This window comes from Phyllobates terribilis, unplaced genomic scaffold (assembly GCF_046119375.1).
Source record: "Phyllobates terribilis strain yellow unplaced genomic scaffold, ASM4611937v1 Scaffold_520__1_contigs__length_1232081, whole genome shotgun sequence".
In the NCBI taxonomy this organism is placed as follows: Eukaryota; Metazoa; Chordata; class Amphibia; order Anura; family Dendrobatidae; genus Phyllobates; species Phyllobates terribilis.
In genome coordinates this window covers 1,051,614-1,195,792 of record NW_027363280.1, presented here as the reverse complement: position 1 = coordinate 1,195,792, position 144,179 = coordinate 1,051,614, and the positions used below count along the sequence as shown (strand labels likewise).

General features: G+C 44.0%; 1 protein-coding gene across 1 annotated transcript; it reads right to left on the bottom strand.

Moving 5' to 3' along the window:
- Window positions 1-24,464: 24,464 nt before the first annotated feature.
- LOC141231541 (protein ELYS-like) lies at window positions 24,465-138,831 on the bottom strand. The gene is made up of 34 exons (XM_073667725.1): window positions 138,670-138,831; window positions 132,024-132,153; window positions 131,284-131,537; window positions 131,022-131,202; window positions 126,259-126,466; window positions 121,932-122,045; window positions 121,708-121,789; window positions 120,398-120,548; window positions 108,750-108,882; window positions 108,491-108,669; window positions 107,265-107,326; window positions 96,504-96,632; window positions 96,337-96,427; window positions 96,145-96,234; window positions 91,933-92,073; window positions 91,190-91,294; window positions 89,343-89,436; window positions 88,297-88,414; window positions 84,713-84,769; window positions 84,302-84,448; window positions 78,153-78,340; window positions 77,872-78,016; window positions 67,648-67,779; window positions 66,327-66,456; window positions 63,844-63,991; window positions 51,313-51,414; window positions 50,925-51,126; window positions 50,532-50,732; window positions 49,939-50,320; window positions 43,774-43,943; window positions 39,807-41,253; window positions 31,727-31,866; window positions 31,527-31,633; window positions 24,465-24,882 (listed from the first exon to the last, which is right to left on the bottom strand). The coding sequence occupies exons 1-34, from the start codon at window positions 138,679-138,681 to the stop codon at window positions 24,702-24,704; spliced, it is 6,153 nt and encodes a 2,050-aa protein (XP_073523826.1). The 5' UTR covers window positions 138,682-138,831; the 3' UTR covers window positions 24,465-24,701.
- Window positions 138,832-144,179: the final 5,348 nt, after the last annotated feature.

Genomic DNA, 144,179 nt, shown 5'->3' with positions numbered 1-144,179 from the left:
TAGAAGCCCAAATATTTTTTCAGAGCTAGATGCAGAAAAAAATAATATTCAATTTGCAACCTGATGGAGGTCAGTATAGATGGACTAATAGAACAAGTCCCACACACTGCTAGAAGCCCAAATATTTTTTCAGAGCTAGATGCAGAAAAAAATTATATTCAATTTGCAACCTGATGGAGGTCAGTATAGATGGACTAATAGACCAAGTGCCACACACTGCTAGAAGCCCAAATATTTTTTCAGAGCTAGATGCAGAAAAAAATTATATTCAATTTGCAACTTGATGGAGGTCAGTATAGATGGACTAATAGACCAAGTCCCACACACTGCTAGAAGGACAAATCTTTTTTCAGAGCTAGATGCAGATAAAAATTATTTTTAATTTGCAACCTGATGGAGGTCAGTATAGATGGACTAATAGACTAAGTCCCACACACTGCTAGAAGGCCAAATATTTTTTCAGAGCTAAATGCAGAAAAAATTATATTCAATTTGCAACCTGATGGAGGTTAGTATAGATGGACTAATAGAACAAGTCCCACACACTGCTAGAAGCCCAAATATTTTTTCAGAGCTAGATGCAGAAAACAATTATATTCAATTTGCAACCTGATGGAGGTCAGTATAGATGGACTAATAGAACAAGCCCCACACACTGCTAGAAGCCCAAATATTTTTTCAGAGCTAGATGCAGAAAAAAATTATATTCAATTTGCAACCTGATTGAGGTCAGTATAGATGGACTAATAGACCAAGTCCCACACAGTGCTAGAAGCCCAAATATTTTTTCAGAGCTAGATGCAGAAAAAAATTATATTCAATTTGCAACCTGATGGAGGTCAGTATAGATGGACTAATAGACGAAGTCCCACACACTGCTAGAAGGGCAAATATTTTTTCAGAGCTAGATGAAGATAACAATTATTTTTAATTTGCAACCTGATGGAGGTCAGTATAGATGGACTAATAGAACAAGTCCCACACACTGCTAGAAGGCCAAATATTTTTTCAGAGCTAGATGCAGAAAAAAATTATTTTTAATTTGCAACCTAATGGAGGTCAGTATAGATGGACTAATAGACCAAGTCCCACACACTGCTAGAAGGGCAAATATTTTTTCAGAGCTAGATGCAGATAAAAATTATTTTTAATTTGCAACCTGATGGAGGTCAGTATAGATGGACTAATAGAACAAGTCCCACACACTGCTAGAAGGGCAAATATTTTTTCAGAGCTAGACGCAGACAAAAAATTATTTTTAATTTGCAACCTGATGGAGGTCAGTATAGATGGACTAATAGAACAAGTCCCACACACTGCTAGAAGGCCAAATATTTTTTCAGAGCTAGATGCAGAAAAAAATTATTTTTAATTTGCAACCTAATGGAGGTCAGTATAGATGGACTAATAGACCAAGTCCCACACACTGCTAGAAGGGCAAATATTTTTTCAGAGCTAGATGCAGATAAAAATTATTTTTAATTTGCAACCTGATGGAGGTCAGTATAGATGGACTAATAGAACAAGTCCCACACACTGCTAGAAGGGCAAATATTTTTTCAGAGCTAGACGCAGACAAAAAATTATTTTTAATTTGCAACCTGATGGAGGTCAGTATAGATGGACTAATAGAACAAGTCCCACACACTGCTAGAAGGCCAAATATTTTTTCAGAGCTAGATGCAGAAAAAAAATATTTTTAATTTGCAACCTGATGGAGATCAGTTTAGATGGACTAATAGAACAAGTCCCACACACTGCTAGAAGGCCAAATATTTTTTCAGAGGTAGATGCAGAAAAAAATTATATTCAATTTGCAACCTGATTGAGGTCAGTATAGATGGACTAATAGACCAAGTCCCACACACTGCTAGAAGCCCAAATATTTTTTCAGAGCTAGATGCAGAAAAAAATTATATTCAATTTGCAACCTGATGGAGGTCAGTATAGATGGACTAATAGAACAAGTCCCACACACTGCTAGAAGGCCAAATATTTTTTCAGAGCTAGATGCAGAAAAAAATTATTTTTAATTTGCAACCTGATGGAGGTCAGTATAGATGGACTAATAGACCAAGTCCCACACACTGCTATAAGCCCAAATATTTTTTCAGAGCTTGATGCAGAAAAAAATTATATTCAATTTGCAAACTGATGGAGGTCAGTATAGATGGACTAATAGAATGATGCTATGCCCAAAAGGTTTTACTTCACTAGGTGCAGTAAAAAAATTGGTATTCTATACACAGGTGGTGTAGCTTGCAACACAGATAGGCTACTCCACTGACTAACACACTCTGCAATAGGCCAAAAAGGATTAGCTTTGCTAGATTTAGCCAAATGCTGTGAAAAAAACTTGCACAGCACTGGCACAGACCTGCCTGTCAAAAACTGATAGGAACTGATGTAACTTAGTCCTGAAAAGGACTGCAATTACAATTAGTCTTTACTCCCAACCTATCTATTTAAGAGCACAGACCTGCCTGATAAAAGTCGTAGGAAATGCTGTAACCTAGTCCTTAAAAGGACTGCAATCACAACTATTCCCTACTCCCAAGCTATCTGTAGATTTGTGCGAAAATTGGCTTTAAATTAACAAGGTATAGCGCACACAGCAACAGCGGTGCCGTCTAACACGCAGCTGCAGCAGTGAGAAAATGGTGGCGACGGGGAAAATGGCTGGGTCTTATAGGGCAAGGACATGTGACATACACTGCCAATGACACATGCCCTTGCTTGTGTGAAAAAAAGCAGTTCGCTCCGTGTGTGCGCTGCTGATAGGCTGACAGATTGCACCTCCCCACTGTAAATGCGGGAAAGAGAAAAAAAAAATGGAGATCTTCATTATTTCTGCAGAGATCCATCCCCTGCCCCTCCCCCCGCCCCGCTGTACACTCAAACTGCGTATTAACATTAATTTTCAGCATTACTGAGAAAAAATCCAGTTATGATTTTGGTGCATGAACAGTTATCGAACATAACCTCGAACAGCCAAATTTTTTTCAAATCGTTCGTGTTCGCCGAACGGCTCGAACACCGCCCAAAACAGCTCGAATTTGAGATTGGTGAACAGTTCGAGTCGAACAACGCTCATCTCTATTTATAAGGGCTAATAGGAGAAACTGCACAACAAACTGAGGTCTATTTTTTCCTGTGTGCGCCAATACCCTACATGTGATCGGGAACTACTTTTGAGGTACAGTCAAAAGCTCCGAAGGGAAGGAGCGTCATATTATAGGGCAGATTTTACTGTTAAGAATTGCAGGTGCCATTACCCACTGGGAGAGTCCCTGAGGTGGTAGAATAGTAGAACCCCCCATAAAAGATCCAATTTTACAAACTACACCTCTCAATGAATTCATCTAGGGGCGCAGTGATCACATTGACACCACATATGTGTCATGGAATTTTATACCACTGGACAGGTGAAGAAAAAATAAACCAACATTTTTACCACAAAAATTTTGTTTAAGCACCCTATTTTACATTTTCACCTGGGAAAATGAGTAAAAATGGCACCACAATTTGCCCCACAATTTCTTCTGAATGCAGAAATACCCAATATGTGGCTGTACAGTACTGCTTAGTCACACGGCAAGACTCGGGAGGGAAGGAGCGCTATTTGGCTGAGAACAAATTATCGTAGAATAGTTTGCAGACTCCATATACAGAGCCCCTAAGTGTCAGAAGAGCAGAATTCCTCCTCAAGTGACCACATTTTGAAAATTACACCCCTCTGGGAATTTATCTACAGATGTAGTGATGATTTTGACTCCAGGGATGTTTTCCAGAAACGAGCAGCAGTGAATGTTGCTCAGTGAAAATTCCACATCTGCTATTATAGTGCCCAGTACGCTATGCCCAGCTCATGCTTCTGGAGACATGCGCACGTAAAATAGGCGGACTCCCATAGCTACAGAAATGTCAAACATGGGGACGCTAAATGTGGTTTAGACACACTGTAGGGCTCAGAAGGGAGGAGGCATTTGTATTTGGGAGCGCAGAATTTGCTGGATTTCTTTTGAGGGGAAAGGAGCCATTTTGCTTTTCCAGAGCCTTTGTACTACCAGTAACGTGGAAGCCCCCTATATTTCCGTTAACAGATGACGGACTTGCTTTTTTTGTGGATTAAGTTGTAGCTTTTATTGGGTACATTTTACATAACATTTTGAATCATATTTATCCTGTGCTCTACGTTGAGCACTTACATCGGGGTTTCCATTTAAATCTCCGAATGACGTGATTCAGATGAAACCCCTGACGGATCTAATCACTATAATGAGGCAGCAGAATTATTCTGTTCTCAGTCTGGCTTCTATTCAAGTGGCATCCTTTAAAGAGGTGCACAAAACTGTGGCCAACCATGCTTTTATGCACACTTAGGCTAGGTTCACACGTTGCGTTTTTGCTGCGTTTTTTTCCTGCTTAAAAAAGCTGGTTTTGCTGCGTTTTTTTGCCCTGCATTTTCATGCTGATACAGTTTAGTGCCTGTTGTTCCTGAGATTTCTGCACCAAAACCTGATAACTGTTTTCTATGGGTGAAAAAACACAGCAAAAAGCTGAACGAAGTGACACACTGCAGCTTTCCAATTAATCAAGAAAACAAACCAATGCGTGTGCATGAGATTTCTGAAATCTTACAGCTTTTGCTCGTACTGTAAAACGCAGCTTTTAATTTGCATAAAAAAATGCAGCAAAAATGCAAATTGTGAACATAGCCGTAAAAAGACGGACACCGTTAAATCGCAGGCCAGTGTCTCCATTTGCCTCATTATAGGGAATCTTCCGCTGGAGGTTCAGTCTGAATCACGTATTTCAGAAATTTACATGGAAACCCTGAAAACCCATAACCAACTCCAGCATTTTTTTTTAAAGTTTTGCCGCCTTTACACATTAAAAACTATTTTATAGAAAAAAAAAAAAAATTGTTTTTGTATCGCTATGTTCTGAGAGATATAACTTATTTCTCTGCTGACGGAGCTGTATGGTGGCTTGTTTTTTAGTGGGAAAAGATTGATTTCTTCAGCGATAAAACATTTATTTACATTCGACTTTTTGATCAGATTTTATTCCATTTTTTTTGGAGGTATGATGAAAAAGCATAGTTCTTTGCCATGTGAGAGTTTTATAGGTCATTTCGGACACAGCGAAACCAAATGTGTATTTTACATACGGTAAATATACGTATTTATGGATAAATAAGAAAAAAGTGCAGCACCAGCAATAGAAAATGGTTGCAGAGCCTCCCAGGCAAAACCAAACCTTTAAAAGTCCAAGTGAAAAGAGGCAGCACTCCATGGTCCAAAAAATGTGCAGATTTTATTAACCCATTCAGATGGCGACGTTTCTTTCCAAATGTGGAACTTTATCAAGCAGTGACATGTGACATATAATCATATCAATAATAATGCCAATTAATAAATACATCCACTTTCTTAATACAATTTCATAATAAAGTGCATTTTAGTGCAATTCATATAATCATGATAGTACAGAATCAAACGTGCCATCAATGTTTCATAATAGTACATAAAATAAATGCCATATTGTAAAGTGCTTAATTATGTGTAAAGCGACACAGGTGCAAAATATCAATCTTTAATTATGACTCAGCCCACCGCATTGTACAAAGACCATACACGTCACATATCGGTGTCCCAGAAATGCTACTGCGCGTGTCACCAACGCTTTCACCTTAGGGGTAGCGTTTAACATTTTAGTACGCACGCGTCCGGCCATTTTGTCATACCCCTGTTTACTGTGCATATCTATGCGCTCAATTTTCAATCAAATCTGTTTTTGTACCATTATAACCAAATGTGACTCCATATTTATGTGCCTAATCCAATGTCTTTTATTGATTAATGTTTAGAAATGATTGATAACAGCAATGTATAGATATTTATATATCAATTCATGCTCTGACATATGTAGCTTATGTTTTAAAGGGACAGTACACATTTTTAATCAATCCTATTCAAATAACCTCAAACAGCAATCAAAACCATTATTATACACAGTGGAGCAACAATTTGTATGAACAGTTCATTTCCTTTTACAGCGCAAATCAAAAGGTGGGATTGAGTCATAATTCTCGTGCATGTGATCTGCAAAAAAGTTAAGAAAAAAATGAGCAATAATTCTTATTATAGCACAGAATAGAAGAGAGCTCTACGTAGGGAGATTAAACCAAAGTATGTAATTTAAAATCTACATTGAGTCCATTTGGTTTTAGGGAATCCAATTTATAAATCCACTCTAATCCTTTTTTCTTCAGTAATTTTTCCCTATCGCCTCCTCTCCTAAGTACAGAGACATGATCAATAATACAGAATTTAAGGTCCTTTTCTGTGTGTCCTACTTTCTACGATGATGATTAAGTCTTGCTTTAAAGCGCACCTGTTAGCAGGATTGTGTTCAGTAAACCACATACACTGTCAGGTTGGCGCCGTTACACTGTTTAAAATGATACCTGGGTTGATGAAATCCGTCCTGTGGTTCTTTTTTAATCTTTATTTTCAGTTTTGAGATAATAGGAATAATAATAATAATTTTTATTTTTATAGCGCCAACATATTCCGCAGCACTTTACAATTTTAGGGGGGACTTATACAAACAATACAGAATAAGCATTTCTCAAATCAAAAGGAGTGTGGGCCCTGCTTGCAAGCTTAGAGTCTATGAGGAAATGGGGGAGACACAAAAGGTAAAGTGTACATATATTGTATAATGCAGCCTTGATATACTAAATAGGATAAATAATAATACATGGACTGGTCGCCAGCCAGTATGACTAGAGTCCTGACCGAGGCTATTAAGTACATGGATGGTATGAACCTGAAATTGAAGATTTTAATATGGGTGAAAACTGGGACGGACAGATAGTGTGTTTAGGCGATACGCCAGTCTAAAGAAATGGGTTTTTAGGGTCCGCTTGAAACTGTGGGTATTGGGAATTAATCAAAATGTCCTGGGTAGTGCACGCGAGAAATCTTGGAGACGGGAGTGGGAAGTTCGGATTATGGAGGATTTTAGTTTTAAGTCATTGGCAGAACGGAGGGCACGTGTAGGGTGGTAGACTGAGACAAGGGAGGAGATGTAGGGGGGTACTGAAGCATGGAGTGCTTTGTGGGTAAGCATGATAAGTTTAAATTGAACTCTATATTGGATGGGTAACCAATGCAAAGACTGGCACAGGGAAGAGGCATCGGTGTAGCGGTTGGCGAGGAATATGATCCTTGCTGCTGCGTTAAGGACGGATAGGAGAGGGGAGAGTTTAGTAAGAGGGAGACCGATTAGTAGAGAGTTGCAATAGTCGAGACGAGAATGAATAACAGCTACAGTAAGAGTTTTTGCTGAGTCAAAGGTGAGAAATGTCCTGATTCTTGAGATGTTTTTGAGGTGTAGATGACATGAACGAGCGAGTGATTTGATGTGAGGAGTGAAGGAAAGATCTGAATCAAAAATGACCCCAAGACAGCGGGCTTGTTGCTGGGGAGTAATGGTTAAGCCACAAACGGAAATGGCAATATCGGGCACAGGTAGGTTAGTGGAGGGAGGAAATACGAGTAGTTCAGTTTTTGACAGACTCAGTTTTAGACAGAGGGAGGACATAATGTTAGACACAGCAGAAAGACAATCACTGGTCTTTTGTAGTAATGGAGGGGTGATGTCCGGAGCAGAGGTGTATAATTGGGTGTCATCAGCATAGAAATGGTACTGAAAACCGAATCTGTTGATTGTTTGTCCAATAGGAGGGGTGTATAAGGAGAAAAGAAGGGGGCCTAGTACTGATCCTTGAGGAACCCCGACAGTAAGGGGAAGGAGAGAGAAGGACGAGCCGGCAAAAGACACAGAGGAGGAGCGGTCAGAGAGATAGGAGGAGAACCAGGAGAGAACAGTGTCCTTGAGGCCATTAGTGCGGAGCATAGTGAGTAGTAGCTGGTGATCCACAGTGTCGAATGCTGCAGAGAGATCCAGGAGAATCAGCAGGGAGTAGTGACCATTAGATTTAGCTGTTAGCAGATCATTAGAGACTTTAGTGAGGGCAGTTTCAGTAGAATGTAAAGAGCGTAAACCAGATTGTAGAGGGTCAAGAAGAGAGTTGTCTGAGAGTTAGCGGATTAGATGGGAATGGACCAGGTGTTCCAGGAGTTTAGAGATAAATGGAAACAGGTCTGTAGTTGGCTGTGCAGTTCTGGTCAAGGGATGTTTTTTTAAGTAATGTATGTATGCTGGCGTGTTTAAAAGAAGAGGAAAAGATACCAGATGAGAGGGAGAGGTTGAAAATTTTAGTTAGGTGAGTGGTGACAGCTGGAGAAAGGGACTGAAGGAGATGTGAGGGAATAGGGTCACTGGTGCAGGTAGTAGGGCGAGAAGATGCAAGGAGCCTGATCATTTCATCTTCCGTGACTGGTTCGAAGTCAGAAAGTGAGCAAGGGAGAGCATGCATAATGTTTGGGGATTGGGAGAAAATTTCCTGTCGGATATGGTCAATTTTTTCTTTGAAATAATTGGCCAGATCGTCAGCGCTGAGGTCGGTGGTCGGGGTCTGTGCTGTTTGATTGAGGAGAGAATGAAACGTGTCAAAGAGGCGTTTAGGATTATTGGAAAGTAAGATGATGAGATTGTTAAAGTAGGTTTGTTTGGAGAGGTGAAGGGCTGAGTTATATGTTTTCAGCATACATTTATAATGGAGGAAATTTTCGGCAGATTAGATTTTCTCCACAGCCGTTCAGCGCACCTGGAGCACCTCTGGAGTAGACATGTTTGAGGCGTGTGCCAGGGTTGTCGCCGTCTATGCCGAATTGTTCTTTGTGTAGGAGGTGCGGCTTCATCCAGGGCGCATAGCAATATTTCGTTATAATGCTTCAATGCAGAATCGGGACATGAGAGGGAGGAGATTGGGGCCAATGATGATGGCAACTTTTTCATAAATTTCTGGGTGTTAATGGCGCGTATATTTCTATAGGTGTGGAAAGTGGGGGTTTCTTGAGTAGCCTCACAGTTCTTGACAGAGAATGAAAGAAGATTATGGTCAGAGAGTGGTAGGGGAGAGTTAGTAAAGTCATGTACTGCGCAAAGCCGGGAGAAGATCAGGTCCAATGTGTTCCCGTCTTCATGTGTATGAGAATTAGCAAGCTGTGAAAGGATGAAGGAGGAGGTTAGAGATAAAAGATGAGCGGCAGATTAGGAAAGAAAATCGCCAATTGGGATATTAAAATCTTCCATGAATAGAGTGGGGATGTCACAGGATAGAAAATTTGGAAGCCAGGCAGCAAAGTGATCCAGGAACTGATGGGAGGGACCTGGAGGGCGATAGACAACTGCCACTCACAGGGAGAAGGGCCGGTAGAGTCTGACTGTGTGGGCCTCGAAAGAAGGGAAGATAAGGGAGGGTACTGGGGGGGTAACCTGAAAAGTACATTTTGTTGAAAGAAGCAGATCAACACCTCCACCTGATCTGTTGTCAGGTCTTGGGGTATGAGAGAAGTGTAGGCCACCATAGGAGAGAGCTGCAGCGGCGGTGGTGTCTGACTGCTGGATCCAGGTTTCGGTGAGAGCCAGAAGGTTGAGGGAATTAGAGAGGAAAAAGTCATGGATGTAAGAGAGTTTATTACATGCTGAGTTATGAATTATATGAGTTAGGAATTATTCCTACCGTTAATTACATTTCCAGGAGTCCATCATGACAGCACGACAGGAGGCAGTCCTACTTATCCTCTAGGGACAGAAAACACATGAGAGGTTAAAAGCCCACCCAACCTTCACCTCACCCTCAGTGTTTGTACCAATCACCACACCAGGATAGATGCAACTCTATTTTATTAAACTTACACCAGTGTTACACCCACATTAATATTAAGAGCAGGGGAGGGAATATAATGGTGCTGTCATGATGGACGGCCCGTCATCTAGCCTTGGGGGTGGAGCCTTTACTTGCGTTCCATCGCTGGAGCACACATTCCATATTCAGTGGTCTGCGCACCTCTATGTACATTACTTCCTCTTCCGGCGGTGTGCGCCCTGGTTGTGCGTTCCAGCGGTGGAACGCACTCTCTATGCTTTATGGACCGCACACCCGGATCATGTAATTTCCGGATGGCATGTTCTGGGCATGCGCTCCATGCTGGAAAGCATACTATTTAAAGATATAGGGGTTTAATTATACTCCACTGTCCACCAATGAAATTGATCAATACAAAATGAGTACAGAGCATCCACCTATGAGTGGGCTCTTTCTTGAAGGGATTTGTTATATTCCACCAGTGGCCAGGGGGATATATATAATACCACCCTTTTTTTCACTTACCTTCTACTTCTTGAGAAAGCCATCCGGCGAAACGGCGTTGGAGGTTGTGGGGCCTAATCATATGGTATTTATTCCGGTCTATGTATTTATTTTGGCATATTAAGTATTTAGTTTAGCGCTTCTATTAATATATCCACTGTGATTAATTTATTTGTACTTTTTAGTTGTTGCTACACGTATTTATTGCACATATGCACTTTTAACATATAGTCAGGATTTGCCTTCTATTATTTATTAATTCCTATATGCTATGCCCCACATTTAACTATTCTGGGTATATTGGGTATCCCTGAGTCCTTTCCTTGTATCTTATTTTTTTGTTGTTTTTATTCATGTTTATGAATAAAAATTATTAAATACATATTTTAAATGATTTTTATGGTTATTCATTATTTATTGAGTAGGTTTTAAACTTACACCAATGTTACACTCACATTAGTATTAAGAGCAGGGGAGGGAATATAACGGTGCTGTCATGATGGACTTGAAGCGCCCCCTGGGCCTGTGTTGTGGATGCACGGTGCGGGAGTACCCGGAGCCGGATCGCTGGGGGTTGTAGTCTTCCGTGGCAGTGACCCGGTCCGTGCCCAGGGCGGTCAAACCAGTGGCAGTCTTAATGTTGTAACAAGTGTCCGACTACGCCACCCGTGGATTGCGGTCAGTGGGGACCGCCGCTGCGCTGCAGACCGCTGAGGCTGATGTTGTATGCGCAGCCAAGAATGGGATAACTCCCCACGGGAGAAGTATTGCCTCAGGGCAGCTAGTGTGGATGATGGGAGTGATGGTGTGAGCGTCCCAGTACTAATGGTGCTGGTGCGGCGATGAAACACAGAGACGTGTGATGCAGTTCAGGGTCTTTACTGATGGTATAAAGCAGACCCTCCCGGGAGTACTGGTTAGCAGTAGAGGCCTGGTCAGTCTGTGAGCAAGCAGGATCTCCCCTGGCCAGGCGGAGTTGTAGGCCTCCCCGTCTATCTGCACTCTTTCCTGGCTACCTTGCTGTAAGCGGTTACTAGTAGCCCACGTCCCTGAGTATACCATGTGGTGCTCACCCGTACGGCTGGTGACTTGGGGCCTTCTGTTAGCCTCCGCTCCTGGATGGCGGCGCTGGTCCCTTTCTTGTGACTGAGCCTCCGGGCTTCTATGGCCAGAGGACCTGGAATCCCCTGCCGGCTGGTTTCTGCTGCTGGGTGTATATCAGTCCCCACAGCTTCGGACTCCGGTGTCCGGTTGTAGTGTCCTCAGCCAGGGCGAGCTCTGCTCAGCTCCAGCCCCTGGTCTTCAGCTACTGTTCCTACAGAGCTCCTGCTGTATCTTTCCCTCTCCAAGCTCTGACTCTCCTAATCCTGCCCCAGACTCAGTTTATAAGGGCAGATTCCTCCCCTCCCAGGTCTGGGCGGGCAGTGTTGCATGCTTAGGGTTCCTGACCAGAGAAACCTCCCACTTGCTCTCAGACATAATATTTCTATTACTGTGGCAACCAGACCCCTGGGGTGCCACAGACTCCTGGAAATTCCATCCAGGGTATGGAATAATTTGTCTTTGTCATTTTTTGGAAACTGGCAAAAAGATGGTAAAATTATTTCCTGATTTAGGTTCGTATTGGATACCACTCTGGGAAGAAAGGAGGGATCTAGTCTGAAAATTAATCTGTCCTCTAAAACTTTCAGATAAGGGTCTAATACTGAAAGCGCCTGAATCTCACCCACTCGCTTTGCCGTGACTGCCACCAAGAAAGCGGACTTAATGGAGAGTAGATCGATACCCACCTGTTCGGGGGGGCTCAAAAGGAGGTTTGCATAGGGCTCCTAGCACTTGAATTAGATCCCATGATGGGACATGGTTACTAATTGTAGGCAGGCTTTAGGGGAGTAACAGCTCTAGTATATCTTGATATCCACGGGTGGTCTACCAGGGAGTAGTCCAGGAAGGCACTTAGGGCAGAGATCTGTACCTTTAATGTGCTTAGTCTCAATCCTTTGTCAAATCCTTGCTTGAGGAATTCCAGGATTTTAGGGAGATGCGGACAAGAAATGTCCAGAACTGACTGTCCTGTGAAAGTACAAATTGTTGACGTTATCAGTTTCCTATTAGCCTGCAGAGTTGTTATTACCCGATCTGAGAGGCTTTTGGAACTTAGGATGCATGCAGTCAATTCAAGGAAGTGAACGTCCTGATGCAATAGGGTTCCCTGAGACAGTAGATCCTCTCTGTCCAGAAGTCTGAATAGATAATCCAGAGACATGTGGTGTAAGATCGGGAGCCAGTTCTTCTTGGGCCAGTAGGGAGTTATCAGAATTAAAGTCGCCCGTTCTTCTCGGACTTTTGTCAATACTCTTGAGATAAGCGGAATCGGAGGGAAGGCGTACAGAAGGCCTATTACCCAGGGCTGAGATAGAATGTCCACTCCCTCCGGATTGTCCTTTGGGTTCATAGAAAAAAATTGCTGAAGTTTACTGTTCTTCCTGGTTGCGAATAATTCTATGCAGGGTATGCCCCATCTCTGGACTATTTGCTGGAAGATCTCTGGGTTCAGTTCCCACTTGGAGGACCATATTCTCTCTCTGCTGAGAAAATCTGCTATTCTGTTTTTGGATCCCTGAGATGGACCGCTGACACTGAAAGAACATTTTTCTCTGCCCACCGGAAGATGTGTTCCGCTAATAACAACTTTCCTTTTGGGCCTCCCTGCCGGCTTAGGAAGGAGACGGTATACTGTTGCCTGAGAAGATCTTTATGTGACATCCCTTAACCAAATCCTGGCATTGCTGGATTGTTTCCCAGACTGCATGTAACTCTCTGAAATTGGATGATCTTCTTTGCACCACGGGAGACCATGTGCCCTGAAGATAACGGCCCTCTACATCAGCGCCCCAGCCCTTCTGAATGGCATCTGTAGTGATCCGATTGGAGGGTAAAAGGATCCAATCTACGCCCTTTTTTAGGTTCGACAGGGATGTCCACCAAGAAAGGGAAGATCTTAGTTCTGCCGACAGTCTCATCCCTTTGTCCAGGCCAGACGTCGACAGGATTGCCTTTTGCAAGGGCCTTGAGAGAGCCTGGGCCCATCTTACACTTGGGATACAGGACGTCATTAGCAGGGCCGGCTCCAGGTTTTTCTGGGCCCCGGGCGAAAGAGTCTCAGTGGGCCCCACATACCACGATTCATGATGCACAGATAACGCAGAGAAATATAGGTATAGTACAATGCAAAGATTTCACTTCTTACATTACATGACCGATATCTATTGTAAATTCCACAATAGCTCAGAAACCAGCAAATCGCTCCACACAGTATACTGGCCCCCATAAAATGCTTCATACAGAATACTGGCCCCCATATAACACTCCATACGGAATACTGGCCCCCATATAACGCTACATACAGAATACTGGCCCCCATATAACGCTCCATACAGAATACTGGCCCCCATAAAATGCTCTGTACAGGATACTGGCCCCCAAATAATGCCCTGTACAGGATACTGGTCCCCTTATAACGCTCCATACAGGATACTGGCCCCCATATAATGCTCCATGCAGGCTGTTCCCCCCACATAATGCCCTATGCAGACTGTTCCCCCCTTATAATGCCCCATGCAGGATGTCACCTCCCCATATTATGCCCTATGCAGGATGTCACCCCCCATATAATGCCCCATGCAGGATGTCACTCCCCCCATATAGTGCTCCATGCAGGATGTCACTTCTCCCCCCATATAATGCCCTATGCAGGATGTCCCTCCCCCCATATAATTCCCCATGCAGGATGTCTCTCCCCCCCCATATAATGCCCCATGCAGGATGTCACTCCCCCCCATATAATGCCCCATGCAGGATATCACTTCCCCCCCCCATATAATGCTCTATGCAGGATGTCCCTTTCCCCCCATATAATGGCCCATGCAGGATATCACTTGTCCCCCCCATATAATGCCCCATGCAGGATGTCACTCCCCCCATATAATGCCCCATATGCAGGATGTCACTTCCCCCCCATATAGTGCCCCATGCAGGATGTCACCCCCCATATTATGCCCCATGCAGGATATCACCTGCCCCCCATATAATGCCCCATGCAGGATGTCTCTTCCCCCCATATAATGCCCCATGCAGGATGTCACTCCCCCCCATATAATGCCCCATGCAGGATATCACTTCTCCCTCCCATATAATGCCCTATGCAGGATGTCCCTTTCCCCCCATATAATGCCCCAGGCAGGATGTCACTCCCCCCCATATAATGCCCCATGCAGGATGTCACTTCCCCCCCTATAGTGCCCCATGCAGGATGTCACCCCCCATATTATGCCCCATGCAGGATATCACCTCCCCCCTCATATAATGCCCCATGCAGGATGTCTCTTCCCCCCCATATAATGCCCCATGCAGGATGTCACTCCCCCCCATATAATGCCCCATGCAGGATATCACTTCTCCCTCCCATATAATGCCCTATGCAGGATGTCCCTTTCCCCCCATATAATGGCCCATGCAGGATATCACTTGTCCCCACCATATAATGCCCCATGCAGGATGTCACTGCCCCCCATATAATGCCCCATGCAGGATGTCACACCCCATATAATGCCCCATGCAGGATATCACCTCCCCCTGCCATATAATGCCCCATGTAGGATGTCCCTTTACCCCACCATATAATGCCCCATGCAGGATGTCCCTTTCCCCCACCATATAATGCCCCATGCAGGATGTCACCCCCCCCTCTTTATAATGCTCCATGCAGGTTATCACCCCCCTCTCTTTAAAAGCCCCATGCAGGATGTCACCCCCCTCTTTATAATGCCCCATGCAAGATGTCACCCCCCATATAATGCCCCATGCAGGATGTCACCCCCCAATATAATGCCCCATGCCTCCATACATTAAAAAAAAAAATCAAATACTCACCTCACTCCTCCTCACCTGCTGCCGCTGCTCAGGTCTGGACTCCATCGTCGCCGGCGTCATCCTGCTCTATGCTGCCTGTGACGGCTCAGGGGAGGGCATGGTGGAAAGACGTCACCGCACCCTCTGACCCGAGACGTCACAAGGAGCGCACAGCAGGAAGACAGTGGACCTGCGGAAGCACGGGGAGAGGTAAGCATCCGGCTGCCGGGGCCCTGAGCAAGCAGGGGAGAATGGCGGGCGCTGGCACCGCTCTCCTCCGACCATAGCCCGGCTGGGTGCCCGACCACGAGTGGGCCCCCTCCGCCTGCTCAGGGCCCCGACACGCCAGGTGCTGACGCCGGCTCTAGTCATTAGGCCTAGGATTCTCATGGAATACCTGACTGAGGTGGAATTCCTTTCCTGGAAATTCCGTATTTTTAGACTGATCTCCTCCTCTTTTGTTAGAGGCAGGGAGGAATTTTGAAGATGAGAATTTAAGAGCAATACTAGGAACACTTTTTGGTGTATGGCTGGAGGTCCAATTTTTCCCAAATGATGCACCACTCTAGGGATTTTAAGGTCTCGATCACCTGTTTTGGCTGTTGGACTAGAAGAGACCTTGATTCGGCCACTAGAAGCTGATCATCCGGGTAAGGAATTATGATCGTACCTTGTTTCCTTAGAAAGGCTGCTACCTCTGTCATTACTTTTGTAAAAATTGGAGGAGCGGATGATAGGCAAATGGTAGAGAGGTGAACTGGAAATGGTACACTGTTTTCCTGTTAGAGAGTGAACTTTAGAAATTGTTGATGATTTGGATGGACAGGAACATGGTAATATGCATCTTTTAGGTCCAGGGGGCACATTACAGAGTTCTTCTCTATTAATGGGATGCTGGATCCTATTGTCTCCATTTTGAATCTCATGTATTCCACCCATTGATTTAGGGGTTTGAGGTTTATGACTGTACGGCGTTTGCCTGAGGGCTTTATTACCGAAAAGAGGGAAGAATAGTGTCCCAGGCCTAGTTCTGAGGGATGCACTGGTTTGACTGCACCTAGTGTCTCCAGGTTTATTATGTCTTGCCAGAGGCTTTCTGAGGCCGGAACGGAATATTGTCGGGTAAGCTGAAAATGGTGCGGGGGAGGATGGGAAAAGTCTATTTTGTTCCCTTCCTTTATTGTCCATAAAATCCATTGGTTGTTGTGAAGACCCGGGGTCTTCCATGGGCGTAACGCTACTCAGACAACACAGGGTGAGAGTAAAACAGCGTGGCAATACTTTATTGAACCACAAAGCAGACAATAAACACACAGAAGAGTCGAAGCAAACACCCAAGATGGTACAACATTACACAGTCTCACCCTTCCTTCTCCTACCGCCTGGGATAGAACTGCTGCGACTTTGGAGACTTCCAGGGCCGACTAACTCAACCAGTTGCCTAGACGATTTTTGAACAATGGTTAGAGGCTCCTGAGATACTAATGAGATTAGTGGAATGCTGGACACTTTATAAGATAAATTAGTGTACATAAACTGACGAGCAAGCAGAACATTAATAAAACACAGCCAGCAATCTCTAATCAAACACAATAAGGTATTTCTCTTGGATTAACAAATCGAATCATCTGGCTAATTAAGATTTTAAGTTGTATTGTCACAGTTGTCCGTTATGGACTGCCAACTTTCTAGAAAAAAAACGGAGCAGCACCCCAATCTTTATGGCAGCAGGGTCTGCCTGATGGACCAGACGAAAATTGGGCTGCTCTACCCTTTCCCCCCTTTTGGTAAGACCATCTAACCAACTTACCCTTACCCGTATACTCTCGCCTAGGGGAACGATGGGATTTACAAAAGATTGTGCATGCGTTTTTCCTGCAGAATACATACGGATTCACATGCGTTTCCGCATGCAGATTGACAAGCGCTTTCCAGGCGATTAGCATCACTTGGAAAGTGCTTGACAACTAGGTCACACTATATAAATCCAGCATGGATTTATATAGTGTGACCGTAAAACAATGCTTAAAATAAAGCTATGCTCACCCCCGATTCCCCGGCGTGTGCTGCAGCGCTCGTTACTGTCTGGTTCCCGGCTGCCGGCATATCGCGAGACACAGAGGTGAAGGGCCTGCGGTCACATGACTGTGACGTCACCGAAGGTCCTTCAGCGCTGCTGGCATGCCGAGAGAAGCCGTTGGACAGGTGAATATAAACTTTATTTTTTATTTTATTCATTTTTTCACAGGTACAATGGTACCCAGGTCTGGATGAGAGTCTTCTCTCCTCCAGAACTGGGTACCATAGAGATGCATAGAATCCGCTTGTACAAATGTACAGACGCGCATTCTATGCGTCTCAATGCAAGTCAATGGCGGCGCTTCCGCAAAATTAATGAACATGCTGCGGATTTATGAGCCCTGCAGAAACGCTGCGGAAGAATCCGCAGCATGTGCATTGACATTGCGGAATGCCATTGGGGACCATGGGGTGCGGATTACCATGCGTTTTTGATGCGTTTCCGCTGCGGAAATTCCGCAGCATAAACGCATGAAAAACGCATCGTGTGCACGCAGCCTTAGTTTTTTTTTAAATGGTTGCTGTGGAGGATTCCCAGCACCTTTTTAGCAGACTCTTGGCTTTCCTGTTCATTGCATCTTTAATGCAGGAGTCTTCAAAGGGAATGGACGTTTACTTTGCAACCTTTGCAATGGGAATGTCTACTTTGGGAATTTCCTCCCATAATTTAATTTCCTCCGGATCGAATGGAAGGCGGGCTTTAAAATCTCTCGGAATAATCAGCCTTTTTTCTGTGTCTGCCCAATTTTCCAAAATGGCCCTGATGTACTCATTAACAGGAAACACCCTATTTCTCCATGTCCTCAAACATTTCATCCTGTATGGAATGGGTTATATGAGCGTCCTCTAATTTCATAGTATGCCTCACTGATTTAAGCAAATCATCAGTATGCTCAGCCGGGAACAGATACATTTTATCATTTCTTCTGATGGTAAAAAGGTTCCTCCGCCCCCCTCTCTAGATCCTGGTCTGAGACCGAATCTGGATATTCTTCTTCCCCAGATGACTCCTCCGTCTCCCACCTAGGTCTCTTGTGGCGGGAGAGGGGCTGCACTGCCTGGGGCAATTGAGGCGTCTGGGGCTGGAGACTGTATTCTGGACCTCCTCTCTAATTATAGGACGCATGTCAGTTAGGAACGTTTGCTTTCTCTTCCTTGAGAATCTTGGCAATGCATTCTTTACACAGCTGATTTTTGTAGCAATCTTGGCGCTTAGAGCCACATAAGCATTTTCGGGGTTTCTTCCGTGAGGAAGATCCGGACCTCTGGGTTCCTCTATCTTGTTTTTTTTAGAAGGAGACACGGGAACTTTATTTAAAATTTGTTCTGTGTGTTTCAGTAGATTGAGGCACAATAAACAGGGCCTATACTCACACTACCCGGGGACTCTGCTGGTTTCTGAACGTGCAGGATTGGAATCCATCGTATCAGAATGTGCACACTTGTAAGAATACCCTTTTATAGAGTATTACCTGGTCAAGGTGGTTGTGGCACATTCCAACTCGTTATCCCCCACAATACCTTGCAGGGATGTATGCCCTGCTGTCCAGAATCAAGCGACATTTGTGTAAATCCAGAGTGCGTTCCAGTCTGGAACCCACGACTCATGAAAGTGCGTCCCGGAAGCGCGTTACGCCCCCGGAGCGCATGCCGGAATCGAGAAGTTCGTCTGGTGGATATCGCATGACCTCCTTACCGGAACGCACGCGCAGGCCGGAAGACTGCCGGCAGGCATGGCATGCGCTCCACCCCTGGAATACAATCAGGCAAGACCTAGAAGTCTGCTGGCGTACAGCCGAGAGCCCTCTATGAGAGGGAAAGGCGCAGTTGGGAGCCCCCCTGCTTCCACTAACTTGGCTGAGAGACCCCCGCCCAGTGGGGTATCAGCATGGAGCATCTTGACAGGGGGAAGGGGAGAAATGGATCCCCCCCAAACTCCCTAGCTCACAGGTACCCTTTTCAATGGTCTTCTACCGTCCTGTCCTGCTAGGGACTGGAAAAACACTGAGGGTGAGGTGAAGGGGGGCTTTTAACCTCTCATGTGTTTCCTGTCCCTAGAGGACCTGGTAAAATTATATTCTCGGGCTTTGGGGCAGCCTTTGGGGAGGGGCTTTATCTGGTGCTCTGCTTATGTATTCCACTGTATGCCTTCTGACAGGTCATTATGCCCTCAGTAACCTGCCTCCTATTTTTAATACTGCATGTGTAATTCTGTGGTTGAAATGTATAAATTGACATGAAGCAAGATGGCCCTGCTGCCCGCGCATGTGCAGTAGCATATCTCGCTTGCCGATAGATGCTACTGCGCAAGTGCAGCACCATAATGCTGCAACTTTTTTTTCCTCCAACAAAATGGCGCCGGCAAGCGATAGATGCTACTGCACACACATGGGAGCCATTTTGCTGGAGGAAATTTTTTTTTGCTTGTATCAATATGGCTCCGCCGGCCGCGCTTGCGCAGTAGCATCTATCGGCAAACAAGAAATGCTACTGCGTATACAGCGGGGCCATTTTGCTGCATGTAAATTTCTATATTTCAACCACAGCATTACACACAGGACTTAAAAACTGACTTACTAAATCCTTTTAAGCAACGATGAGCGCCACTGAGCGTTACTCGAGTTTGCCTAGGGTGCTCGGGTATGCACAGAGTATCGCGGGTGCTCGAGTTACATGTTTGAGTCCTCGCAGCTGCATGTTTCGCGGCTGTTGGACAATCACCAAACATGCGGCCGTGGGGACACAAACGTGTCAATCGAGCACCCACGATACTCGGAGCATACCCGAGCACCCTGGCCAAACTTGATTAATGAGCTCTTGTGCTCATCACTACTTTGAACGATTCACTAAGTCAGTTTTTAATCACGTGATGTCGAAGAACTAATGGAAAAGAGAATAATTAGCTGGGTAAAATGAGCAATTGTAAGTACACAGTGCTATACAATATGATTCCAATATATTAAGAGGATAAAAGTTGATGGGAGCACTTCTTCAAAGGGGTTATCCGCTACTAGGACAACCCCTTCTTAAACTAAATGTATGGCCCAGATAAACAAACAAACCTCGCGGTCCCAGGGCTATGATGCGGTGTAATGACACGTGACGCCCAATCAGCGCTGGTATCTCTGTCACCGCCTTCGTACAAACTGAACATGAAGCGGAAGTCCGGCTGCAGCTGATCCTGGACTTCCTCTTCATGTTCATTTCGACAGGAGGTGGGGACAGTGACACCAGGCATCACGTGTCATTCCACCACATCACAGCACTGGGACACAGTACAGATACCACTGGAACAGAGCCAGCATGGGAGGCGAGTAAAGGTTTATTTTATCGGGGCTGAACATTAAGAAGGGGTTGTCCTAGTAGTGGACAACCCCATTAAGCTGAACTTGCGGCGGCGATCGTGCAGGCATAGCTCAAGTCAAGAACCCCTTCCAGACCATGACGTAAACTTACAGCCATTATATAGTACGTAGCAGCATTTGATGTGTCTGACCAAGTAGGAAGATGGTCAGCACATATTACAATTCCTGGCCAAGGAAGGAAGAATAAGCGATTATACAGATGACATAACTATGGTTTGCAGCTGCTGCTTTCTGCGAGGTAAAACATTGCCCCTATGTTTTATCATAGAAGTGAGTGTTTTTGCCCAAATCACTAGTCTCCAGAGTTATTTATTATTATAGCGCCATTTATTCCATGGCGCTTTACATGTGAAAAAGCAGTATAATACAAGAACAATTACAATAAACTTGAACACAATGTGACAGCGACTGGTACAGGAGAAGCGAGGACCCTGCCCGCAAGGGCTCACAATCTACAAGGGATGGGTGAGTATACAGTAGGTGAGGGTAGAGCTGGTCGTGCAGTGGTATGGTGGAGCGAGGACCCTGCCCACGAGGGCTCACAATCTACAAGGGATGGGTGAGGATACAGTAGGTGAGGGTAGAGCTGGTCGTGCAGCGGTATGGTGGAGCGAGGACCCTGCCCGCAAGGGCTCACAATCTACAAGGGATGGGCGAGTATACAGTAGGTGACGGTAGAGCTGGTCGTGCAGCGGTGGTTACTGCAGGTTGTAGGCTTGTCGGAAGAGGTGGGTCTTCAGGTTCCTTTTGAAGGTTTCCACGGTAGGCGAGAGTCTGATACGTTGGGGTAGAGAGTTCCAGAGTAGGGGGGGATGCACAGGAGAAATCTTGTATACGGTTGTGGGAGGAGGAGATCAGAGGGGAGTAGAGAAGGACATCTTGTGAGGATCGGAGGTTGCGTGCGGGTATGTATCGGGAGACTAGGTCAGAGATATATGGAGGAGACAGGTTGTGAATGGCTTTGTATGTCATGGTTATGGTTTTGAACTGGAGTCTCTGAGCAATGGGGAGCCAGTGGAGAGATTGACAGAGAGGAAAGGCCGGGGAATAGCGCGGTGGGGGGGGAGACGACAGGTGGATTAGTCGGGCAGCAGAGCTTAGGATAGATTGGAGGGGTGCGAGAGTGTTAGAGGGGAGGTCACAGAGTAAGAGGTTGCAGTAGTCAAGGCGGGAGATGAGGAGGGCGTGCACTAGTTTTTTTGCAGATGCATGGTTTATCAATGTGCGGATCCGGGAGATATTTTGGAGTTGGAATCGGCAGGAAGTGGAAAGGGCTTGGATATGTGGTTTGAAGGAGAGTTGAGTCCAGGGTTACCCCAAGGCAGTGAGCTTGAGGGACTGGGGAGAGTGGGCAGCCATAGACGTTGATAGATAGGTCAGTTGGGGGGGTTGAATGAGATGGCGGAAAGATGATGAATTCCATTTTGTCCATGTTAAGTTTTAGAAATCTGGCAGAGAAGAAGGATGAGATAGCAGACAGACATTGTGGGATTTTGGTTAGTAAGGAGGTGATATCGGGTCCAGAGAGGTAGATCTGTGTGTCATCAGCATAGAGGTGATAATGAAAGCCATGAGATTCTATGAGCTGTCCCAGGCCTAAGGTGTAGATGGAGAAGAGCAGCGGTCCTAGAACTGAACCTTGGGGGACACCGACAGATAGGGGGCGAGATAAGGAGGTGGTGTGTGAGTGGGAGACACTGAATGTCCTGTCTGTTAGGTATGAGGAGATCCAGGATAGGGCCAAGTCTGTGATGCCGAGAGATGAGAGAGTGTAGTAATATGGAATGGTCCACTGTGTCAAAGGCAGATGACAGGTCTAGGAGGAGGAGGACAGAGTAGTGTCGCTTAGCTTTGGCGGTTAGTAGGTCATTGGTGACTTTAGTCAGTGCAGTTTCAGTAGAATGGTGCGGTCGGAAACCAGATTGTAGGCGGTCGAACAGGGAGCAGGAGGAGAGGTGGGAGGACAGCTCAGAGTGGACATGTTGTTCCAGTAGTTTTGAGGCATAGGGGAGAAGTGATATGGGGCGATAGCTAGACACAGAGGATGGGTCAAGGGAGGGTTTTTTGAGGATGGGTGAGATTGAGGCATGTTTGAAGCATGAGGGGAAGACACCAGTTGTTAGTGACAGGTTGAAGAGGTGGGCTAGGGTTGGGATGAAGATAGTGGTAAGGTTTGGGATGAGGTGGGATGGGATTGGGTCAAGTTCACAGGTGGTGAGGTGTGATTTGGAGAGTAAAGAGGAAAGTTTATCTTCAGAAATGGTGGAGAAGGTGGTTTTGGAGGAAGAGGGTTGAGTAGGTGTGGGGAGGGGCTGTCTGGGCTTTAGGCAAGAGCTTTGTCTGATGGTGTCAATCTTCTACTTAAAGAATGAGGCAAAGTCTTTGGCTGAAATAAGAGGAGAGGGAGGAGGCACTGGGGGAGGAGAGAGTTGAAGGTGTTGAATAGTTGTTTAGGGTTGTGAGACAGGGAAGATATGAGAAGTATGTTTGTTTTGCTGCAGTGAATGTGGACTTGAAGGTAGTGAGGGACTGTTTGAATGCGATGAAGTGCTCATTGGACTGGGACCTTTTCCATCTACGTTCAGCAACCCTGGAGGCCCGTCGCAGTTCTTCAGTTAGGCTGGTGTGCCACGGTTGTCTGTTGATTGTGCGAGCCTTGGTATGTGTGAGGGGGGGCGACCGAATCGAGAGCTGCAGCGGTTGTGGTGTTGTATAAAGTGGCAGCAACATCTGCATCATGTAAGGAACTAATGTCTGTAAGAGGGAGGAGGGATTCAGAGAGAGAGTGTAGGTCAAGGTGTTTGAGATGTCTGCGAGGGTATGCAACTTTGTGGAGTGGGGATTGTTGCCCTGGAGAGGAGAGAGAAGAGAATGTGAGTAGGTTGTGGTCAGAAAGAGGGAGAGGTGAGCTAGAGAGGTTAGATAGGGGACAGAGGCGGGTGAAGATGAGGTCCAGTGTGTGGCCGTCTTTGTGCGTGGGTGTGGAGTTCATCATAAATCAAGTAAGCTGACATTAGGTGTCACTGACTTGATTTCCAATATGAGCAGAGTGCTAGAGACGCAGCAAAAGAACTGATTCCTGTAATAAAACAGGTAAGGAAATGTTTTGCCTCACAAAAAGAATCCGCTGCAATCCCATGCTGTCCTGTCCGTATACTTTTTTGTATCCTTCCCTAGCAAGGTGCTGTGGTATGATCAGACACAGCCATTTAATAGTATGTAGCAGGTGCACATTTATAAGATTATCTCAGCACAGGAACATTTTAACAAATCAAATTGTGGAACTTATTATTATACCAATAGACATTGATTAAAATACACTTTGTTTATGGGACAATCTTGTAAGTATTTTTGAAGAGTTATTGAAGTGTTTTGAAAACTTTTTCTTTGTTGCAGCTATTTGATTTCACAGTGTCCAGTAGTTTGGATCGGATGTCATCAGAAGCCACTTCAAAAGTAGTGTCATGCACTTTTATTCCACCAAACATTTTTTAAAACCTGAAGCGGGAAAAAACTGCATATAGAAACAGTAAACAGGTTCTACAATAGAAATGAATAGGAAGAGTCTCAAGCATTTAAGTGATATTGCAGGTTTTTTTTAATGGACCAACTTTCAAAAACCGTGTGAATGTTCCTTTAAAATGTAGCAGACTTTCTGTGCACAAAATAACACATCAGAAAAAATGCAACATTTACATTAAGTGGATTTATGGCCTTTGCCTTAAAAAGGTCAAGGATGCAGTAAATTTCAGAGAGTCATTATGGAAAACAATGATTAAGTTAAGAAAATGAAACTGAGTTTTATAATAAAAGTAAAATATTGTTAATTCTCTCATTTATTTAACATATTAAGAAGCTATAGATACATTTTTTACAAAACGATACAAAATAGAAAAAATGTCTGGGAAGAAAATTCTAATGAAATATTAAACTTCAAGCTTTTAAGACCATTTACAATAATTTATATAAATTATTCTTCCCAGTGAGCCGATTTTAATATTTTACACAGTTTATTTTATTTTACACAGCACATTAAAATCAACAACGTTCATCAATCATCTGATGTTCCTGCGATTGACTGGTTTTGATATAATTTTCCTTCTCCTGGTTTTCCTGGACTGCTTTCGATCAGAAGCTTTAGATTTTAAAGATGAAGGCTTTGTACTTTCTGAATCACCAGTTGCCTTTTCTGGGGGTGACAGCAGCTGAATCTTTATAGGAGGGTGATCTTCTGCCCTATAATATTCCAGAAGTAACAAGTTGAAGTGCACAGGAGTAGTAAGTACATTACATGCCTATAGTGAACAACGATGTGTTAACATTTTCTATGTATACAGGTATGGCTCTGCATCACGGATTGCCATAGCAGACACATAGTAGACGCAGGACGAATAACTCTGCATGCAGCACTATCAAAAGTGAGGAACACCACAACAGTGCCCATTAGAAATCAACAAGGCCAGTGGGGGGTGCTATTGAGGTCAAATAAATAATCTGACACTGGGTAGTGGTTGCAGTTACTTATGGAAACTGCACCACAGATGTGAAAAAAGTCACATCTGAATATCCTTTACTGTGCCCCTTCTAAAACTTATTAGCCAAAACTTACTATGTTCAATGTGTCTAAAATGCAAATATATACAGAATCATATCAAACGAGCCCTTTGACGTTTCTGGTAAAGACAGCAGAGTAGGTCCATATAGCTCATACATTTGGAGAAAGTAGTGTGGAGGACAGAGAGCAAACCATTTCATTAAGTTCATTAAAGGGGATATCTGGGACATTAAAAATAGGAATGAAGTTGCTGAATCAGGCTACTACCTGCCTGTTGTACCCGGCGCCGGTCATTGACCGCTCCTGCTGGAGAGTCTGCTTCCCCCTGTCAGCAGAGCAGCAGTTTCTCCTCCTGTTGACAGGACGGGACCACTGGTGTCATGCTGATTGACGGCCGGCTTCCCCCAAATAGGCAGCAGAGCGCCAGCTGTCAATCAGCATGACACCAGTGGTCCCGTCCTGTCAACAGGAGGAGAAACTGCTGCTCTGCTGCGGTGACCTCAGTAGAAGCCTGTGACTGCTTTGGGCACAACAGAAAGGTACATCGCAACTACCTGCCTGTCCGTGGTTAGGCACTTTTTTTTTTTCGAATCCCGTATCCCCTTTGTCATATTGGTGAGCACCATCTCTCAATACTGCGTCAAACTACCAAATTTACATCCAGATGTTAGTTCACTTAGTACATAAGTGTTCCCAAAACTGTAAAATGTTAGTGTATGCATACCGTGAGAGTCTCAGAGCAGAAATCCCACCTTTGTTATTAAACTATTCACATTAGCATATACCACTTAGAATAAATATAGAATAAATGAGAAAAAAAGGGGGAGAAAAGGGTCTGGTAGTAAAGAAAGTGAATAAAATGAAAGTTATTTTGTTAATTAAATAAAATATTAAAATACGGTATTTTTCGGACTATAAGGGTATGTGCCCATGATGCAGACTTTAAGCAGAAATTTCCTGAGCGTTTTTTCCTCTCCCTGGCAGAAAAAGGCATACAGATTTTACATGCGGTTTTTCTGCCAGGGAGAAGCGTTTAAGCGTTTTTACATGCGCTTTTCCAAGCGATTTTAAGCATCACTTGATATCTATAATATAACACTACAAGTGTCCCTCTGTCTGAAGCCTCGATAGACTGTGCAAGCGCGACACGCCTGTGCAGTCTGGCTCCAGACAGAAGAACGCATCCAGCCGTTACAGGTAAGAGGAGGGTATGGCACCGGAGATCACGGTATGTGTAGACACTGAGCACATACCACGATCTTCAGCGCCATATTTACCTGACCGGGAGGAGCGCTGCTGCGGCGCCTCTCTTGACCCAGAGATCGGGGCAGGAGTGAGGCATCGGAATCGGCACATGCGCATAGAGCTATCCGGCGGCATTTTACTGAAGACACATTTACAGTGTGTCTACAGCAAAATGGCGCCGGACAGCGCGGTATGGGCACGCGCCGCACTCCTCCACCGGCCTCCGGCAGAACAGGACACAGCAGCGCTGGAGCACAAGGAAGAAAGGCGAGTATAAGTGTTTATTTTTTTGTATGCGTACAGCGTGAAACTGATGAGGGGTAACACGAATACAAAGATTGGGGGGGGGGGGGGGGTGAGGGGTACCATGCATACAAAGATTGGGGGGGGGGGTGAGGGGTAGAACGCATACAAAGATTGGGGGGCTGAGGGGTACCATGCATACAAAGATTGGGGGGGGGGGGCTGAGGGGTACCATGCATACAAAGATTGGGGGGGGGGCTGAGGGGTACCATGCATACAAAGATTGGGGGGGGGGGGGTGAGGGGTACCATGCATACAAAGATTGGGGGGGGTGAGGGGACCATGCATACCAGGATTGGGGGGTGGGTGAGGGGACCATGCATACCAGGATTGGGGGGTGGGTGAGGGGACCATGCATACCAGGATTGGGGGGTGGGTGAGGGGACCATGCATACCAGGATTGGGGGGCGAGGGGACCATGCATACCAGGATTGGGGGGCGAGGGGACCATGCATACCAGGATTGGGGGGCGAGGGGACCATGCATACCAGGATTGGGGGGCGAGGGGACCATGCATACCAGGATTGGGGGGCGAGGGGACCATGCATACCAGGATTGGGGGGCGAGGGGACCATGCATACCAGGATTGGGGGGCGAGGGGACCATGCATACCAGGATTGGGGGGCGAGGGGACCATGCATACCAGGATTGGGGGGCGAGGGGACCATGCATACCAGGATTGGGGGGCGAGGGGACCATGCATACCAGGATTGGGGGGCAAGGGGACCATGCATACCAGGATTGGGGGGGGTGAGGGGTGCCATGCATAACGGGACTGGGGGGCGAGGGGTGCCATGCATACCAGGACTGGGGGGCGAGGGGACCATGCATACCAGGATTGGGGGGCGAGGGGACCATGCATACCAGGATTGGGGGGCGAAGGGACCATGCATACCAGGATTGGGGGGCGAAGGGACCATGCATACCAGGATTGGGGGGCGAAGGGACCATGCATACCAGGATTGGGGGGCGAGGGGACCATGCATACCAGGATTGGGGGGCGAGGGGACCATGCATACCAGGATTGGGGGGCGAGGGGACCATGCATACCAGGATTGGGGGGCGAGGGGACCATGCATACCAGGATTGGGGGGGTGAGGGGTGCCATGCATAACGGGACTGGGGGGCGAGGGGTGCCATGCATAACGGGACTGGGGGATGAGGGGTGCCATGCATACCAGGACTGGGGGGCGAGGGGTGCCATGCATACCAGGACTGGGGGGCGAGGGGACCATGCATACCAGGATTGGGGGGCGAGGGGACCATGCATACCAGGATTGGGGGGCGAGGGGACCATGCATACCAGGATTGGGGGGCGAGGGGACCATGCATACCAGGATTGGGGGGCGAGGGGACCATGCATACCAGGATTGGGGGCGAGGGGACCATGCATACCAGGATTGGGGGCGAGGGGACCATGCATACCAGGATTGGGGGGGTGAGGGGTACCATACATATATACCAGGATTGGGGGATGAGGGGTGCCATGCATACCAGGACTGGGGGATGAGGGGTGCCATGCATACCAGGACTGGGGGATGAGGGGTTCCATGCATACCAGGACTGGGGGATGAGGGGTGCCATGCATACCAGGACTGGGGGATGAGGGGTGCCATGCATACCAGGACTGGGGGATGAGGGGTGCCATGCATACCAGGACTGGGGGATGAGGGGTGCCATGCATACCAGGACTGGGGGATGAGGGGTGCCATGCATACCAGGACTGGGGGATGAGGGGTGCCATGCATACCAGGACTGGGGGATGAGGGGTGCCATGCATACCAGGACTGGAGGATGAGGGGTGCCATGCATACCAGGACTGGGGGATGAGGGGTGCCATGGATACCAGGACTGGGGGATGAGGGGTGTCATGCATACCAGGACTGGGGGATGAGGGGTGCCATGCATACCAGGACTGGGGGATGAGGGGTGCCATGCATACCAGGACTGGGGGATGAGGGGTGCCATGCATACCAGGACTGGGGGATGAGGGGTGCCATGCATACCAGGACTGGGGGATGAGGGGTGCCATGCATACCAGGACTGGGGGATGAGGGGTGCCATGCATACCAGGACTGGGGGATGAGGGGTGCCATGCATACCAGGACTGGGGGATGAGGGGTGCCATGCATACCAGGACTGGGGGATGAGGGGTGCCATGCATACAAAGATTTGGGGGGGGGGGGGTGAGGGGTACCATACATACATACCAGGATAGGAGTGAGGGGTGCCATGCATACCAGGATTGGGGGGGTGAGGGGTGCCATGCATACCAGGATTGGGGGTGAGGAGTGCCATGCATACCAGGGTAGGATGGTGGGGACAGGAGGGGGCAGGACATACCAGCATGGGAGACCATATACCAATAAAAATGCTCGCCACCAGGGCGTAGAACGGGTTCAATAGCTAGTGTGTATTGATCCTTTAAAGGATAGCAATATGATTGAGACAGTTATTGAAGTGCCACCCAATAGAGAACAATGTTGCACTTTATTTCCTACAAATTGAAATGTTCAGGAACTTTGATACAGTGTATTATATGGAGAAATCTGTATAAGAAGCATGAGTGAATATATTACAGTATTAATGATATACTATATCCAGACTTTGAACAACAAAATAAGTTTAAGTAGTATAGAGGAAGTCCCCGACTTCCAAACATCCAACTTACGTATGACCCCTAATTACGTATGCCTGTTAAACAAAAACATACATGATTAAAGCTGACCTCTCCGGCTATTGTCTGATCCTCCTCTTTTTGCCATTGCGCGTAGCTTCTAAGGCCTTTTCATTATGGATTAGGACTTCATGACACATCCAGACCGCAGGTCACTGCATGTCATAAGGTCTTGTATGGAATTACTGGTCTATGGTGAAGAGACCGGAGAAACAGCACGCAGCGATGCAGAAAAGTGAATCGGATGGTGGGTGCCGAAGTGGTCAGGTATGACTGAGACTGCAGACTTGTGAATCCTCCCAGGGCACGCACTGTGTGCTGCGAAGATTCGCCGTTCTCTGCTCCGGGAACAGCGGTCAGGTATGTAATATGCATGCTTCCAGGCTGAACCAGTCTAGTGGGCGCGACCTCGCTCAATACAACTGTATTGAGCGAGGTCGCGCCCACTAGATGGGTTTTGCCATGGAGAATGCATGTAGAGTACCTTACCGCCGTTTCTGGGGCAGGAAACGACGAATCCTCACAACACACAGTGCGTGCCCTGGGAGGATTCACAAGTCTGCAGTCGCACAGAGTGACTGCACACTTTTCATTTTAAACCAGACAATCCCTTTAATGGAATTAATAAATAGGTGTTCAGAAAAAACTGTCAAAATTGAAACATTTATTTTCTGTAAACCTATTCCTTGTATTTTTTCCCTCTTCCCCTTTATTCTATAATCCGTAAATTTTCAGCAATCAGGTCAGACCACCTAGATATTTTGCTCCTATTAAATAGACGTCAATCAGTAATGCCAGATTCTACTGGTAAAGCAGATCCCTAGGTGATATCCTAATAGTCCTTTTTTCTTAGCAGTGGTTTAGTTGCTTTAAGTCCATAATCAGTTTAATAATTTTATTATAGCTTTCTATAGACTTCTCTATATAACTTGGTGAAGGGTGATGTTTGAAATGCCAGACATGAACACTGACGGCGCCCAACAGTATAAGGTAATGGACATTGCTCCTAAAGCCACTGACTATAAAAAAAGATGAGGAGTGGAAAAGTAGACTAACACGCAAGACTGCTGTCAATCACCACTGTGCCTTATTGAAGCCATCCCATGGAGGTGGCACAAATATATTTTAGCATCTGCTGTTAAGCATACTTACCCTGTCAGAATAAAGGGCCAGATTCATTAAAACTGGAATTTTGTACACCAGTCTTAATGATGGGTGTGCAGAATTAAAATGTGCAAACCCCTTATGAATTCGGTACACCTCATCACGGACATGCATCTTGCCAAATATGCTACTCCAGCCAGCAATCATGCCAATACGTTCTCATGGATTACTGCGCATTTTATACTGTTTATATACTCAAAGCAGTAATCAATCATTGAAGAAAAGCGTAGGGCTTTATCTCCAGTGCCAATGTTTGAATGTGCTAGTCTGTTCTTACATAGGAAGTGATCAGGGAGTTCATAACTGGATCACTCTCAATGCTACATATTTACTAGCCAACCAATAATGATCCACTGATGAGAGTGCGATATGGGAATAGATGGTCTCACAACTGAGACTGGTTGATTAGATAACGTATAGAATCAAATAATATAGGACCCACTAACTATTAATGGGAACAAACTTTTAAAAAAGGGAGTTAATGTTAGTCGCTCATGGGAGAAGACTTTCATAATTGAGACTAATATTTAATACAGCATTCACAGACTACATTTGGTACAACATTTCTATATATTTGTGATTTAGAATCACCTTATTTCTTAATAGAACTAATAATAGTTAGATTTTAATAATATGACTCCAATTGGATTAGATCGCGAATCCAGACAAACTGAAGTAACATTTCTGCTGTAAGGTATGAGCAATTTGTAATAAATTTGTCAAGCAGGTGTTGCAATATTCTGTCTCGCCCCAGTTCCAAGTAATTTGGTGTAGCGGCCAAAACTGCTGTGAAAACTGCAACATCTAAGGTATTTTAAGGCTGAATTCTGGTGGTTACACATTGATGAATCAGGCCCAAAAGTGTGTATATATGTAACAGGTTAGATGATTTTACCGAAATTAAGAAGGAAGGAAAACACTACAACAAATACTTACTGGTCGTCTTCCTTTACTCGGCATTTTGAAGGTCTGCCTCTTGGTCGCTTTAGTTCTGGTGTGTCAGGAACATGAGCTATTTCATGCGACTCCTTAACAGTTACATCCTAAAAATTAGGGAAACGCATAATTAGGGCTTAAGATTTTCTGCAATGTAAAAGGAAAGGAAAGCCCAGCAACATAAAACAATGATATCCGACCTTTTCTTCCAGCATTACACTGGTAGAGAGTTTTGTCCTTGTTGTCCTCCTTGTACTTCGAGATGGTGGAGAAAACAGGTACTCTGAAGCTATTGGTGCTGGCGTCTTAGTGGGAGAAATAAGGAGAGCTGTTTGCTGAGCTGCAGAGGGAACAAACAAGTTCATTACGTGAGAAATAGCTGTTCAGTTATTGTTACAAGTATGTCCATGTTTTTTAAAGTACTGGAAAGCTAAAAATGTGCCCATGGAGCACAAAGATTGAAATTTATGAAAACAGCAACACAGCGGCTTTTTTTCTAGTTTATTTGTTGGACCTGAAGACACAAGATTGGAACAAACTGGTTTCTTCCACATCAGGTTTCACAAATTAATGTAGCCAGAAGTGTAGGTTCACCCATAATTGATAACATAAGAAAAGTTTGGTTTGTAAATGCCACTTAATTATCCCGATTATTGATCCAGAGTTACATTCTACATAAATGAGCGGCACTCATATAGCTAGAGTTCTGCTCACATGCAGCAGATATGTAGTAGGTGTCGGAGGCATCAAATCTGCTCCATAAAGCTTCCTGGGGCGGCTTCTCCAGTGTGAACATGGAGTTTTACACACAATTTAGATGAGGCCATGTTCACACATTGCGTTTTTTGCTGCGTGGTTTTTTTTTCTGCAGCAAAACCTGATCTCTTGCCAGGAGGTTTGTTCAGGATTTTCTTGTTTTTTTGCTTGTTTTTTGGTGCGCTTTTTTCACTGTCCTTTTGTCTCTTATGCATGTACATAAAATTCAGTGAAAAAATGACAGCACAGAACTAGCTGAGCCGTTAGTGCGGCTCTGGGTGATGATGCAGAGTAACTGGGAATCAGCACACAAATGTAACATTTATCATTCTAACTGTAAGATAATGTTTAAACAAAACTATGCTAAACCTAAAACTTGGTGCCTTAGATGAACCAGTAAAGTCTCATTCAGACATCTGTTTAACATGGTCTCCATAATCACAAATAGATCATGCAGCCATAAGTGTATGTGCACACGTTCAGTATTTGGGTGCAGATATTTCTGCATCTCTTGGCAGAAAAAAAGCACGGTTTTTGCATGCGCTTTTTTTTACAGCAAGGAATGCCTTTTGGAGCTAAAGATATTTGAAAAAAGATACGTGGGACATCGCTTTAACCCTTCTCTGGTTTTGCGCACCTTATTCCATGAGCCATAACTTTTATTTTTTTTCAACATGTCCATGTGAGGGCTTGTGTTTTGCAAGACGAGTTGCACTTTTGAACGACACCATTGGTTTTACCATATTGTGTACTGAAAAACAGGAAAAAAATTCCAAGTGCGGCGAAATTGCAAAAAAGTGCAATTCCGCCTTTTTTTTTTACCATGTTCACTCAAAGCTAAAACTCACTTGCCATTATGATTCTACAGGTCAATACGAGTTCGTAGATACCAAATATGTATATGTTCTCTTATTTGAGTGGAAAAAAAAAATCCAAACTTTGTTATAAAAAAAAAAAAAAAAAAAAAAGGCGCCATTTTCCGAGACCAGTCGAGACTTTATTTTTCGTGGTCTGGGCCGGGTGAGGGCTTATTTTTTGTGCATCGAGCTGATGTTTTTATTGATACCACTTTGGTGTAGATACGATCTTTTGATAACCTGTTATTGCATTTTATTGCAATGTTGCGGCGACTAAAAAAAATTTCATTGTGGCATTTGGATTTTTGTTCTCGTTACGCCATTTACCGATCTGATGAACACTTTTTTTATATTGATAGATCGGGCGCTTCTGAAAGCGGGATACCAAATATGTGTATATTTGATTTTTTTTATGGTTTTATTTTGAATAGGGCAAAAGTGGGGGTGGGAGTGATTTAAACTTTTAAAAACATTTTTTTTCTACTTTTTACTTGCTTCAATAGTCTCCATCTTCCGATCACCTGTGTTACACATAGCAGGGCATTAGTCCCGCTATGTGTAACAAAACTGCTCATCGGCTGTGAACGCCGACCGCCGCTCATAGCAGATTGGCTATGACAACCACAGAGGTCGCCTGTAGACTCCGGGTTGTCATGACAACCCATCGGAGACCCCCGATCATGTGACACGCTTCCGGCATGATCATGTTAAATGCTTTTGTCAGAATTTGACAGCAGCATTTATCATGTTAACAGCTGCGGGTAGATCGCGATTCCACCTGCGGCTGTTAGGGGCATGTCCAGATCAGCGGTCATTTGCCCGGAAAGGTGCAGGCTCAGCACCGGAGCCCGCACCAAAAGGGGAGACACGACATGCGCTGTACATGTACGGAGCATGTCGTGAAGGGGTTAAAGAAAGTGTTTTATTCTTGGCGTGTGTGTTTATTTCACTGTTTACTTACAAGTTTAGTAATAAGGGTGTCTGGCTGACACCTCTTCATTACTAAACCTTGGGCTTTATGTCAGCGACACCTAATCCCATTACCCTGATGCATCAGGAAGAATCTGGGCTAAGTGCCAGAATTGGAACATTAAATATGAAGTGTCATTTCTGGGGCAGCGGAGGGCTGGTATTTTTTAGCTTAGAAAGAGCTATTAGGCCAATATGTCCCCTGGCTATTAACAGCTCACAGCTGTTTGGTTAAGCCTTTAGGGCACGTCCCCACGATCAGGAACCAGCAGCGCGCTTGGACTACGCCCAAAATGCTGCATTCTAATGCTGCACTTGTTTTGTCAGTACATGTGGATCCACTGCATGTAATGACATTTCAATCGGTCAAAATCTGCAAATTGACATGCTGCGGGTGAGTTTACACAGCGTCAAAAACAAGCAGTGGGCATGGGATTTCTTATGAAATAAAATGAATTAAGTAAAATAAATGGTGTGGGCACCCGCGTCATTTTCATATCCAGCAGAGGGAAACCTGGGGGCTGATATTACTAGCCAGGGAAGGGGCAATTAGCCAAAAATGTTCCCTGCCTATTAACAGCCCACAGCTGTTACCTTCGCGTTTACTGGCTAGATACAAGAGGGACCAATGAAAAAATTGACGTAGGGTCCCCATATAAAATCTGACCAGCAAAGGCTAAACCGACAGCTGTGAGCAGATATTAATAGCCAAGGAAGGGGCCATGGATACTGGCTCCCTCCGAGGCTAATAGTATCAGCCCTCAGCGGCCCTAGAAATTGCGCATCCGTAAGATGCGCCAAATCTGGTGCTTAGTCTCCGCTCTTCCCACTTGCCCTGTGGCGGTGGCAAGTGGGGTAATAATGTTGGGGTTCATGTCAGCCTTGCATTAGCAGCTGGCATGAAGCCCAGGTTAGTAATACCGGGCGTCTATAAGACACCCCCATTACTAACCACATAGTATGGTTTTGAAAAACACACGGACTGAAAAAAATCCTTTATTTGAAATAAAAGTCCACACGGTTTTAATCATTTATTTAAAAATAAACAGTTATATTTACCTATCGCCTAATCCCCTGAAGCCATTGTCATCTGTAAAAGAAACAGAAAATAAAAATACTCACCTAACGTCCAATCCGCTGAAGCCAGTCACCTGAAAAAAATAAAATAAAACTACAACCATATCCCTCATCTGTTCGAGGTGATGACATTATCCACAGTGTCCCACGAAGATTTGGGTCAGTTCTAGAGCAGTCACAGCAGGCTATACATGGACACAGGAGTATAAAATCGCTCCTGTGAGTGCACAGCACTGAGCTGCAGGGAGAGAAGTCACCGGAGTTCAATCAGCTGATAAGCTCTGGTGACCTCACGGCACCACTGCTGCATGAGAATTTTCTGACACAGCAACGGTGCAGTAAGTGAGGTCACTGGAGCTCATCAGCTGATTGAACTCTGGTGACCTCTCTCCCGGCAGATCAGCGCTATACACTGCCGGGAGCGATCACACTCCTGTCAGTGTATCGCTGGCTGCTGGATGATCTGATTGCCGTGGGACACTCGGGATTATGGCAGATATGTGAGTATATAGTGGTTTATTATTGTTTACAAGTGACATGGGCAAAGGGAATTAGGCAAAACCACACAAAGTTGACATGCAGCAGTTTTAAACGCATTGCAAATCCTGACTAGCGTTTTTTGCCCAATTCTTAGCGGAAAAAATGTTGCTAAAACGAACAGTGTGCACACAGCCTAAGGGTATTTGGTGCAGAAAATTCTGTATCTCTTGGCAGGAAAACGCAGCATCAAAAATGTTGCGATTTTGCCTAGTTTTTTCAGTGCATTCAATGGTTGAAAAACGCAGGCAAAAAAGCACAGAGAATTGACATGCTGCAGATTATTTTCTATACTCAACATGTGCATGACAGTTCAGGTTTCTCATTCACTTTGCTAGCACCAGGTTTTATCACAAATTTGCGCACAAAAAAACCCGCAACAAAAAAAAAGCACTAAATCTGCAACATGTGCACACAGCCTAGGGGTATGTGCACACGGTTGGGACTGGCAACACTTTGAAAGCAGCATACTTTATGCTGCGTCCAAATCGCTGCACGCGGGTGAATCCGCATGTGTAAATTGAACCATGCGGATTCACCGCAATCAATAAATTGTAGTGATCTAATTTCTGTTGCGGAGACTAGCCTGCTCTGCAAGAGAAATTAACATGCTGTGGTCTGGAAAGACGCACCGCATGTCCGAGGGTGATCCGCAGGTGCACAGAGACGCATAGTGGGAATGGGATATCTTGAAATCCCATCCACTATACTGTAACATCTGGCCACTCCGGATTGCACGCAGCGCTAGTGCGCTGCTTCCAATCCGCAGCGATTACTGATTGTGCGCACGTACCCTTACACTGAAATAATTGACATGCTGCAGATTTAAAGCTGCACCAAATCTGCAAGTCACAAATAAGCAATGTCTGCATGAGACTTCAGGATTCTCATTCACTTTGCTGGCTTCAGGAAATCCTTCAGGTTGTGACAAATCTGCACTGAAAAACGCAGCAAAAATGGCAACATATGCACATAGCCTAATAGTCTATGGTGAGGATCATGTTTTTGTGTGTCTGATTTTGTTTAAAATCACGGATAAAATCCAATCAATACAAATATATGGATCTGAAAATGCTATCAATATGCAGTTTTTAACATTTGGAAGGTAGAAAAGGCTGTGATTTTTTTAATGCATACAAGAAAATTACTGCTGAAACACTGACTGTAAAAAGGGACATAATGACCAAAAACTGAGGAATGTCCGATTCAAAATGCTGATGAAATAAAACAGACATTTAAAGGGAACCTGTCACCCCCTGGGCGATATCAGCCCTCAACTATGGGCATACCGGGTATAGAAAAATAAATCTATACATACCTGTATGGCCCATAGCAGAGGTCTGATGGGAACCTGTCACCCCCCCCCCCCCCCCCCGGTGATATCAGACCTCTACTATGGGCATGCAGGTGATAGAAAAGTAACTCTATACTACCTGTATGGCCCATAGCAGAGGCCTGATGGGAATCTGTCACCCCCCCTGGGCGATATCAGACCTCTACTATGGGCATACAGGTGATAGAAAAGTAACTCTATACTACCTGTATGGCCCACAGTAGAGGTCTGATGGGAATCTGTCCCCCCTGGGAGATATGAGACCTCTACTATGGGCATGCAGGTGATAGAAAAGTAACTCTATACTACCTGTATGGCCCATAGTAGAGGTCTGATGGGAACCTCTCACCCCCCCGGTGATATCAGACCTCTACTATGGGCATGCAGGGTATAGAAAAGTAACTCTATACTACCTGTATGGCCATAGTAGAGGTCTGATGGGAATCTGTCACCCCCCCCCCCCCCCCGGTGATATCAGACCTCTACTATGGGCATGCAGGTGATAGAAAAGTAACTCTATACTACCTGTATGGCCCATAGTAGAGGTCTGATGGGAACCTGTCACCCCCTGGGCGATATCAGACCTCAACTATGGGCATACAGGGTATAGAAAAATAAATCTATGCATACCTGTATGGCCCATAGCAGAGGTCTGATTGCAAAGAAAACCACTTTAATCAATTCTATTTTGTACAGGCTTGGTGTCTGGGGAACGCCAAGCAATCCCCACCGATCTGCTTATTATTCCCCAAAATCCCCGCCTCTCTGCTTAATTATCATATCCCCCCACTCCCCTGCACGTCACAGGACTCTGTGTGGTGCACTGTGCTCCCTGACTTCCGGGCACGCGCAGAGGGCCGCTCACATAGAGCACGCTTTGCTTCATCCCGGCCTCGACTCTCCGTGCACTGTGCTGCAGGGTTCTATTGCGCAGGCGCCGGGGGTCACTGTCACTTTCCGGCACCTGCGCAATATAAACCTGCGGCGCAGAGCACAGGTAGACGGGGCCGGGATGAAGCAAAGCGTGCTCTATGTGAGCGGCCCTCTGCGCGTGCCCGGAAGTCAGGGAGCACAGTGCACGTCACAGGGTCTGTCACAGGGCCCTGTGACGTGCAGGGGAGGGGGGATATGATAATTAAGCAGAGAGGTGGGGATTTGGGGGAATAATAAGCAGATAGGCGGGGATTGCTTGGTGTCCCCCGGACACCAAGCCTGTGGAAAAAAGAATTTATTAAAGTGCTTTTCTCTGCAATCAGACCTCTGCTATGGGCCATACAGGTATTTATAGATTCACTTTTCTATAACCTGTATGCCCATAGTAGAGGTCTGATATCGCCCAGGGGGTGACAGGTTCCCTTTAAGGCCTTATACTTCTCTAGCAACTCTAAAACGCAATACATCTTCTGTGGTCAAGTTGCATCTTGTGTCTCGTTTCGTAACTACAGCCATGGATGAAGAGTAGGAGCCCACCAATATCGCAAATGTTCCTCTAGCAAAGCTTTAAATGATTAAATGAATGCAGCGTGTCTATGAAACAATATATGTGTGGGATTTCTGCACCCATGTGTTGTACTACAGGTAGTTCCCACATGCACAGAACTGCTGTAACAGTTAGGAATTGCTATTAGCTGCAAATACACAGTTTTAAAACCTCAACTGAAGGATACAATTTAACAGGCCATACTTTAGTATATATACAAGTAGACAAGCTTTCCCCTACAAATTAACAGTAAACTTTACATCCAATGCTTTGTAAACCATACATGTTTCAGACACCCAAAAGAAAGAAGTGAAACACTAATGGTTTCACTGCATTTTCAGGTGACCTTTCAACAAACTGATGAGGGTACAGTACATTAGGAACACTATTTCTAGCCATTATGACTTGCACAGGCATTTTCAGCAGTTTTTACCTCTGAACTAGAAGATGCAGCAATTTCCCATGTGCTTTTCGGCTTTTATTTCCCTACAGTTTCCCTTGCCTGCCCTTTTATAACAGCAAGTGTAATTTGTTATCTAACCACAGACAGATCAGTATTGAGAATACATCAGTGCTGGGAAACAAAGTGGCTGATAAGTGGAGAAAGAATCATTTTTCTCTAATAAGATATATTACAAAAAGTTTCTGATCTCCATTTTTACTTTTGATTCATGAAACAAATAAGTGGTTTTAAAAATCAATGTATTTTCCAAATGGTCCTTTTGGAACGCAATTTTTCCTCCAAGCAAGAGAAGACTCTTTATATGATGTTTTATTACTTTGCCAGAATTCTTTTAATCTATACTTCATTCTATGTTGTTTTTGCACTTGCTATGTGAACACTGTGGTGCAATTATGTTAAGACGATCTTCCTCATTTCCTTTTTTTCCCCCTCTCTTTTTCTTTACTCTTCCTCCCTACCCCATTTTCTCTTTCCCTTTATTTGGTTGCCTTTCCTTTCCCTTCATCCCTTTCCAGACCCCTTGTTCGCTATACTGTAAAAATTTCCTAATAAAAAGAATTTTAAAGAAAAAATGTATTTGTCTAGAAGCCGGATATCATGGAGAATATCAGATGGCTGAAATACTCCTGCACGTTAGGGACTATGTCACAGGTTCAGCACCTATACATAGTATGAGTCTACTAAACCATGATGTTTCTATGGGGATCAGAGTTTTACCCAGTAGTACCATAATCCACATGTTGCGTCAACATTAAAGTTTCTTAGCATGGAACCATTATTTTAACAGGAAACGGAGGTCTAAACAAACCTTTTGGTTTTCTTCCACGTCTTGGTGTAAGTGATGAGAATGCAAATTCAACAGGAGTGGCATCTGGCATTGTAACAATGTTAGCTTTAGTCCTTGTTGAACGGGTTGTTCTCTTCTGCTCTTCATCGACATCAGCAGAAGCCTCTATATCTGTTTTACCAATAGACTTTTTTGCAGTTTTTCTAGAATTGACTGTGATCACCTCTTGTGCTGTGACAATATTGTCATCTGTATCTTTTTTATCAATCTGATTTTCTGATTTGACTCTAGACCATCTTAAGAGTAGCCTTTTAGGAGAATGAGGAGGGCTGGAGTCAGGTTTGTTGGAAGCCTGTGAGGCACCAAGCTCAAAGTGTTTGACCAACTCATTCACAACTTGTTTGTTCCTTAGTCCCCTTGTACGTGTAGAAACAAGTGGTTCAGTCTCAACATTCTCAATGTTTGATTCACTTTCCCTCTCTTGTAGTACTTTGGACGATCTAGTAATTCTAGTAGGTGTTGTCGGCATTACAGTTTTTACATCCACAATATCTCCTGTATTTATGTGGTTATCCAATGCTGCAGCTTTTCCTCTGCGGGTTCTAGCAGGAGAGGCTGGCATCTTTGTTACAATTTCTTCTGTAACAGTGGTTTCCCTTTCTGTGGACTGAGTTTGATCAGAAGCAGAATTTTTAGTTCTTCTAGAAATTCTTGTGGTAGTAATGGATGGTTGGTCCTCTTGTTGGATTGATAATGTTGTACTTAAGTTTTCAGGATTATCCTTGGTTTTTCTACTGCCTCTTTTAGGGGTTGTAGGAAGTGGAAGGGTATTGTTGGTATTGTCAGATACCTTAGTAGTTCTCCTGATACTTCTGCGAGAGGTTGGAGGCTTTATTAGTATAGTAGATTTGCCTTCAGTTGGAGAAGTCTGAAATTCATCCAGATTAAGCTTCTGCTCATCTACTTTTTCAGGGGGTGTTATCCTTAGAACTGTGTTAGAGTTTGTTTGCTTAACCTTGTTTACAGGTGTCCTAGCGATATGGTGTGCATTTCTGAGTTTCCTTTCAGTTTCATTTTCAGAAACTGAATCACTATTAACTTCTTCCGTAAAATCCTTATCCCTATTTTCTTTAAGAGCATCGAGCACGTTTTCTGCAATGGCTGCATTGATAGGCTCAGGCATAAAAGGCAGTGTTTCAGTAACCTTAGTCCCTTCCTCAGTGCCAAGAGCCAAGGCATTATCACAAGTTTCATCACTGCTAACTGTAGCTGTCAAATTGACCTTTTCATCACTGAGATCACATGGATCCATTGACGGTGCTTTTAAGGTTTTTAAGGCAGATTCATAATTGTTGAAATAATAAAGGTCAGCATTATTCTCCCCATTAGGGTCTTCAGCGGCTGAACTTATTTGTTGATATGTCACCTCTGGTTCAGGGGCTTTAATATTCACGGTGTAATCCAAATCCTGAGAAAAAAACAACTTATAGTGTTTATAACACATAGTGACAGTTGATAAGTAAAAGAAAAGACAAGTTAGCAGTCATTTTGCTTTGCTGTCTGCAGGAGAGGAACTTGGTGTCATCCGGTTGTCTAGATCAGTGGTCCCCAACCTTTTTTGCACCAGGGACCGGCTTGAAGCAAGATCATTTTTCCATGGCCCAGCAAGGAGGGGGTGGGGTGGGCGGGGCTTTGGTCATATGGGGGCGGGGTAATGGAGGGATTTGGAGTTTAGTGCATACTTATCATATAGTGTAGACCAGGTCCCCGCCAGGAGCTATGCCAGGAGCCCCACATAATGTGCTGTGCCAGGAGCCGCATCACTGAGGCCCCATCACGCCCTGCAGCAGGACAGGGCAGCTGTCCTGACAGCTGCTGTTCAGCTGCATTTACTTCATCCCAGGGGCGGACACAGACTGTAGTGGGCCCCTGTGCAAGAAATTTTGGGGGGCCCCCCCCGCCCTTCATAAGGCAACAAAGTTATGTAAACATAACCCCCCCATGTGCATCTCTCACCCCCCCATGTGCAGCTCACCCCCGTGCATCTCTCATCCCCCTCCGTGCATCTCTCATCCCCCTCCGTGCATCTCTCATCTCTCCCCTCCCCCCATGTGCATCTCTCATCTCTCCCCTCCCTCCCATGTGCATCTCTCATCTCTCCCCTCCCTCCCATGTGCATCTCTCATCTCTCCCCTCCCCCCCATGTGGATCTCTCATCTCTCCCCTCCCCCATGTGCATCTCTCATCTCTCCCCTCCCCCCCATGTGGATCTCTCATCTCTCCCCTCCCCCCCATGTGCATCTCTCATCTCTCCCCTCCCCATGTGCATCTCTCATCTCTCCCCTCCCCCCATGTGCATCTCCCATTCCCCCCACTCCTAGTTAATTGTATTTAAAAAAAAATAAAACTTGTTATACTTACCCCCATGCGATCCCTGCAGAATCCTGGCGCTCGTCCAAATCGCTGACACCAGGTTCTCCTGACTTCCGGCCATGTGACGGCGCCGTCACATGACCGGAAGTCAGGGGAATCATGAAGGTGCTGCCGCAGCAGCGCAGCGCTAAGATGTCCCGGACCCGGCGCTTAGCATGCTGGAGTCAGGGCAGTCATGCCCTGATGGCGGCCCTGCTGGAGGCTGGAGGGGCCCCCTCTCCCCGCGGACCGGCTGAAAAACCCCAACGGCCCGGTCCTGGTCCGCGGACCGGCGGTTGGGGACCTCTGGTCTAGATGACTACTTGCTCTTCCTTATAAGTGGAAATATAATTCAAAGTCAACAAGTATATGAAATTATTCATGCAATACAGAGGCGTAACAGAATATTGGTCTTGGCCACAAAAAAAGTAAAACCATACCTTTATGTCCCCTGATTGCAAAGCATTTTTTTGTTTGCACCTCTGTTAACATTACTCATTCATTTGTCTGATGAATGTAGTGCAGAGTGTCAAAGAAGCATGAAAAAGACGCTGACAATCATCATAGCAGCGCCAGCAGAGTAATATTTTGACATTTAGACTATTTTGTGTCCTCTTAGGACATCAGAACAAAGCAATTTAGCAGAAGACATAGAAGATTTGGATGCCACCAAGGAGAATCAAAAGCTCCAGGTACAGATAAAATAATCTTACGATAACGATTTCACGGGATGACACTACTGAGGCCAGTTGGACAGTCCCCATACTGACGGGTGAAAACTGTCCTGTTGCCAATTCAATCAAAATTATGTCATTAGATCTGCAAACAAATGGGGCTGCAGCAGAAGAACAGAGGCAAGCAAGAGAAAAAATAATGGTCTGCAATCAGAGTAAAGGAATAAAGGTGTGGTGCTAGGTAACAGAAAATAGCAGCTAATATCAGTAACACAATACAACATAAGAACACTATAATAATGGAAACTCTTGTAGATACACTTATGACAACCAGCACTGCACACCAGAAAGCTAGCATTATATGAATACAAGGTCGTTGTAGGTTAAACCACAGCGGTAAGGTTTGATTTTATTTAAATATTATAGTGTTTAAAGGGAAGCGGTCACCAGTGAATCGGGCTCTATGATTGCAGTCAGGTATGTTCTTCCAGTAACTGCTCTGACATTTCAGAGCCGGCTTCTCCTCCTACTGGTTTAGTTGATTGAAAGGCACACAGATGGGAAAGTTCAATCGACGAGAGCAGCGCAAGGAGAAGTCGGCTGGGGCATGGCGTCGTACTAGTCAGGTCTCTCCTTATGGTCCCTGACTGGCTCTTCAAACTAATTGTTCTCTCAAACACCATTGTGTTTAAAAGAATGACATACCTGGCTGTAATACAAACGGAAAGCTCTAGGTAAAATGGTTTTGTTTAATAAAAAAAGAACAAAAAAACCCTGTTAGAAACAAATTTTACATAAAAAAAAAACAACAACAAAAAAGATAGACAATGCATCGAAGCCTAACTTTTTCTCACACTTCTACAGTAAGCTTAGAAGCAAACTGTGGTAACCATTATCATTACCTGAATCTCCGCAAAGTGAGAAAATAGGGGTGCGATAGAAGGAATTTCCTTAACAATTAGAACATTCTCCTCCATAATTTGCAGCTCAGATTCATGCGCTTTCTTTTCTTGACCAAGATTTTCAGAATGGGTACTCTCAATTTCTTCACTATCATGAATACTAATCACAGCTGAAGAAAAGAAATATATATAATTTTTATTTTTTTTTTTCAAAAAAAGGGCCGCCATTCAAATACATACAAGCTGTTAATACTGAGAAGTGCAGATACCCCTGTCCATTTTACCATTTTCATTTCCAATCTGGTAGAACAGGGTTCCCCAACTCCAGTCCTTAAGGCCCACCAGCAGATCATGTTTTCAGGATTTCCTTACTATTATTTTGACCGATTGTAGTGTCATTATATGCGGTGGTTTCACATGTACAGACAACAAAAATGCGGTATTAGAACACAGCGTTTTGGACGCAACAAAAATATGCTGCATTCAAAGTGCTGCTGAGTGCTGATCGGAGGGACGTAGCGGCTAATGAACCAGCAGTGAGCTGTTATTTAATGGCCAGGGACCAGGCACCTTCCCAGGCTAAAAATACCAGCTCACAGCAGCCGCATAATTTACATGAATAGAAATGCTAATTAAGACTGGGTGAATGTGACTAGCTTTTGAAGTACAAAAACGTTGTAAAAAACGCATGTAAAACACCAAGGTTACTTATCGGTAGCCGGTTTTTCCTGAACCCATGACAGCACACCTTGAGAGGGTTCCGCCCCACCAAGGACAGGAAACGGTCTGAAATAAAAGGGAGGTACCTCTCTCTCGCTTCAGTTGGTTTCCTGTTCTTGATGGGAACCAGTCTGTGGAAGAAAAGAATGCTGTACCTGGATCTGTTCCGGTGTAAAAGAGTGGGCACCGGCCTGTGCACCGGGTTCCAGGCTTCAGAAGCGCCGTCCAAGGCGCAGTGGTCTGCGGGGAACCGGAGCCCTGCTCACCGCCTGCGCACGCTCTGACACGGCCCCAGGGAACCATGGACGGCGCTTCTGGAGCCTGGAACCCGATGCACAGGCCGGTGCCCGCTCTTTCACACTGGAACAGACCCAGGTACAGCATTCTTTTCTTCCACAGACAGGTTCCCTTCAAGGACAGGAGACCAACTGAAGCGATGGAGAGGTACCGCCCTTTTATTTCAGACAGTTTCCTGTCCTTGGTGGGGCGGATCCCTCTCAAGGTGTGCTGTCATGGGTGAGGGGAAAAAACGCATGTAAAATCTGCATGTAAAATCCGCATGCGATTTATCTGCCAAGGAGAGACAAAAACGCTCAGGAAATTTCAGCTTCAAATCCGCATCGTGCGCAAATACCCTTACACAGGTGATGGAATTACTGCCTGTGCAGGTAATGTAATTATCACCTGAGCAATACTAATGAAATCCTGAAAACGTGACCTGTTGGTGGGCCTTGAGCACTTCAGTTTGGGGAAGACTGTTGTAGAACATAAACCCTGAATCGAGTTTGCACTGCATAGATAGTTGTAGATAAAATAGGCCATACGCTTCAGGTTCTAGATGGCTGGAAAAGCCCATTAAGATTAAACTCCATTTTGATGCCTTTTTATGACAGCTGAAGATTGAATGCAGATATCTTAAGAAAAATGCAAGTAAGTTTTGGATTTTTTGAGGGGATGTTGTTGGGTGCTGGCTGTAGTTGAAAAGTGTTTCGATGGCAGATCTGCATCGCATAAATTTATGCTGACACTAGGCCACAGATAACAGCAGAGAATGCATCATATTTTATAAATACAAATTGCTGATCAATCTTCTAAAACGACCATCTTTACAGTGCAACCATGACAGACGAGCCATTCAGGATATCCCTAATGGTTTGCTTTAGTGTTCTTTGAGGGTCAGCTCGCATATGATCACATGCATTCAAGAAATGGCAAGTGTAAGGGGAAATGACATGGTCTTATCATGCACAGCCACACTTTGCACATTGTATTGACAGGCTGATTTTACAGAGGACCCAGCATATCTGCTTAGTATCGGCAACAAAATGGACATGCTGTGCATTTCATTACTCAAAGACTGTCCTCAAATCAACACCATTCCTCTGCAAAGTGTGAATAGGGCTTTAACCCCTTTACAACCCAAGGTGGTTTGCACATTAATCACCAGGCCAATTTTTACAATTCTGACCACTGTCACTTTATGAGGTAATTACTCTGGAACGCTTCAACGGATCCCACTGATTCTGAGACTGTTTTTTCGTGACATATTGTACTTCATGATAGTGGTAAAAATTCTTCGATATCACTTGCGTTTATTTGTGAAAAAAATGGAAATTTGGCAAAAATTTTGAAAATTTAGCAGTTTTCAAAATTTGAATTTTTATGCCCTTAAATCAGAGCGATATGTCACACAAAATAGTTAATAAATAACATTTCCCACATGTCTACTTTACATCAGCACAATTTTGGAACCCAAATTTTTTTTATTGGGGAGCTATAAGGGTTAAAAGTTGACCAGCGATTTCTAATTTTTCCAACAAAATTGACAAAATCATTTTTTTAGGGACCACATCATATTTAAAGTCACTTTGAGGGGTCTTTATGACAGAAAATACCCAAAAGTGACACCATTCTAAAAACTGCACCCCTCAAGGTGCTCAAAACCACATTCAAGAACTTTATTAACCCTTCAGGTGCTTCACAGGAATTTTTGGAATGTGGTTGAAAAAAAATTAACATTTAACTTTTTTCACAAAAATGTTACTTTAGACCCAATTTTTTTTTATTTTCGCAGGGGTAACAGGAAAAAATGGACCCCAAAATTTGTTGTGCAGTTTCTCCTGAGTAAGCAGATACCCCATATGTGGGGGAAAACCACTGTTTGGGCGCACGGCAGGGTTCGGAAGGGAAGGAGCGCCATTTGACTTTTTGAATGTAAAATTTGCTTGAATAATTAGTGGATGCCATGTTGCATTTGGAGAGCCCCTGATGTGCCTAAACAGTGGAAACCCCCCACAAGTGACACCATTTTGGAAACTAGACCCCTCAGGGAACTTATCTAGATGTGTGGTGAGCACCTTGAACCCCCAGGTGCTTCACAGAAGTTTATAACATGGAGCCGTAAAAATAAAATTTTCACATTTTTCCCACACAAATGTTTTTCAGCCCCAATTTTTGCATTTTCATAAGGGTAACAGAAGAAATTGCACTATGCAGTTTGTTGTGCAATTTCTCCTGAGTTAGCAGATACCCCATATGTGGGGGAAAACCACCGTTTGGGCGCGCGGCAGGGTTCGGAAGGGAAGGAGCGCCATTTGACTTTTTGATTGTAAAATTAGCTTGAATAATTAGCGGATGTGCCCCTGATGTGCCTAAATAGTGGAAACCCCCCACAAGTGACACCATTTTGGAAACTAGACCCCTCAGGGAACTTATCTAGATGTGTGGTAAGCACCTTGAATCCCCAAGTCCTTTACAGAAGTTTATAACATGGAGCCATGAAAATAAAAAAATCAAACTTTTTCCACAAAAAGGATGTTTTAGCCCCAATTCTTTTATTTTCACAAGGGTAGGAGGAGAAAATGGACCCCAAAAACTTTTGTGCAATTTCTCCTGAGTACACCAATACCCCATATGTGGGGAAAATACAGTGTTTGGGCGCACGGCAGAGTTCAGAAGGGAAGGAGCACTGTGTGACTTTTTGAACGCAAAATCGGCTGGAATCGAGAGCGGACCCCATGTGCGTTTGGAGAGCCCCTGATGTGCCTAAATAGTGGAAACCCCCACAAGTGACACCATTTGGGAAACTACACTCCTCAAGGATTTTATCAAGGGGTATAGTGAACATTTTGAACCCAGAGGTACGAGACAGAATTTGATGACATTAGGTCATCATATTGAATAAGTTGTCATTAGTCTTGAGCGCAAGGGCTCGCTGCTTGAGTTTGCATCGGGTACTCGGGTATGCACCATGTATCACGGGTGCTCAAGTGAAATGCTCGAGTCCCTGCCCGCATGTTTCACGGTTATTAGACACCCCAAAAAAAACATGCTGGGATCGCTCGTGCATGGCAGGCAATCCCCACAAGGTTTTTTTGGCCACGAAGTATGTGGGGCGGAGACTCGAGCACCCGCGATACTCAATGCATACCCGAGCACCCAATGCAAACTCAAGTAGCGACCACTTGCGTTCAACACTAGTTGCCATATCGTCATTTTTTTTTTCTTTTGAAAAAAAAAAAAACCAACCCTAACATTAGCACAACCCTAACCTCAACCCCAACCCCAGCGTTTATTTTTCACGCCGTTCCTAGTGCGGTATAAGTGATTAGACGACTTTATTCTTTGGGTCGGTGCGACTACAGAGATACCAGAATCATATCGGGTTTTTATGATTGACAGCTGTCACACACTAAAAGACACATTTTGTAAAATCTAGTTTTTGCATCGCCATCTTTTGAGAGCTATAATTTTTCCATATTTTGGTCGGCAGTCATGTGACTGCTTGCTTTTTGCGGGATGAGTTGACGTTTTTTATTGGTACCATTTTCAGGCACGTGCCATTTTTTGATCGCTTTCTATTCCAGCTTTTGGGAGGCAGAATAAACAAAAACCAACAATTCAGGAATTGTTTTTTTTTTAATTTTTTTTTATTCTACTCCGGGTGTGGTAAAATTGATAAGGCAGCTTTATTCTTCAGCTCCATACTTACTCCATACTCCATATTTATTCAGCTCCATACATCTAGTGACGCAGCCGTCCAGTGAGCGCAGCCTTGCTTCATACACTTGTATGGAGCGAAGCTGCGCCTCGTGTAGTGACGCAGCTGTCCAGTGGGCGCAGCCTTGCTTCATACACTTGTATGGAGCGAGGCCGCGCCTCGTGTAGTGACGCAGCCGTCCAGTGGGCGCAGCCTTGCTTCATACACTTGTATGCAGCGAGGCCGCGCCTCATCTAGTGACGCAGCTGTCCAGTGGACGCAGCCTTGCTTCATACACTTGTATGGAGCGAAGCTGCGCCTCGTGTAGTGACGCAGCCGTTCAGTGGGCGCAGCCTTGCTTCATACACTTATATGGAGTGAGGCTGTGCCTCGTCTAGTGACGCAGCTGTCCAGTGGGCGCAGCCTTGCTTCATACACTTGTATGCAGCGAGGCCGCGCCTCATCTAGTGACGCAGCTGTCCAGTGGACGCAGCCTTGCTTCATACACTTGTATGGAGCGAAGCTGCGCCTCGTGTAGTGACGCAGCCGTCCAGTGGGCGCAGCCTTGCTTCATACACTTGTATGGAGCGAGGCCGCGCCTCGTCTAGTGACGCAGCCGTTCAGTGGGCGCAGCCTTGTTTCATACACTTATATGGAGTGAGGCTGTGCCTCGTCTAGTGACGCAGCTGTCCAGTGGGCGCAGCCTTGCTTCATACACTTGTATGGAGCGAAGCCGCTCCTCGTCTAGTGACGCAGCTGTCCAGTGGGTGCAGCCTTGCTTCATACACTTGTATGGAGCGAAGCCGCGCCTCGTCTAGTGACGCAGCTGTCCAGTGGGCGCAGCCTTGCTTCATACACTTGTATGCAGCGAGGCCACGCCTCATCTAGTGATGCAGCCGCTCTGACCGTGAGTAAGCATAACACCCATTGTAGTCGATGAGCATGCTGACATCAATTTTTTTGTGGACAGATTGCCTGCAAAAAAAAATTGAAGACAAATATACGAATAGAAACATGTCTGCTTCTGATCTAATTTGTACATCAAATTCGTCCCCTAAATGGATCCATACAAAATAAAAGCGAACCCTCGGATCCATGTGCTCTAAATGGATGAGAATTGAAACAAACTGATGTAGTCTGGCTTTTTTTGTGCACAAAAAAAAAGAGGGGGACTCTAAATTAATTCTTAGTCTTATTTAATGCTCATGCAGAGGTTCTTGAAACTTGGTCTGAGCGCAGACCATAATGCACAAGTTATCTGCGGGTCTCACACCTTGATATGAACAACCTCATAGGCATAAATGTAGCAGAGGAGATATAATTACATTGCTAATTATGGTAAAGATTTCCTCCAAAGCCACATGTCAATCTCTGCCGCCTCTATACAATGGTGTGTGAGTATTTTATGCGCTTCTCTACCTGCAATCAAACATGAGCACACACAGGACATCATGGATGTGACATACCTTTCTCTGGTGTCTCCAGGGCTTCCACAATTGGGTGGTGGACATCTCCAGTTACTAGCACACGGTCCAGCTCAGCATGTGGCTGCTGTTCACTACCTGAAGAATTCACAGTTGTTGAAACCACCTTGTCCTCAGGTGTTGGAGCATCATGATACTCTAGTGTTGTCTGGTTAGACCTTGCAGACACATGGCTTGCGTCTTTGCTAGCCTCCATTTTGCTTGGGCTTCCATCTTGAATTCCAGATGAAGATTCATCCATTTCATCATTGTCTGTATTGGCATCATTTTCGGTAAGCATAGCCACTCTTTCTGCCCACATAGTGTCTCGACCAGACTTCAGAACAGGAGAAATTCTGGGCTCTTCTTGCTCAGTTGACAAAATCTGTTAGTAAAATATTGCTTAGTATTAAAAAAAAATGATGCGACAAAAAAAGAACTAGAGGAAAACTATTTAAGGTGTTAACGAACACAATTTTTTTTTTTTAACATGACATAAAAAGGTGCTCAATTCATAAATGTTAAAAACAGTGTAATATACTTACGTTAAGCATGCCCACATCAAATCAGACCACTATGCATAATGCGAGACTTACCCCTTTACTAAATTTCTTGCTAATTTGCTCCATAAAAGAGATTTTTAGTTGTCTGGACCGTAAAGGAGGTGCAATTGATCTTCCAGGGGAAACTGAAGGAGAGGCCAAAGGAGTTGTGTGTGTACTGGACCTCAGAACAGATTGGCGAGTGCGTGCAATATAGTCAGAAGCCCTTGTGCTTGCCATCAAGGCTTTTGCCTTCTAGAGAGAAACGCACAAAAAAAACGTTACTACAATAAGATTTGATGAGCAGCATCAACAAATGAACAGACCGTAGAACAAATGTTAGGACTCAAAGCCCGAGTAATTAATGGAGTAGAGCATAAAGCTATTGTGCGATGCATCTCAATCCTTTGCTAAACAAACTAAAAATGTATGATGCTGAACCCTTACCTTTACCACCAGAGGTGTCTGCAGCAAGCTAAACTCCGATGCTTTGGAAAGGTTTTTTATCGGTGTAGATTTGAGAAGACTTGATTGGACAGGGCTGGAAGTCAGCAGGAAAGATCTGCAAGGTGTTTTGTAACGGACATTTGCAAAATCTGTGCCAAAGGAGGGTTCTGCCAGGACAGGGTGGACGGGAGAGTCCAACAGCCTGTAACATACAAACAACTAGGTTTATAAAAGGCATCACAATTACACATGATAAAAAAATGCTATAACAATTAACAAGGTTGGTCCACACAGGACATAACTGATTACGGACGGGGAGCCCTTCTGTGTGTACAAACCAATCCAAAAGCACAGTAGGCAGCAGCATGGAAAAAAATGTACCACTAACCTGGAGTCTCTTCTAGTTTTCAATATTGGTTTACCAACAAAAGCATCATGTATTTCCATTTTGGCATCTTGAGAAACTGGACTTGGGCTTTCATCTGTCAAACTGAAGAGCAGAAAAATCACATTCAGCTATTTCCATCTCTAATAGGGTTATGGAATGGAAAAGTAATTAAAGAGTTTTTTCATGAATGGACAACCCACTATTAAATGGTCCCAGAATGGTGCTGCACAAAAGGAAAAAATCTTTTTTTTCTATTTCTATTTTATTATTATTTCCGCTTATTTTTCTACTCCCTTTCTTTTACCTTCTGGTATTTTCTCGGCTTTATTTTACCTTGGCATTCTATCTTTTCATTGCTTCCCCTACACAACTCATTCCACATATCCACATACACACGCCAGGAAAATATTCTCCATTCTCTCCTGTGGGAGGATCTCACTGCAGGGGGCATCTTCTTAAGTGACCACTTGAGACATAGTGATATGTCACCTCTGGTCACATGATCTCCACCTAATGCTCCATTAAGGCGACACGTGTTGTGCTGGAGCGCAACGTCACATGTCATTAGAGGTCACACGCCTTAAACATGGCGCGGCCCACATTATCAGCTTTCTAGATAAAGCAGCAGATAACACTTTGCGCTCTACGCACTGAAAGTTAGGCCATTCCTCAGCGCTGTTGCCACAGACCTTGTGCTATGTCTTTTCTCTCAGTCCTGCAATCTAGTAAATAATAATAATCTTTACTTATATAGCGCCAACCTATTCTGCAGCGCTTTACAATTCAGAGGTTCACACACAACAGTCATAAGTAACATAGCTAAAGATAATACAATAATTAAAGCAAAAATAATAATGACCCTGCTCGTAAGAGCTTACAATCTACAATGAGGTGGGGGGTGACACAAAGTGCAGGGGCCTATTCACAATAATCGTCCAGCCATCTTGAGGGGATGAGCGATAGATAAAGGCTGCATGAGCTCGTCACCAGCCAGAATCTGTAGAGCTTTTGGGTTCGGTGGAGACTTATGTTTGGAGAAATAATGAATGGGCTATAAAAATATAAAAACACTTCGATTAGGGAACGCGATAGGCCACCCTAAACAGGTGTGTTTTTAGGAAGCACCTAAAACCGTGTAAGTTGTGGCTCGTCCTAATTTCTTGGGGTAGAGCATTCCAAAGAATAGGTGCAGCTTGGGAGAAGTCTTGGAGCCGGGAGTGGGACGTATGGATTAGTGCGGATGTTAGTCGATGGTCGCTTGCGGAGCGTAGAGAACGAGTAAGCTGATAAACAGAAATGAGGGAGGAGATGTAGGGGGGTGCTGCATTGTGTAGAGCTTTGCGGGTGAGAATAAGCAATTTAAATTGGATCCTATAATGTATAGGCAGCCAGTGCAATGACTGGCATAGAGCGGAAGAATCTGAGTAACGATTAGCCAGATAGATGACCCTGGCTGCAGCATTAAGGATGGACTGGAGAGGGGAAAGTTGAGTGAGGGGGGGGGCCAATTAATAGAGAATTACAGAAGTCAAGGCGGGAGTGGATCAGGGCAAAAGTGAGGGTTTTTGTGGTTTCCAAGGAGAGAAAGGGGCGGATTCTAAAGATGTTCTTCAGGTGGCAAGAAATTGTATATGGAAGGTGAAGGAAAGATTGGTGTCAAACACAACGCCCAGACAGCGCGTCTGCTGGCTCAGCGTCATTGTGGTGCCACACACGGAGAGGGATATGTCAGATTTAGGGAGGTGAGTAAAAAGTGGGAGCAGAAGTTGTTCAGTTTTAGAAAGGTTGAGTTTCAGATAAAGAGCGAACATGATGTTGGAAACTGTGGACAGACAGGATGAGGTGTATAGTTGTGTGTCATCAGGATAAAGATGTTACTGAAAGCCAAATTTGCTGAAGGTCTTTCCAATTGGGGCAGTGTAGAGAGAGAAGAGAAGTGGGCCAAGGACTGAACCCTGAGGAACCCAAAAAGCAAGAGGAAGGGGGGGAAGAAGTGGAGCCAGCGAATGATACACAAAGAGCGGTCAGATAGATAAGAGGAGAACCAGGAGAAAGCAGTGTTTTTTTAAGCCAATTCAGTGGAGCATAGAGAGGAGGTGGTGGTCAACGGTGTCGAAAGCTGCAGAAAAGTCAAGAAGAATGAGCAGAGAGTAGTCACCGTTACGTTTTGCTGTCAGAAGGTTCATTGGTTACTTTGAGGAGTGCAGTTTCTGTAGAATGTAGAGGGCAGAAGCCGGTCTGTGATGGGTCTAGAAGAGAGTGAATAGAGAGGTAAAGGGTAAGGCGGGAGTAGACCAGGCGCTCCAAGAGTTTAGAGATAAAGGGGAGATTGGAGACTGGTCTGTAGTAGTTTGTGCAGGAAGGGTCAAGAGAGGGCTCTTTTAATAATGGAGTAATGATGACATGTTTGAAGGAGAAGGGGAAGTTACCAGATGAGAGGGAGAGGTTGAAGATTTTAGTTAGGCGAGTAGTGATGACTGAAGAGAGAGACTGGAGTAGGCGAGAGAGAATAGGGTGCATGGACTGGCATGAGAAGAAGAGAGGAGCCTGGAGACTACTTCTTCTGTGACTGGGTCAAATGTGGAGAGTGATCCAGAGGAGATGTGGGGAGGGATGGGAGTCACGGAACATGGTGGCTGGGAGCTGATTTCCTGATAAATGTTCTCTGCGAAGTAGGAGGCCAGGTCGTCAGCACAAATGTCTGTGATAGGGACCAGCACTTTAGGACTGAGGAGGGAGTGAAAGGTGTCGAAGAGTTTTTTTGGGTTGTTGGATAGTGAAGAGATCAGGGTGGTGAAGTATGTCTGTTTGGCAACATGAAGAGTTATAGGTTTTTAACAAATTCATAGTGGATAAAGTTTTCTAGTGTGCGAGTTTTCCTCCATAGGCGTTCAGCATTCCTAGAGCATCGCTGGAGAAATCGGGTTTGCGGTGTCAGCCAGGGCTGTTTTACTTTGTGTTTAGAGGTTCTGAGGGTGAGGGGCGCTTGTTGGTCCAGGGTGCTTCTGAGAGTGTCATTGTAGTGATTTACAGCCAGATAAGGACAGGAAAAAGAGGAGATTGGGGACAGTGATGAGTGAAGGGAGTCTATGAGGGTTAATGGCTTGTAAATTTCTGAATGTGTGATAGGTAGGAGTGTGCTGGGGTGGGCAAGGATTTGTGAGCGTGAAGGAGAGACTGTTATGATCAGAGAGGGGAAGAGGGGAGTTATCTAGGTAGGGGATTGAACAAAGCCGTACAAAGACCAGATCAAGGGAGTTTCCGTTGTTTTGTTTCTCAGAGGATGATATTCAGATGCGATTCCAACTTATTCTTTGATTCATGTGTTTCTGGCAATTCTGGTTGTTCTATATATGCTCTGTTTCTGGATGATGTGACTGGCATAGCTCATAGCAAGCTACAAAAACATTAATCTACAGTGGGTACGGAAAGTATTCAGACCCCTTTACATTTTTCACTCTGTTTCATTGCAGCCATTTGGTAAATTCTAAAAAGTAAATTTTTTTTTCTCTCATTAACCCCTTAAGCCCCGCGGGTGGTTTGCACGTTAATGACCGGGCCAATTTTTACAATTCTGACCACTGTCACTTTATGAGGTAATTACTCTGGAACGCTTCAACGGATCCCCCTGATTCTGAGACTGTTTTTTTGTGACATATTGTACTTCATGATTGTGGAAAAATTTCTTCGACATCACTTGCGTTTATTTGTGAAAAAAACAGAAATTTGGCGAAAATTTTGAAAATTTTGCAATTTTCAAAATTTGAATTTTTAAGCCCTGAAATCAGAGCGATATGTCACACAAAAGAGTTAATAAATAACATTTCCCACATGTCTACTTTACATCAGCACAATTTTGGAACCAAAATTTTTTTTTGTTAGGGAGCTATAAGGGTTAAAAGTTGACCAGCGATTTCTCATTTTTCCAACAAAATTGACAAAACCATTTTTTTAAGGACCACATCACATTTGAAGTCACTTGGAGAGGTCTTTATGACAGAAAATACCCAAAAGTGACGCCATTCTAAAAACTGCACCCCTCAAGGTGCTCAAAACCACATTCAAGAACTTTATTAACCCTTCAGGTGCTTCACAGGAATTTTTTGAATGTGGAAGAAAAAAAATGAACATTTAACTTTTTTCACAAAAATGTTACTTTAGACCCAATTTTTTTTATTTTCACAGGGGTAACAAGAAAAAATGGACCCCAAAATTTGTTGTGCAATTTCCCCTGGGCACGCAGATACCCAATATTTGGGGAAAAAACACTGTTTGGGCGCACGGCAGGGCTCGGAAGGGAAGGAGCGCCATTTGACTTTTTGATTGTAAAATTTGCTTGAATAATTAGCGGACGCCATGTTGTGTTTGGAGAGCCCCTGATGTGCCTAAACATTGGAGCTCCCCCACAAGTGTCCCCATTTTGGAAACTATACCCCTCAAGGATTTTATTAAGGTGTATAGTGAACATTTTGAACCCAGAGGTACGGCACAGAATTTGTTTACATTAGGTCATCATATCGAATAAGTTATCATTATTCTTGAGCGCAAGTGCTCGCTACTTGAGTTTGCATCGGGTACTCAGGTATGCACCATGTACAGCGTGTGCTCGAGTGACATGCTCGAGTCCCTGCTCCGCATGTTTCACGGTTATTAGACACCCAAAAAAAACATGCGGGGATCGCTCGTGCATGGCAGGCAATCCCCGTAAAGTTTTTTGGCAGCGAAGCATATGGGGCAGAGACTCGAGCATGTCACTCAAATACCCACGATACTCAATGCATACCAGAGCACCCGATGCAAACTCAAGTAGCGAGCACTTGCTCTCAACACTAGTCGCCATATCGTCATCTTTTTTTCTTACTTTTGAAAAAAATCCCAGCCCCAGCACAACCCTAGCCCCAGCACAACCCTAGCCCCAGCACAACCCTAGCCCCAGCACAACCCTAGCCCCAGCACAACCCTAGCCCCAAACCCAGCCCTAACCCTAGCCCAATCCTAACCCAAGAGTTTATTTTTGACGCCGTTCCTTGTGCGGTATAAGTGATTAGACGACTTTATTCTTCGGGTCGGTGTGATTACAGCAATGCCAGAATCATATGGGGTTTTTATGACTGACAGCTGTCACACACTAAAAGACGCATTTTTTGTAAAATCTAGTTTTTGCATCGCCATATTTTGAGAGCTATAATTTTTCCAGATTTTGGCAGACAGTCATGTGACGGCTCGTTTTTTGCGGGATGACTTGACGTTGTTATTGGCGCCATTTTCAGGCACGTGACATTTTTTGATCGCTTTCTATTCCGATTTTTGGGAGGCAGAATAAACAAAAACCAACAATTCAGGAATTGTTTTTTTTTATTTTTTTTTTTATTCTGTTCCGCGTGTGGTAAAATTGATGAGGTAGCTTTATTCTTCGGGTCAGTACGTTTACAGCGGTACCACATTTGTATCATTTTTCTATGTTTTGGCGCTTATACACAATAAAAGCTATTTTATAGAAAAAAATATTTTTTAGCATAGCTTTATTCTGAGAGCTATAACTTTTTTATTTTTCGGCTGATGGAGCTGTATGGCGGCTTGTTTTTTTGCGGGACGAGATGACGTTTTCAGCGGTATCATTTTTATTTATATGCGTCTTTTTGATCGCGTGTTATTCCACTTTTTGTTTGGCGGTATGGTGATAAAGCATTGTTTTTTGCTTCGTTTTTTTTTTTTACTGTGTTCACTGAAGGGGTTAACTAGTGGGACAGTTTTATAGGTCAGGTTGTTCCGGACGTGGCGATACCAAATGTGTACTTTTATTGTTTTTTTTTTTGTTTTTTTTTATAAGAATATTTATTGATGGGTACATTATATTTTTATTTTTGGTGTATTATTTTTTTTTATAATATTTTTGCACATTTTTTTTTTTCCCACTTTCACACAGTTTATACACTTTATTACTTTGTCCCACTCTGGGACTTTCACTTTTTTTTTTCTGATCGCCTGCATGGCACAGGAATGAAGCACCATCCCTATGCCATGAAGGCTGTCAGAAGTGCACAGTGTGAAGATTGCTTGGAGATGCACTGCGCATGCCCAAGCAATCTTCCTGCTCTCTGGTAACCCGGATGTTGTCATGACGACATTGGGTCGTCATGGCAACACCCGGGAAGCCTTTGCAGACTGCGCTGGAAGCCGGAAGAGGAGGTGAGTATCGCCGATCACCTCCCCTTGCCCCTGCAATGCCGCGATCGACTTCGATCGCAGCATCGCGGGGGTTAATGTGCTGGGAGCGGTGCAGGACCGCTCCCTGCACATAGGACCGGGTGTCAGCTGTGACAATCAGCTGACACCCGGCGGCGATCGCGCCCGCACAACCTGTGTGCGCGCGCGATCGCCATGACGTACTAATACGGGTCTGGCTCTCAAGTCCCAGGGCACAGACGCGTATTAGTACGTCAGATGTTATTAAGGGGTTAAAAGTACTCTCTGCACCCCATCTTGACGGAAAAAAAAATCAGAAATTAATAAATTTGCAAAAATTTCTACAAGAAAAACTGAAATATCTCATGGTCATAAGTATTCAGACCCTTTGCTCAGTATTCAGTAGAAGCACCCTTTTGAGCTAGTACAGCCATAAGTCTTCTTGGGAATGATGCAACAAGTTTTCACACCTGGATTTGGGGATCCTCTGCCATTCTTCCTTGCAGATCCTCTCCAGTTCCGTCAGCTTGGATGGTGAACGTTGGTGGACAACCATTTTCAGGTCTCCCCAGAGATGCTCAATTGGGTTTAGGTCAGGGCTCTGGCTGGGCCAGTCAAGAATGGTCACAGAGTTGTTCTGAAGCCACTCCTTTGTTATTTTAGCTGTGTTCTTACGGTCATTGTCTTGTTGGAAGGTGAACCTTCGGCCAAGTCTGAGGTCCAGAGCACTATGGAAGAGGTTTTCATCCAGGATCTCTCTGTACTTGGCCGCATTCATGTTTCCTTTAATTGCAACCAGTCGTCCTGTCCCTGCAGCTGAAAAACACCCCCAAAGCATGATGCTGCCACCACCATGTTTCACTGTTGGGATTGTATTGGGCAGGTGATGAGCAATGTCTGGTTTTCTCCACACGTACCGCTTAGAATTATCACCAAAAAGTGCTATCTTCATCTCATCAGACCAGAGAATCTTATTTCTCATAGCCTGGGAGTCTTTCATGGGTTTTCGAGCAAACTCTATGCAGGCTTTCCTATGTCTTGCACTGAGGAGAGGCTTCCGTCAGGCCACTCTGCCATAAAGGTCCGACTGGTGGAGGGCTGCAGTGATAGTTGACTTTGTGGAACTTTCTCCCATCTTCCTACTGCATCTCTGGAGCTCAGCCACAGTGATCTTAGGGTTATTCTTTACCTCTCTCACCATGGCTCTTCTCCCATGATTGCTCAGTATGGCTGGACGGCCAGGTCTAGGAAGACTTCTGGTGGTCCCAAACTTCTTCCATTTAAGGATTATGGAAACCACTGTACTCTAAGGAACCTTGAGTAATGCAGAAATTCTTTTGTAACCTTGGCCAGATCTGTGACTTGCCACAATTCTGTTTTTGAGCTCCTTGGGTAGTTCCTTTGAGCTCATGATTCTCATTTGGTCTGACATGCACTGTGAGCTGTGAGGTCTTATATAGACAGGCGTGTGCCTTTCCAAATCAAGTCCTATCAGTTTAATTAAACACAGCTGGACTCCAATTAAGGAGTAGAACCATCTCAAGGAGGATCACAAGGAAATGGACAGCATGCGACTTAAATGAGCAAAGGGTCTGAATACTTATCACCATGTGATATTTCAATTTTTCTTTAATAAATTTGCAAAAAATTCTACATTTCTATTTTTTTCAGTCAAGATGTTGTGCAGAGTACTTTAATGAGAAAAAAAATTTACTTTTTAGAATTTACCAAATGGCTGCAATGAAACAAAGTGAAAAATTTAAAGGGGTCTGAATACTTTCCGTACCCACTGTACATGATACACTATAATTTATGGGATTTATACCCTACCATGCTATTAAAATACTCTGCCTCCCTATTTAATAGTCTACTGAGCTACCACTGGGCGATAGTATGTAATAGTAATGTACTTTTTAATTATTATTCTACCGCATCCCAAAGCCAATTGGGAATTATGTTCTTACATTCCTTTGTATCTCATGCATACCAGGTTTATACTTATACTTGTTATGCCTAAATTGTTAAATTTTTGATTATTTTGTTTTCTTTTGTATCTTTCAGTATTGATAAATGTCCAATTTTAGACTGAAGTGTCAATTTTATTTTTTTTTACAGTGGATAGCTTTTCTAAATAAAAAGTATTGTTCATCAGCATTTACCCTGGAGTGCCAAGTTCTTTGTAACACTGTTCACTAAATGTACTTCGCTTTTCTTTTTCCCCCACACTTACTCTACCACCATGCTTGTATATACCCTTACAGTTTTTGTTCCACTAATCCTCACTCCTTTGCTATCCCCAAACCCCAGCATCCTCTATCCAAATAATAATCTCTCAATCCCTCTTACCTCCTACCTGACCTCATCTGCAGACCTGCTCCTCAACCTCAGATCTCGCCTACTAAAACATAAAACAAGCCGGCCTCTTTCCTTTCACCTGCTTTCTTGCACTCTGCTTGTCCTCACTGCTGGCGACATATCTCCCAATCCTGGACCCCCACACAGCTGCTACCTCCCTCTTATGCCCCCTCATATCGCTGCCTACCTAATATGAACTTCCGCAATCTCTCCTACATTAAACACGTCTCGACGTCCACCCCCCTGCTCCCCCTCTCTGGAGCACTCTGGAATGCCTGCTCTGTCTACAATAAGCTCCATGTGATTCATGACCTCTAACTCTCGCAATCTATCCTTCCTGGGCTGACACCCTCCGACACTGCCTCCCCTGCTGCGCTGTGCTACAGCAGCCTCCACTTCACCCATACTCCTCACCCTGGTAACAGGCATGGTGGAGGAGTGGGTCTTCTTTCTACCAACTGGACCTTCAACCCAATATCACCTCTACAGTCCCTAAACCTCCCTTCTTTTAAAGTCCACACTGTCCGCATCTACTCTCTTTCCAACCTCCAAGTGGCAGTCATATACCGACCTCCCGGCCCTGCCACTGCCTTTATTGAACAATTCTCCACCTGGCTTCTTCACTTTTTCTCTGCTGACATTCCCACCATCATCATGGGTAACTTCAACATCCCCACCGACACCCGCCAGTCAGCAGTCTCCAAACTCCTGTCGCTTACTTCATCTTTTGGACTTGGTCCTCCTGAGCCACCCACACAGACGGACACACACTAGACCTCATCTTCACTCGACTCTGCTCCCTATCTAACCTCACAACCTCCCCTCTCCCCTTATCTGGCCACCATCTACTCACGTTCTCATCCCTGTCCTCTTCACCTGTCAGCCATGTCCAGCAACCATAACACCCCCGCAGAAACCTCGCACATCTAGACACTTACACACTCTGACTCTATTCTACCACTAGCATCCATATCTTCACTCCACGACACAGTCAGCGCCACTGCTTTCTACAATGCCACTCTCACATCAGCTATTGTCGCGGTCGCCCTACTCGTGCATGGCAGAGTGCGACAAATCAAAAGAAAACCCTGACACAATAACCTCACTAAAAAGATTCGGCAAGTGTCCAGGGTTGCGGAGCGGTGTTGGAGGAAAACCCATTCGAAAGAGGACTTCACTGCATTCAAACACGCAACACTCGCACTCAAATCAGCCCTCACCTCTGCTAAACAGGCCCACTTTACATCCCTTGTATCTTCCTTATTCTACAAACCCAAACAGTTATTCAACACTTAACTCCCCTCCTCCGTCCAGCACTGTCCCCTCCGACCTCCCTAATCGCTGCTGAGGACTTTGCCACACACTGCAAAAATAAGATTGACCAAACAAGGCAAGTCTTTATTGTTCGACCACCACAAACTCCTTTGCATACCAGACTAATGCCCTTATGCCATAACCACCCTCTCGATCATCAATGAAGGTGAACTTCCTCATCTCCTCTCCAAATCACACCTCACTACTTGTGCACTTTACCCCATCGCATTCCACCTCCTCCCCAACCTCACCACCACACTTATTCCATCCCTAACCCATCTCTTCAACCTATCACTAACATCTGCTACCTTCCCCTCTGCTTTCAAACATGCCACAATCACGTCTATCCTCAAATAAACATTGCTCGACCCAACTGCTAAGTCCAGCTATCGCTCCATATTGCTGCTCCCATTCGCCTCCAAACTCCTTGAACAGCAGTTCACACTGAACTTTCCTCTCATCTAACTCTCTTCGACGACCTACAATCTGGCTTCTGTCCTCACCTTTCTACTGAAACGGCCCTGACCAAAATCACTAACTTACTTATAGCCAAAGCTAACAGACAATTATCAATACTCCTCCTTGATTTGTCATCTGCCTTCGACACAGTTGACCACTGCCATCTACTACAAATCCTCTCTTCCTTTGGCATCAAAGACCTTGCCCTCACCTCATACCTTTCCAACCACACATTTAGAATCTCCCACTCTACCTCCTCATCCGGCCCTCACTCTGTTGAAGTCCCTCAAGGCTCTGTCCTAGGACCCCTACTCTTCTCCATCTATACCCTTGGCTGGAGACCACTCAAATTCCCATGGCTTCCAGTAGCATCTGCATGCTGACGACACTCAGATCCACCTCTGCTGTCCAGAATCCCTGAGTATCTATTTGCCATATCCTCCTCCTCTCGCTTCAAGCTTAATGTGGATAAATCTGAACTCATTATCTTTCCTCCATCTCACATATCTTCCCCACCTGATCTATCTGTAGTAATAAACTACATCAAGCTTCCCCCCGTACCGGAAATCCGCTGCCTCAGAGTAACCCTTGAATCTGCCCTATCCTTCAAACAGCACATCCAAGCTCTCGCCACCTCCTGCAGCCTCCAGCTTAAAAATATTTCCAGAATCCGTCCTTTCCTAAACCCTCAATCTACTACATGCTTGTGCATACCCCATCATCGCCCGCCTCAACTACTGCAACATCCTCCTCTGTGGCCTACCTGCTAACACTCTTGTACCTCTCCAGTCCATCCTTAACTCTGCTGCCTGACTAGTTTATCTCTCTCCTCGCTACTCTTCTGCTTCCCCTCTTTGCAAGTCCCTTTACTGGCTCCCAATTCCCCAGCATATCCAGTTCAAACTTCTACTAACACTGACCTACAAAGGCATCCATAACCTTTCTCCTCCGTACATCTCCAAACTAATATCCCGATATCTTCCCTCACGTAGACTCCAGTCCTCCCAAGACCACCTTCTCTCCTCCACACTCATTAGTTTTTCACCCAATCGCCTAAAAGACTTGTCCCCAATATTCCCCATCCTCTGGAAATCTGGCCCCAACACGTTTGATTAGCCATCACATTCGGATCCTTCAGACAGAACCTGAAAACCCATCTTTTCAAGAAAGCTTACAGGCTGCCATGACCTTGCTGCCACCTCACCAACACCAGAGCTACTGCAACCCCTCAACCTACTGTCTCCTTCCCCATCATCCTGTAGAATGTAAGCCGCAAGGGCAGGGCCCTCTTCCTCCTGTATCAGTCTAACATTGTTAGCTTCTTTACTGTAAGTGATATGTATTTTGCATGTAACCCCTTCTCATGTACAGCACCATGGAATCAATGTTGCTATATAAATATTTAGGGTAGAATCCTACTTGAGCACACACGAAGCAGGACGGACACTCATCTTCATGTCTCCTGAGGTCACATGACTGCCGCAGTCAATCGGTGGCTGCAGACTGACAGCAGCCTTCACATTTCTATCCTGAGGCGAATAAACTTTTTGCAAAGATGTAATTATGAAGATTGCAGTCAATCAGTGGCTTACATGAGTCATGAGACATTATTGTTCATCAAGACACTGGCGGAGTACACAATCTATGAGCAATGCAGATCCAGGAAGTAGAGAATTTTTTAATTTATGGGGCCAGCAATAAAGGAGTCTTTTAATGGGCAACCACATTAAAAAAAAAAACAAAAAAAAACAAAAAAAACCTTTTGTTTTAAACAAGTCAGTTAAAGGGGTTGTCCGGTATTGGAAAAATATATATTTGCAATGCATGTATGCACTTAAAATATGTATTTAAAAAAAAAAGGCATACTCACTTTCCAGCACATTACATGTCCAGTCCAGGCTGACTGCTGCAGTCAGGGGACCAAGAGCACTTCATAAGAGAAACATACTTAAATGATATTTCTATATCAGACAACCCTTTAATGTCTCACTATTCTATTAATTTATACCATTTGAGTTTTACATGACTAAGCAGAACAAGACAAGTCTCTTGACTACAGCTACAGAACTCTACAGAAATGGTCTCCTACCAAAAGCATTTTAATGTCACTGTGCCACAAAAGATACATTGGTTCAAACATAGAAGAGCTTAAGTACTGTGTAGGAATGGGAGTACCATAAATGGATTCTCAGATGAAAGCCCAGGCACATTTCTTACCTTTTATAAGGAGAGAAGTCTCTACTCTCACTAGCTGCAGACACTTCCTTTATTTTCAGCAGCACGTTACGGATAAAGTCCGCTTCGGTAATCACACTCCCTGAGGGAGCCTGTTTTGCAACAGTAGATAAAGGTTTGGGTCTTGTCACTAGAATAAACAAGAAACTGTTGCTTAGTGTTGAATATTTTGGATATGTATTTGTATTTTAACAATGGTAGAGTAGTCAAACCTACAGACATTACAGGCCGCTATCCGGTGACAACTCTGCTGCCCGCTAGAACTGTCTGCCGTCACCATGTAACTGAAGACTGCCGAATCATGACTGAGTGCAATCAGCACAAATTAACAATTCTCCTATATTCTAAACAAGAGTGGGTGGTCATGTGCCAACTTCATTGAGAGTAGTGGCCGAGAGAGTCAAACTGGCTGCAACTATGCAAATTGTATAAATACCCAATTGAAAGGGAAATTGTGGCAGTGTGCGCATTGTAAACTTATCACAATTCGGCAGTGTGCAGTCACAGACTGCAGAGTTCTTTTTAGCCTGGAAAACTCCTTTAATACTATTTCATCTACACTGACAAATCATCTGAAGAATGATGAATAATGAAGCCTCTTTTCTGGCCTTCATAGGACACCATAGTCAGCAGCTATGACGTCACCAGCTCCTTCCGCCCGTGTGGTTACCAGGGATGCTACCGGACGGAGTGCCCTGGCTCTACATACCACTTAGGAGATTACAGCTCCCTGCTTTACTGTATGGCCCAGGACCTGACAGCAGGTAACTGTGGGCTTCGGAGTACGTACAGGGGAGTAGACACCCCGCACTCTTTACTTACCAGGAATTCACACCTCTAATCAAGGGACCAGCCCCACTAACTGTATGCTTTTACTAAGCACCGTGTATTCATTCTTACAGACTATGAGCTATTTAGCGGCATAGCAGGCACGTTTCCAATAGCAGCAGCATTTCTTACCATGCAAATGGACGTTAAACAGAGAAACATTATATTTATTAACGCTTTGCCTAAATATCATATATAGCTTGTCTCCTTAGGAATATTATTTTATTGTCCAAGTTAATTTCCATTGTGAAATTTGTTTAATATAAATTCTAGATATTACTTTCTGTTTTGCGTGCTCCTCTTTTCTATTCTCTGCTACCTCCAATCAGTGCGACAGTACCATCTATTTATGACTATTTACGGGCCGTCACACAGGACCCGTGCTTCTGGCTGCAGCCTAGTATTTCTTCCTTACCATCTCCTTTGGCGCTAGTATATGTTGATACTACATTTCTGTTTATTTTATGCATTCATTTTTGTATTAATAGGCAGACGACAATCCATAATGTTCCTGTCTTGGCATTTACACATTGGTCTATGGGCAGAACTTTTGCACATAAGAATTGAACACTATTTATGAAGCTGGAGATCAAGGTCATATGCTCAGTCCCACTATATATCGCTTTCTTTTCACTGAATACGCATTGCTCTTACCTGTACATTATACATTTACATTTGGTACTTCCATTAGTCATCTCTGACACATGCATATTGTTTTTATTTGTACGTCACACGTCGGTGCCCCTAACAGACCCATGTGGTGTATTGATCGGTTATTTCTTGCAGAGCTCAGATCAGACCTGGAGCGAGGGGTGGAAGATTTGAGGCTTTATATTACTTATGTGCATCAGTGCAGAGCCAGATGTCAGTCAAAGTGCTGTGAGCGGTGACTGGCTGGGCACACCTGTCTGTATGGCTTAAAGTCAGCGACTCCCTGGAGTAATATAGTTCATTTTCTCTAAGAAGCTGCACTTTCAGGACAAAGTAGCTTTAAAGGGGTTATCCACTACTTTACATTGATGCCCTATCCGTAGGATAGAGCATCAATGTATGATTGGCTGGGGTCCCGCACGCGGCACCCCTGCCGATCGGCTGTTATCGGTGTCGGTGGCAGGTGTCGCCAGCCGGAAGTCTCTACCTGCAGTGCCCGCCGCTTGTAACTGAACTTCGGCCTCCCGATGAATGGGAGGAGGATGTGCAGTTACAAGCGGCGGCCACTACAGACAGCCAAGCACCGCAGGCAAGGACTTCCGGCCGGCGGCTGCTGCACCGATAACAGCTGGTCGGTGGGGATGCCGCGGGCGGGACCCTGGCCGATCATACATTCATGCCCTATCCTATGGATAGGGCATCAATGTTAAAGCAGTGGGCAACTCCTTTAAGTCCTGCCCAGCCTAACTTGCAGATTAACGCTATATTGCCAGGTTTGTACCATTATTAAACGTGACAGTATCCCTTTAAATGTTTTTTAAACAGCTGTAATAGAAAGTAAGCAAAGTAACCTCAAGTTCATCTGACTTGAAAACTATGAATTTCCAGCAAATGCCAAAGCAATTCCAATATCTGTCCCCTCAAAATTAATGAAGGTGAAGTTAATAAGATATTACATACAGCCGAAAGCTACAACTTTCAGTTACCTTTCTTCCAAACAATAGAAGGATAGGATCTGGCCAGAGTTTGCTGCACACTTGGGAGTATTTTGACATAGTGATCCACTATAGAGTTTCTGGCAGCTCCTCTTTCCAGCTGGCATCTGTCAAAATCATTCTGCACAGAAAAGAAAAAGTATAAAAATACATCCATAGCTGAACACATTTTTCAGATACTCTCCTCACAAAATGCAACGTAATCTTTACATAGCAAAATGACTATGGGGGATTGCTTTAGCCAACAATTATTACATAATTAATAACCTGCTGATTGCCAAAATGGTCTGTGAGGTCTGCATATGACTCTGCAATTTAGTTTTGGAACATCCTTGCAGAATCAGCAGCTGCATGGAGATGTGCAGCAGCAGGAATGGAGAACTCCCCGTAAAGAAGGCAGAAATTACACGATCGCTGTATACATTGCTGAAAAAAAGCAATGTATACAGATCAAACAAAAAGTTTATAAATTAAATGAAAAAAAGGGGTGATACGAGCGTTGCAGAGTATGACAGGCAGGTAAAGTCATCAACAGAAATTATTAAAGGAATACAAGGCTACATGTTTCAACATTGGACTGATTTCTTACTCAAGTCAGGGATGTATGCCATTTAGGAAGCCGTAATCTCCCATTACACTTTGATCCCAGCGATTATATGACCAATTAGTGTCAGGAAGGAGCCAGACCAGATCGAGCTGAGCTTTACAATGCACTGATGTGATAGATTTGCTCTGTAATGGGGGATAATATGCCAAGCCAACAATTAAAAAAAGAAAATTTTTTTTAATGATGTTAAAAAATGTGTGAAACACAAAATAAAAAGATATTTTACATAATTACATAGGTTGCAAAAAAGACCTAGGTCCATCAACCTTCTTCCACCAATTGTACATTTTGTCACTAAATTAACTATAACCCACAAAGTTACGTGTATCAAGGAAATCATCCAGCCTTGTATAAAAGCTGTTATAGTGTCTGCCATTACTACCTCTTGTGGTCGGGCATTCCACAGTCTGACTGCTCTGACTGTAAAGAACCCTTTCCTATGTTTCCTGAAAACAGACACCTCCAACTGGGGGTGAAGCTGCAAGCATCTATATACTGTATTTAAAAGGGGCATTATAAGGCATGTATTCGGCGCTGGCACCTCACCATCTCAGTGTTCAGACAGAACAGTCAGAGAAACTATTTTTGAAAAGGAGAGATAGCCCTTCCAGTCCTTAAAAGACAGAACTATGGAATCACTTTCACTTATTGTTATTACTTACATATATATTCATGATACTCTTTAAAATGAAACAGAGGACTTACTAGGTGATAATTGTTCAGTGACTGGTTTAGCCGCAAAGCTGGTATGTAATTTGCTCTCTGTAAATGATGTACCAACAAGATCTCTTGATTTTGAATACCTCCGTTTGTGCGCAAATATGTATGCAAGTAATCCTATAATAAAAATAAAGATTTATTAAAGCATAAGGCAAAAGGAAACCTTCACGTTCTGTCTGAATCACTGTTCCTACCGGAACAAAAGTGACAATTCTAAAAGAAACGTCGTATAATCGCACAGGAAAATGTCCTACAATTTGTGGCAGTTAACCTTTTCCTGTCACTGCCAGTTTTAGCATTTCTGAATAGGCCATATAAAGGGTTTTTCGTGACACTGTGCTTTATTTCAGGGGTAAATTTAGGTGGATATGTCTTGAAAACAGCTGAAACTTTAACCCCTTAACGACTGCCGATACGTATTAGAACGGCAGTTGTAAAGGGGCCTTATTCCTGATTTGTTTTAAAACGGCGATTGGGAATAAGATTGTAGCGCTGCCCGTCGGCTGTATGCGACAGCTGACACCCTGCTATAATCGGCCCTGGCCGCTTTTGTAACTGATCGGGCAAATTAACCCCTCAAATACTGCTGTCAATCGCAACAGAGCTATTTAACTGGTTGTAAGGGGGTTGCAAGATCCCCTTTGTAACCATGGGACCCACAAAATGAAAACTGCGGGTACCGATGGTTATCATGGTACCTAGAGGTCATCTGATGACCCCAGGGTACGATGGTCTGTAAGATCTAGCTATAAGCCTGGTCTCACAAGCACACTCCGTGACTCACTGACCGTCTCATGCACTGCAGTACACGAAAAATGTCCCACAGTGGGACGAAGTACAAAGAAAAGTGAAAAAGTAAAATAAAATATGTAAAACACACACCCAAAAAAGCACACCCAAATCACAAAAAGTCATTTTGCCACTCAAAAAGCAGTGTTTGTGAAAAAAAACAACCCAAAAACCCCCACAATTGTTAACACCGTATCCAGAACGACCCACTTTATAAAACTGGTACGTTATTTATTCCTTACGGCTAACGGAGTTAAGAAAATAAAAAAAAACACCAAAAATGTCACTTTTTCATCAGACTGACTCACAAAAATTTTTAATAAAAAGCTTTCAAAAAGTCATATGAAGAAAAAAAGAATGGTATAAATTAAAATCGCCAAACCGTCCCGCAAAACAAAAACTGCAATATGGCTCATTCAGCAAAAAAAAAAAAAGTTACAGTTCTCAGAATATGGCAATGTAAAAACTAATTCATTTTTGTAAAACATTGTTTTTAGTGTGTAAAAATAGCAAAGCATAAAAAAAACAATATAAATCTGGTATCTCTGTAATCGTACCGACCCAATGGACAAATCAGTCTTATCACTTACCACACAGTGAACGGCGCAAAAAATAAAAAACATAAATAACTAAATTACTGTTTTTTGTTCATGGTGTCTGAATATCTGAATAAAAAGCAATCATAAAACATTATGTGCCCCAAAACGGCAACAAAAAAATCTGTAACTCGTCCCGCAAAAGAGGGATTTTTGGTACTCACCGTAAAAGCTCTTTCTTTGAGCCTTTATTGGTGGACACAGGTAGCCATGAGTGTATGCATCTGTCGCTGGGAGGCCGCTAGGCAAAAAAAGAATTAGCTCCTCCTCAGCAGTATACACCCATCGACTGGCACAAAGCTCGTCAGTTAATGAACAAGCAGTAAGAGAAGCAACAAACAACCGAACTATATACAGGCCCAACAGAGGCACATAGGCCCAACATAGGCATAAACCAGGGAGGATGCCGTGTCCCCCAGTGAAGGCTCTAAGAAAGATTTTACAGTGAGTACAAAAAATCCTTCTTTCGTTATTGCTTCATTGGGGGACACAGGTAACCATGGGATGTCCTAAATCAGTCCCAAGGAGGGAATAGAATAACTGCCAAATCAGCTTGGACGGCAGGCAACCACCGCTTGCAGAATCTTCATACCTAGGCCAGCATAGACCGAGGTGTAGATATCTACTCTGTAGAACCTTGTGAAAGTGTAACGAGATGACCAGGTATCAGCTTTGCAAATCTGGGTTGCAGAGGCCTGTTGGCAAACAGTCCAAGAAGCCCCCAACGCTTGGGTGGAGAGCGCTCTTACTCCCGGAAGGGGTAGCCTGTGTGTAGCGCGATATGCCTCCAGTATAGCCGAGCGAATTCAGCGATGGTTAGATTTTGTAGCAGGGAGATCCTTGCGATGACCCTCAGATGACAAACAAGGCGTCAGAACATCTGAATGAAGCGGTCCTTGATAGGTAGACACAGAGCTCTGCTCAGGTCCAGCTTGTGAAGGGATCTTTCAAGGGGATGAACCAGAGATGACCAGAAAGAAGGCAGAACAATGTCCTCGTTGATGTGGAATGAGGAGACTACCTTAAGAAAGGAGGAACTGGTCTGAAAACTACCTTGTCCTGATGGAGAATGAGAAAAGGAGAGCGACTAGAGAGCTGCCAGCTCAAACTCTTCTGAAGGACGTGATGGCTACCAAAAAGGCAACCTTCCAGGAAAGGAATGACGACAAGATGTCATGGATAGGTTCGAAGGGGGCTTGCTTATTTTAGGTCCCAAAGGCCTACAGGAGGGGAATATGGCAAAGCCAGGCGAGCAACTCCATGAAGGAAGGTCTTGAGCTTGGGACGAGAAGCCAAATTCCGTTTAAAAAGAATTGAGAGTGCAGAGATCTGAACCTTGAGAGTACTGATAGAAAGCCCGGAGTCGAGTCCCAACTGGAGAAAAGCCAAGATGGATGGAAGAGAAAAAGACATGTGAGCAGAAAAGGTTGTTTTCACACCATCAAAAAAGAAAAAAGAAAAAAAAAAGGCCTTCCAAGTCCGATGTTAAATGCGTGAGGACGCGGGCTTTCTTGCTCTGACCATGGTCTGTATGACCTGGGATGAAAAACATGCTTCTCTCAAAACCAATGCCATTAAATTCAGAGACAGAGAATTCTGGTGGAAGAGGGGACCCTGAGAGAGAGAGAGAGTAGGTCCCTTCTGGGCCAGTCTACAGCCACCATGATTACTGGGACTCCCTCTGCCTTGGTCTTCTTGATGACTCTCGGGATCAGTGGCAGAGGCGGAAAGAGGTAAGGAAGATGAAAATGAAATCATGGAATGAGGAGGGTGTCATAACCGACTGCCAGAGGGGTAGCGAGACCTGGCTACGAAGTGAGGCACCATTAGATAGACGTCGGTGGTGCCCCATCTGTGACAGATCTTATCGAACACGATGGGGTTGAGTGTCCACTCGCCCGAGGAGAGTCTGATGACTAAGGAAGTCGGCGGCCCAATTGTCCACCCCCAGAATGTGTACTGACGATATTGCTGGCACGTGTCACTCGGCCCAGACCAGAATCCATGAGACCGCCGTGATAACGGATTTGCGGCTTGTTAAGCCCTGTCGGTGTATGTATGCCACGGCTGTGGCGTTGTCTGATTGAATGCATACTGGATAACCTGCTAGGAGATTCTACCAGTGGAGAAGGGAGATGTAGAAGACTCCATCAGCCAAAAAATAAAAAAAAGTTATAGGTCACAGAAAAAAGCGATACAAAATTTTTTTTTCAATAAAACACTCTTTATTGTGTAAAAGCGCCAAAACATAAAAAAAATATATAAATGTGGCACTGATGTAAACGTACTGACCCAAAGAATAACGCTGCCTTATCAATTTTACCACATGCGGAAATGCATTAAAAAAAACAAACAAACAACAAAAAAAAAAAAACAATTCCTGAATTGTTGGTTTTTGTTTATTCTGCCTCCTAAAAATCGGAAGAAAAAAGCGATCACAAAATGTCACGTGCCCAAAAATGGTACCAATAAAAACATTCACTTGTCCCATAAAAAACAAGCCATCACATGACTGTCGGCCAAAATATGGAAAAATAATAGCTCTCAAAATATGGCGATGCTAAAACTAGTCTATGCAAAAAAAAAAAAAAAAAGCACCTTTTCGTGTGTGACAGCTGTCAATCATAAAAATCTGATATGGATCTGGTATCGCTGAAATCGCACCGACCCGAAGAATAAGGTCGTCTAATCACTTATACCGCACGAGGAACGGTGTAAAAAATAAACGCTAGGGTTAGGGTTGGGATTTTTTTAAAAGTGAAAAAAAAAAAAAAGATGATATGGTGACTAGTGTTGAGCGGAAGTGCTCACTACTTGAGTCTGCATCGGGTGCTCAAGTATGCGCTGAGTATCGCGGATGCTCGAGTGACATGCTCAAGTCTCCGCCCCATATGATTCGTTGCCAAAAAAAAAAAGTTGTGTGGATTGCGTGGATTTTTTTTTGGGTGTCTAACAACCATGAAACATGCGAGTGGAGACTCGAACATGTCACTCGAGCACCCGCGATACATGGTGCATACCCGAGTACTCAAGTAGCGAGCACTTGCACTCAAGACTAATGACAATTTGATGACCTAATGTTATCAAATTCTGTGTCGTACCTCTAAGTTCAAAATGTTCACTATACCCCTTGATAAAATCCTTGAGGGGTCTAGTTTTTAAAATGGGGTCACTTGTGGGGGGTTTCCACTATTTAGGCACATCAGGGGCTCTCCAAACGCGACATGGCTTCCACTCTCAATTCCAGCCAATTTTGTGTTCCTTCCTTTCTGAACCATGCCGTGCGCCAAAACAGTCTATTTTCCCCACATATGGGGTATCGGTGCACTCAGGAGAAATTGCACAACACTTTCTGGGGTTAATTTTCACCTCTTACCTTTGTGAAAATGAAAAATTTGGGGCTAAAAGATCATTTTTGTGGAAAAAGTTAGATTTTTTTATTTTTACGGCTCCATGTTCTAAACTACTGTGAAGCACCTTGGGGTTCATGGTGCTCACCACACATCTAGATAAGTTCCCTGAGGGGTCTAGTTTCCAAAATTGTGTCACTTGTGGGAAGTTTCCACTGTTTAGGCACATCAGGGGCTCTCCAAACACGACATGGCGTCTGCTAATTATTCAAGCAAATTTTACATTCAAAAACTCAAATGGCGCTCCTTTCTTTCTGAATCCTGCCGTGCGCCCAAACAGTGATTTTCCCCCCACATATTGGGTATCGGCGTGCTGAGGAGAAAATTGCACAACAAATTTTGGGGTTTATTTTTTCCTGTTACCCTTGTGAAAATAAAAATTGTGGTCTAAAGTAAAATTTTTGTGAAAAAAAATTAAAATGTTCATTTTTTTCTTCCACATTCCAAAAATTCGTGTGAAGCACCTGAAGGGTTAATAAACTTCTTGAATGTGGTTTTGAGCACGTTGAGGGGTGCAGTTTTTAGAATGGTTCCCTTTGGGGTATTTTCGGTCATAAGGGCCCCTCAAAGTCACTTCAATGTGATGCGGTCCCTAAAAAAATGGTTCTGTAATTTTTGTTGGAAAAACGAGAAATCGCTGGTCAACTTTTAACCCTTATAACTTCCTAACAAAAAAAAAAAATTTGTTCTAAAATTGTGCTGATGTAAAAGTAGAAACGTGGGAAATGTTATTTATTAACTATATTGTGCTACATATCTCTCTGATTTAAGGGCATGAAAATTCAAAATTTGAAAATGTCTTTTTTTTTTTTTACAAATAAATGCAAGTCATACTGAAGAAATTTTACCACAATCATGAAGTACAATATGTCATGAAAAAACATTCTCAGAATCAGTGGGATCCGTTGAAGCGTTCCAGAGTTATTACCTCATAAAAGTGCCAGTGGCCAGAATTGTAAAAACTGGCCTGGTCATTAATGAGCCGACCACCCTCGGGGGGTTAAAGAATCTGTCACCAAATTTTTGCTATGTAATCTGAGAGCAGCATGATTTAGAATTTGGAAAATTAGAAATTTTGAAACTCAGAATTTACTGCCATGGAGCCAGATAGCTAGGTCACAAAAAAATAGTTACGCACTTAAGACGTTAACATAATTTTTCCAACATTTCTTTATTTTGCTTGGCTGTTAGAAGGCTTAAAAGTTAAGCAGCAATTTTTTATAGACATTTACTAAATCTATTTTTGAAGTGACTGAGGGGCATTTATATTGGAAACCCTCAAAAAGTGATACCATTGTAAAAACTGCATGACTCCAAGTGTTCAAAACTGCAGGAACTTTCTTAATCTTTCAGGTGCTTAACCCATTCACCACCAAAGCCAGGTGTCCCCTTCCTGACCAGGCAAAATTTTTAAATTCTGACCGATGTGTGGCAATAATTCTGGAATGCGACATCATATCTCAGTAATTATGACACATATTAGTGGTAAATTTAGGTCAATATGCTTTGTGTTTATGAAAAGATTGGAAATTTGACAAATTAAAAAAAAAGTCAAACTTTTCATTTTTATGCCTTTAAAAAAAGATGGTCATACCACTAAAAATAAATAAACTAATATTTGCCACATGTCTACTTTACATAAGCAACTTTTTTTAAAACAATTTTTTTGTTACGTTACAATTGTTAAAAGTTTATCAGCAATTTTTCATTTTTCCAACAAAATAAAAAATGTTGGTTTTGTAAATTAAGTGACTTTGAGGTGCCTATGTGACAGAAAATACCCAAAAGTAACACCTTTTAAAAACTGCACCCCTCAAAGTCTTCAAAGCCACATTCAAGAAGTTTATTAACTCTTTAGGTGCTTCGCCGGAATTAAAGCAATATGGAAGAAAGAATAAATACAATTTTACATTTTTCCCACAAAAATGTTGCTGTGGTCCCAAATGTTTCATTTAAATCGAGAAAAAGGAAAGAATGTACCCCAAAATTTGTTGCAATTTCTCCCAAGTACACAGATACTCCATATGTGGAGGAAAACTACTATTTGGGCGCACGGCAGGGCTTGGAAGGGATAGAGCACCATTTGACTACAAAATTGCCTTCAATAGATAGTTAACTCCATGTCGTGTTTGCAGAGCCCCTATGTGCCTAAACAGTGGAATCCCCCTGACAAGTGACCCAAGTTTGGAAATTACACACCTCAATGAATATTTCTAGAGGTTTGGTGAGCACCTTGAACCCAGAAGTGCTTCACAGAATTTTATAACGCTAACCCGTGAAAATGAAAGATCACATTTTTCCATCAAATATGTTGGTTTTGCCCCAAACTTTTCATTTTCACAAGAGAAGCAGGAGTAATTGGGCAACAAAATTTGTTGTGCAATTTCTCCCGAGTACGTCGATAACCCATATTTAGGGGAAAACTACAGGCAGTGCTCGGAAGTAAAGGAGACATATTTGAATTTTGGTGTGCCATTTTGACTGGAATTTATTGGAGAAACCCCCCACAAGTGACCCCATTTTAGAAACTACACCACTTGAGAAATTCATCTAGGGGTGAAATGAGCATTTTTAACCCTCAGGTGACTCACAGAATTGTATAATATTGGACTGAGTAAATTGAAGAAGTTGATTAACAAATTGGATAAATTTTTCGAGTTTGCCAATACCCCATATGTGGTTGAAAGCTAGTTTTAAGGCAGAGTGCAAGGCTCAGAAGGGAAGGAGCACCATAGGAGTGCAGATTTGCTGGAATGGTTTGAGGGTGCCATGTTTCATTGGCAGTGTCCCTTACATTGCCAGTTAAACAGACACCACCAATAAATTTCCACACATTACAAACTACACCCCTCAATAAATTCATGCAAGGGTGCAGTTAACATGTGGACATCACATGTGTCTCACAGCATTTTATACCATTGGGTGGTGAAGAAACAATTATCACATTTTTAACACTATAATGTTGTTTTAGCCTTAAGTTTTACATTTTTATAAGAATTAATAGGAAAAATTGCGCAACTACCTGTGAGGTCCATTTTTCCCCCAGAGCACCAATACCCAACATGTAGCAGGAACTACATTTCAGGCACAGTGGGAAGCTCAGAAGGGAAGGAGCACCATATTGTAGTACAGATTTTACTGTTATGATTTACGGGTGCCATGACCCACTGGAAGAGCCCCTGAGGTGCCAGAACAGCAGAACCTTACCAATAGTGACCCACATTTTACAAACTACACTTCAGTGAATTTACCCTACACCACGGGTGTGTCACAGAATTTTATACCATTGAGCAGTGAAGAAAAATAATTTAATTTTCCATTTTCACACAGGAAAATGGGTAAAAATGGTACCAAAATTTGCCACACAATTTCTTCTGAATGTGGCAGTACAGCACTGCTTAGCCATACAGCGAGACTCAGGATGGAAGGAGCATTATTTGTCTCTCTGTGAACAAGTTATAGTAGAATGTGTCACAGAATAGTACCTGATGAAGACACCCGAGCAGTCTCAAAAGATTGCTATTTGTTACCATCTTTTCAGTTAGCAATTAAAAGGCATCAACCACTGAGGACTCTTAAATTTGAATATTTTTCTATCTACTGTCTAACACAGTAAAAAGATATTTTTTATCCTGTATTCATACCACAAAAATGTTGTTTTACGAGGGAAAATGGGTAGAAATGGTACCAAAGTTTATCACACAATTTCTGCTGACCAAGCAATACCTCATATGTGGCTATACAGTACTGCTTACCCACATGGTGAGACTCGGGGGGAGGAAGCGCTAGGACTCTTTGAGAATAAATTATTGTAGAATAGTTTGTGGACTCCACATACAGAGCCCAACGTACCAGAAGGGCAGAACCTCCCCCTCGAGTAACCCTATTTTGGAAATTACACCCAATTGGGAATTTATTTACAGGTGTAGTGAAAATTTTAATGGATGATGCAGAGTTAAAAATGCAAACCTGCCATTGTAGTGCCCATACATTATGCCCAACCTGTGCTTCCGGAAACATGTACCCCGTAATTTAAGCGGGCCCTCAACGCTACAGAAGTGCCAAATTTGTGGACGCTAAACGTGGTTTAGGCACATTGTGCAGCTTAGACGGAGGGGGGCATTTGGATCTGGGAGTGCAGAATTTGCTGGATTTCTTTTGCGGTGAGCAATTTCACTTTTCCAGAGCCTTTGTGCAACCAGTAAGGTGGAAACCCTCTATATTTCCACTGACAGGTGACGGACCTGAGTGGGGACTTGTTTTTTTGTGAATTAAATCAAAGCTTTTATTGGGAACATTTTACATAACATTTGGGATCACATCTATACTGTGCTCTACGTTGAGCACTTACATTGGGGTTTCCATCTAAATCTCCGAATGATGTGATTCAGATGAAACCCCTGAGGGATCCATTCTCCTCTATGATGATGCAACAGAGTTCCTCTGTACTCGGTCTGGTCTCTCATCATAGAGAGCAGGATAAATGTGAGCTGAGCCTTACTTAAATCTTTAGGAGGCAAAATGAACAAATCAACAGAATTGGTTTTATTTTTAACGCCTTCACTGTGGGTCAGCATGATTACAGAGACACCAGGTTTATTACTTTTTTTGTGTTTGGCCACTTTTGCGCCCTAAACCCCCCCCCCCCCCTTTTTATAAAAAAAAACAAAAAAAAAAAAACAGTTTTTGCATCCCCATATTTTGAGAACTATAATGTTTGTATATTTCTGCTGACAGTCATGTGAGGACTATAGCTTTTTTTTTTTATTTTTTTTTTTATTTCTCCACTGATGAAGCTGTATGGCGTCTTTTTTTTGAGGGAGAAGATGACGAAGTTACCAGCTATTTAAATACGTCTTTTTTATTGCATTTTGTTCCACTTTTTTCAATGGTATGATGAAAAGGCATAGTTTGCCATTTTATGGTGTTCACTGAAGGGGTTAAATAGTGAGTTTTATAGTTCGGGTCGTTTTGGATGTGGTAATACAAAATGAGTACTTTTTCGTTTCTCTTTACAGACATATACATATTTATTGAATTATTTTTAATTTTTTGTTCTTATTTAAAAATATTTTTTAAATTTTTTAGTTTTTTTACTTTACTTCATTCCTTTATGGGATTTTACCTTTTATTACTCTGATCACTGGGATAATGCATTACACCTGTCAGTGTTACACAAACAAAAGACTTTTAGGCCATCCTTCTTGCATGGTCTAACAGGCCACTGTAGCTGGCAGACGGAGGTCATTATTTGACCTCAGATTGCCATGACTGCCATCAGGAGCCCGTGTTTGTGTCGCAGGGGTGCTGATTGGGTGGGAGAGGGCTTCTAAAAGCTGCGATAGCGAGAACGAGACAGACAGAGTAAAGAAACTTTCTACAGTCATGGTTATGCTGGCTTTATGGCCTCTTACTTGTTCAGAATCTGTGAAGGCAAGCTTCAGCAAATCTTCCACAAGCCCCATTTCTTGACATGTTTCATACATATGTTTCAGCAGCTCTTCAACATTCAATCGGCTGGAGTGGAGCTTTTGCAGATTCCAGGCCTCAAAAATGTGCCTACAAATTGTGATAGGTCATTAAATATACAGCCAGTGGATACCATAAACCTATCGCTGTGCCCCAATTCATCATGATTCTTTAATTGTCTAAAGAGAACTAGAAATTAACATGTGACAAAGGCAACAAAACTTACCTGTTTTCTAAAAATACAGTCATGTGACGTTTGACCTCTGCACTGTTGAATATTGGAGGCTTCATAGCTAGAATATAGCGTAGGGCCAGTCTGTGGTCTCCATGGCACATTAAGGTCTCTATAATCAGATTGTGCTGCCATGGCATTACCTTACTTGTGGCAGGATGGAGCAGACAGTCCACTGAATTCTAGAAGTGGAAAAAAGATCTGTTATTCTTTCTTAAAGGGAACCTATCACCTCCAAAAAACATATTTCTCTGCAAAATGAGTGGTAATAATGGCCCTCTGCAGACTGACTGGCTGCTCTGCAGAGCGTCAACTGCAGGGACAGTGATTCCAGTCACGCTCACTGTATGGACTAGCAGCTCCCTGCACCATCCTATGGAAGAGAGCAAAGGAAAAAAAGCTAGAATAAAACTTAACCCTTTCAGGACATGGTGATTTTTTTATTTTTGCAGTCATTTTTTTTACATTTCGCCATCAAAAAATGTATGAGGGCTTATTTTTTACAGGACAAATTTTAATTTTGAATAGTGCCAATCATTTTACCACACAATATACTGAATAATGGTAAAACAAGCTTCAAGTGGGTTCACATGGAGGAAAAAAAATGCATCCCAATCCTCCATTATTGGATTTTATTTTTTTTGAGGGTGTTCATTTGGCGGTTGACGGCAGTCCGATTACAGTGATACCAAACATGCAGCAATTTCTCTATATTTAACTAGAGACTTTGAGAACATGTTTCATGTGTAACTGGACACAATGGTTGCAGTGAGGAATAAATATGGTTTTTTTCTCATTTTGGCTCTGTTGCGATGATATTAGCAATGTATTTTGCACCTAACAAGTTAACAATTGTTAAGTGCAAGGGGGTGTTCTTGTTTCCACAGGGGGTTGTGCACTTTTCCTCCAATCATAAGCAGGCAGCAACAAAGCATATAAAGAACACCCCCCACCATTGCTTAGAGCAGGTTTCTCAGTGTGCGATGCACCTCTTCTAGCCTAACCTCCTGCATGAGTGGCAGTGTGCAGGGAGGGGCAGTACAGCGGAGTTTAAAGGGAATCTGCCACCCCCTGGGAGATAGCAGACCTCTAATATGGCCATACAGGGGATAGAAAACGTGCTTTTATAAAAACACATATCTCTGCAATCAGACCTCTACTATGGGCCATACAGGTAGTATAGAGTTACTTTTCTATAACCTGCATGCCCATAGTAGAGGTCTGATATCACCAGGGGGGTGACAGATTCCCATCAGACCTCTACTATGGGCCATACAGGTAGTATAGAGTTACTTTTCTATACCCTGTATGGCCATAGTAGAGGTCTGATATCACCGGGGGGGTGACAGATTCCCATCAGACCTCTACTATGGGCCATACAGGTAGTATGGAGTTACTTTTCTATAACCTGCATGCCCATAGTAGAGGTCTGATATCACCGGGGGGGTGACAGATTCCCATCAGACCTCTACTATGGGCCATACAGGTAGTATAGAGTTACTTTTCTATACCCTGTATGGCCATAGTAGAGGTCTGATATCACCGGGGGGGTGACAGATTCCCATCAGACCTCTACTATGGGCCATACAGGTAGTATAGAGTTACTTTTCTATCACCTGCATGCCCATAGTAGAGGTCTGATATCACCGGGGGGGTGACAGATTCCCATCAGACCTCTACTATGGGCCATACAGGTAGTATAGAGTTACTTTTCTATAACCTGCATGCCCATAGTAGAGGTCTGATATCTCCCAGGGGGGACAGATTCCCATCAGACCTCTACTATGGGCCATACAGGTAGTATAGAGTTACTTTTCTATACCCTGCATGCCCATAGTAGAGGTCTGATATCACCGGGGGGGTGACAGATTCCCATCAGACCTCTACTATGGGCCATACAGGTAGTATAGAGTTACTTTTCTATAACCTGCATGCCCATAGTAGAGGTCTGATATCTCCCAGGGGGGACAGATTCCCATCAGACCTCTACTATGGGCCATACAGGTAGTATAGAGTTACTTTTCTATACCCTGCATGCCCATAGTAGAGGTCTGATATCACCGCGGGGGTGACAGATTCCCATCAGACCTCTACTATGGGCCATACAGGTAGTATAGAGTTACTTTTCTATCACCTGCATGCCCATAGTAGAGGTCTGATATCACCGGGGGGGTGACAGATTCCCATCAGACCTCTACTATGGGCCATACAGGTAGTATAGAGTTACTTTTCTATAACCTGCATGCCCATAGTAGAGGTCTCATATCACCGAGGGGGGGGGGGGGGTGACAGGTTCCCATCAGACCTCTACTATGGGCCATACAGGTAGTATGGAGTTACTTTTCTATCACCTGCATGCCCATAGTAGAGGTCTGATATCACCGGGGGGGGGTGACCGGTTCCCTTTAAATGTGTCCCATAAACCCTTCTGTCAGCTCTTTTCTAATCACTGATCGCACTGCAGACATAAACGGGATTACATCCTACTCACTGACAAACCTGCTCTACGCTATGGTGGGGCGTGTTTGCTATGTTGCTGCCGGCTTATGGATTGGTCAGCATCATACAGGTGTAAGAACCATACGTCACCAGTGACATCTCTGTGATAACTCATTAGGGGTAAAATTTAAGAAAAAAAAAAAAAGAGGAAAAAAAACACAAAACAAACATTTTATACTGCTCTGCAACCATTATTATATCCAGTTGAACATGGAAAATTTGGTGACCGGTCCTCTAAGTGGTCTTAGAAAGCAAAACATTATTTTGTGTTGCCATTTTCCTAGACTCTTGTGTGCTATCCTGACATTTTTATTGAAACCAATTTTGTGTACATATAATGCACGGTTTGCTTATTATTAATTACTTTTTTCCAGGTTGGTGAGGTGACCCAAAAAAATGAAATTCTAGCTTTTTTTTTTATGGAGTTCACTAATGGGTTAATTCGTTACGTATTTTAATGGACTGTACTTTTATGAATGCAGCAACAACAAATGTTTTTGTTCCTTTATTTTTAAACTGAGGAAAAGGGGGCGATTTTAATTTATTCAACTTTTAAAAACTTTTTATTCACATTTTTGTGAAACCGGTGATAGTTTATAGCACATACAGTAATGCAGTATATACAGTGGGGAAAAAGTATTTAGTCACCAATTGTGCAAGTTCTCCCACTTAATAAGATGAGAGGCCTGTAACTGACATCATAGGTCGACCTCAACTATGAGACAAAATGACAAAACAAATCCTGAAAATCACATTGTCTGATTCGGAAAGAAGTTTTTTAAAAAATTTTGGTGGAAAATAAGTATTTGTCAATTACAAACAAGCAAGATTTCTGGCTCTCACAGACCTGTAACTTCTTCTTTAAGAGGCTCCTCTGTCCTCCACTCATTACCTGTAGTACTGGCTCCTGTTTGAACTTGTTATCATTATAAAAGACGCCTGTCCATAACCTCAAACAGTCACACTCCAAACTTCACTACGGTGAAGACGAAAGAGCTGGCGAAGGACACCAGAAACAAAATTGTAGCCCTGCACTAGGCTGGGAAGACTGAATCTGCAATAGGCAAGCAGCTTGGTGTGAAGAAATCAACTGTGGGAGCAATAATCAGAAAATGGAACACATACAAAGACCACGGATATTCTCCCTCCATCTGGGGCTCCACACAAGATCTCACCCCGTGGGGTTAAAATTATCTCCAGAATGGTGAGCAAAAATCCCAGAACCACACGGGGGGACCTAGTGAATGACCTGCAGATAGCTGGGACCAACTTTACAGGCTACCATCAGTAACACACTACGCCACCAGGGACTCAGATCCTGAAGTGCCAGACGTGTCCCCCTGCATAAGCCATTACATGTCCGGGCCCGTCTGAAGTTTGCTAGAGAGCATTTGGATGATCCAGAAGAGTATTGGGAGAATGTCATATGGTCATATGAAACCAAAGTAGAACTGTTTGGTAGAAGCACAACTCAGCGTGTTTGGAGGAGAAAGAATGTGGAGTTGCATCCAAAGAACACCATACCTACTGTGAAGCATGGGGGTGGCAAAGTCATGCTTTGGGGCTGTTTCTCTGCCAAGGGACCAGGACGACTGTTCCGTGTACATGAAAGAATGAATGGGGCCAAGTATCATGAGATTTTGAGTGCAAACCTTTTCCATCAGCAAAGGCATTGAAGATGAAACGTGGCTGGGTCTTTCAGCATGACAATGATACTAAGCACACCGCCAGGGCAACGAAGAAGTTTCTTCGTAAGAAGCATTTCAAGGTCCTGGAGTGGCCTAGCCAGTCTCCAGATCTAAACCCTATAGAAAAGCTTTGGAGGGAGTTGAATGTCCGTGTTGCCCAGCGACATCCCCAAAACATCACTGCTCTAGAGGAGATCTGCATGGAGGAAAGGGCCAACATACCAGCAACAGTGTGTGCCAACCTTGTGAAGACTTACAGAAAATGTTTGACCTCTGTCATTGCCAACAAAGGATATATAACAAGGTATTGAGATGAACTTTTGTTATTGACCAAATATTTATTTTCCACCAATATTTTAAAAAAAATTCTTTCCAAATCAGAATGTGATTTTCAGGATTTGTTTTCTCATTTTGTCTCTCATAGTTGAGGTCTTCCTATGATGTCAATTACAGGCCTCTCGCATCTTTTTAAGTGGGAGAACTTGCACAATTGGTGGCTGACTAAATACTTTTTTTCCCCACTGTAGTTGAGATCGTGGTATTAAGAGGACAATGACAGAATCTTCAGCATACCACCGGCTGTCATAGTAACTAATTGGTCCCCACCAGATTGGCAGCAGTGTTTAAATTGGTAACCATCGCAACGGAAACTTCGCTCCGGCAGCGGCTGTTAGAGACTGATGTCAGCTATGTCTTACAGCCAGCATTAGCCAAGTGTGGAAGACGCTCAGCTCCTAAATCCCCTCCACACATGCGGACCCCTTCCTAGGATGTGAATTCATGTCCCAATTCTGGAAAATTAACTTTTTTTTCATCCCTTTCTCCAGTAAGCTTTCCAGACATGATTCCATAGCCACTTACCTGCAGATTACCACTATATATGCAGATAAATAGCATATTTTTTGGAGGTGACAGGTTACCTTAAAGATGTGCAGAAGCCGGCAGCTCAGAGAAATGAGTAATAAAATCCTTAAAAGCAGTTGTCTGGGACTTTGCTAGTGACGGATTATCGTTACGATAGGTCATCAATATCTGAATGCTGGGGGTGTGACATTTAACCCCCCCCACCAATCAGATGCTTTAAGTGTCAGCTGTGGAGCTGCACAGCGCCATCAACTGTAAAGTGGCCACAACCTGGTACTACACATTTGCCGCCTGTACAGTACACGGAAGAGACTACTGTGCAGTTGTCGGACTGTGTAATTCCGCTTCACAACTGAGTACGTCTGGCTGCCACTGGCAACTGGAAGAGCTGATAAGTGGGGGTGTGGAGAGTCTCACCCCCACTGATTGGAAACTGGTGACCTATCCTAAAGATTGTGAATCAATATTAAAGTCCCAAACCCTTTAACATACATAATATCAATTATAGACTATATATACATAGACACACTGTATATTCAATTGCCGCAGCGCCTTGAGCAATGACGATGCTGTAGTTCCCAGCGGGTGACAGGTTGATGTGGTCACAAGACAAGAATCGCAGACGTCTGCTCTGACAAAATAGTAAAGGCTGCAGTCAATACGCTGCGGATTTGCTGCGGCAGTCATGTGAAACAACAATGTCACCTGCCAGGAATAGCAGCGCCTATCTCGCTTGACTGCCAACCGTTGCGGAAGACTAATATACATTACTTTTCATTTCTAGGGGGAATGGAGTTAAGGGTTTGTCGGTAGTGGACAACCCCTGTAAATGAAGTGTGTATCTGAAGTAAAATGGTATGGATTGTGTGGAAGGACAAAACTCTAAATTCTCCGTTTTCTATTAGAGCCAGATCAGCTACATATCAGCATTTCTGAAGGGGTTTCTTCTTTATAAAGCAAAGTGAAAAGGTATTTTTACTGAACCGGTTGAGTTCAGTAGAATTACCAGGATGATATTACCAGTCCAGATATCTACACAACCTTAAGGGTACTATAATAATTAAAAATACAAGTAAACAGTAAAAACAATACCTGATAATCATTGTGATCCAGAAGCCAAAAGCCTTGAGTAAGTTTTATTAGACCACAAGGGATGGAAAAAGCTGCGGGAAATGATTCTATGGAAGAATCCGGCTTATCTGAGAACGAGTACATGACATCCAACAAAAAATAGACCATCTGGTATACAAGTGGTTAAGGTTATTTGCAATACATAGTCTTGTAAATAATTATAAATATTTTGCACAAAACTATATGTTTTGGTTTAGACAAGAGAACTCTAGCTTAATTTGTGAAATTGGTGAACTTTTGGCCCACAGAGTTGCACTTTAAGCCAGGCCTTTTCCACTAAACCATACGCCTTTGTCTGGCATAAATCACAAATATGGTGGAAATCATGAGACCTTTTTGTTTTAGGTCATCTGGTAAACGGAAAAAGGATACAATTGTGTGTTTGTTTATTTCATCTGTATCTTCTAGTAGATACACGTCTAGAAGTGCCTGCAACACACAGTGTTACAGATCAGTTAGCAAGAACGAAAAAAGTTAAAAAGGGGTATTCCCATCTCAAAGATCAAGCAGTAGTTATAATATTAGCAAATACCTCCAATTAAAAATTAAGTATAGTTCTTCAGATTCACTATGTCGCTTACCTCATGTGCATCCATGGATAATACCACTAGCAACTAACTCACTATATGATTTATCATAACCATAGATACCCAAGTTACTGGAATGACAACTGACAACGTGCAGGGATGGTCAGCTGTAAGAGACAGCAGCCATCGTGATTCAGCGCAGTGACAGGACCTCGCAGCGGCGTACATGAACAGCAGTTTGCGGGAATGCACTACCCTAAGTGCCGTACATATATGGCAGATGTTGTGAAGGGGTAAATAATACCATATCGTATATCATTCTTCTTCCGAGTTAAGTTGTATGACTATCATATTTTCTGTGCATGATTATAGGGGCAGCCATCCGATATGATGCTCCATTTCTAATCGGGGATAAATGTTCCTCTTTGGGAATGAAAGTTCCACGTTGGTGTGGGTCCCAACACCCAGACACCAACCGATTAGCAAGTCATCACCCATACTGCAAATAAGTGATAAAGGGGCTGTCCGGTTAAAACTAGTTGAGAGAGATGCTTTAGGGAGATAAAAAGTAGCATAGGACTATTATGAAGAAATTGAACATTTGTAAGTTTCAGCTTTACTTTTTTTTTAAATTTTTCATACTACTATATTGAAAGAATAAGAAAAAAAATCAAAAAAGATATTCAACATACCATATAAAGTACTGAAAAATGGGAAGACAACAGCAATGTGACCCAGTATATTCAATGAGAAAGGGATTTTACAGTAAGAAAAATGCAATTTTCACAATTCTATAATTGCGAGTTACAGGACCGTGAGCATCCCAGAGAACGCCCAATGGTTGGGGAAAAACAACAAATAACAAACCGCATACCAGACTGCAGCACCATATATCACAAGTTGGCAGAAGCCATAGTGTAAATCTTGTAAAATTTTACAAAAAGTGTGGACAGAGGCCAGATAGCAGCCAACCAGACTGCCCAGGAGGCTCCGACCAACCTTGTGGAATCAGCAGTAATCTTGAACAGTGGAGATTTACCCTTGGTCTTGTTAGCTTGCATAATAGTGAAACTGATCAATATGGGAATGGTTGTCTTGGAGGTTGACAAGCCTAGTGTGACCCATCAGGGATCACAAAAAGAGAATTGGATCTCTGGAAGATTTCCATAAGAAAGATAGGCCCTAATGGCTCTGACCATACCTAGACAGAGAGAAAACACTCACAGGGACCAGCAGGAGGATAGGCACAAGGAGGGGAGAACAATGTTATCATTAATGGGGAATGACTTGATCAACTTTTGGAAAACAATGTAGCACAGAGAACAAGAACAGCTTGTCCTCATAGGGAACAAAATAAGAGAGCCCCACAGGAAAGGGAAGTGTGCTCAGGCACGCTATCAATGGAGGTTATTGCCACAAGAAATCACACCTTTTGTAAAGAAATACGAGACACGCCACAGAAGCATGACATCAACTTGCTGCCACTTTTTAGAGTCCTGAACTTTTATCTGAGGGATACTGAATGAGAGAAGAGCAAGGTAGTGGCTCTAGACACTAGCTACCTGGGCTTCAACAGAGGGAGGTATAGAAAATTTGACAACTAATTACTCTGCAAGGAGAAAATTACCTCAAACCTCCTGGAGGAAGGCACGAGTCAGTCCGTACGGCCATTCTTTGGTAAGAGAATCACCAATTCTTCATGGTTGGATAAGAGAATGGTTGCCGGACTTGACGGAAGGAAACTACTTTTTGGGAAGGAGAGGACGACACTACTTACTTGCCTTCGAGGGTGGCCCTCATTGCCCAGCAAAGGTCATGCAATGCAGAGGCTAGCTTAGTATTCTGCTCAGACTCAGAATCACTCAGAGGTAACCCCTGGAGAATCAGACTGGGCAGGGGCAGACGCAATCTCATCCGCGGTGGCACTGTCCGAGGAATGCCAGAGGATGTGTGGGAAGAAATCCTATGCCTTGTGAAAGCATCTGTGCATAGGGAAGTATGCGCCTCAATTTCTATGTGAGACAGGGCAGAATTACTCGACTTAGGAAAGAAAACATTGACACGCAAGTTGGGCTAGCAAGCGATCTAGAGAAATCAACTGTGGACTGGGAGAGGGTGGCCAGGTTACTTTGAGCCAAAGTCAAAGACCTGGCACATGCTGCTCAGTTCTTTAGGGGAATCTAAGGGGTTGTGAGTAGGCGAAGCGTTAAGGCAGCCTCACTGACCACATGATAAACATTTGTCACAGAGCAAAAACAAAATAGGTGACCAGTGCAACAGGGGGAAAGCTTCCTAAAATAAGTTCTCCCTTGGAAAAGGACATGGCACATAGAAAAAAATTAAATAGGACCAGGACGACGCCTAAAAGTACCAGGGAGAGGTTCAAGAGCTGTAAAATCACAGAACTGCGTCCCAAAATTATGTTGGCAGCAGAAAGGTGGCTGGAGCTGTAGAAAGGAGGTGTAGACGAACAGGAAGAACAGATGGAGGCAAAGGAGAAGCCCAGGACTGAAAGCCAGTAAAAAAAAAAAGTGACCGTCCCACAAACAGCGTGAAAAGTGCCCATTGACAACAAAAAGTCAAGCCTCAGATTATCCCGAGCAGGGAGAGCGAGATAAAATAGTTTTATGATATAGCACTACAAATTACATTTTGAAAATTAGGAAATAAAAAGGAGACAATCCCCAAACAAACCCAGGAGGAAGCCCCTAAGGCAGAGGTTTGGAGGAGCAATTCAGTAGGCAACAGTGCGATTTGGGGGAGGGTGGGTTATAATACTCATCCTTCCAATTTTTTTTGGAAGTCCACAGGCTAAACCCTTCAGGAACCTCTACGGATTAGGGGCTCAATAGCACTCCACTGCGGCATCAGCCTTGGTGGATCGATGACCGGCGGAGATGGATGAGGAATAAAAGTTATTTCATTGAGTTGCTGGACAACCTTCTGTTGCCCGCTAAGCATTAGGAACTTTACATCAACTTCAGAGGCAGACATTTGAAATAGTAGCGATATATCCAATAACTTTTGTTAAAGCTACCGGATAAAGTATAAAGGTCTAAAACTGCAATGGAAAAAAGGAGGGAAAAATGTTCCAGCTTCTAACATCCAAGAATTTATTGAAGTAATCGATAAAAAGATGGTATGAAAATGTTTTCAAACGCTTAAAGAGGACCACACACCAGAACCTTTACTGATCATAATGAAGAGTCCACAGCAGAAACAGATCAGATACTTTCCATGCTGTTTTACACTGAACATGCATTTCAATGAGGTTCAGTTGTAAGTTCCACTTCAGCACCCAATTAGCATTAACACTTTGGAAGAGAAAGAACTTGGCCTGTGATGTATAGTTAAATGGGTTTGAAGTGATTGGAACAGTACTAAACAGTTATGGCATAAACATAAGATTGCCTTATTGGTTTTTCTTACATGCAAGGTAGCAGGTGGATATTTGCCTGAGCCACCGTCTCTCTTCCATAAATGCTCAACTCTTTCTCCAAGCCGAGAAATCAGGTTATCGATCATCAAGGTAGAATTCCATTTACCTCTGTAACATAGGAAACATAAAAAGTGTTACCTTTATACCCCTAAAAGCAATAAAAAAAAATGTTGCGCAATATTATTAATCAGTTTGTATAACTCCTTAAAGGCAAGGGTCACGTTTGGCCTTCAGAACAATTTTTTAATTTTGTAATCTCTGCCTTCCGAAAATGTCTGAGAAGTTTTATTCATCTGTTATCATGGCCATATACATTTACAAATTTAAAATGTTTTCTTATATTTAATTAAATGTTACTTTTTTTCTCCCCCTTAACAGTCTCAGATTTGGATGTTGTCAATAAGTATTCAGCCCAGAGTCATTTATATACGGTCAGACCTGGACACTCCAGCGCTTCTAGAACCTTGTAATTGTGGCTTTCCAGCAGCACAAAGTAACATGTAGGTCGGACAGCAATTAACAGCCTCTGATCTATACAGAAGAACCTAATCCAATCCGGTCCCAATGATGGCATTTACACCAAAAGCTCTCTGCTCCAACTAAAATGTGTGCACTTTCATGCGGCAGAAATGGGGTGATGGAGAAGGATGAATGTGTTACCTAGCATGCAATTTTTGGGGAATAAATCCAATAAAAGGAGCAAGACTCTTTCCTTTAGATTTTTCAATTTTGTGTCAAGGGAAAAAAAAAAAAAACCACCATCAGCAAAGGGCTTATTCAGACGTCTAAGCACAGACGCTAATGCACAGACTGGCTGCGGGTCTCCAGACCCAAGCGTGACAGCTTCATGTATTTCTATGAGCCGGTCACTCTCGAGTCTGGAGAGCAGTGGCCAGAATGTGCATTGCAGTTCCATCTCAGACAGTTTTTATGGACGTCTGAATGAGCTCCAATAGGGATTTCTGACAAACTGACTAGAAAAAGTGGTAGGGAACTGAAGTCCGTATTACAGAAAACAGAGCAACATTTTCACTACCTAGACAAATGCTCCAGCTTTTTCCGACGCTCAGCATAGTAGTGCTGAACCAGTTGATAATTGTAGTATGGCCTGGTCAACTGCACGGCTCCATCTGACCGAATGAACAAGGAAAAAAAAGGGAGAATAAACACAAGTATATAGCAAAATGAAAAACAAAAAGTACATTCATTTTGTTTTGGTCAAGAAAATCGTGACAATTGCAGCAAAACATTTATTAGTTAAGGGGGTTGTTCGGTCACAACAAATTTGATGACCTATCCAACAAGGCCATTGGCTAATTAAAAAAAAAAATTCTTGCTCTAGATCAAAAGTGCATAATCTGTGGCCCAGGATACCCTTCAGTGTGCCCTCAACCATGTGCTTGGTCATATGTATTTTATATGTCATGGAGAAGACCAGCGAGGCATAGCACTGAAAGGGAAGGTAATTATGGTGTGCTGTGGGGTCATTTCTGGGGGAGCCGTATTGTGGCAGAATGTGCGAATCCTGATTCCTGTAGCACAGAAAGGAGTAGATCAGATGAAGAAATGTCACATGCGTGAATGGCCCTTATATGCATTGTAGATGATGGGAGAAGGGAAACACTCGACTGTTTCAGTGTCCTACACACAGTACAGACAAAAAGTTTGGACACACCTTCTCATTGAAAGATTTTTCTGTATTTTCATGACTATGAAAATTGTCCATTCACACTGAAGGCATCAACAGGACAATGACCCCAAACACATCTCCAGGCTGTGTAAGGGCTATTTGACCAAGGAGGAGAGTGATGGGGTGCTACGCCAGATGACCTGGCCTCCACAGTCACCAGACCTGAACCCAATCGAGATGGTTTGGGGTGAGCTGGACTGCAGAGTGAAGGCAAAAGGACCAACAAGTGCTAAGCATCTCTGGGAACTCCTTCAAGATTGTTGGAAGACCATTTCCGGTGACTACCTCTTGAAGCTCATCAAGAGAATGTCAAGAGTGTGCAAAGCAGTCATCAAAGCAAAAGGTGGCTACTTTGAAGAACCTAGAATATAAGACATATTTTCAGTTGTTTCACACTTTTTTGTTAAGTATATAATTCCACATGTGTTAATTCATAGTTTTGATGCCTTCAGTGTGAATGTACAATTTTCATAGTCCTGAAAATACAGAAAAATCTTTAAATGAGAAGGTGTGTCCAAACTTTTGGTCTGTACTGTATACTACAATGTATAGAGCTGAATGCATGGTCTCTTACTTTCTGGTCAGCAAACCAATTAGAATGGTACCTCTATTTTCCTCACGAGTGGGAGCTCTATAAATTGAACCAGCAACTAGTTGTTATTTATGGCACATACTTTCAATATAAAGTAAATGTCTCAGAAGGTAAGTCTTTAGTACTATTGCAGGCCATGGAGTTGGTTCGATCAGACCATGTTGTTCTCGGACCCAAAAAGGCTGTGCATTGGAGATGTTTTCTGCCCTGAAGGTTTATGCCGGGGTCCCACTAGCTTATGGCATCAGAAATGCTAATGAGTGTGGGCTCCTGCTCTGCTGGGAGCGTGAGCCGAGTGTCAGTGCCCGGATTCTCTCGCATGAGGGGATCGCAGCACAGCTGGAGAGGGGACGGAGAAAGTCATTTCTCCATCTCCTGTTGCCGGCGGGAATCGCACTGCACTCGGGTGATATCCAAGTGCAGTGTGATGTTTCACACGCACCCATAGACTTATATGGGCGCGTACAATCCAATTCTCGGGTACAATCGTTTTCGCATGAGAAAATAATCGCAGATGTGAGCTACACCATAGGGTAACATTGGGGTGAGTGCAATCTGATTTTTTTATTGGATTGAACAGCAAGTGGGAGCAAGCCCTTACCTGGGTTATCTGGCAGAAGACCACAACGACAAAACCAAAGGACTACAGAGGCATAGTGACTTAAGAGCTTGGTCACTGAAAGCTTATTGGTTAAGTTAACTAATCCTAATGAAGGAAAATAGGAAATGTTCAAGTCAAATAATGTAGGAAATACGTTAAAATATTTTGCTGTATTTGATACACATTACTTATTTGATGATACTGCCTAGGGCAAAAATCCGCTGACAAATGAAAACTGCATTAGACTGGGTAGAAGCCAAGAAGAATAATTGTCAACTTGATTTCCTTAACTTCTGGGTACTAGAAAAACTCAATGAAATGCACCCCATGGTGAGGGAAAGGGTCTATGTAGAAAAAGTTACGTTTTTGTACGGTTCTTAGCATTTTGTCCTAATCACAAACTAATTCAAATGTTGATACTGATTGAGAAACCTGCTGACATGGAAGAAGTTTGGATCTGAAAGGATGGTGGCAGCTCAGCACTTGTAGCACTTCAGCTGTGACTGCCCGGCCTCTGACTCCACTTGCAAATCCAGCAACAGACACTCACTGCTGAGTGGTCACTGCTCTCAAAACCGAACAAATTCCCATTTGTTTCATCCGTCGATAGTTTTTATAAGTTTTAGATTTCGTAATGATAGGCAAACTTAAAATTCTAGCTTGTTTATATTATTATAATTAGAGTTGTTATGAAAAAACAAAGAAAAACAAAACACAGATGCGTTAGGTAGACCTTTGTGTACCTTGTTTTGTAAGCTCTTTGGCCTCTTTCCTAAAACAGTTCAAGACAATTGTAAGGTTACTGAGGCGGAGCTGACAGTGGTGTAGAGACTGGAGTGTCTGAGAATCAATGAAATGGCATGAACCATCAAAAAGCTGAGCACCTGCGGGAGAGAGAACACGTTAGCTGATGATCGGCCTTATGAATGTTTACCATAGAAGGCTTATTCCAGTTCTGCACTACGATCACACACGGGCTTAGTTTGATACAATAGAAATATCACAGCTTTGTCATATGTGCTCAGTGTGAACCTGCTTTCATCTGTGAAGAGCACAGGGCGCCAGTGGCCACTTTGCTAATCCTGGTGTTCTGTGGCAAATGCCAAGCGTCCTGCACGGTGTTGGGCTGTGAGCACAACCCCCATCTGTGCATGTCGGGCCCTCATACCACCCTCATGGAGTTGGTTTCTGACCGTTTGTGCAGACACATGCACATTTGTGGCCTGCTGGAGGTCATTTTGCAGGGCTCTGGCAGTGCTCCTCCTGTTCCTTCTTGCACAAAGGCGGAGGTAGCGGTCTTGCTGCTGGGTTGTTGCCCTCCTACGGCTCCCTCCACGTCTCCTGGTGTACTGGCCTGTCTCCTGGTAGCGCCTCCAGCCTCTGGCCACTACACTGACAGACACAGCAAACCTTCTTGCCACAGCTCGTATTGATGTGCCATCCTGGATGAGCTGCACTACCTGAGCAACTTCTGTGGGTTATAGAGTACGTCTCATGCTACAATGAGTGTGAAAGCACAACCAACATTCAAAAGTGACCAAAACATCAGCCAGAAAGCATTGGTACTGAGATGTGGTCTGTGGTCCCCACCTGCAGAACCACTCCTTTATTGAGTGTGTCTTGATAATTGGCAATAATTTCCATCTATTGTCTATTCCATTTGCACAACAGCATGTGAAATTGATTGTCAGTGTGGCTTCATAAGTGGACAGTTTAATTTCACAGAAGTTTGATTTACTTGGCGTTATATTCTGTTCTTTAAGTGTTCCCTTTATTTTTTTGAGAAGTGTGTGTGTGTGTGTGCGCGTGTGTGTGTGAGAGTGAGAGTGTGTGTGAGAGTGAGAGTGTGTGTGAGAGTGAGAGTGTGTGTGAGAGTGAGAGTGTGTGTGAGAGTGAGAGTGTGTGTGAGAGTGAGAGCGTGTGTGAGAGTGAGAGCGTGTGTGAGAGTGAGAGTGTGTGTGAGAGTGTGTGTGAGAGTGAGAGTGTGTGTGAGAGTGAGAGTGTGTGTGAGAGTGAGAGTGTGTGTGAGAGTGAGAGTGTGTGTGAGAGTGAGAGTGTGTGTGAGAGTGAGAGTGAGAGTGTGTGTGAGAGTGAGAGTGTGTGTGAGAGTGAGAGTGTGTGTGAGAGTGTGTGTGTATGTGTGTACATACACACATACACATGCTGTGCTCCCCATCAACCTGCTCAGAGCACAGCAGGGATATCATCAAGCTGTTGTGCTCTGATCAAAACACACAGAACAGGAAGCCGTGCTGCATGGGCGCACAGGGAAGGTAAACACAAGTGTTTTTTTTCTATATGCATTGTATAGATGGGGGCCATTTACACCAGGATGGAGGGGCACTATGTGGGGACATCACCCCGTAGGGAGGGGCACTATGTGGGGCCATTATACTGTATGGAGCACTAAATGGACCATTATTGTAAATAAGCCCCTGTACTTTGTGTTACCCACACCTCATTGTAGATTGTAAGCTCTTACGAGCAGGGTCGTCATTATTTTTGCTTTAATTATTGTATTATCTTTAACCATGTTACTTATGACTGTTGTATATGTCCCTCTGAATTGTAAAGCGCTGCGGAATATGTTGGCGCTATATAAAGCTTATTATTATTATATGGGGCCATTATACTGTATGGAGCACTATGTGACTGATGAGCGGTGTAGTTACATCACCGCTCATCACAGCCGCCGGGTCTCGTGGAGCACATGGGGACCTGGAGTGGCTGCTGCTACAGCCTATGGAGCGTTGCCATGGACTACGTCGGACCTGCATGGGAACTTTTTTTTTTAAATAAATTGGTGAACGAGGGCCAATGTCTTGTCTATTTCTCTCTTTATTTTCTTCAGGTTTCCATTTGTGGACTACGGAGGATTCCCTGGACTACAGCGGACCAGCATGGAGTCCCCCCCCACCACCCCAAAATAGATTGGTGAACCAGAGAAAGTGCCGGGGAATGTTTTTTTCAAATTAAATGTACTTCTCTGTCTGTGTTTTTGTCTTTCTGGGTTAGTAGTGGGGGTGTCTGATAGACACGTCTCCATTACTAACACCAGGGCTTGATGCCAGATGTGATTTTTCACAAATCACAGCTGTCAAACTCAACTACCATAACCCTGATTGCCACCGCACCAGGGCAGTCGGGAAGAGCTGGGCAAACCACTATAATTGGCGCATCTAATGTGATGCAACACTTTTAGGGCGGCTGTGGGCTGGTATTTTTAGGCTGGGAAGGGCCCAATAACCAGGAACCTTCCCAGGCTGATAATATCAGCACGCAGCTGCCTGCTTTACCTTGGCTGGTTACCAATAATAAGAGGAACCCCACGTCGTTTTCTTCATTTATTAGGGTAAACACCCTTTAGTGCCAAACGAAAGGCACTAAAGGGTGTAAGTTTATTATATGTAGAGAGCTTGTGAAATTATATATTTACAGGACATTTATCCATTCTATTACACCACTGCTCCCATAGATGTGGACAGAGCAGGGGTACACATTTCTAAGGGAGTAGAGGTGTAATGTGTGACCGTGCTCCGTCCGCTTCTATAGGAGCAGTGGTTTAATGTGTGACCCTGCTCCATTCACTATATTACTGCTCCCATACAAGTAAATAGAGCAGGGTCACACATTACACCATTGCTCATATAGAAGTGGATGGAGCAGGTTCACACATTTCTAAGGGAGCAGTGGTGTAATACAAGACCCCGCTCCGTCCACTTCTATGGCAGCAGTGGTGGCAAGCGTGACCCCGCTCCGTCCACTTCTATGGCAAAAGGGTCACATATCTATCTCCAGCTTATGATACAGCGAGCAGCACCAACTAACAGAATCGGAGCTGCCGGCCATCCTCGGTGACAGTCTACTTGTCAGTATCACTGACAGTGAGCAACAAAATGTGAGATACGCTCCAGACCGGTGTATCTAATCTAATCATGCACAATACACCCCAGACCGGTGTATCCAATCCCATCACGCGCAATACGCCCCACAGTGATGCATCCAATCCCATCATGCACAATACATCCCACTCCGGTGTATCTAATCCTATCATGCACAGTACACCCCAGACCTGTGTATCCAATTCAATCATTCGCAATACGCCCCAGACTGGTGTATCTAATCCCATCATGCATCCTTGTACTTTTTAATGACACCATTCTACCACATAGTGTACTGGAAAACGAGTCAAAAATTGCAAATACGGAGAAACTGCAAAAAAAAAGTACAATTCCACAATTGTTTTTTTTATTTACCATGTTCCCTATATATTGTAAAACTGACCTAGCAATATGATTCCCCAGATCAATACAAGTACGCAGCTACCAAACATGCAGGTTTTTTTTTTTTCCTAAACTGGAAATTTTTTTTTAAAAAAAACAAAAATAATATCACTTGTCGCCATTTTCAGAGACTTGTAATGTTTTCTTTTTTTTTCGGGATCTGGGGCTGGGTGTTGGCTTATTTTTGCGCTCTGGGCTGATGTTTTCATTGATACCATTTTGGGTTAGACGCGATGCTTTGATTGCCTCTTATTGCATTTTTTTGCAGTGCTCCAGCATGTATTGCGGAAATGATGATTCTCCTATGAGTGATGGCCACGAGACAATGGTCACAGGATATTCACTGTCAGGCACGTGGGTCAGCAGACCCCCGGCTGTCATGGCAACCCATTGGCACCTCGCGATCACATGACATGCTTGTGGTGGGCAAGTGTTAAATCCCACTATCAGCGATTGTCGGCGGGATTTAACAGGTTAACAGCCGCGGGTGGAGAACCGCTGCATCTGCGGAGGCACTTGATGGCTGATTAAATCAGCCATCAAGTGCAGGGAAAGATGAGAGCTCAGCATGCGATCTCACATTAAAGGCAGGGACACTACCTTTGACATATATATAAGAGCCATTACCTCATGTACAGTATATACTTACAAAAAAACAATACAAAAACTTACCAATTCTGTCAAAATTGGTTTTCGTAAGGACCACTTTATCCCACGTCCATTCAAGCACAAAGCGAAGGTTTGGAGCTGACCTGGGTTTCTCTTCAAAGTGAATTACACAAGTCAGAACCAGGTGAGAAAAGTCAAAATAGTGTATTTTGCACAAATAGAAATGTGAATACATTTTTTGTTGTTTACACTTACCTTCTACAATCCATTGCTTGATACAACGAGTTAAAAGACTGATGGAGCTAGTTTCAATGGCAGCTGATAACACAGCTTGTAGCTGTTCTTCCTAGATATCAGATAAAAGCTGTAAAGGCTGAATTTTATAGGAAGTGAAATACAACATGGCAGTAAGGGGAGCTTACCCGAGTCAGGCTGGAAGGCTGAACATCAGCAAGGCTTGGAGACAGGAGACCAGCTACTAAGCATCTGGTATAACCATCTGCAATCTCTTCATTCAAAGATGATCCAATATTCTTTAAGTAGTGCAGAGTCTTAAAACAAATAATGCAGTATGATATCTTCACTGCTAGGACAACCAACATTGTAACTAAGTATATACCTAGAGTTCACCATCACTTTATATTGGAAATGAATCTACATGAAGCATTAAAAGCACCAATTCATTAAACGGGCGTTTTTCACGCTTGTCTTGATGGAACACCATAAGCTCATCATAAATTTTACAAACAGGGGGGGGGGTTGCCAAACTCCGTCTCTCCAACCTTTTGTAGCTGGTAGATTTGGGTGTGAAAATGACAAAAGTTGCTAAATTTTTGAGCAGCCTCGTGTTGTACAAAAATGTTGCGACTTTTCAAGGCTTTTTACACCAGACTTAGAGTGAAGGTTTAGTTACTCATTATAGGGACCCTGTCAACAGGTTTTTACCATATGAGGTAAGACCACCACCTTCCAGCCCTGATATACAGCAGTATAACAATGCTGTATACATGCCCCTAACTCAGCCTGCAAGACAAGTAGGCATTAGTCCTACCGGTAATAGTGTTGTCATGATGGACTCCTGGAAAACCTATCAGGAGGTCGTCCTTCGTATCCTTGATAGGGACAGGAACACACAAGAGGATAAAAGGCTCTCCCTCCACCCAAACCCCAGTAATTTTCCAAGTACCACACCATGACGGACGCACTCTATTTTATTTAGTTTCCTTCTATCTATGTTACCTTCACAGACGCAGACTGGAATGTTAGGGAGGGAATGTAATAGGTGCTGTCATGATGGACTCCTGGAAAACCTATTACCGGTGGACTAATGCCTACTTTCCAGAATGTCCCTCCTGACATCACCATCAGGAGAATACCAGAGTATACATTCAGGGTGGGACAACTACTTTGAGGACTTTCTTCTGAAGGCCATTTTTTGGCCTGATAGAATGTCCAGTTTATAGTGTCTGCAAAAGATGTTCAGGCTTGTCCATGTTGCAGCTCTGCAAATCTGGTCCACCGAGGCCCCTGCTCGTTCTGCCCGTGATGTGGCTACTGCTTTAGCCAAATGGGCCCTGATGTTATCCGGAGAGGATCTTCCTTCAGACGAACAGGTCAGACTTCTCACTGACCTAACCCACCTTGCCAGCACTGTTTTTGATGTCTTTTTCCCCTGGTTTTTGCCTGCAAACTGTACGAACAGGTTAGGGTCTACTCTCCTGACATCCAGGGAGTGAAGTCAGTTCTTGATTATTTTTATGGCCTTGGCAAAAAGAGGGTAAGACTATTTCCTTGCTCATATGAAAAGTTACTACTTTTGGTAAAAAAAAAGCTGGATCTAGCCTGACGGTAATGCAGTCGTCTAGAGCCTTAGGTATGGATCGTTGACGATGCTTGTATTTCTCCCATCCGCCTTGGTGTTATTGGTGGTTTAATAAAGTATTGCCACACTGTTTTACTCTCACCCTGTGTTGTCTGAGTAGTATTATGCCCATGAAAGACCCAGTGTCTCCACAGGCTGCAATTTGCACTTTTAGGGTGCTAGCTCTTAGGCCTTTATGAAATCCAGTCTGTAGAATCTCTAGTATATTTAGAATGTTAGGACTAGAAATCTGTCAGTTTCTTGATACTGTGCACAATTTTTTCCACAGATTTTCGTGTATATTGCTGATGTTACTGGCTTTCTACTATTTTGCATAGTTGATTTGACGGAATCTGAACGATCTTTAGATCTCAAGATCTGCCTCTCAGGATGCAGGTTGGAGGAACTTTACGTTGGGATGGTATATCAGCCCCTGGATCAGCAGATCCAGTCTCTCTGGAAGAACGATTGGATCTTTTAGGGACATTTTTTCAGTAAAGGAAACCAGCTTCTCCTGGGCCAAAAAGGGTAATATTACTATTACCTTGGCTTGGTCTTCCAGTATCTTCCTTAGCACTGCTGGAATTAAGAGCAAGTGAGGAAAGGCATATGCCAAGTCCATGTCCCATTTCTGGGACAAAGCATCTACCCCTGTTAGCCTGTCTTTTGGATCGAGGAAGAAGAATTTGGCTGTTTGTGCGTTTTTCCTTGTGATGAACAGATACCACTGAGTATCCCATCGATGTATTATGCGATGGAATTCTTCCCACTTTAGTTCCCATTCTGACTGTTGCACTGTTTCCCGACTGAGGAAATCTGTCACGGAGTTCTGAGACCCCTTCAGGTGTATTGCACTTACTGATAGTACTGTTTCTTCTACCCACTAAAAAATCTTTCCTGCTAAATCTTGCAGATGGTGATGTCTTGATTCCCCTTAATGTCTGAGAAAGGCCACTGTTGTGATATTGTCTGACAGGATTCTGATGTATTGGTTCTTTAGGTCTGCCCGACATCTTTTTAATGTTTCCCAGACTGCCTGGAGTTGAGGTTTGATGATCTGGGAAGGTTTCGCCCCTACCAGGTACCTTGTAGGTACTGATCGTTTATATGGACCCCACCAGCCACTGTTGCTTGCGTCGGTGGTGACTGTTACAAATGGAGACAACTTCCACATAATCCCCTTCTGTAGGTTGGCCCTGGAAGTCCACCATGTTAATGACTTCCTGGTTATCACAGACAAGCTTATTTTCTTGTCTAGACCGTCCATCTTCCTGTTTCAGGTTGTTAGAATCTGATGTACCGTATATTCCGGCGTATAAGACGACTTTTGAAGACTGAAAAATCTTCTGTCTAGTCTGGGGTCGTCTTATACGCCGGTAATGCTTTTGAACTTTCAGAAATTGACATGCGGGGATACTCTGGGGGTGTTAATAAGCTGCCGTGGCCGTATCCCTGCCATGTCGGAGTTAATATAAGGTGGAGGGAGTTAAAATACGGCGGCGGTAGGTCCAGACAGTCAGCGCTTCTGTGCTGAAACTGACACATCGCTGCGTATTCCCAGCTCCGGACACAGCGCAGGGCTTCTGTGCCGACAGCTTTCACTTGTCACAGAAGCGCTGCGCTGTGTCCGGAGCAGGGAAGTTCGCATCGCTTCTGTGACAATATATGAAAAGCCGGCAATTCAGCAGCGGCATAAGCCGGCACCCGACAATTTAGAATAGAAAGAATAGAGCTTCACACATAGATTAGATAGATAGAAACATGTCAGTCACATATATATGAAGTACAGTGACAGCGTTGCTTACTGTACTTGTCATTTAGTGTAAAGGATTTATTAAAACAAATAATAGTGTTTTCATGCACCGTCTCTTTAAAAAAGCCGGCCGGCAATTCAGCAGCGGTACCCGACAATTTATAACAGACAGAATAGAGCTTCACACATAGATTAGATAGATAGAAACATGTCAGTCACATATATATGAAGTACAGTGATAGTGTTGGTTACTGTACTTGTCATCTAGTGTTAAAATAAAGGATTTATTTAAAAAAAAATTGGCGTGGGGTTCCCCTTAATTTTAGGCTCTGGCGGAGGTTAAGCAGACAGCTGGGGCAGATGTTTGAAGCCTGGGAAGAGGGTAATACCCACGGAGCTTCCCAGGCTACTAATATCAGCCCCCAGCTGAATACGTAGCCTTTACTAGCTATTAAAATGGGGGAACCCCCAAAAAAAATGACGTGGGGTCCCCCCTAATTTAATAGCTAGCAAAGGCTAGGCAGACAGCTGGGGGCTGATATTAATAGCCCAGGAAGGGAGCCATGAATATTGGCCCCCTCCCAGGCTAGAAACACCAGCCGTCAGCCGCCCCAGAAATGGCGCATCCATAGGATGCGCCAATTCTGGCACTTAGCCTCGCTCTTCCACGCTGCCCTGGTGCGGTGGCAGGGGGTAATAGGGTTGGGGTTGATGTCAGCTTATAATGCCAGGTGACATCAAGCCCAGGTTAGTAATGGAGAGGCGTCTATAAGACACCCCCATTACTAACACCATAGTAAAAGTTAAAAAAAACACAAATACCCAGAATAAAGTCCTTTAATTGAAATAAAGACACAATTCTTTATTGTTCTAAATTAAACCATACTTACCATCACGCCCATTCCAGCTGAAGCCAACGATCTCCTGCAATAAAAGAAAAATAATAAACCAACATCATCCTTACCTTTCCATGGTTCCCACGACAGCTTCAGCTCTGCTACATCGAGATGACAGGCTGGACCGCAGCAGAACGCCGCCATCCAGCCTGTCATCCCGCAGACACTGAGAAGCGCAGGCATGCTTGCGCTCTGCAGTGTCTGGCTGTGACGGCATCCAGATGAGCCGACAATGAACTCAGCTCACCTCCTGGACGTCCGTCACTGACAGCGTGGGAAACTTCTACTGCGCATGCGGGGAGGAGAATTTTCCCACGCTGTCAGTGACGTGCATGAGGTGAGCCGAGTTCATTGGACATGATCTCGGCTCATCTGGATGCCGTCACAGTCAGACACTGAGGAGCACAAGCATGCCTACGCTTCTCAGTGTCTGCCGCATGGCAAGCTGAACGGCAGCGTTCTGCTGCGGTGCAGCCTGTCATGTGAATGTAGCAGAGCTGGACCGGTCCTGGGAACCATGGAAAGGTAAGGATGAGGTTGCTTTATTATTTTACTTTTATTGCAGGAGATCGTTGGCTTCAGCTGGAATGGGCGTGACGGTAAGTATGGTTTAATTTAGAACATTAAAAAATTGTGTCTTTATTTCAATTAAAGGACTTTATTCTGGGTGTTGTGTTTTTTTTAATTACTTTACTAGAAATTCATGGTGGTCATGTCTAATATTGGCGTGACCCCATGAATTTCGGGCTTAGGGCCAGCTGATAATGCCAAGCTGGCCCTAACCCCTTTATTACCCAGTGAGCCACCGCACCAGGGCCCTGGATGAGTTGGGTACAGCGCCAGAAGATGGCGCTTCTATGAACGCGCCATTTTCCGGGGTGGCTGCGGACTGCAATTTGCAGCGGGGGGGGCCCAGAAAGCTTGGGTCTCCCTGCGCTGCAGATTCCAGCCCCCAGCTGCCTAGTTGTACCTGGCTGGACACAAAAATAGGGCGAAGCCCCACGTCTTTTTTTTTTAATTATTTCATGAAATAATTAAAAAAAAAAGGGCTTCCCTATATTGTTGTGTCCGGCCAGGTACAAATAGGCAGCTGGTGGTTGGGGGCAGCCCGTTCCTGCCTGCTGTACCTGGCTGGACACAAAAATATGGCGAAGCCCACGTCAACATTTTTGGGAAAAATTAATTACAAAATTAATAATAATTTAGGGACTGCATCTTTATTAACCCCTCAATTGTCATTTAGTGTTAAAATAAAGGATTTTTTAAAAAGAAAATTGGCGTGGGATCCACCATCATTATAGTCTCTAGCGGAGGTTAAGCAGACGGCTGGGGCAGATGTTTGAAGTCTGGGAAGGTGGTAATACCCACGGAGCTTCCCAGGCTACTAATATCAGCCCCCAGCTGAATACCTAGCCTTTACTAGCTATTAGAATGGGGGACCCCCCCAAAAAATGACGTGGGGTCCCCCCTATTTTAATATGTTTATGAGTAACAGTTTTCCTGCTATATACCTGCATGTCATAAGAATTTAAATTAAAAAAGGACCATGTTAAATTCAAATCTGTTTTTTTTAAATTTTTACCGGTGTTTGGTATGCGTTGGAAAAGGGGTAGTCTTATACGGTGAATATATCCTAAACTCTATATTTTAACAGGAAAGTAGGGGGGGGTCGTCTTATACACCAGGTCGTCTTATACGCCGGAATATACGGTAGTTGTCTCGAGTGGAATTGGCTCCACTGAACTCTGGGTATAGAAGCTGTCATTAATCCTAAAATTTTCATGCTTTCCCAGATGGAGATTTGTGATTTCCTTCCGAAAGCGAGGACTCTGTCTCTAAGTTTGTTTTTATGACTGGTAAAAGGGATATTTTTAGTTTTGAGTCTAGGAGGATTCCTAGGAAGATGTTTCTTCTTCTTCCTGGTATAAGATCTGATTTCTTCCAGTTTACAATCCATCCCAGATTTTTTTTTATAATCAAGACGGTTGAAGTTAGGCTGAGTTCACACGATGCGTTTTTCATGCGTTTCCGCGGCGTTTTTGCAGTTGCGGAAACGCATGAAAAACGCATGGTAGAAGGGCAGCAATGTTCCCCAATGGAAATCCGCATGTGCTGTGCCCATGATGCGGATTTTTCCGCAGCGTAAACGCTGCGGTCAAAAATCCGCAGCATGTCAATTAATTTTGCGGAAACGCTGCTCTTTTGCCGCCATTGACTTGCATTAGACCGCATGGAATCCGCATCACTGTATATGTTGATGCGCTTTTCATGCGGTCTAATGTGCGGATGGTACCCGGGTGTGGATGAGAGGACTCTCATCCAGACCCAGGTACCATTAAAAAAAAAAAGAATAAAATAAAAAATATATATATTCTCACCTTCTGACGGCCCGCGCTGCGTCCTGCTGGCTTCCCGGGCACTTAGCGGTTGAATGAAGGACCTTCGCTGACGTCAGAGTCATGTGACGGGTCACGTGACGCTGACGTCGGAAGGTCCTAAAGTCTTCACTGCCGGCAGCCGGGACCGATGAAGCAGGACACCGGGGGCCATCAGAGGGTAAAGTATAGATTTATTTTTTATTTTTTGACATTCACACACTATATAAATCCATGCCGGTTGCATGGATTTATATAGTGTAAAGTTGACAAGCACTTTCCAAGTGATGCTAAAATCGCTTGGGAAGTGCTTGTCAACCCGCATGCGGAAATGAAAGTGAAGACCGCTTCATTTCCGCATGTCCCTGGCAGGAAACCGCATGTACAATCCGCATGCGTTTTTTCCTGCCAGAGAGATGCAGAAACGCTCAGGAAAAAATCCTGAGCATTTCTGCATCGTGTGCACATACCCTTATACTGGCTTTTAGTCGCTGGGGTGACTCTGCAATTAATAGGAAATGGTCCAAATACTGGACAATTAATACTCCCTGCTCTCTCAGGAAAGCCATAACTTCTGCCACTAGTTTGGTGAAGATACGTGGGGCTGAGGATAGACCAAATAGGAGGCATCTGAACTGATAATGCAGAATGTTCTCCCCCTTTTTCAGTGCAAATCTTAGATATTTTTGACTGTGAGGGTGAATGGGTACATGATAATAGATCTATCGTACACATCATCATGTTTTATTAGTGGAATAGATGATCTTATCGACTCCATCTTGAATTTATTGTATGCCACTGACATGTTTAGAGAATTTATATTTATAAATCGCCCCCCCCGTTTTTTTTTTTTTATTGAAAATAGGTTTGAATAGTATTCCACAAGCCATTCTGCTTCTGGCACTGGTATTACTACTCTGAATCCACCAATTTTTCCACATCCGTCATTAGCTTTCTGGAGACCTGTGGGGACTGCGTAGTTAGGTGGAATCTTCCCTACGAAAGCTCTTCTGCATCCCTCTGCAATTGATTGGAGTATCCATGGATTGTTGGATACTTCTGTCCATGCTTTAAGTATTGGAGTCTCCCAACTACTCTCTTCGCATCATTGTCTACACGTGCCATTTCCTGCACTGGCAAAGATATTCCTTCTATTACCTCCCTTCGGGTAGCTCCATCTTCCCAGTATATTCTGGTCTTTGATAGGAACGAGGCCTCAGAAAGGATGATACTTTAGGTTTTTCTTCTGGAAACCCCTTTTTTTCCTCTGAGGCTTTTTATACCATATCGCCCAGAACTGGACCGAATACTCAAAGGCCAGAAAAGGGGATGGAACACAGTTTGTTCTTTGAGTGGCTATCACCTGACCAAGTTTTTAGCCATATTGCTCGCCTAGACATGGTGGAAAGTGCCCCATTCCTTGCGGCAAATCTAATTGACTCGGCTGAGGAGTCAGCCATAAATCCCATTGCCATTTTTAGTAATGAAATGGATTCTAGGACCTCATCTCTGGAAGTCTTCTTCCTCAGATGACCTTCTGATTGCTTTAACTATATATTCATGTACCTTGCTACCGAGGTAGCTGCTATTTAAGCTTTTATTATTGTAGCAGAGGTCTCCCAGGTCTTTTTGAGAAGACAGTCTGCTTTCCTGTCCATAGGGTCTTTCAAACATGATGAGTTCTCAAATAGGGTGGATGCTTTCTTCTCTACTCTGGATATCGGGATATCAATTTTAGTGATTTGTTTCCATAATTTTAATTGCCTCTGGTTCAAACGGTAGACGTGATTTGAAACTTCTGGGAATAAATTAGTGCATTTTTCATGTCTTTCCACTCCTCTAGTATCATGGCTTTAATATGATTATTAACGGGGAATACTCTGTTCATACGGCTTCTCAAACCTCGATCGTTTTATCCTGTACCGGGGAGGGCTGGTGAGTGTCCTCGACTTTCATGGTGTTTCTCACGGCTGATAGAAGTACATCAGTATCTTCCCAGGAAAAAAGATTTATTTTTATCCTTTGGGGAAACGGAGATAGATCCTTCTCTTTCCTCTTGTTCAGGATCAGAGTAACCTGACAATTCTTCCTCCTCAGAACTAGATTCTTCCCACATTATGGTGCTTATATCAGTCATAAAAGAGGAATGTTCCTCCTTAACCACCTTGGCAATACAGTCAGTGCATAATTGTTTCCCATATGTATCCGGTAGCTTTGTGTTACAGATGGAAAATCATTTCCCTCTTTTCTTAGTGGCCAAAGGCATCACAGATATTTCAGGGATCACCTTGTCCTATAAGAACAAGGGATCATAGAATAAAAATACTAACGAAGACAGATGGAATCAGTGAGTGAAACAGAAAGGGAGTAATCCCCAGATAACTGACTTGTACTGGTGGTTCAGCAGGTGTATCAGAGCGACCAGTGGTTTGTCCTTCCATAGCGGTCATTCTGGATGCACTGGTAACCTCAGCTCCCCTCTAACAATACTTAAATAGTATTATCACACCTGTTTTCCATCAGAATCATCAAAAAGGCATTTCACCTTAAATTTAGGATTTGGCACCATTTAAAAAAAAAAAAAAAAAAAGAAGCAGTGCGTTCCACGGTGGAACGCTCACCGGGCACTAGAGGTCTGCATGTCGCTACCTTTATAACCGGAAGTGCTGCAAATTCAATCTTCAGGACGCATAGGAGTTGCACGCAGGGCTTGAGCAGCGTGAACTGAGAGCCCCCCGAGGGGGAAGCAGTTTTCCTCGGGAGCATTGGCTCAACCGGACAGGCTGAGGGACCCCTTGATCAGCAAGATGTCGGCCTCCGGACCACGGCAAAAGGAAAGAGGAATGCGAAGAATCCCGATCCTCTCGAGCCTGACATCAGGAGGTCCTGATCACTGGAAAATTTGTGGAGGGGTGTCGCTCGTCTTGGTTCGGTGCCTCCCTTCTTGCGATGTCATCCTCCTCCTTGCTTTGCGTGGATGACGCGTCCCGTATGTCATCTATACAGTCCCCTGCCATTGCGCTCCTGTGCACGCCTACTTCTCTGCCCTGTCGAGGGCAGAGCAAAGTACTGCAGTGCATGTGCCAGAACAGGTCAAAGAGCCCAGGCGCATGCGCACTGCACTACTGTACTCTGCCCTCATCAGGACAGAGAAGTATGCCTGTGTAGGAGCACGATGCCGGGAGAATCTGTGGATGACGTACAGGACGAGTCATCCACACAAAGCAAGGAGGACAACGACACTGGACAAGGACGGGCGACACCCCTCGGACCAGACTCGACCGCCACGCAGGGAAGTATAATAAAACATCTTTTTATTGTCTTGCAGGCCGGCTTGGGGGCATATACCCTGCATTATAGAATGCTGTATATCAGGGCTGAACGGTGGTGGCCATATCTTATATGGGACAAACCTTGTGACAGGTTCACTTTAATGATTTCCATTGACAAGCAGAAACATAAATGTTCAGACATTGCATTTTTGCTGCAAATGCTTCTGCCCCAAAACAAAGCGTTGGAAAAAAAAACACTGCGTACAAACGTGCATTTTGTTGTATGTATGTATATATGTATGTATGGTGTATGTATGTATGTATCCATGTATGTATGTATGTATGTATCCATGTATGTATGTATGTATGTATGTATGTATGTATGCATGCATGCATGTATGTATGCATGCATGTATGTATGCATGCATGTATGTATGGTGTATGTATGTATGTATGTATGTAAAACGTTATTTTTCCCATTCATTTGAGTAGGTGAAAAGTGTTGCAAAAACAAAGTGCATCTACTGTATATAAACTGTTCTAAGAAGATTTAATGATCAAAGGGAATCTCTCAGCAGATTATTGCTACCTCCTCTAAGCAGCATGATGTAGGCAAAGAGACCCTGAATCCAACGATGTACCACTTTGATTACTGGGCGCAGTAGTAGGGACACAATTTTTAGGTTTAGCAATGCAGCAGAGATGAGAAAGCTGCCCCTGCCCACACCAGGCTCTCTACAGACAGTGAGGTGCTTATCACAGAAGGGGGCTGAGTTGGACGATTGCCGGCCTGCCGGATCCTCACAGCAATGTTAATCAAGGTGATTAAAGTGTAACACCACCACACAGCGTGGACATATGACACCATTGAGTTTAGTGCTTTATCCCCGTCATGCTGTCCTTAATTTACATAGCAAAAACATGCTGACAGATTCCTTTTAAAGAAAAAAATTATAATTTTCAATAAATAAAAATCTCAAGCAAATTTGTCAATTTTAGATAGGAAAGATTTCATTGTTCTTTTACCTCTTTATGAAAGCCAGTGCATGTGATGTGGATAACTCCGGAATTCAACAAGCAAGTAGCATCTTCAATATGACCGAAAACAAAAAAAATATCGTCAGAAAACTCATTAAACCTAAATTAGTTTTTAATTTTTTTAAAAAGTTTAAAATATCCAAGAAATTTCGTTCCACTTCATGATTGTGTTCCACTGGTTGTTGGTTCTTCCCCAAAAAATTAGAATTTTATATCTTCATGTTTGAAGCCAGAAATGTGGCAAAAGGTAGAAAAGTTCAAGGGGGCCAAATACTTTCACAATGCACTGTATGTCCTGCTAATAAGGCGTGGGATGGAGAGATGGCACATCATTCCTACTGATCACAGGTGAGGACGGGAGAGGGACAGACAAGGGGTGCATCATTCCTGATGACAGGTGGGATGGAGAAGTGGCATTTGTTCTTGGTGATCTATATGGATGAGATGTGGAATGGACAGATGGCACATTATTGCTGCTGAAAGGGTGAGGAGGAGATGGGTGAGGTGGAACACTGTACCTGTTTATGACAGGGAATCAACTTACAGTGTCCATTTTAGGACATGATCAGACATCAAAGTCAAGCATCAGAATTATGCCAGTTTGAGGCTAAATACCTTGTCTGAGAACTGACTGACATGTGATAAAAAAAAAGTCACTATTCGCTGGGACTTGAACCCAAAACTTTGTCCAGAAGCCAGTGCACTTACCATTGAGCTATTCACTCAATTGATGAAAGAAGTTTTTCTTGGCTTATAAGATCAACCATGAAAATACCCGAGGTGTCTAAAAGTCACTGTAATTCTGATGTTTGAAGAAAGTCAGATATCAGAATCACATATCAAAGTCACACATCATTTATATTTGGCTTGGAGGAGGTATGTGCGAAAGTCCCAATGAGTTGCAGACTGGTTTGCACTGAAAATCATATAACCTAATAGAACGCCTAGATTTATTCAGTGTATAGCTCAATGGCTACTGCACTGGCTTCTAGACAGCTTTCAGTTCAAATCCCAGAAGCGAACAATGACTAATAATGGCACAAAATCAGGGTGCCGAAATAATGCCAGAGCAAGTACTATCACAGGGTCAAACTGTAGCAGGAGGGGTACATAAACATTATTATATTAAAATAGGTCTAATTTATATAGGAAAAAATATATATAAATTAATTTACTATTCAAGGCCATCAATAATAATTAAAAATAATCATTACCAAAATTATAGGTGCTTGGAAAGTAGAACTGTTCTGGTGGTGGATATGCAGGCGGAACACCTCTACTCAAACTACGTTCATGTACAAGAACATCAAAGATGGTGTCATCAGTCATGTTTGTCAAGGCTTCAAGAGACCAAAATGCAACATATGAACAGTTTCTAAGAAACTGACCAGGCCTGTGAGAGAAAGAAAATAATTGGAGTATACAATGAAAGGAATGCCATTACTCTCCTCTCCCACAAAAAAAAAATCTTACCTTAAAGAATCCGGCATCTGTGCTTGATACCAACGATTTATATCAAACACTCCCATGTAAATTGAAGGCTTATTTTGTCCATACGTATTAACTTGCCAGCTAAATATTGACACACTGGTATCAGGCGATGTAACTGAAAAGAAATCATATTGCTAGAAATATGTACAAAAACATTATTTGCAGTCTATAATAATACCCTAGAGGGCTTTCCATTTCATTGACAAATCTTGAAATAAGTTTTAACCTGCAGGTCACAATTTTTATTAGAAGATTTTAAAACTCCACAAAGTACATGCATATAAGGTACTGCATTTTCAGACAGACACCGTCTTTAAATGGGTTGTCCACTACTTGGACAACCCCATCTCAATCCTTGTTTGGCCCAGTAAAATAACACCCATAGGGCAGAGTGAAGCAAGCGCTGATTGGCCGCAAGGATCGTATGACAATGTTATGCGAGCCCTGGGAGACCCCGTGTCGACACCTCGGGAACAGCACCGGCAACAGAGGTGAGTATATGTATTATTTTACAAGGGGAAAACATAGGGATTGAGGAGGGGGTTTCCCCGAGTGGTGAACAATCCTTTTAACTGCAGTATAAAAGTAATACATTTTAACTGGATTGGAAACCTTGTGTGTTAGTATCACAAAACCTATTTAGATGTTCTATTGCATGTGTTTTTAATGACGTAGAAGTGAATCTTACATAAAATATTACATATGTTGCATTTGATAAAATACATAATCACTGTTGCAGTTACTTTTCATTAAAATTTGCATCTGTTCCCCTGATATTAAAGGGAACCTGTCACCATGAAAATGCAGTCCTATCTGCAGGCATCATGTTATTGAGAAGGAAAATCAAATTAGATTGATCTATAGTTTACTAAAAAAAAGGTCCGTATAACCCGTATTTTCATCACAAACCTCTGCCTTTTGAGATTTTCTGTCCAGTTGGCGGTCCTATCAGTGATTGACAACTTTCTCTGTACAAGTGTACTTACAGTGATAGATGTCAATCATTGACAGGACTGCCCACTGGACTGAAAGTCTCAGAAAGAACAGATTTAGGTGATGAAAACAGCTTATACTGAATTTTTTTTTTTCCACAAAACTATATATCAATCTAATCTGTTCCTCCTCCTCCTCAATAACATGATGCCTGCAGATAGGACTGCATTTTCATGGCGACAGGTTACTTAAAAATTTTCTTTTTTTATTGTTTACAGCTTATTGCCAAAGGAACCGGCCACAAATGCAGTCTAGCAGCAGTAGCCGAACACACACAGTACGTGCAAGCGCTTTACAGTGAACCTGACATCTGACACTTCATGCCCAATCCACTAACTGATCTCAGCCACTGCCTGAATCATGCCACCCTCAGATTGGGCAGCAAGTATCAGATGTCAGATTCCCTTTAATAGCAGGTCATAAGCACTTAATTGAAGCGGTTGGAAAAAATCTAAACATCTTATTCTGAATCATAAAAGGGCGAATCCCAATAAATAAAAAAAAAAACGCAAACCCACATTGGGTAGAGATGAAACTTCTAGATAAAGATGGGTCTGGCTCTGAAGGGTCGTGCTTAAGGGTCTTAATCTGAAATAAGCCGGAAATAGGCCAGAAGGTAGGAGTAACTATTTACTAATTGTGCTTAGTTTCTCTCTCTCATTCACACTTAAACCTTCATTATGCTTACATACGCCCTTGCTGTCTTTGCACCACTAATCCTTACTCTCCTTCACTATCCCCCAAACCCCAGCACTCTCTAACCAAATAATAATCTCTCCTTCCCGCTTACCCCCTCACCTGACCTCATCTGCACACCTTCTCCTCAACATCAGATCTATCTATAAACATAAAACAAGCCAGACACTCTCCTTCTCCCAATCCTGGAGCCCCATAATTCCCAACTCCCACCAATTCCTCCTCCTATCGCTTCCAACCAACTGCAAACTACCGCAACCTCTCCCAAATAAAACCTGTGCCCCTAACGCCCACCCCCCTGCTCCCTCTCTCTGGAGCACTTTGGAACGCCCACTCTGTCTGCAACAAGCTCTATTTTGTCCACGACCTCTTTACCTCTCAGAGAGGCCCATCTCTCCTTCCTGGGCATCACAGAGACATGGTTGACACACGCCAACACTGTCTCCCCTGCTGCGCTGTGTTATAGTGGGCTCCACTTCACCCACACTCCTCGCCCTGGTAACAGACATGGTGGAGGAGTAGGTCTTTTCCTTTCTACCAACTACACCTTTATCCCTATCTCACCTCTACCCTCCCTTCTTTTGAAGTCCACTCTGTCCGCATCTACTCTCCCTCCAAGTGGCTGTCATACCGACCTGAGAGCCCGGTCAATGCCTTTATTGACCAATTCTCCTCTTGGCTTCTTTACTTACTCTCTGCTGACATTCCCACAATCAACATGGGTGATTTCAACATCCCCACTGACATTCGCCAGTCAACAGCATCTAAACTCCTGTCGCTTACTTCATCCTTTGGACTTCGTCCTCCTGAGCTACCCACACAGACGGACACACACTAGACCTCACCTTCATCCGACTCTGCTCCCGATCTAACCTCAAAACCTCCCCCTTACCCTTATCTGACCACCATATACTCTCTCATCCCAGTTCTCCTCACCTGCCACCCATGCCCAGCAACTAGCACACCCCCGCAGAAACCTTGCACATCTAGACACTCGTACACTCTCTGACTCTATTCTACCACTGATATCCATATCCTCACTCCACGACACCGTCAACGCCACTGCTTTCTACAATGCCATTCTCACATCAGCTATTGACTCGGTCGCCCTCGACACTCATTCCCCACACTCATCCCATCCCTTACCCATCTCTTCAGCCAATCACTAACTTCTGGTACCTTCCCCGCTGCCTTCATGCATTCCACAATCATGCCCATCCTCAAAAAGCCATCCCTCGACCCAACCGCCTTGTCTAGCTACCGCCCTATATCGTTGCTCCCATTTGCCTCCAAAAGCCTTGTGCAACACGTTCACGCTGAACTTTCCTCTCACTTCTCATCTAACCCTCTTCGACAACTAACAATCTGGCTTCCACCGAAACTGCCCTTACCAAAATTACTAATTACTTACAGCCAAAGCTGACAATTCTGTTCTCCTTCTTGACCTGTCCTCAGCCTTTGACACAGTAGACCACTGCCAGTCCTACTACAGATCCTCTCTTCCTTTGGCATCAAAAACTTGCCCTATCTTGGATCTCCTCATACCTTTTTAACCGCACATTTAGCATCTCCCACGCTACCTCCTCATCCCGCCCCCACTCTGGGAGTCTCTCAAGGCTCTGTCCTAGGACCACTACGCTTCTCAATCTATACCCTTGGCCTGGGACAGCTCAAAATCTCACTGCTTCCAATACCATTTGTACGCTGATGACACCCAGATCTACCTCTCTGGCACAGATGTCACCGCTCTGCTGTCCAGAATTCCAGCATGTCTATCAGCCATATCCTCCTTTTCTCCTCTTGCTTCCTAAAGCTCAATGTGGACAAAACTGAACTCATCTTTCCCCCATCTTGCGTATCTTCCCCACCTGATATTTCTATCACAATAAATGACGCCACACTTTCCCCAGTACCGGCAAACCGCTGCCTCGGAGTAACCCTTGAATCTTCCCTGTCCTTCAAACCCCATATCCAAGCTCTCGCCACCTCTTGTTGCCTGCAGCTCAAAAATTTCCAGAATCCCTCCATCTACTAAACTGGTTGTGCATGCCCTCATCATATCCCGCCTCGACAACAACAGCATGCTCCTCTGTGGCCTACCTGCTACCACTCTCACACCCCTCCAGTCCATCCTCAACTCTGCTGCGTGACTGGTTCATCTCTCGCATCGCTACTCCTCCGCTACCCCCCTTTGCAAATCTCTTCACTGGCCCCCAATTGCGCAGAATATCCAGTTCAAACTACAAACACTGACCTACAAAGCCATCCATAACCTTTCCTCTCTGTACATCTCTGAACTAATCTCCCGATATATTTCCTCACGTAATCTCCAGTCCTCCAAAGGCCACCTCCTCTCCTACACACTAATTCGTTCCTCACCCAATCGCCTCCAAGATTTCTCCCCATCCTATGGAATTCTGTGCCTCAACACGTCTGATTAGCCTCCACATTTGGATCCTTCAGACGGAACCTGAAAACCCATCTCTTCAAACAAGCTTACAGCCTGCCATGACCTTGCTTGCTGCAACCTCAACACCAAAGCTACTGCAACCACCCCCAACCTACTGTCTCCTTCCCCGTTCCTGTAGAATGTCAAGAAATCCCTGCCTATGTGCTTATTATTCCCCTAAATCCCCGCCTCTGTTTAGTTATCATATCCCCCCCTCCCCTGCACATCACAGGGCCCTGTGACAAATATACATATGGATAGAGATATAGATATATATATACATACACACATACATATATTATATATACAGTACAGACCAAACGTTTGGACACACCTTCTCATTTAATGATTTTTATGTATTTGCATGACTATGAAAATTGTACATTCACACTGAAGGCATCAAAACTATGAATTAACACATGTGGAATTATATACTTAACAAAAAAGTGTGAAACAACTGAAAATATGTCTTATATTCTAGGTTCTTCAAAGTAGCCACCTTTTGCTATGATGACTGCTTTGCACACTCTTGGCATTCTCTTGATGAGCTTCAAGAGGTAGTCACCGGAAATGGTTTTCAATTCACAGGTGTGCCCTGTCAGGTTTAATAAGTGGGATTTCTTGCCTTATTAATGGGGTTGGGACCATCAGTTGTGTTGTGCAGAAGTCTGGTGGATACACAGCTGATAGTCCTACTGAATAGACTATTAGAATTTGTATTATGGCAAGAAAAAAGCAGCGAAGAAAAACGAGTGGCCATCATTACTTTAAGAAATGAAGGTCAGTCAGTGCGAAAAATTGGGAAAACTTTGAAAGTGTCCCCAAGTGCAGTTGCAAAAACCATCAAGCGCTACAAAGAAACTGGCTCACATGAGGACTGCCCCAGTAAAGGAAGACCAAGAGTCACCTCTGCTTCTGAGGATCAGTTTATCTGAGTCACCAGCCTCAGAAATCGCATGTTAACAGCAGCTCAGATTAGAGACCAGGTCAATGCCACACAGAGTTCTAGCAGCAGATACATCTCTTCAACAACTGTTAAGAGGAGACTTTGTGCAGCAGGCCTTCATAGTAAAATAGCTGCTAGGAAACCACTGCTAAGGACAGGCAACAAGCAGAAGAGACTTGTTTGGGCTAAAGAACACAAGGAATGGACATTAGACCAGTGGAAATCTGTGCTTGGTCTGAGGAGTCCAAATTTGAGATCTTTGGTTCCAACCACCGTGTCTTTGTGCGACGCAGAAAAGGTGAACGAATGGACTCTACATGCCTGGTTCCCACCGTGAAGCATGGAGGTGGTGTGACGGTGTGGGGGTGCTTTGCTGGTGACACTGTTGGGGATTTATTCAAAATTGAAGGCATACTGAACCAGCATGGCTACCACAGCATCTTGCAGCGGCATGCTATTCCATCCGGTTTGCATTTAGTTGGACAATCATTTATTTTGTCAACAGGACAATGACCCCAAACACACCTCCAGGCTGTGTAAGGGCTATTTGACCAAGAAGGAGAGTGATGGGGTGCTACGCCAGATGACCTGGCCTCCACATTCACCAGACCTGAACCCAATCGAGATGGTTTGGGGTGAGCTGGACCGCAGAGTGAAGGCAAAAGGGCCAACAAGTGCTAAGCATCTCTGGGAACTCCTTCAAGATTGTTGGAAGACCATTTCCGGTGACTACCTCTTGAAGCTCATCAAGAGAATGCCAAGAGTGTGCAAAGCAGTCATCAAAGCAAAAGGTGGCTACTTTGAAGAACCTAGAATATAAGACATATTTTCAGTTGTTTCACACTTTTTTGTTAAGTATATAATTCCACATGTGTTAATTTATATACATACACACACAAATATATCTATCCATCAAACTATACACTGTAGCTCACAAATCAGTTATATGGATGTCTGGCACAAAAATACCACTGCTAAGTGCCACATTGCGTAACTGCAGGGCAGTTTGATTAGCACATATGCATATATAGTAGCTCTATACAGCTACTCCACTGACGTCTCAACCTCAGTCACCTTACTGATTTAATAAATGTAACCAGGGCTGTGGAGTCGGTCTCCATTTAGGTGGAGTTGGTATAAAATGGACCGACTCTGAAAATATATAATAAATTGAGTACAGTAGTATAATGCAGGATGTGCTGTAAATGTTTTCCTAAGAATTTGGGAAAGTTATGAAATGTCCTATAAATGTCTTTTCTATTCCTGATCTAAGGATCTGGGCTTTTAGTTGAGATGAATCTGTGCTGCACTTTATGTACACGCTCAGTAGTGAGGCCGTGCTGTGGAGTCGGAGGTTTAGCTTACCATGTTGGATTTACCAATCTGTCGGCGTTGCACCTCTGCCCTCAGCCCTGTGTACTCTGCCCATCTCCTGGCATGAACAAATGTCACATGACCACGGCAGCAATTATGGGATATTTGTATGTTAAGAGACAAGCGGGGAACAGAAGGCTAAAAACAGAAGAGCAACATCATATTGCTTTTTTTCACCATTATTAATTTAGATAGCAACTTGGTCCATTATTAAAGGGAATCTGTCACCCCCTGGCCCTTATCTGACCTCTAATATTGGCATACAGGTGATAGAAATGTAAATGTATACCTACCGCTATGGCCCAGAGTAGAGGTCTAGTTGATTTAAAATGTCTTTTTATTCAATCCGTATACTGATGCTTGGGGTGAAGAAATCCCTGCCTACTTTGTGAATTACAATGTTATCCAACCCCACTCCCCTGCATGTGACGTGCAGTCTCATCTTCCAGGTCCCGCGCACGCTCACCTCACCTTTAAAGGGAATGTGTCACCCCCCTGGGCGATATCAGACCTCTGGGCATAAAGGACTTTAATCAATTCTTTTTTCCATAGGCTTGGTGTCCGGGAGACGCCTAGCAATCCCCGCCTGTGTGCTTATTATTCCTTCAAATCCCCGCCTCTCTGCTTAATTATCATATCCCCCCCTCCCCTGCACGTCACAGGGCCCTGTGACAGACCCTGTGACGTGCACTGTGCTCCCTGACTTCCGGGCATGCGCAGAGGGCCGCTCACATAGAGCGCGCTTTGCTTCATCCAGGCCCGTCTACCTGTGCTCTGCGCTGCAGGTTTCTATTGCGCAGGTGCCGGAAAGTGACGGTGACTCCCGGCGCCTGCGCAATAGAGCCCTGCAGCACAGTGCACGGAGAGTCGAGGCCGGGATGAAGCAAAGCGCGCTCTATGTGAGCGGCCCTCTGCGCATGCCCGGAAGTCAGGGAGCACAGTGCACCACACAGGGTCCTGTGACATGCAGGGGAGTGGGGGGATATGATAATTAAGCAGAGAGGCGGGGATTTAGGGGAATAATAAGCACATAAGCGGGGTTTGCTTCAAGCCTGTGGAAAAAATAATTAATTAAAGTGCTTTTCTCTGCAATCAGACCTCAGCTATGGGCCATGCAGGTATGTATAGATTAAGGCTGTGTGCCCACTATGCGTTTTTCAAGAGCTTTTGCCGTGGAATTTCCGCAGCGAAAACGCTTAAAAAACGCTTGGTAATATGTGCCCCATGATCCCCAATGATAATCCGCATGTGCTGTGCGGAAATTTCCGCTGCGGATTATCAATGCGGAAAAATACGCAGCATGTCCATTAATTTTGCGGACACGCAGCGTAATAGTAAAATGGTACCTGTAAAAAAAAAGAATTTAAAATAAAAAAATAAAGATTATACTTACCTTCTGATGTCCTCCCGGTCTCCTCAGCGATGCGTGCGGTGTGTTGGGCGGCTCGCGGTGGTGTGAGGACCTGACATGACGTAATTGAGTCATGAGACAGGTCACGCGACCACTGACGTCAGTGGTCGCGTGACCTGTCACATGACTCAATGACGTCATCGCAGGTCCTTCACACCACCACGAGACACAGGGGAAACTGGACACATCAGAGAAGAAGACCACGGGCCATCGGAAGGCAAGTACAATCTTTATTTTTTACTTTTCACCATTCTTATTTTATTCATTTATTTTTATTTTCCTTTTTAACTATTACTTGGTCACACTATATATGCCGGTTGCATGGATTTATATAGTGTGACCAAGTTGTCAAGCACTTTCCAAGTGATGCTAAAATCGCTTTGAAAAGCGCTTAATAACCCGCATGTAGAAATGCATGCAAAAACGCTTGACAATGCTTCTACCTGGCGGGAAAAACGCATGTAAAATCCGCATGCATTTCTGCATCGTGGGCACATAGCCTTACTTTTCTATAACCTGTATGGCCATAGTAGTGGTATGATATCACCCGGGGGGGCCACAGATTCCCTTTAACACGAGTCACACTTTTCTCCCGGTTATGTTTCCAGCAGTGATCTTGTGAGCAGACGCCAGGGAGTCACATAGCTAGGAGAAAAAAAAAGTGCGCCTTGTGTTAAAGGTGATGTGAGCATGAGCGGGACTTGGAAGACGAGACTGCATGTCACAGGGCAAGGGAGTGGGTGTGGGGGACATTGTAATTCATAAAGTAGGCGGGGATATCTTCCCGTCCCCCAAGGATCAGTAAACAGATTGAATAAAAAGACATTTCAAACCAACCAGACCTCTAATATGACGCATACAGGTATGTATAGATTTACATTTCTATCACCTGTATGCCCATATTAGAGGTCTGAAAAGTCCCAGGGGGTGACAGTTTCCCTTTAAGAGGTTGTCCAGCAGTGGTCACCCCCTTTAATTTCATCTAATGCACAGCATCTAGTGCTCTGAAAGTAAATCTACTAAACAGCAGAAAAGGTTTAAACATTTAGATTTTTTTTTCATGCTTTTGCGGAATATAGTTACTTACAGTTAGGTCCATATATATATTTGGACAGAGACAACATTTTTTCTAATTTTAGTTCTAGACATTACCACAATGAATTTTAAACAAAACAATTCAGATGCAGTTGAAGTTCAGACTTTCAGCTTTCATTTGAGGGTATCCACATTAAAATTGGATGAAGGGTTTAGGAGTTTCAGCTCCTTAACATGTGCCACCCTGTTTTTAAAGGGACCAAAAGTAATTGGACAGATTAAATAATTGTAAATAAAATGTTCATTTCTAGTACTTGGTTGAAAACCCTTTGTTGGCAATGACTGCCTGAAGTCTTGAACTCATGGACATCACCAGACGCTGTGTTTCCTCCTTTTTGATGCTCTGCCAGGCCTTCACTCCGGTGGTTTTCAGTTGCTGTTTGTTTGTGGGCCTTTCTGCCTGAAGTTTAGTCTTTAACCAGTGAAATGCATGCTCAATTGGGTTGAGTTCAGGTGACTGACTTGGCCATTCAAGAATATTCCACTTCTTTGCTTTAATAAACTCCTTGGTTGCTTTGGCTTTATGTTTTGGGTCATTGTCCATCTGTAGTATGAAACGACGACCAATCAGTTTGGCTGCATTTGGCTGGATCTGAGCACACAGTATGGCTCTGAATACATCAGAATTCATTCGGCTACTTCTGTCCTGTGTCACATCATCAATAAACACTAGTGACCCAGTGCCACTGGCAGCCATGCATGCCCAAGCCATCACACTGCCTCCGCCGTGTTTTACAGATGATGCGGTATGCTTTGGATCATGAGCTGTACCACGCCTTCACCATACTTTTCTCTTTCCATCATTCTGGTAGAGGTTGATCTTGGTTTCATCTGTCCAAAGAATGTTCTTCCAGAACTGTGCTGGCTTTTTTAGATGTTTTTAGCAAAGTCCAGTCTAGCCTTTTTATTCTTGATGCTTATGAGTGGCTTGCACCGTGCAGTGAACCCTCTGTATTTACTTTCATGCAGTCTTCTCTTTATGGTAGATTTGGATATTGATACGCCTACCTCCTGGAGAGTGTTGTTCACTTGGTTGGCTGTTGTGAAGGGGTTTCTCTTCACCATGGAGATTATTCTAAGATCATCCACCACTGTTGTCTTCCGTGGGCGCCCAGGTCTTTTTGCATTGATGAGTTCACCAGTGCTTTCTTTCTTTCTCAGGATGTACCAAACTGTCGATTTTGCCACTCTGTAGCAATTTCTTGGATGTTTTCTTTTCCTGTTTTTGCAGCTTAAGGATGGCTTGTTTCACCTGCATGGAGAGCACCTTTGACCGCATGTTTACTTCACAGCAAAACCTTCCAAATGCAAGCACTACACCTCAAATCAACTCCAGGCCTTTTATCTGCTTAATTGAGAATGACATAACGAAGGGATTGCCCACACCTGTCCATGAAATAGCCTTGGAGTCAATTGTCCAATTACTTTTGGTCCCTTTAAAAACAGGGTGGCACATGTTAAGGAGCTGAAACTCCTAAACCCTTCATCCAATTTTAATGTGGATACCCTCAAATGAAAGCTGAAAGTCTGAACTTCAACTGCATCAGAATTGTTTTGTTTAAAATTCATTGTGGTAATGTCTAGAACCAAAATTAGAAAAATGTCGTCTCTGTCCAAATATATATGGACCTAACTGTAGATTCAATTATGTAGAAAAAAGTACTTCTGGGGATTGAAAACATTCTCTCCTTAACTCAAACTGATGTATAAAACCGTCATGATCAGGTCACTTTGTGCACTGCTTGAGGGATCTGTACGGTACAGCCTCTGCATCGGAGCAGCAGGAGCTCAATTGATATACACAGCCAGGATTCTGATGTGTTCTCACCAGGTTTAGCAGTTCAATCTGATATGCCGATAGTGACAACAGCACACAAAGAATCTGACCAAAAAAAAAAGAGCGCTCCCTTTGTCAGACCATCATCAGCACCTCTAATGTGCGCAGCGGTGCCAATGGACTATGGCAACCAAGAGCCCGAAAATGGCCTTTTGGTCTGCCATACAGTACAGTTTAACAGATACTGCCAGAGTCGGGGTTTGATAGGTTGACGGGGATAAATTAGGTAATCCACTGTAGCGATGTGCGTTAACAATATGATCATGAGATTTTATGTTCAAGTTCCCTTAGGGTACTAATATTGTAGTGTAAAAAATATATATATATCCTTTGAAAAACATTCCATATCTCTGATTACTATAATGATATCAACATTTATGCGAAGCTGCATGGTGAACAATGCAAAGTGTATGTATATATGTGTGTTTTATATACACACATACATACACATATATACATACATTTGTAATTTTTTCTATTTCCACCTATAAATACAATTCATTCCACAAAAGACAAGCCCTCATTCAGCTATATCTTCAAAAAATGTGATGAAAAAAAATATATATTTGTCCTAAAGACCCCAAAATTAAGGGGTTAAAGGGATTTTCCAATTTTTGAAAGTGATCGTATACAATAGCGTGTACAGATAGACCAGGATGGTCCAAATATTTTACATTTGAAGAAACTTAATCTAGTCGGCTTCTGATTAACAATAATGTATGAGATAAGACTTTGTTGTACTCTACATAGTCAAATTTCAGATCAGTTTCTGTATATGCCTTGCAAACATAATAAAAGACATGAAAGAGAAAAATACAGAAAAACAAACCATCATGGAGACCGTCTTCTCTTTCGCTATGAGCATGGAATTTTTCTATAGTCTGACAGCCCAGTAACTTCATGCTGTTTGTTTGACCTCTTAAAAATAGGGTATTCGCTGAAAGATCCAGGTTATACCTTTCCTCACAGTATTCCAAGTTCTGTAAAAAAAAATAAAGAAAGAATAATTGACATATAGATAGATAGATTTATATTATAGGAATAGATATACCTAGTCTAGCCTCTCCCTGCCCCACTCCAGGTGGTTGACAGGTCTGTACCATGTGTGTGTACATAGGAGGAGACCTGTCAAAATCAATCAACTGGAGCGGGCAGGAACAAGTGAGCCAAGGACCATGCCGGATTTGTCAGGTCTATTTCTATAGTCCATGGCTGGCTTTTCAAACAAATTTTTCTCTGAAATGCTGCGGGGTTCCAGTGAAAAGTGTACACGGCTGTAATCGTACAACCACGATGTTTCATGCCGTCTGTAATTCAGGCAGTGTGAATCTAGTGGCAGCTCATCAAGCCTCACATTTGAATCAATTTGAAGTCCTATAGGCTCTGTTTTGGCAGATGGTGCAAAGGGTTAAAACTTAGCCCTACAGATTCTGATTAAGTGCACCTGGATTTCTCTGCATATAGCCAGGCTAGGTGTTCACCTTAGTCAGTCAGCTGGGGAAGACTAAGCAGAGTGGGTTGTGTTGGAGATGTTAGAGAGAGACAAGCCAGAATTCCACTCTGAGAAGAGACTGCACAGGCCATGTGCGCCAAACTGCAAATATGAGTGGTTGCTTTGGACAATAGCAGTTTTGTTTGACCAAACTTGGACTAGCTGAGTCGTGTATGAGTAGCCAAGGTCTATTTTGTTCAGTTAGTGCCTGGACAAGGCTAGGGATTTTGTGTTTATGGTTTTGTTTTCTTTAAAAAATAAAATCCAGTGCCTGTGTAAAAGCCGTCTACTGCCGAGCATGAATCCCTACACAATATATGCAAGGACTTAAACATAACCAAAGACAGCAAGGGACACAGGAGAGATGTAGTGGAAAGTGAACAGTGACCACCAGCTGGAGGTGGGTGAAGATCCTAAAGCAGTCAAATGTGTATACATCCATAATGTAAATAAAGTGGTAACAGAACAAACAATGACAGTGTGAATGTTGTAATAAAACAAAGCTCCTGACCAGAAGTGTCACTCGAGGAGGAGCACTCACCAAGGAAGTAAGGAGGGTTCAGAGCTGTGAGGTGCTCTACAGACAACTTGAGAATGCCCCCTTTACATTACAAACCATACAGAATAAAAATATACAGACATCTTACCTCATACATAATTTGTCCTGATGGTAAACGTTTTCTGTCCCCAAAAGCCAACTGCAGCAAATGAAAGCTTAAATCTCTACCACTATAGTAGAAAAGATTAAAAGGTTATGATGAGAACATAACTGGAGAGCTAAAGAAATGACAAAATACAGAACTCTTAATTTTGAAATGTAAAATAATTTGGGGAAAGGATGCAATGTTAGTAATTGGATTTTAACAATTACCTTTGACTCGTTTGGACAGCCCAAAGGTAACAGCAGTTTCGGGGGTCATTCTCAGGTTCTTGAAAAGTGACGGAGAAAACAGGAACTCTGCCCCCTTCAATTTGAACATGGTATCTGAAAAAAAAAATATATATATATATATATATACACATTAAGTCATTAAAATGTCCTACACAAAGCGACATACAATTATGATTTATCCCAGATGATAACTGCATGCAGAGCTGCTATAATAACACATCACGGCTTCTGGATATCCGGCCTGTACAAACATGATGCAGCCCACCACACTAAGCGCAGGCAAGCACGTTTCACACCGGTTAAAGAGAACCTGCCAGCAGATTTTAGTCCTATAAACTAAAGGCATGGCCATAATAGCACGGCGATGCTGATTAATATGATACCTGGTGTGAAGGGATGCGCTCAGTGGCTGCTGATTACTCATCTTATAAAGTTTTCATAAAATGGTGTCTTGTGCTTCAGGACAGGGCGTGGGGGCTGGGTCGTCTTCTGGTTCTCCACCCCTCCACACCAGACTCCTCTATTTCTGGAGCAGGTAACAGATTATTCAGGGACCCGCATACTTTATAAAATTCCACAACGCAGCCATCACTGCATATGCAGCGCCTCTGACGCACACAAGACGTCATTCTCTGAAAACGTCATAAAGGTGAGTATTCAACAGCCACTGAGCGGATCCCTTCACATCAGGTATCAGTAATCAGCACCACAGTGCTATTATCGCCATGCCTTTAATTTAAAGGGCTAAATCCTGCTGACAGGTTCGCTTTAATCATTGTGGTCCGATGTTTGATTGAGTCTGTAGCAAAATATCAAAGTGCTCTACATAGCGCCTGCAGTGAAAATCATTTTTGGTGCTCATTCTGGTTTTTCCAAATTCTCAAAATCATTACATTAAAATGTTCAGATTTTTTAACCCCTTTCTAACATTGTGCGTAATAATACGTCCCTGTGCCCTGGACCTTATGGACCAGGTAAGTATTATTACTTCTTGGCGATCGCGCCCACACAAGTTGTGCAGCCGCGGTTGCCGGCGGGTGCCAGCTGATACCTGGAACCCAGAGCCAGGAGCAGTGTCCGCACCGCTCCCAGCACTTTAACCCCTTAAATGCTGCGATCGCAACATTTAGCGAGCGAGCAGAAAAACAAATGCCGCTCTGCTCTTGAATCGGAGACCCAGTGACATCATTGCCATGGTGTGGAAAGAAGGAGAAAGAGCCACAGGTACAAAGAGCCAGGCACCCAAATATTTGTATTACAAAAATATATAACATTTTATTGAACAGAAGTTTGACAAAAAGACATTAGACCACACAAAAAACATTAAAAGCATTTAAAAAAGGAAAGCAAAACCATGTGAGGGCGTAATATCCCACACATGCACCAACAGGTTAACTAGAATAGAAAAATCAGTCATCATTCAAGACATGTGTCATAGTGACCATAAAGAAAGTCATAAATAGCCCAAGATAGAAAAGTACATGATCATAAGGTTCAATAGTGAATGACTATAAAGTGCAGTAGTATATAGAATATTGATACAATACAAGATGCATAAATAGGATCAATCAAAAGAGAGGAGGACATCTAATAATATCGCCTAAACATCCTGATCATAATGTTAATCATAAACCATCTACTATGCAGGCACTCATAGAGTTCAAAAGTATACAGAGTGTAATATAATAACTGTATGCGCTATTAAGAGGTCAAAGTTAGTATACCTGTTGTGGTCACCCACGCGTATCGCTGCCCACTAGCAGCTTCGTCAGGGGTCACATGACTGTCGGCTAAAATATGGAAAACTTATAGCTCTCAAAATATAGTGATGCAAAAAAACAAAAATGTTTTTTAGTGTGTGACAGCTACCAAAGATAAAAACCCGATCTAATCACTCACACCGCATGAGGAACGGCGTAAAAAATTAAAACAATTCTTCATCTGCTGCTTTGTTCATTCGGCCTCCCAAAGATCGCAGTATGGCTCGGCTCACATTTATCCTGCGCTCTGTGCTGAGCGCTTACGCTAGGGCTTCCTTGTAAGTATGCGATTCAGAAGGAACCCCCAGCGGAAGATTCCCTGTAATGAGGCAGATGGAGGCACCGTGGACGCCGTCTGGCCTGTGATCCAACATTGTCAGTCTTTTTATTAGGCGTGCATAAAAGTGCCGTCGGGCACAGTTTTGTTAACGACTGAAAAACAGGACACAGCTAAACAGAGGCCAGACTGAGTCCAGAGTAAGGCCGGTTTCACGCATCTTGATATTTCCGGTAAAGGAAATACTGGTACCGGAGATAACCGTGTCCGTGTGTACCTGTGTGACATACGTGTGGCAACTGTGTGCCGCATCAGGAGCACACGAACTGGCACCTGGGAATCAGTGGTAAAGTTAACGCTGTTCCCAAGCGCTGGGTGATCAATGCTGCCCTCATCATTATCCCATGCCGATGCATCAGCACGAGCAAGGAACAATGTTGACAGTAGTATTCTGCTTCCGGTGTGTCCTGGTGTAAAAATAAAATTTTACATTCAAATAGCCAAGTCAGGGCCCCTTTCCTTCCGAGCCCCACCATGCCCCTAAACAGTGGTTTTCCCTCACATTTGGGGTATCTGCGTGCTCAGGAGAAAGTGCACAACAAACTTTGGGATCCATTTTATCCTGTTACGCTTGCAAAAATGAAAAAAAAAAAATTGGGTCTAAAGTAGAATGTTCAGTGTTTTCTTCCACATTCCAACAATTCCTGTGAAGCACCTGAAGGGTTAATAAATCTATTGAATGTGGTTTTGAGCACCTTGAGGGGTACAATGTTTAGAATGGTGTCCCTTTTGGGTATTTTCTGTCATAAAGGCCCCTCAAGGTCACTTCAAATGTGATGTGGTCCCTAAACAAATAGTTTTGTAAATTTTGTTGTAAAAATGAGAACACACTGGTCAACTTTTAACCCTTCTAACAAAGAAAAATGTTGGTTTTAAAATTGTGCTGATGTAAAGTAGACATGTGGGAAATGTTATGTATTAACTATTTTGTGTGACACATCTCTCTGATTTAAGGGCATAAAAATTCAAAGTTTGAAAATTGCAAAATTTTCTAAGTTATCGCCAAATTTCGAATTTTTTCACAAATAAACGTAAATCATATCAAATAAATGTTACCACTATCACAAATTGCAATATGTCATGAAAAAAAACAAATCTCAGAATCAGTGGGATCCGTTGAAGCGTTCCAGAGTTATTGCATGAAAGGGAGACTGGTCAGAGTTGTAAAAATTGCGCTGGTGATTAACGTTCAAACAAACTTCGGGGGTAAAGGGGTTAAGCATTTCCCACCTCCCATTGGCTTTCAATGCAACTTGGACAGAATAAAAAAATATATATATATATAAGTCTTGAAGTTTACCACAAAAAACTGGGAAAATGTATTGACTTGGGTATAAGCCTAGGGTGGGAAATGCAGCAGCTACTGGTAAATTTCCCCATCCTGGTGTGCATATCATCCTCATCCCCAATCCTGGTATGCATGGCCCCCCATCAATGCACACATGAAAAAAAATAACACTTCTACTCACCTTCCCTCTGCTCCAGTGCTGCGTCCTGTTCTTCCAGCAGCTGATGAGCGCATGACGCCACTGCCATGCGCCCTCAGACGCTGAGGTGAGCTGCCGGGATATTCACTTCTCTCCACGCCGGGACTATGGGCGTGGAGTGGAGTGAATATTCATTTTCTTTAATAGCGCAGTGTCAGTCGCAGCAGTCTGTTTCCTGCAGCAGCTCAGCGATACGGTGTGCTCCAATAGCATGCACAGAGGATAACGGAGCCAGTGGCTGCGACTGACAGTGTGCGCTATTAAAGAAAATGAATATTCACTCCTCTCCACCCCCATGGGCGTGGAGAAGAGTGAATATTAATTTTCTTTAGCAGCAGGCACACATGGTAGCTGCAGCAGCCGGCTACCGACTGTGCACCGCTCTTCCGCCGCAACCTCTCCCACCCCACAGCCAGAATGCAAGTATATACTCGAGTATAAGCCGAGGGTTTTTTTTTTTTTTCAGCATAAAAAAAAAATGTGCTGAAAAAGTCAGCTTATACACGAGTATATGCAGTAGCTTTGAAAAAAATCATTATATACACACATTTTAATCAAAGTTATATATTAAATTACTATGTACAATAATGTGTGGCCAGAAAAAATACCAATTTTCCCTAATAAAACAAGCTTAATACAGCCACGTGAGGGAAAATCTTGAAATGTATCTAAGAATGAAGTAATGCATTTGAATATGGAAAAATAAACAAAACTTTACTTACTCTCGTCTTAAAGTTTTCATGTTCCATAAAGAGAGGTATCCATCAGAGAATCCTACAGCCAGGTGATTAGTTCTAGCTATATAGCTGACTGTGGTGACCATGGCTCCAGAAGGTGCAAGCAGCTGAAGACCTATGTGTCGTCTCTCTCGATTAGCCGCTTTTCGGAGTTTAGGGATTTCTGCAGGTATCCCACTAATGACTTCAAGGTCTATAAATAAATTGACAGAAACAAGCATTTCAACATTAAAAGGGGTTGTCACTAACACCTTCTTAAAACTAAACGTTCAGCCCTGATAAAAAAAACAAACAAAAAAAACAACTTGTACTCGCCTCCCATGCCGGCTCCATTCCAGCGGTGTCAGCACTCGCGGTCCCGGGTCTGTGATGCGGTGGAATGACCTGTGATGCCCGGCGCCCAATCAGTGCTGGCGTCAGAGTCCCGGCCTTCAGACAAACTAAACATGAAGAAGAAATCTGGGATCCTCCATGTTCAGTTTGTACGAAGGCGCAGACTGACGCCAGCACTGATTGGGCGCCGGGCATCACAGGTCATTCCACCGCATCACAGACCCGGGACCGCGAGTGCTGACACCGCTGGAACTAAGCCGGCACGGGATGTGAATATAGGGTTTTTTTATTGGGGGCCGAACATTTCGTTTAAGGGGTTGTCCCAGTAGTGGACAACCCCTTTAAGTCTATTTGCCTGTAATTACATAAGCTGTCGTGTTTGTACATGAGGAACAAACATTTGTTACATTTCCTCTCTGATTTTCAGGGGAATAAGTTGTTAAGTAAAGACTAGCTATGATGTCTCCTATACAGACATGAGGGGCTCCTGCTCTCCTGCCCCTATGCAGAACACAGAGAAAAGTAGCATGGCTATAATACAGCAGTACAACCAGCAGTAAGGTGATATAAAACACATTTTAGCTGTGGTTTTTTTTTTCAGAGGGAATGGCGAGTTTTGGAAAAAAAAATCTCATCACTCTCAGATCTCACTTCCAGCATTCACAGTCATTACAAGGGCCAGGAACCCCCTGGAAAACCCCTAGGAGAAGAGCTACGCTGTCATGTCATTACATCCAACACAACCTATCCCAGGTACAGGGGAATAATACCAACAGCCGCAGAACGTTTGTTAAAAGGGAAAATAAAAAAAACTACATTTTAGTCAGCTCTTCAGCCACTTTATCAGGAGGCAGCAAGTTAAACATGCAAAAAGCGATGAGCGGTTTGTAGTATGGATTTCAGCGTTGGTTATAGAATCAGTGACCACTTAAAAGGAGTTTTGAATAACAATTGGGAATCTGAAAAAGGTCTGTCCGTATTAAGAACATTGGAGTAAAGCCCGCTCCTAGATACCCATTTTGTTCTGGACATTTTAAAATGCCCAAACTGAACCAAAACCGAAGTCCACCCTCGCCACCTCCCTGCACCATCTTGATTTGTGCTTCTCCTTACACCAAGTCTCATTATGTCCTACCAAAAGACAGATCCTGCAACAAATATAAGGACAGGAGGGAGGAGCGGAGGGTAGAAAAACAATAGGAATATTTGACACATTTTACATCGTGCAGTCTGTCCTATCCATTTTGGGTCTTCTCTATGCTGATGTCTGACTAATTCCCAAACTAAGTGAGCAAGTGCTATAATGTGTAAATGAAAGATACCACTGCAGCAAATCCCTCGCCTCTCTTTACTGTTTTACACTAGATTAAATTTACTTCTTCCCTTAAATATATTACGGTTTCTTTAAATACAAGTTATACAATATTTTAATAGACTTTCTACATTAATTCTCTACAGTTTTCAATACCTCCATTTGATGTAATTGAATAGAAACCTTTAATTTGCCTAGTGAAAGTCAGTCTTGGTAATACAAGACACATACGGGCATAGCTCATAACTACAGGTGCTTCTCACAAAATTACAATATCATCAAAAAGTTAATTTATTTCAGTTCTTCAAAACAGAAAGTGAAACTTATATATTATATAGAGTCATTACACACAGAGGGATCTATTATATAGAGTCATTACACACAGAGTGACCTATTATATAGAGTCATTACACATAGAGTGATCTATTATATAGAGTCATTACACACAGAGTGATCTATTATATAGAGTCATTACACACAGTGATTATATAGAGTCATTACACACAGAGTGATCTATTATATAGAGTCATTACAAACAGAGTGATCTATTATATAGAGTCATTACAAACAGAGTGATCTATTATATAGAGTCATTACAGAGTGATTATATAGAGTCATTACAAACAGAGTGATTATATAGAGTCATTACACACAGAGTGATCTATTATATAGAGTCATTACACACAGAGGGATCTATTATATAGAGTCATTACACACAGAGGGATCTATTATATAGAGTCATTACACACAGAGGGATCTATTATATAGTCATTACACACAGAGGGATCTATTATATAGAGTCATTACACACAGAGTGATCTATTATATAGAGTCATTACACACAGAGTGATCTATTATATAGAGTCATTACAAACAGAGTGATTATATAGAGTCATTACAAACAGAGTGATCTATTATATAGAGTCATTACAAACAGAGTGATTATATAGAGTCATTACAAACAGAGTGATCTATTATATAGAGTCATTACAGACAGAGGGATCTATTATATAGAGTCATTACAGACAGAGGGATCTATTATATAGAGTCATTACACACAGAGTGATCTATTTCAAGTGTTTATTTCTGTTAATGTTGATGATTATGACTTACAGCCAATGAAAACACAAAAGTCAGTATCTCAGTATATTAGAATACTTTATAACAGCTTGAAAAATGAAATAAAATCCGAAATGTTGGCCTATTGAAATGTATGTTCAGTAAATGCACTCAGTACTTGGTCGGGGCTCCTTTTGCATTAATTACTGCATCAATGTGGCGTGGCATGGAGGCGATCAGCCTGTGGCACTGCTGAGGTGTTATGGAAGTCCAGGTTGCTTTGATAGCAGCCTTCAGCTCGTCTGCATTGTTGGGTCTGGTGTCTCTCATCTTCCTCTTGACAATACCCCATAAATTCTCTATGGGGTTAAGGTCGGGCGAGTTTGCTGGCCAATCAAGCAAAGTCATACTATGGCTTTTAAACCAGGTATTGGTACTTTTGGCAGTGTGGACAGGGGCCAAGTCCTGCTGAAGAATGAAATTTTCATCTCCAAAAAACTTGTCCGCAGAGGGAAGCATGAAGTGCTGTAAAATGTCCTGGTAGACGGCTGCGCTGACTTTGGTCTTGATAAAACACAGTGGACCTACACCAGCAGATGACATGGCTCCCCAAACCATCACTGATTGTGGAAACCTCACACTAGACCTCCAGCAGCTTGGATTGTGGCCTCTCCACTCTTCCTACAGACTCTCAGACCTTGATTTCCAAATGAAATGCAAAATTTACTTTCATCTGAAAACACCACCTTGGACCACTGAGCATCAGTCCAGGTCTTTTTCTCCTTGCCCAGGTAAGACTCTTCTGGCATTGTCTATTGGTCATAAGTGGCTTGACACAAGGAATGTGGCACTTGTAGCCCATGTCCTGGATACGTCCGTGCGGTGGCAGCTCTTGAAGCAATGACTCCAGCAGCAGTCCACTCCATGTGAATCTCCCCCTATTTTTTTGAACGGCCTTTTCTTAGCAATCCTTTCAAGGCTGTGGTTATCTCGGTTGCTTGTGCACCTTTTCCTACCACACTTTTTCCTTCTGCTCAACTTTCCATTAATATGCTTTGATACAGCACTCTGAACAGCCAGCTTCCTTAGCAATGACCTTATGTGGCTTACCCTCCTTGTGGAGTGTGTCAATGACTGCCTTCTGGACATCTGTCAAGTCAGCAGTCTTCCCCATGATTGTGGAGCCTACTGAAACAGACTAAAGGGACCTTTTTAAATGCTTAGGAAGCCTTTGCAGGTGTTTTTTAATTCTAATTTACTGAGATAATGACTTTTGTGCTTTCATTGGCTGGAGGCCATAATCATCAACATTAACAGAAATAAACACTTGAAATAGATCACTGTTTGTAATGACTCTATATAATATATGAGTTTCACTTTTTGTATTGAAGAACTGAAATACAATTTTTGATGATATTCTAATTTAGTGAGAAGCACGTGTGTACACAGCGCTGTAGCTATGTGCCCATCACATGACCAGTGCAAAATGTTTATCCACCAGAAGCAAACAATGAATATTACTAATAAAGGACAGCAAGCAGACATCTTAAAAACCACGAGGAATGAATACAGACAGTATATCGCAAAGGCACTAAAGAGGTTAATGGCATTATGTTGTTTTGTGAAATCATAAAGGGAATTCCAAATCAAGTAAATAGCATAATGCTGATATGTGATATGGCATCACTTGATCTCTGGGGCCCCAAACCAATTTGGGGGGGGGGGGGCGCATTTCAGGCTCTTAATTTTTTTTTTTTTGCACAAAGGTGTTCGTGATATCTGAACTGTGCTGGGAAAGGCAAAGAGCCCCATCCACTTGAATGAAGAAGTGCCGCAGCAGGTGGCCTCACACCAATGTTCAGAAGGGAAATGTTATTCCTAGGATTGTTGGGTGCTCTAGAGGTCAGACCCCTTGTGTTTATTGTGTGCTGACAAATCCTAGTAATATGCCATCAATTACTAAAATGTGGTCACCCCTTTAACACAACTTGATTTAGTTTTGTTAAAATACATTTTAAAAATCCTGATTTATTAAGAAAAATACCTGACGCTTCCAACTCATCTTGATTGCAAGAGATATCATCTAAACATAGATCAATAAGAAGAACATGCCCAACATCTGTAACCACAGCTGCCACGCCAAAGAACCATCTTAGACTCTGGTGTAAATGCTGAGTACTGGCATTGGCTCCGCCATCATTCACTAAGGGTTCAACAGCCGTTACCTGAAAGCACAAGAAAATATATAAATTATAACAGTTTCCCAAAAAGGATCGAGCAAATCAATCAAGTTTAGAAGTGCTTACCGAGCCAGGGAGCGCCACTGCTTTAACAACTTTTGAAATGCCGACATCATACAAGCAAAGAACACTGCCTTCTGCTTCAAGCAGACCCACAAGAAGTCCTGTCTTCTTCTGCCATGAAAACTCTTTGACAGCGACAACAGTGGGAGGTCTCTCAGTCACTGAGCTAAAACAGTATGCAGAAAGTCTTTCACCCGTTACTGAATTGGTAACTTCAAGCTGGGGTCCACATGCGAGCCAAGCAAGCCCAGCTCTCCCTTTACAGAAAAGAGAAATAAATTACACACATGCACTGCCAACCTTTTCTGAGCCTATAACTTCATATTTGTAAAAACAGATTAAAGATATAAGTTTTTACAAGAAACACTAGGCATATGCCCCCACAACAGAGAGTTAGCTGCATAGTATAGGGGATAACTGTTAGATCGGTGTAAGGCAGGGCTCGCACAACTGTATTTCACAGTCCGTATATGAAGCACAAGGTCCAAAACGTACCGCTTCAGACCCGAGGCTGTAAGCTAAGGTTGGGAAGCCGGCCACGAGGTCAGGCGATGCAGCCCGTATACGACCACAAGATACGCTTGTATGAACTCCACTTTAGTCCTACTTTTACCCCACCAATCTAACAATCATCACTTATCAGAAAAGATTAAAGAAGACTGGAAAAAAAAACCTTTACCATTCATTTGGTAAAACAATGAGCAAACAGACCATCGTTCTATTAGATGTTACATATTTCTTACCTGGGGTAAACTTTGCACGCAAGACAGATTCCAGGTTAATTTCATCCTCCTGGAGAGCTTCTATTGTGATCTCCGGAAATTGCAGCAAGCTGCTAGTTACTTGGGCCTCAAGATTCGGCATCTTATTTTTCTTTCAGAGGAAAAACAAGAATTTGAAATTAAACAAAGTAAATGAAAACACAGTAATATTACACCAGTATATATATATAAGCACAGAAAGGACACTCCAGTCATATGCACCCATACACAATACAGGTGCTTACATGGCCAATAGAAAAATGCTAGATTATTTCCCATAATGGGCCACTTTGCACTGAAAGGTATAGTCACCATATACCCACTGAACGTATGCCAAGCAGGGCTGTGGAGTCAGTAAGCCAAACCTTCGCCCCCTTGATGTCCGTCTTCACAGCACGGCCTCACTGCTGAGCGTGTACATAAAGTGCAGCACAGATTCATCTCACCTAAGCAGAGACCCTTACATCAGGAACAGAACAGACATTTATAGGACATTTCACAACTTTCCCAAATTCTTATGAAAACATTTACAGCACATCCTGCATTGTACTACTGTACCCAATTTATTATATATTTTAGGAATCGGTCCATTTTATACCGACTCCACAGCCCTGAGGCCAAGACAACAAACTTGGTAACAACCTATGGATTTATTTTGTCCATACGCTTGGTGTATTTGCAGTACATGCAAAATATACAGTGTTACAAACTTAAGGAAAAGTCTTTACATATGCCACCTATTCAAGGCTTTGTTGACCTTTAGCCATGATTATAACTGGATACAATTTTGATTTTACAAAAATCTTTGCCGAATAGGCATAAAGGGCGAATTCTGAAAACCTGCGCACTTGATCTTAGCAATCAGACTCAATTTCTCAGAAATGACAAATGGTAAGGTTTTTAATATTAGAGTTAGGACTGTCCCATAAGGGTTGCCGTGAAGTGGCGGGATGGCTTTCACATTATTTTGATCAAAATTATGTTAACTAAATACCCTTTATTATTTATTATTATTTTTGCACTGTGCGATTTATACATCTACTTTCAGTTATTTGGGTATTTTTCTTGTTCTTGGTTTCTCTAAATTTCTTAGAAGCCCATATGATAATTAAGGAAGCAAACTAATTGCTATAGCAATTATTCCATTGCACCAGTTTTCCTAAATCTCTGTCATCTCTGAATCCGGCGGTCTTACTTTCCATTACTAGGTACAACATTTCTTTTAAAAGGGAGAAAGAAAATGCAAATCTGAAACTCCCTGCTGCGCTGCGGGGGGCACAAGCCACATTCTTCTGCCAGGTGCAGCAGCTGAACTCAGATTACTGTACCGTGTCTCCCATCAGTAATGTGCTATTTCATCTATTTATGGAGATCCTGTACATTACAACATAGATCAGAGACGTCAAACACACAGAGGGCCAAAATGAAAAACGTGGACAATGTCGCAGGCCAACCAGTATACAATATGGGGCCCACACAGTCCTCCGCACAGTACAATGGGGGCCCACACAGTCCTCCGCACAGTACAATGGGGGCCCACACAGTCCTCCGCACAGTACAATGGGGGCCCACACAGTCCTCCGCACAGTACAATGGGGGCCCACACAGTCCTCCGCACAGTACAATGGGGGCCCACACAGTCCTCCGCACAGTACAATGGGGGCCCACACAGTCCTCCGCACAGTACAATGGGGGCCCACACAGTCCTCCGCACAGTACAATGGGGGCCCACACAGTCCTCCGCACAGTACAATGGGGGCCCACACAGTCCTCCGCACAGTACAATGGGGGCCCACACAGTCCTCCGCACAGTACAATGGGGGCCCACACAGTCCTCCGCACAGTACAATGGGGGCCCACACAGTCCTCCGCACAGTACAATGGGGGCCCACACAGTCCTCCGCACAGTACAATGGGGGCCCACACAGTCCTCCGCACAGTACAATGGGGGCCCACACAGTCCTCCGCACAGTACAATGGGGGCCCACACAGTCCTCCGCACAGTACAATGGGGGCCCACACAGTCCTCCGCACAGTACAATGGGGGCCCACACAGTCCTCCGCACAGTACAATGGGGGCCCACACAGTCCTCCGCACAGTACAATGGGGGCCCACACAGTCCTCCGCACAGTACAATGGGGGCCCACACAGTCCTCCGCACAGTACAATGGGGGCCCACACAGTCCTCCGCACAGTACAATGGGGGCCCACACAGTCCTCCGCACAGTACAATGGGGGCCCACACAGTCCTCCGCACAGTACAATGGGGGCCCACACAGTCCTCCGCACAGTACAATGGGGGCCCACACAGTCCTCCGCACAGTACAATGGGGGCCCACACAGTCCTCCGCACAGTACAATGGGGGCCCACACAGTCCTCCGCACAGTACAATGGGGGCCCACACAGTCCTCCGCACAGTACAATGGGGGCCCACACAGTCCTCCGCACAGTACAATGGGGGCCCACACAGTCCTCCGCACAGTACAATGGGGGCCCACACAGTCCTCCGCACAGTACAATGGGGGCCCACACAGTCCTCCGCACAGTACAATGGGGGCCCACACAGTCCTCCGCACAGTACAATGGGGGCCCACATAGTCCTCCATACAGTATAACGGGGCCCACATAGTCCTCCATACAGTATAACGGGGCCCACATAGTCCTCCATACAGTATAACGGGGCCCACATAGTCCTCCATACAGTATAACGGGGCCCACATAGTCCTCCATACAGTATAACGGGGCCCACATAGTCCTCCATACAGTATAACGGGGCCCACATAGTCCTCCATACAGTATAACGGGGCCCACATAGTCCTCCATACAGTATAACGGGGCCCACATAGTCCTCCATACAGTATAACGGGGCCCACATAGTCCTCCATACAGTATAACGGGGCCCACATAGTCCTCCATACAGTATAACGGGGCCCACATAGTCCTCCATACAGTATAACGGGGCCCACATAGTCCTCCATACAGTATAACGGGGCCCACATAGTCCTCCATACAGTATAACGGGGCCCACATAGTCCTCCATACAGTAAAACGGGGCCCACATAGTCCTCCATACAGTATAACGGGGCCCACATAGTCCTCCATACAGTATTATGGGGCCCACATAGTCCTCCATACAGTATTATGGGGCCCACATAGTCCTCCATACAGTATAATGGGGCCCACATAGTCCTCCATACAGTATAATGGGGCCCACATAGTCCTCCATACAGTATAATGGGGCCCACATAGGGGTGGTGGTTCTGGTGTCACGGGCCAAATAAAATCACCCTGAGGGCCAGATTTCACCCACAGGACAGAGTTTGACACGTATGACAGATATTCAGCCACCTGTAAGGATTACAGCTTTTGGAGTCACTCACAGCACAGCTACTACTAACAATCTAGAGATGATGGGGAATCCACCATTCCTTCTCACTACACAATGTCAGGGAGGAGGAGTTAGAAGGAAGAGCATGCCCATTGCTTCTCCATTCACGGACTAGAGTACAGCACTCTGGCCATTTCTTTCAGCTCCACAGACATGACCATTCCAATGGCAAGGGTCCCAGACTACTTAAAAAATCTATAAAATGAAGGCTATTTTCTCCTCCGTTAAGTTATGTGATCTTATGACCATTGCTGAGAAGTACCATGTTATCTAATGGAGGTCACCATTTCAGTCACCAGACCATGCTGCATAATGAGTCTAATGTAACCTTTTCCAAAAGGTAGAAACAAACTCCTATCATAGTAATGATGATGGCTACACAGCTCCAGTTAGCCAGCTACAATAAAGATGATGACCATTCAGACTCCTGACTGTAAACTGATAATCTATTTGGTCACTGATGAGAATAGTGTACGAGATGATAAGTTATTACAGAAGGCAGAAGTGGTACTAGTTCTAGCTGATTACATGATGCACAGAATGAATGGCTAGGTTTACAAAGTTTATTTCTGGAGGATTTTGAAACAGATCTGCTCCAAATTCTTCCTTAAAGAATGGAATTCTTTACATGTAGCGCAGACAATGAAATAATCAGGTGTTGGTGAATTTATAAAGAAAAACAACTACAGTAATTCTTCAGAGAAGATGCCGAGTTTTAGAATTCGGTACATGCAAGTCTGTTCCTAAGGGTAAAGTCCCACGATGTGCTGCCACATGTGACAAAAACCCATACCCACCTCGGGGGCCACTGTGAACAGGTTTATCAGTAATACCTCATATGTTACTGCAAACTTATGAACTCAATCGCCCCACAGGTAGGTCTGGCTAGTGTCCGCAGTATGTGCAAAACCTCATGGATCCGCACCGACTAAGGTCAGTCAGGCAGTGAAATAATCGCTGTCAATCACAGTCAAATAAATGATGGCAGTAATGTCCAGGCAGGAGGCTACTACAGCCATCACTACATGCCACAATGATGAGCACGCGGTGCCGTCAGTCGGCAGGGGACGCGGTGCCGTCAGTCGGCAGGGGACGCGGTGCCGTCAGTCGGCAGGGGACGCGGTGCCGTCAGTCAGTCAAGGCAATGGCCCCACTTACAGGTCAGTCGGCGGGGGACGCGGTGCCGTCAGTCGGCGGGGGACGCGGTGCCGTCAGTCGGCGGGGGACGCGGTGCCGTCAGTCGGCGGGGGACGCGGTGCCGTCAGTCGGCGGGGGACGCGGTGCCGTCAGTCGGCGGGGGACGCGGTGCCGTCAGTCGGCGGGGGACGCGGTGCCGTCAGTCGGCGGGGGACGCGGTGCCGTCAGTCGGCGGGGGACGCGGTGCCGTCAGTCGGCGGGGGACGCGGTGCCGTCAGTCGGCGGGGGACGCGGTGCCGTCAGTCGGCGGGGGACGCGGTGCCGTCAGTCGGCGGGGGACGCGGTGCCGTCAGTCAGTAGAGTACGCGGTGCTGTCAGTCAGTAGAGTACGCGGTGCTGTCAGTCAGGGCAATGGCCCCATGTACAGGACAGTCAGCAGCGGGTGATGCCAGCCCTGCACTCATAGCGGTGCTGTCAGTCGGTAGAGGACGCGGTGCTGTCAGTCAGTAGGGGACGCGGTGCTGTCAGTCAGTAAGGGACGCGGTGCTGTCAGTCAGTAGGGGACGCGGCGCTGTCAGTCAGTAGGGGACGCGGCGCTGTCAGTCAGTAGAGTACGCGGTGCTGTCAGTCAGTAGAGTACGCGGTGCTGTCAGTCAGTAGAGTACGCGGTGCTGTCAGTCAGTAGAGTACGCGGTGCTGTCAGTCAGGGCAATGGCCCCATGTACAGGACAGTCAGCAGCGGGTGATGCCAGCCCTGCACTCATAGCGGTGCTGTCAGTCGGTAGAGGACGCGGTGCTGTCAGTCAGTAGGGGACGCGGTGCTGTCAGTCAGTAAGGGACGCGGTGCTGTCAGTCAGTAGGGGACGCGGCGCTGTCAGTCAGTAGGGGACGCGGCGCTGTCAGTCAGTAGAGTACGCGGCGCTGTCAGTCAGTAGAGTACGCGGCGCCGTCAGTCAGTAGAGTACGCGGCGCTGTCAGTCAGTAGGGGACGCGGCGCCGTCAGTCAGTAGGGGACGCGGCGCCGTCAGTCAGTAGGGGACGCGGCGCCGTCAGTCAGTAGGGGACGCGGCGCCGTCAGTCAGTAGGGGACGCGGTGCCGTCAGTCAGTAGGGGACGCGGTGCCGTCAGTCAGTAGGGGACGCGGTGCCGTCAGTCAGTAGGGGACGCGGTGCCGTCAGTCAGTAGGGGACGCGGTGCCGTCAGTCAGTAGGGGACGCGGTGCCGTCAGTCAGTAGAGGACGCGGTGCCGTCAGTCAGTAGAGGACGCGGTGCTGTCAGTCAGTAGAGGACGCGGTGCTGTCAGTCAGTAGAGGACGCGGTGCTGTCAGTCAGTAGAGGACGCGGTGCTGTCAGTCAGTAGAGGACGCGGTGCTGTCAGTCAGTAGAGGACGCGGTGCTGTCAGTCAGTAGAGGACGCGGTGCTGTCAGTCAGTAGAGGACGCGGTGCTGTCAGTCAGTAGAGGACGCGGTGCTGTCAGTCAGTAGAGGACGCGGTGCTGTCAGTCAGTAGAGGACGCGGTGCTGTCAGTCAGTAGAGGACGCGGTGCTGTCAGTCAGTAGAGGACGCGGTGCTGTCAGTCAGTAGAGGACGCGGTGCTGTCAGTCAGTAGAGGACGCGGTGCTGTCAGTCAGTAGAGGACGCGGTGCTGTCAGTCAGTAGAGGACGCGGTGCTGTCAGTCAGTAGAGTACGCGGTGCTGTCAGTCAGTAGAGGACGCGGTGCTGTCAGTCAGTAGAGTACGCGGTGCTGTCAGTCGGCAGGGGACGCGGTGCTGTCAGTCAGGGCAATGGCCCCATGTACAGGACAGTCAGCAGCGGGTGATGCCAGCCCTGCACTCATAGCGGTGGTGTCTGGCACTCCCCCTACAGGGCGGATATAGAATGCAGAGTCCGGGACCCCCGTGGCCGGAGAGATGTGACAGCTTTCACTGTGGTCTTTCCCGTCTGGAGAGCAGACCTCGCAGTGAGCAGCCTGCCATGACTGAGCCAGTGCACGGCCCCGGCCAGCAGCGCGCACGCTGCCTACACGGCCAGTCAGGCTCCGCTCTTTTTCCAGGCAGTGACACGCACGATAAAGCGGGCACGATGTTCCGTCTGCTCACCGTGAAGACCATCGCAGTCGCCGGGCTCAGCTTCTCTCCCCAGCGTCACACTGCGAGCAGGCCTGCGGGATCATCACGGCCACCATCTCTGATCACCAAGCGCCACCGGTTCCTCTTCCTTCCCACTGAGTACGTCACAGAGCCGTGCGTGCGCCGTAACAAAGGGGCGTGAGTTCTGTTCTGTCATTGGTTGGTTTGTGTTTAGGGGCGGTTCCCTTTTGCGGACGTCACAGATTGCGTGTTCCCGTCACGTTACGTCACACTTCTCAGTTATAGGCTATGTGCCCACGATGCAGAAATGAAGCAGAAAATTTCTGCATCTCCCTGGCAGAAAAAACGCATGCAGATTGTGCATGCGTTTTCCCTGCAGAATACATGCGGATCCACATGCGTTTCCGCATGCAGATTGACAAGCACTTTCCAGGCGATAGCATCACTTGGAAAGTGCTTGACAACTAGGTCACACTATATAAATCCATGCAAACGGCATGGATTAAGGCTGCGTGCCCACATAGCGTTTTTCAAGCGTTTATGCTGCGGAATTTCCGCAGTGGAAACGCTTGTGAAACGCTAGGTAATCCGCACCCCATGGTCCCCAAGGGGATTCCGCATGTTCTATGCACATGCTGTGGATTTTTCCGCAGCGTTTCTGCAGCGCTCATAAATCCGCAGCATGTCAATTAATTTTGCGGAAGTGCAGAGGAACTCCCGCCATTGACTTGCATTGAGACGCACAGAAACCGCGACTGTACATTTTTACAAGCGACTTCTATGCGTCTCTATGTGCGGATGGTACCCAGTTCTGGAGGAGAGGAGACTCTCATCCAGACCTGGGTACCATTGTACCTGTAAAAAAAGAATAAAATAAATAAAGTTATACTCACCTGTCCGAAGGTTTCTCTCTGAAAGCCGGCATCACTTGAGGACCTGCGGTGACGTCACAGTCATGTGACCGCAGGCCCTTCACCGCTCTGTCTCGCGATATGCCGGCAGCCGGGAACCAGACAGGAAGCAGCGCTGCAGCCACGCCAGGGCCTCGGGGGTGAGCATAGCTTTATTTGTTTTAATTTTTACGGTCACACTATATAAATCCATGCTGTTTGCATGGATTTATACAGTGTGACCTAGTTGTCAAGCACTTTCCAAGTTACCTGCCAGATCTCTGCTTGATTCCTACCTGATTTCTGTCTATCTGCTTGCATTCCTGCGGTCCGACAGTCTGCCTTCCAACACCTGTCAGTCTGTCTATGGATCTGCCCGCCCGCTCACCTGGGAGCGCTCACCTGCTACCTGCCTGCTAGCCTACCTGGAGGCTCTGCCGTCACTTGCCGTGACCACCTGCCCGTCCAGAGACTATTGCCTGCTCACCTGGGAGCGCTCACCTGCTACCTGCCTGCTAGCCTACCTGGAGGCTCTGCCGTCACTTGCCGTGACCACCTGCCAGTCCAGAGACTTTTGCCCGCTCACCTGGGAGCGCTCACCTGCTACCTGCCTGCTAGCCTACCTGGAGGCTCTGCCGTCACTTGCCGTGACCACCTGCCCGTCCAGAGACTATTGCCTGCTCACCTGGGAGCGCTCACCTGCTACCTGCCTGCTAGCCTACCTGGAGGCTCTGCCGTCACTTGCAGTGACCACGTGCCTGTCCAGAGACTTTTGCCCGCTCACCTGGGAGCGCTCACCTGCTACCTGCCTGCTAGCCTACCTGGAGGCTCTGCCGTCACTTGCCGTGACCACCTGCCAGTCCAGAGACTCTTGCCCGCTCACCTGGGAGCGCTCACCTGCTACCTGCCTGCTAGCCTACCTGGAGGCTCTGCCGTCACTTGCCGTGACCACCTGCCTGTCTAGAGACTCTTATCCTGCTGTCACTTGCCATGACCACCTGCCTGTCTAGAGACTCTTATCCTGCTGTCACTTGCCGTGACCACCTGCCTGTCTAGAGACTCTTACCCTGCTGTCACTTGCCGTGACCATCCGCCTGTCAAGAGACTGTCCCCGTCACTTGCCGTGACCTCCTGCCCTTCTACCCAGAGACTGTCCCTGTCACTTGCCGTGACTACCTGCCCCTCTACCCAGAGACTGTCCCTGTCACTGGCCGTGACTACCTGCCCGCCTTCCCTGGGAGCCACCCGCTTCCTTACAAGGACTGCCCTTTGTATAGTTGCTCTGAGGTTCCACCTCCCAGACCCGTTACACCTACTATGAGGGGCCCCTCAGATTTGGGCATTTTCCTTGTCCTCACAAGCTCCAGAACAGCCTTCTGTTGATGCCTTCTTTGACACCTGAAGGTTGACATATGATAAACCTGAGAGGATCCAGGTCGCAGAGGCAAAGATTATGAACTGACACGGGGTCCGCTCTGCAGAGGACTATAGTTGAGTTCTAGCAATGGTCCAATTCCACAGAAGCGTGTCTGATACACTGGCTTTGCATACTTTTCCCTTTCGAGAGGTTATGATCCAGGCCATTCGGATGGATCGCAGGATTCGGGAGAAACGTGAAGAGCGACAGTAGGTTTCGGCCATTATTGCCGAATTGGTCGACTTATGTAAAGCAGAACCAATGTAGGTTGGAGCTACCAGTTCTCGGACCAGTGAGAGAAGATGGCGGTGCGATCTCGCAGTCTGCTTCTACTGTGGTCACGCTGGACATATTCTTAAGAACTTCTCAATAAGCTCTCAGGCGCACAGGCTGTCGAGAAAAGCCTAAGTCTGGGTGATTGTTGAGGTCACTCAGACTTCCATGTACCCTTTTACTCCTCAGATAAGCTACTTCTAAATGTATTTTCTAAGAATCAGTTGATACCAATGTTAGCTCGCATTTACTGAGGGTCTGCCACCAACTTCATGAAATCAGGACTGGTTCAGAAATTAGTAATAGGGACAGTTAGGTTGGACAGACCCATTAAAATTTTTACCATTGATAGGACACCGTTACTCCAGAACCTTGTCTAGCTGGTAACAGTGGAGTTTACACTTAGAGTGGGAACACTTCATTCTGAGTCCATCTCATGCTTTGTGTTGGAATTTGTCTGCTGGGTTGGTATTGGGGTTTCCATGGCTACATATACATAATCTAGAAGGATGTTGTTAAGTGGAGCCCCAATTGTCATAAAAATTGTGTTAGTTTTATACAAATTTGTTCCGCTAGTCTGGAGGGTCTGCCGGGGTACCTGAAAGAATCCGGAGATGTGTTTTCAGAGAAAGAGGCAGAGATATTATCTCCCCATCGACCTTATGATTGTGCTATAAATCTTGTCCCTAATGCCAAATTACTGAAAGCTCACCTGCTCAATTTGTCGGGACCTGAACGTACTGCCATGAAAGACTATGTAAATGAAAGTTTAAGGAAGGGTCATATCTGTCCTTCTTACTTGCCTGTGGCTGTTAGGTTTTTCTTTGTTAAAAAGAAAGATGGTGGTCTCCGTCCTTCCGATTTTCGTGAAGTAAACAAAATTACGGTTAAGAATACTTACCCACTTCCACTCATCCCTGACCTATATAATCCGCTTATGTGGGCTAAATGGTTTTCTAAACTTGACCTTAGAGGGGCTTATAATTTGATAGGTTTCCAGCAGGGTGAGGAGTGGAAAATGGGGTTTTTAATGTCGGAGGGTCTATTTGAAAATCTTGTCATGCTTTTTGGGTTAACAAATGCACCAGCAGTTTGTCTTTTGTAGGTTTTGCATCTTTTTGCTAGTGTGAACATGCTCTTATTTCTTGCATGTGTACCATCTTAGACCTCAGTTCACATTGCTTGTTTTTTTGTCTTGTTTGCATTCTGTGCAAATTAGGGGTGTGGCATCCCCCTTGTTGAGCTGGTTAGTATATATGTAGCTTCCCACGGGCTTAGGTGGTCTGATATTGGGACCCGGTTCTATTTGTCTACTCTTTTATATGCATTACTTCAACTTTGATATACAGTAAGGTTTTTAATATAGACAGTGTAGGACCATCCCAATTTAGGGTCACCTTGTCGCTGGTGGGACAGCTTGTATACTTTTTTTGATCAAAAATAGTTCACTAAGTACCCTATATTTCATATGCAACTTTGCTTTACATTTATATATAATGATGATAGGGTATGAGATATTTTTTGTCTTTTGTAGGTTTTGCATCTTTTTGCTAGTGTGAACATGCTCTTATTTCTTGCATGTGTACCATCTTAGACCTCAGTTCACATTGCTTGGTTTTTTGTCTTGTTTGCATTCTGTGCAAATTAGGGGTGTGGCATCCCCCTTGTTGAGCTGGTTAGTATATATGTAGCTTCCCACGGGCTTAGGTGGTCTGATATTGGGACCCGGTTCTATTTGTCTACTCTTTTATATGCATTACTTCAACTTTGATATACAGTAAGGTTTTTAATATAGACAGTGTAGGACCATCCCAATTTAGGGTCACCTTGTCGCTGGTGGGACAGCTTGTATACTTTTTTTGATCAAAAATAGTTCACTAAGTACCCTATATTTCATATGCAACTTTGCTTTACATTTATATATAATGATGATAGGGTATGAGATATTTTTTGTAGGTTTTGCATCTTTTTGCTAGTGTGAACATGCTCTTATTTCTTGCATGTGTACCATCTTAGACCTCAGTTCACATTGCTTGGTTTTTTGTCTTGTTTGCATTCTGTGCAAATTAGGGGTGTGGCATCCCCCTTGTTGAGCTGGTTAGTATATATGTAGCTTCCCACGGGCTTAGTTGGTCTGATATTGGGACCCGGTTCTATTTGTCTACACTTTTATATGCATTACTTCAACTTTGATATACAGTGAGGTTTTTAATATAGACAGTGTAGGACCGTCCCAATTTAGGGTCACCTTGTCGCTGGTGGGACGGCTTGTATACTTTTTTTGATCAAAAATAGTTCACTAAGTACCCTATATTTCATATGCAACTTTGCTTTACTTTTATATATAATGATGATAGAGTATGAGATATTTTTTGTCTTTTGTAGGTTTTGCATCTTTTTGCTAGTGTGAACATGCTCTTATTTCTTGCATGTGTACCATCTTAGACCTCAGTTCACATTGCTTGTTTTTTTGTCTTGTTTGCATTCTGTGCAAATTAGGGGTGTGGCATCCCCCTTGTTGAGCTGGTTAGTATATATGTAGCTTCCCACGGGCTTAGGTGGTCTGGTATTGGGACCCGGTTCTATTTGTCTACCCTTTTATATGCATTACTTCAACTTTGATATACAGTAAGGTTTTTAATATAGACAGTGTAGGACCGTCCCAATTTAGGGTCACCTTGTCGCTGGTGGGACGGGTTGTATACTTTTTTTGATCAAAAATAGTTCACTAAGTACCCTATATTTCATATGCAACTTTGCTTTACATTTATATATAATGATGATAGGGTATGAGATATTTTTTGTCGTTTGTAGGTTTTGCATTATGAGTGATATATTTTTGATTGTATTGGATAGTTTATTGTGGTATATCTTGATGTTATTCTTATTTTCTCGCCTGAACTAGATTCACGCTATAAACCTGTCCTTTTTGTTTTACA

Coding starts and splice junctions, on each gene's coding strand:
- LOC141231541 (XM_073667725.1), bottom strand. Junction 120,549..121,707: donor CAGGACAAATTATGTATGAG/GTAAGATGTCTG, acceptor TTTTTTTTACAG/AACTTGGAATACTGTGAGGA. Junction 91,295..91,932: donor CAAAGAGCTTACAAAACAAG/GTACACAAAGGT, acceptor TTCCTTCATTAG/GATTAGTTAACTTAACCAAT.